A 128,958-nucleotide genomic window follows, 5' to 3' on the forward strand; every position below is an offset into this window, starting at 1 on the left:
TCTCCAGTCTGTGCAAGTGAAATAAGGGTGCGAGAAGGGAGACGGGGGACCATACAGCTTCCGGAATACCCAATAATAATTACCCCCTTCTCCCCTTTCACCTGTGTGCTCTCGTCGGAAAGCCTCCTAACAAATCAACGATATAGGTGCGGTTTTCCTTTTGGTATCAAAGACTCACTGGCATGGTGTCGTTGAGATAAAATGTGATTTAAACTTGGTAAGTCACAAGCAACAAACGCAAGGGGAAGTGATTCATTTATTCTTGCGCGTTAAAATATTCTTTAATTCTTGAATAAAGTTTGAATAAAAAAATCTTAATCACTGACGACGATGATTATGATGAAGAAGATGACAACGACGAAAGTGATAATGCTTATGATAATAATAGTGATGATGATTACAAGAAAGTTGATGATGATAATGCTTACAACTGATGATGATGATTGCAACAATGATTGTGATGATGATTACACCGATTATGATGAAAGTTAAAGTTTGTTTTGTTTAACGACACCACTGGAGCACATTGATTAATTAATCACCGACTGTTGGATGTCAAACATTTGGTCATTCTGACTCGTAGTTGTCAAGGAAAACCCGCTACATGTTTCCTAATGCAGCAAGGGATCTCTTATATGTACCATCCCACAAACAGGATAGCACATACCACGGCCTTTGGTATACCATTTATGTTGCACTGGCTGGAACGAGAAATGGGCCTACCGACGGGGACCGATCCCAAACCGACCGCGCGTCAAGCGAGCGCTTTACCACAGGGTTACCACCACCCCCGATCATGATGAAGACGAATGCAACAACGATGATGATTATTTATAGAAGGATGATCCTGATGATGATGATGATGATGATGATGATGGAGCAGGAGAAAGATATACAGGCCGATATTCACGAGTTTAACCATCTTGTCCTGGGCATTCAACTCAGCAGTGTGGACTGCTCGATCACAACAATTAAACAGATTGTTTTGTTTAACGACACCACTAGAGCGCACTGATTTATTAATCGTCGGCTATTGGATGTCAAACATTTTATAATTTTGACATATAGTCAAAATAGCGAAAACCCGCTACATTTTGCCCACCATCCCACAAATAATATTAATGGTTAGCTATACATTGCGAAACAGGAATAATCTTCTTCAACAGAGTGATGTTGTAGTTATTCTGTATTAGTTGGAAAATATTATTATTATGCAAGTTGTATATTTACTGTTACTATATTATTCCTTAATTCTGTTATATTTTTGTGAAACATTTACCATCTTAATTTTATGGAGGAAGTAAAGAATATCTATCTATATATCTATCTATCTGTCTCTATCTATCTATCTATCTGTCTATTTGTCTGTCTGTCTGTCTATCTCTATCTATCTATCTATCTATCTATCTATATTTATTTATCTGTGTCTATCTGTCTATCTATCTGACTATCTATCTATCTCTGTCTATCTATCTGTCTTTCTTTCTTTCTTTCTGTCTGTCTGTCTGTCTGTCTGTCTGTCTGTCTCTATCTATCTATCTATCTATCTATCTATCTATCTATCTATCTATCTATATATCTATCTGTCTGTCTGTCTGTCTGTCTATCCAGTCGTGGTGCACTGGTTGGCACAAGGATCGATCGTAAACTGACCGCGCGAGCGATTTACCACTGGGCTACGTCACACCACCGATAACAACGGATATTAATGGATTGATGTTGGAGGAAACACGTCTCGTGAATATATAAATTATTACTTGTTATTAATTTTGTTTATTTATTTCTGGCGTATTCTTTTTTATGAGACGCAAGCCGTTTTGTGTTTACTGGGAAGGGGGGTGGGATAAGTGGTAATGAAAGTCTCCTTTCCAAGGTTGTGTTCTATGCCGTTAGTTATTAATATTTCACCCCTCTTCCCCCGCAGCCATTCCACGTAACGGCACATTTCCACTACACCCACACAATTCCGCCAGTATTAATAACAGTTTGCACATTTGTGGGTTCTAAGGAATACCATTTTATTGAATCCCCAGCGCTGAAAACTAGACATTGGTTATAAAGCGTATTGTATTAATAGCGTATAATGTGTAGATGTACAACACCAGATGCGAGAACATTAAGTATATCTCTATTTATTAACCCATAACTGTTTACAAGTTCTTTTATTGCTTTAAGTTGTTCAACTTATCAGCATTATAACAATGAACAAACATTAATATATACAATAGTGCGGAACAATGGTGGAGAGTGACTTACATATATACATATATACACACACATACCCACACACACACGCAGACACAACTACACACCCAAACACACAAACACACATATATAATAGAAAAAACAAAACAGAATAAAGATAAGTTATTTTACAGGTTATCCTCAGCGGCTAGGGTAATGATAAAATGAGAACATATTAGTTTATTTCCAGTAATAGTTGATCCCTAGTTCTGTTTGCTTGTAATAAATATTTTCCTAGGTTGTTTATCTCTTTATTGTTTCCGGTTGATAAGAGTTGTATTAATTTCAAAGTACTGGGATGCTTAAAGTAGTATTTTTTAATGAATTTCTTTCTTAAAGTTTCGTATCTTGGACATTGAAGTTTACTGAAGTATCACGACACAAAAGGGTATTTTCTCCTAACCTTGGTTGCCTAATTAGACGAATACGGCATTTGGCATAATTAGGAGAGGACCTAGATAGGTGGCAAACTTGTGCCAAAACCTTTTGTTGTTTATGTAATAAAATATTTTTTTAATCAATTCAGACATTTGACTACTTATTAAAAATATAATGTAAAGCAAATAGTTATATTGCTTCAAATTAAAATTGAAAATAAAATAAATAAAAAAGTATAAATTGTCAGATATACCGGGTTTTTTTTAACGTGTTTTAAAGTACCTCCTTTCATTCATTTCAACTTATTTTCGTGCTTATAATCCAATTAAGGTTCAAGCACGCTGTCCTAGGTACACACCTCAGCTATCTAGGCTGTCTGCCCAGGAGTCTTAGTTGTTAGTGGTTAGTTCTTAGTGAGAGAGAAGAGGGTGTAATGACCTTACACCTACCCAATGAGTCGTTAAAACTCGCTCTGGGTGAGAGCCGGTACCGGGCTGCGAACCCTGTACCTACCAGCCTTATGTCTGATGGCTTAACCACGACGCCACGTAAAAGTGGGTGAATTGCATAAAAACCCAACAACACACATTTAAAGCTATTTGTAGGTGGGGTCTAAATAACCATACTGCTAATCGGTGATTGTGTATATCTATAGTATAGTATATTAACGTTTTAATGGTCTCGAATCCATGTTTAACAACATATAAATGATTGAATGAATGAATGAATGTTTAACGACCCCCTTGAAAAAAAATAACAATTTCTCTTTAATGCGACGATGGCGTGAACAGTAGAAATTTGTTGCTTCGATCTGAAATATCAGATAGGGAAAAAACGACATAAAACTACTTAGAATGAACATGCGCTACAGAATCATAAATGTAAGCTTTAAACCGGCTGGCCGTTATATAGAGCGGCATGTTTGAAGAGCATTATTTGGAAGATGGCATGACGCACGGATACTGTGGTTTAATTGACATACTACTAACACAAAGTAGTTTTCCTTTGTTTTGTTTTAATGAATAACAGAAGTCACAAGTTGGTTTGTATGTTGTTATTTTCAACTCCAGCATGTAATAATAATTTATGATTATGACACAACACTGTCTCTCGGATCTTCAATTCAATTCAATTTTCTATTAACTCAGACCATATACATGGTACATGAGGTAATATAATAATATAATATTTACAAAGTGAGCAAGTTACAAACATATACAGTAGAGTTTGTGCTTTGTTAGAGAACTTCAAAGCGTGTGAACAGAATCTGTTCTCCCCAAGTCTATGTTTCATGGGTAAATTATCCTTATTTATAACACGCATACTAATCACGTATTAATGTAATATGTAGTTGTCATGGTGTACTCGTTCAGACGCCTGCTATGCCCGTGACAACAATTACTTTACATTGTGTCTGTGATTGCTCGTCACACATTTAATTAGTGCTTGCCACTAATTGGTTTCATTGGCAAGTCGCTAACTAAGTGGATATCACAACAGACGCCAGATTACCAATTAACTAATTCATGCACTTGTACAAATAAATATATAAACCGTATTGTTATAAAGTTGAAGTTTTAGCACTGTGACACTACATTGGCGTGACCCCGCCATGGAATCGTGGGCTGGCGGAGTCAGAACCCGAATCCATGGTGGGCGTGGCTGAACCGTAAGGATGTGGGCACGTTGATACAGTTCCCTTCTTTCCCATTGGCGTGGTGTAGATCTCTTGGCCATACTTTTTCATAAATGTTAAAATGCCGTGATTTGTTTTGAGAATATAGTTAGCAAGTAAGACAAATACAAATAATAATTTGAAAAAGCAACAACAGGAAAATCCACATCATAAAAAAAAAGAAAATAAGTTTAAAGTTTGTTTTGTTTACCGACACCACTAGAGTACATTAATTTATTAATCATCGGCTATTGGATGTCAAGCATATGGTAATTTTTATATAGTCATAGACAGGAAACAAGCTACATTTTTCCATTAGTAGCAAGGGATCTTTTATATGCACAGACAGGATAGCACATAGTATGGCCTTTGATATATCAGTCGTGGATAAAAAAAAAAAAAGACAGACAACGGACCGAGTAAAACAAACTATATTATTGTCACGCTTCATTCTCACTAAAAGTATTCTGTTGTGGTTGTGCCTTATTGGAAATGAACCAAAATTGGTGTTTTTAAACGTACCATGGGTAAATGGCGTTTGTGTTTTGGGGTTTTATATGTTGGGTTTATTTTGTTGGGTTTATTTTGTTGGGGGGTTTTTGGTGGGGGTTTTTGGTGTTTGATTTTGTTTGTTCTTGCTGTTACAAAGACCAATAGTAGACAGATGTGAAAAATCCCTAAAATGAAATTTATATATGCATCAAGAGCAAGTGCTTTGAGATTCAACAATACTGGGTGTGTGTGTGTGTGTGTGTGTGTGTGTGTGTGTGTGTGTGTGTTAAAATGCTACGATAATGTGTTAAGATGCACCAACAATAAGTTAATAATGTTTTTGTTTTTTGACTGTTTAATTCACCTATACACAGTTTAGTGTTCAGCCTCATGTCAGTGCAAAACTCGGCAAATCTTTGAAAACAAAACAGTCCGGAAAAAAGCCTAAACTCATTTGAGGATGATGTTGCCTAGCTACAGATATTGTCATCTAATAATTATACTCTGTCGACCAATAATCAACAGTAGGCCTACTTTGTACAGAAAAGTCGTTTCCGGTTGCAGCGATCATCAAAGCTAGTTTAGAAACCACTGATAACTCCATGTGGTCCGCGCTCGTTGTCCATCTTTCGGAAGTTGGTTCAGACAGATCACACGGGGGTTGGAGCCACTCAGCAGTACTTATTGCACAACTCCGCGAATATCTTTTGTCCCAAAAAAATTATTTCATGATGCTGTCGATACAAAATGTTCTACGCAGTTGTGTCGTGAATTATGAAGAGAGCATCAGCCACAACCTTTAAGATTTGTTTATTTTCACATCACCGCCGTCGGTGGTGTCGTGGTTAAGCCATCGGACATAAGGCTGGTGGGTACATGGTTCGCAGCCCGGTACGGGCTCCCACCCATAGCGAGTTTTAACGACTCAATGGGTAGGTGTAAAGCCGCTACACCCTCCTTTCTCTCACTAACCACTAAAAATTAACAACTAACCCACTGGACAGACAGTTCAGATAGCTGAGATGTGTGCCCAGGACAGCGTGCTTAAACCTTAATTGGATATAAGCACGAAAATACTAGTAAGTAGATTGAAAATGAAAAATTGTACCGTCACGTGATGACAACTAACAGTACATTGGCAGTTTACGACATCAGATTTAGTTCTGTGAACAAAGCACCTGATTAATCCGTTGTGTGCGTTGTCACGACATACGAGTTTTAAAGGTAAATGTTTGCAACAATTGTAAGATGTCGCTGAATAACAGAGACTTTTCAAATATTAAAAGTACATTATACTATTTTCTTGTTTAGAATACCAGTATAGAATACCAGTGTAGACTACCAGTGTAGACTACCAGTGTAGACTACCAGTATAGACGATATGTTTGTGGTCGTGTGACAATGTTTGTAGTAGTCATTTTTCATTTTACTTTGTAATATATAAAAATCCGACGACAGCAAATACCTTATCCATACAGACAATGACATTCTAAACAAGGAACTATGTTTCATATGTCATTGTAGTCGCCCAGAATTACTGGAAAATATCTAACAATGGCTGCAAACTCGAGAGAGAACGTTAATGGTTTTGTATTTCAGATTGGCTGATTCCAGTAAATACATGTACATTATTAAATATGTTAACGCATTCAGTCACATGTAATAATCGAGGTTCAAATAGCATACGATGCCCAAAGAATTAAGCTTATTAGAAGAATCTGCTTGTCTCATATGCACATTAATATTTTTTTTACCCATCGTCATGTTTCAACAAAGTATTATTATTCCCTTTTGAAAATATTCCATATCTGAAAGCACCTTTTTGATTTTTCATTAGAACTGACAGATAAATCAACACAAATTTTATTACCGTGTTTTAACCAAATTGCTTTCTAACGCCCATTAGCAAGCGTGCGTTTATCGCTCTTTTTATCAGAAATACGCGAATCATTTATCTGTATTGTGACTCAAAATGACATCTCGTAGTAATCAAACACGACTGGTGATTTAAATAATTAATTATGGCAGGGATCCGTGTGTGTTATTATTATTTTATTTATTATTACTATTTTTTACAATAGCGAGGTCACTATTCCAACACTGATTTGTACAACGAGGTGGATCAGAAACATTTCAGGATGGAGAAAATATTTAATGTTTTAATGGTTAGCATAGTTTAACGATAGGGGTCGGGACGTAGCCCAGTGGTAAAGCGCTCGCTTGATGCGTTGTTGGTGTGGGATCGAATCCCGTCGGCGGGCTCATTGGGCTATTTCTCGTTCCAGCCAGTGCATCACGACTGGTATATCAAAGGCCGTGGTATGTGCTATCTTGTCTGTGGGATAATGCATATAAAATATCCCTTGCTACTAACGAATTTTTTTTAGCGGGTTTCCCCTCTAAGGCTCTATGTCAAAATTACCAAATGTTTGACATCCAATAGCCGATGATGAATAAATCAATGTGCTCTAGTGGTGTCGTTAAACAAAACAAACTTTTTGTTTTTGTTTAACAACACCACTAATGCACATTGTTTTACCAATCACCGGCTATTAGTACAATGGATGTGAAACATTTGGCAATCACCGGCTATTAGTACAATGGATGTGAAACATTTGGCAATCACCGGCTATTAGTACAATGGATGTGAAACATTTGGCAATCACCGGCTATTAGTACAATGGATGTGAAACATTTGGCAATCACCGGCTATTAGTACAATGGATGTGAAACATTTGGCAATAGGATCATTTGGCAATCACCGGCTATTAGTACAATGGATGTGAAACATTTGGCAATCACCGGCTATTAGTACAATAGGATGTGAAACATTTGGCAATCACCGGCTATTAGTACAATGGATGTGAAACATTTGGCAATCACCGGCTATTAATACAATGGATGTGAAACATTTGGCAATCACCGGCTATTAGTACAATGGATGTGAAACATTTGGCAATCACCGGCTATTAGTACAATAGGATGTGAAACATTTGGCAATCACCGGTTATTAGTACAATGGATGTGAAACATTTGGCAATCACCGGCTATTAGTACAATGGATGTGAAACATTTACCAATCACCGGCTATTAGTACAATGGATGTTGAACATTTGGCAATCACCGGTTATTAGTACAATGGATGTGAAACATTTGGCAATTTTGGACGTGTAGTCTTAAATAAAACTCGCTATATGTTTCCATTAGCAACAAGAGATCTTTTATATACATTTTCCCCAGACAGGACACCACATACTGCGGCCTTTGATATACCAATCGGGGGCTCGGGTTGAGACTGGGGAAAAACGCAACCTGAAATAACTAGGGGAGGACCAGGACACAGTACTTCGTATTAGTGATGTTCCAATGTTCAAATTTATATACAAAATATAATGATCGATTATAAAAATCCATAATCAATTGTAAATGTTAACTGTGATGGAATTGATGTTGAAATGTTGAAGTTGGTGTTTGTTTTAAACATAAAGGAAAAACGATATTAGTTACTAAAGGTAAAATCGGCGATTTGTAGGGTCTATCTCGGTGAATACGACAGTAGCTGCATGGTTCTTGTAATTGATATCTTTATTGTATTCTTACAACTGTACCCGATTATGGAATCGAAAGTTGATCAGTCGGCGCTAACCGGTTACACCTGGTGGTTGATGATGACATTCCAACCGATTGCCAGTACTACTTAGTATCTCTAGTAATGGTGTTGCAATGGTCGATTATAATCGAACATTGATCGGACTGGCTCTTACGACGTGATGATCGATTATACAAATCAACAATCGATTGTGTTTGAAAATGTTAACTGTAACTGTTCCTCCAGTTTAGATCATAGAATTCATGTAAATATGTTTGGGTGTGGGTTAGTTTTCATGAGTACAAAAACAACATAGATATTAAATAGTTAATAAAGGTAAAATGAGCCATTTGTAGGGTGCACAGGACAATAGGATGGTCGTTATAATTCAAAGCCTTCTTATGGTCATGGAAAACTAACCGATTGTGTAATCGACAGTTGATCGGTTGGTGACGACCGATTATAACCGATGATCGATGATGAAATCTCAACGGATTCCCATCATTAATATCTAGCTCGACAAAAACAGCCCTTTTAGATCGTAGACCGATGACGCATCAAGCGGGTGCTTTACTACTGGACTACGTCCCGCCTCGAACGGAAGAAAGACACTATGTATATATGATCGTTTTTAATTTTAATTAAAAAAAATTCTCAGTTCGAATTCCGTCAGTGTACACTTTATATTTTTATTATCCAAAATAGTCAGTTATTGTTGTAGTCGTATATGTCAGTTTCCTTGTCGAGACGTATTTAGGGATACATATTGTTTTTTAATTTGGGTACTTTTCCCGTGACCTTTTATTTTATAGATGAAATGTAGAGGCAGATATCTTTATCTTTTTCTCTTTTTTTGTTGTTGTAATTTGTGTTCAATTTCCGTGACCTTTTATTTTATAGTTGAAATGTAGATGCAAATATCTTTATCTTTTTTTTTTTTTGGTAATTTGTGTTCAATTTCCGTTACCTTTTATTTTATAGTCTCTAATACAAATTTTTAATTTGAATGTCTGATAATATTGCACCATTAAACACCTGGTCTTCGGATCTGATAACTAATAATCCATTGATAAAGCAATTTCGTTTGATCAAAATGATATATATATGTTAAAGTGAATGATATCTCACTACAGTGAAACCCCTCAACACCGGACCCCCTCTAAACCGGAATCCCCTCAAAACCGGACGTTTTCCGCGGTCCCGTGATTGACACATCTTTTAACACTATATTTTACCCCTCTAAACCGGAAACCCCTCTAAACTGAACACCGGACAAACAATTCGGTCCCAATGTGTCAACTTAGTGTAAATCCTACCCCTGAAAACCGGACGATCAAACCGATACCAATCAATATGGCGCCCACCTGTCTGTGAACTCCGATGGCTAGTGCAATATGCGCATGCTCGAGATCGCTGTTATCAGTGTAATCACCGCTGCATACAGTACAGGACATTTTACTTGGTCCCATGGATGTCCGGTATTGAGGGGTTTCACTGTATATGCAAACTGAGAATTGAAACTTCGCTACGGTATCTATTGCATTAAAGAAAACCTTCGGCAAGGCGATAGGATGAGTTTTATTTCAAGGGCAACATAATATTGTATACTTCTTCCCTTATGAAGTCATTAATTGCCGAAAAAAGTACGATAATAGTTTTCTCTAATTGCTTTTGTTTTATTGCGATACCTTGTTAGGATACCTTGACGTAACTGGAGGCTACAATACGTACCACGCTTATGAGGTTACTTTCAAATTGACAAAAGTGTGCGATATGTCTGTATAACCGCACATTGTGTAAACCCCACCCCTCACTGAGTCACACTACTTTATAGCATATTGTCATTTTATTATTTTAAAATATGTTATTATTTTCTGTATAAGCCCGTCTTTTCACTGTAAAATATTGTTATCGTACGTTCATCATATGCCGTAGTGTAACGGCCTGAGCTTAATAAACTTCTGGTCAAGCTACTTACTGAAGGTACTTACTCGTGGTATGCATGATTATTTCTACACTTTCGACATTTTGATTGACAGCAGATAGACGTTCGTGATTTAGGGAATCGGGACTATCGGCTGTCAATCAAAACATGGAAAATGTGCACATAACCATGTATGCTACTCGTTGCGTTAACCGTAACATACTGACCGGCTTTTAATAACCAACCGTGAAAATTAAACTCGATTCTAATCCTTTGTAGAATACCCATTACTTCACAATTCAGCTGAGACAAGTCCAAAATTGATTATATATATATATATATATATATATATATACATATGTTACAGTTAATCTGTATAATCAGGTAATATGTATATTACCTGATTTTTTCAGCTAATATGTATATTACCTGTTTCACTCAGGTAATATGTATATTAGCTGAAAAAATCAGATAATATACATATTACCTGAAATATACTTCACTAATTTATACAGATTACCTGAAACTTGCAGAATGGTATTGACAAGGTTGTTATTTGACTGAATGAATAACTATAAACAATAATATGCTGGCATCTTTATTGGCTCAAAACACATACCATTTGCAACACACAACACACACACTACTCAGAACAAACAAGTTCTCAGTTCAAAACAAGATCTTTTGATCAATGTAGTCCAAGTTCTCAGTTCAAAACAAGTCTATTGATCAATGTAGTCAAAGTTCTCAGTTCAAAACAAGTCTATTGATCAATGTAGTCAAAGTTCTCATCAACAACAGTTCTTGTTTATGTATGGCAGGCTGGCATGGCAGCGGGAATTGCACACTAATCTGGCTTTGAAGCATTTACATTGATTTGTCTGACACCTCTGACTTCCAGCACAGTTACATCTTGTGAAACCTTGTCCACCGCATCTTGACGAAGGGAAATGTCCTTATCTGTACAGACATCATTGGGTGAATACAAGGTCGTAGCACACACATCGAATTGGTTTCTGAGTACTTTCGATCCAATATTCCTCTTTTACAGCAATTGTATACAACTCGTTGTCACTGCACTCTGTCACAACTCCGATGATGTTCCTAGGATCTGCACGTCCTCTGTCAACTGAAGGAATGGGCACTGTCACATTGCTTCCGATTTGCACACTAGAAAACACAATGCGACTTCGTATGACCATTCTCTCTGCCTGCTGGAACTGGGTATCTCTGGCACTCTAATTTCCTCCTGACGTACAGAGATGGGTGAGACTGGTACAGGTTCTGCTTCCTCGCTGGATTGCTCGACTGGGTTTGGATGGGATACTGCAGACAGGAGGTCGTGTTCAGTTTGCAACCTTGCAATGAAATCTTTGGGGAGGCTGGATGATTGTCAATCCTACCTTCGCATCGGCACCAAACAGAGCAGCAAAGGGAGAACGCTTGATTCCAGTGTGATGGCTTGAGTTCTTTTGAAATTGCACAAACTGTCCAGTCCCGTGCGTCATTGTCACTCATCTATGCAATCAACATGTCTTTTATGTCGCAGTTTGGCTCTTTCCACTGAACCCTGTATTTGGGGGTGTTTCGGCTTCCCATGAACGATGACGAGCTCAGGCCACATCTGCTTCAACTCAGTGATAACTTGCGCTGTGAATTCGGACCCGTTGTCACTTTGTAGTATTGAAGGGGCTCCCAGCAGAAGGTAGATGTCCAGCAATTGATAAGCTACTTCCGATGCATGCTTGAGAGGATGCAGGATGCAGAACTTGGTAAGATGGTCTTGGTACACCATGATCCATTTGTGTTGACCTTGGCACATAGACTGCATGTCGATGAGGTCAACTTGCGCTCTGGAACTGAAGTCCTTAGACAGGATTGGTTTGACGACAATTCCCTTGGTAGTTGTCCGTTTCCGTTTTCTCTGGCACTCGATGCACATGGACTTGAACAAGGTAATAGCATCCTGGGTGATGTTGGCGTACTTCTTGTTGATCTCCTTGATCATCTTGTCTTGTCCTCCATGACCAGTAGCGATGTGGGCGCGCTTGATGATGTCAAAGGTCTCCTCGATGGTAGCGAAGTACAGTGGATGTTCCTGGTTTGGGTTCTTTCTGATGAGCTTTTGAACGTCCCCACACTGCAGTAGTTCATATTTCTTAAGTAAGTAAAACTGACGCGGTGATTTCTTGGGTGCCTGGGTGGCTTCCAGCAACTCGCCAACGGTCTTAATGTATTCGTCCTTAGGTAGCAAGATACACTTATTCTCTCCATAGCTCGTGTACAGCGAATGCCTGAAAGTCTCCTCTAGATCCATTTTGCTAGTGGGACAGAGAAACTCTATTAACGTGCCCATATCCACCAGGCAATACTTATACTTCGCCAGTGACCAATCAAGGAGATGCTAGTGACAGAGAACCCATCAAAGGAATTTATACAGCAGCCTAAATCAAGCATTGTTTTTCCAACTAATCCCATCTGCGTCCTAGCAGGCTGGCACAACTTTATTGTGCACACTTTATTGCGCTCTACAGACAGGATTAGTTAAAACAGCAGTGGTGGATTATACATATTAACTGTAACATTGTCTATGAAATGATTTAACAATGAACATGTACATCAAAGGTATTGTGACCAATCAAGGAGAACTTGGACTACATTGATCAAAAGACTTGTTTTGAACTGAGAACGTGGACTACATTGATCAAAAGACTTGTTTTGAACTGAGAACTTGGTCTACATTGATCTAAAGACTTGTCAATAAAGACTTGTCAAATACCAAGTATATTTCAGGTAATCTGTATAAATTAGTGAAGTATATTTTAGCAGGTAATATGTATATTACCTGATTTTTTGTAACAGCTAATATATATATATATATATATATATATATATATATATATATATATATATATATATATATATATATATATATATATATCACGGGGATTCTATAATTCCCGTAACTGAATAAAACACGATTATCAAAATATCTCTCCTAACTGTATATCTATTAAAAACACAACAAAAACACAATACACTTTGGAATCTGTATTAATCTACGCTGACAAATGTACAGCCGTAGTAGTTAATTAATAACAGCAATAATAACAACCCAGAACTGATCACTTAATTAGTTAATCTCTAGGTGTCTAGTTACACAATATGCGAATCACTTCACCGTTACACCACACCCACACGTGTGATAATTGAGAAACGCTTCCCGGAGAAGTTAATTAATAAAGGAACACCATTCCTAACTGGTTAATTTTTAGTTAACCCTTACTACTCGTTCAGTAACGTGTGATAATTTAGAAACGCTTGCAGGGGAACTTAATTAATAAAGTAATTACAGCTCTATTCCTAACGGGTTAATTTTTAATTAACCCTTAACTACTCTTTCAGTAATCTTGTAACACAGAATTAATACTTATCACAATAAAGACAATAACCTACAGTGTACCTAGGTCCGCTAGGATGACTGGCTAAGCTTTATATTACCAAACACTCGTATAATGTTAGAACAAAAAGTCTACGATTTACTTTGTCAGATGACCGAAGACACTGTCTAAAGAATATTGGTATAATACAGTATTAAAATATTTAAAGTCACATCAATCAAGGTTATACACAGAGCAGAAAATATATTTACCAAAGTCCAAACGGACTAACGTTCCCTCGGAGCCTTCCTATTCGTTCTCCTCGATATCTCTAAAACACTAGCTATTTATTATAAATCAGGATTTTGCCTGGGGGTACAAGGCGGTACCTCATGTATCATCTCATATTCTACATCTACTAGAGTCGGTATATTTCTCTCTGATCGTCAGTCTGGCTGTCGCCAACCGCGAGCAATCTCCTGGCCATAAACAGCACTACCGGAGATATTACGTAACTACTAGCCACATGGCCTGCGCATCTGGCTGAGGGTGTGTATTAGGCGTACCGATCGAGGACGGTCGCGCAGAAGTCTTACGTAACAAGTTGCCCATCTGGGCTACGGGCAATAAACTGCACACGGCCCTCTAACACAATTAAAATCGCCACAGGCGAAACAAATTTAAGAGCATGTTCCGTGACAATATATATATATATATATATATATATATATATATATATATATATATATATATATATATATATATATATATATATATATATATATATATATATCTGTGTGTGTGTTGTGTATGTGTGGTGTGCGTGGGGGGTGGGGGGGGGGGGGGGGGGGGGAGGGGCTCATTTGTCAAATATTTACGCAATCAAATCAATTGCTGTTCTAACTAATAGTAATGTGCCAGTATGTATTTGTACAAACAATGCCAATCTATTGCCAATAAATTAATGTACATTTTATGCGATATATACTAGTGGTAGATACGACAGCACGGTATAATTTATGTATAATAGTTTGAAATTGGAACTCTGACTTCCTGCAAACAGGAGGCTTGCTAACAAAAGCGTTCTTTACATCTGTTTATTTGTTTGTAGGTTTGCATTTTTAAGTCTCTTAAATGCATTGACAGCCCCCATATATTCGTTTGAAACGTGCTGCGTAGGTGGATTGATACACGTGCTATATCTGGGTTTTCTTTTTTCTTCTTGTTAAAATATTAACCTTATCGGGCGGGTAATACAAAACTAATTTGGTGTAGCATAAATCTCTTAATAAATGTAGTTTTATCGATTTTGTTCTCAGGATGGTTTCTTTTCTTTCTTTTTTTCATTTTTTAGGGGGATGATGGTTTTTTTTTTTTTTTTTTTTTTTTTTTTTTTTTTTTTTTTTTTTTTTGTATTTAATTTTTATGTTTAAAAGCAAAAAGATCCTGAACAAGCCACAGTGTGACTATGTTTAATAAGTAGGTCACGGCCGTGACACCCGGCCTTTAGGATCACAGACAGTTCCGCAACGTGTAAATCAGTGCGACGGATTCGACTTCCGCTAACCAATGTGGCACGTGTAATACAGAAGACATTAACTGACATATTTCTCCCCGCGGTATTTTTACTGATTAAATAAAAGGTCATCTAGACACCGGCTCAGTGTAGCTCCTTGGTGGAGCGCTCGCCTAAGGCGCGATGGGTCTTCGTTAAGTGCCCCCCCCCCCCCCCCCCCCCCCCCCCCCCCCCCCAGTCAGTAACTCACGACTCGTTCATCGAAGGCCGTGTGATATAATAATTATTATGTCTATGTGTGGAAAAAAGTGTATATAAAATGTTCACTTGAAAGTTTCTTTCTGTACGATTAGTTTATGTGGCGGCAGCATCCCCCTTCTCCGACTGTCTGTCTGTCTGCATGTATGTCTATCTCTCTCTCTCTCTCTCTCTCTCTCTCTCTCTCTCTCTCTCTCTCTCTCTCTCTCTCTCTCTCTCTCTCTCTCTCTCCATGCTTAGTAAGCATCAAATAGTCCTAGAAGGCGCATGTGCAGTCGAACGCCCCACCCCCACTCCCGCTCACGCGAATGTTAATTTTTTTTTTTTTCAAGTGAGCATGACTCGGCCTCAGCTGTGAAACGTCGCTCGCCACATTATAAACCACCCACAGCACAATTTCCTGCACAAACACCTGCCTAGTTTTAATATTTGCAAAAGTGACGTTAAATAATCACTCCGTTTTTTTAAACTACTAATAATAGAGGAAAAGGCGCATTGGACAAAATACTTTGGTTTTAATCAGGTTATATGGCACGATTTTCAGTTTGTTTGATACATGTTTATACATTGTATATGAAAATGATGGTTCACCAATGTGGAGCCAGAAAATCATCGAGGGTATGTTACAAAAGTTGTTACAGCTCATTGATCAATTAATCATCGAATATTCGTGTCAAATGTTTGGTGATTTTTAAAAGCAAGGGGTTTTATATGCATTTTACCACAGACAGGACAGAGCATACCACGACCTTTGGTGTACCAGTCGTGTGGGTGAGAATAGCGCAGAGTCAAACGAGGGCCACCGATCCCACGATCCATCGTACATCAGTCGAGCGCTCTACCCAAACACCCCACCCCATCGATGTAGTGTACGTAGGTTAGGTACCCCCCCCAAAAAAAAAACCCCCCCCCCCCCCCCCCCCCCCCCCCATATATGGTATATATTGTGTTTGCGGGGGCGTGATTTAGCTCAGTCGGTTGAATGCTCGCTTGAGATTTTTGCATCGCAAGATCGAACCACCTCGGTGGATCCATTCAACTTATTGTGGTTTTCTCGTTGCAACCAGTGTACCACAACTGGTCAAATACCGTGGTATGTGCCTTCCTGTGTCAGAATTACCAAATGTTTGACATTCATTAGCCGATGATTAATTAGTCAATGTGCTCTAGTGGTGTAGTTAAACAGAACACATTTTTTTATTGTGTTTGATTTTGTAATGTCCTCCTCATCTGCCTTGATCCCGCCTCATTGGCCATGGTGTACCCTTCATTTGCCTTCGTTATCCAGGGGTATAACATTCTCTTTGAGAATGGCCAATACAGCACAAATCCCCTTGTTTTCTTCGAGATACAATTGAAATTTTGAGTAAAAGTCAGTATCTATCTGTGATATTTGTATTTTTGCACAGTTCTTTACACTGTTTTTATTTAAATCTTGAATTTTTATATTGATGTTGATCATCACTTTGTTTGTTTGCATTACCATAGTTTGACACCCAATAGCCGATGTATTTTTCGTGCTGGGGTGTCGTTAAACATTCATTCATTCATTCATTCGTTCTCCAAACACTTTCTATCACATTTATAATGTAGCCAAGGCAACTTTATGACTTCGACTTTGCCCACAAATGACTTCATAATACTTCACAATATTATTATTTGAGGCGTCGCAGCATTATTTCTGGTACAGATGGGGCTATTGTAGCTACTGTTGAAAATTTGAAAGAAAACAAAATGTTGACGCGCAAGATGCAAATCGTCGCGCACGCTGACTAAAGACCAGCAATATATACTAAACAGCAAAAGTTATTGTGACATGGATTGTTTGGAGTAATAAATTTGTGAATGGATTTATGGATGTAAACCAGAGAAAATGTGCATGAAACAGCTCGAAGAAATGCAACTAAGCAGTTGTTACAGCGATTGCATGCTTTGTGCAAGAAACATGGAATATTCGGGAGGAATCCTGTCCAGTGTTCACCATAAAAGGCCAGGCATTCAGTCGCAAATCATTGCCACTTGTGTAGCCTTCAGAAGTCCAGAAGTTAAAAAACCACACCATTAGTGAACTGTTTGATGCAATTTCGTCATGCCACGCCTCAGTGAAAATGACAAATGTCGAGTCATAGGGATGCTTGAATCTGGTACCTCGCAGCGTGACGTCGCACTTCAATTCAACGTCCACAGAAACACCATATGGCAGCAAAACAACCAGGTCAGGGACCGTCTCCGTAGCGGCTGACCACCCGTGACAATCCCTCGCCAAGACACACGGATCCTAACCACGCATCTGCAAAACAGGCATTCCCAGGAACTTTCTCCATCGTTTAGTGGCCTCAATGAGACGACGGTGCCAGGCCTGTATCAATGCTCAAGGTAGACACACTCGCTACTGACCGTGTGAACTTCACTCTGGACCCTCTCTAGTGATGTGGCTCATTTGCATATGGCAGGTGCGTCCTTTTCATTGTCTATTGCTCGTTTCCATACCTTCGGATATTTCTCTTTCCATATTATAACGTTTCATACACGGCAGTAAAAACATATCATCAATTATCTTTGTCTTTTGTGTGACCGGCCTCGGTGGCGTCGTGGTTAGGCCATCGGTCTCCAGGCTGGTCGGTACTGGGTTTGGATCCCAGTCGAGGCATGGGATTTGTAATCCAGATACCGACTCCAAACCCTGAGTGAGTGCTCCGCAAGGGTCAATGGGTAGGTGTAAACCACTTGCACCGACAAGTGATCCATAACTGGGTCAACAAAGGCCATGGTTTGTGCTATCCTGCCTGTGGGAAGCGCAAATAAAATATCCCTTGCTGCCTGTCGTATAAGAGTAGCCTATGTGGCGACAGCGGGTTTCCTCTTAAAAACAGTGTCAGAATGACCATATGTTTGACGTCCAATAGCCGATGATAAGATAAAAAAATCAATGTGCTCTAGTGGCGTCGTTAAATAAAACAAAACTTTACTTTGTCTTTTGTGTGTCACAGTAACTTTTGCCTTTTAGTATATGTGTGTTGGCCTTAGACGATATCTCGCGTCTGACTGACGAAATAAGATGTTTAAAAGACGATCCTTCTGAAATCCATTAGCTTATATTAGAATCAAATTTCGCTTTATCCACACATACTATTTATTCACTTCTTATCGTTTTAGCCATTCCTAAAATTATCAACATGCCCGCAGAAACTTTCTGTGTCTCTGCTCTGCCATTAATGGAACGTAATCCTTTTTTCAATAAAGATTCTGTGACACAATCGGAATTAAAAAAAAAAAAATGCAGCATTAGGTAGGAATTATTATGACAATGTTTAATATCCATAGCTATATATATATTTTTGTATTCCTGCTGAAATAACAATATATTTATTTATATTTATTTTATATTATGTGGGATTTTTTGGTGGGCTTTTCTGTGTGTGTGGGTGTGTGTTGTTGATTTCGTTTATTTTCACTTTTGTTTTCTTCTTCTTTTTTTTGGTTGTTTGGTTCTTTTGTGGGTGTTTTTTTTTTTTTTTTTTGGGGGGGGGGGGGGGGGGGGGTAGGGTTGTTCTTTTCCTTTTTCCTTTCTTACATTTCTTCTCCTTTTTTGTGTTTGGGTGTTTTTTGTGTTTTTAATTGATATGCACGATCGCAAAATATCCCTACCAGATGATATTTACGATAATTAGCGGAAGTAGGCAGATGCCAGGATGACAGTGCGCGTGCGCAAGACGAGGGAAAGAAAAGATTTCATTCGATAAGGAAGTTAACCTAGTTTTAAGACGGACCGTGCTTTTCTGATGCAATGATTCAGAAACTGTATATAAATATTATTTTGTAAAACATTGTCCCACGCAATGTTTTGTTTTTATTTGAATACATTCTGAGCGAAACTTTTTTCCTGTATAGTATAACAATGAAACGGTAATTGTATTGATATTTTATTAACCACCACTTCTACCAGTAATTGTAATACAGCTGGTGGTACGGACAACATTAAAATCGTATCGAATTCAGTTTCAGAAACTGTTTGTTAATTCGCTTAAGCAAACAGGCAAACCTTTACTCGTACGTTTTTTCTGTTATGTTAATCAAATTCATCCAATAATAACCCAGTTCATCGCAGTTGTACTACATCCGTTCAAATATATATTATGTGTTAATAAGTCGACACCAAGCTTTATGATTTATGGTGAATTGGGTAGATACCCACTGTCTATTAGTGTTAAAGTTAGAATGATTACATACTGGGCAAATGTTGTTAATAGTAGAAAATCTAAATTGTCTGGTATATTATACATGTTGGTATCATATAACCATAACGTTAATGCTATACCATGTACTTGGATATCCTTTATAAAACGTATATTAGATGAATGCACACAGGTGGATGTTTTGTGGTTAAAACATGCAGTTAAACGAATACTATGTGACCAGTATTGATAAATTTGCCTCATCAAAAGGTGTTAACTGCAGAAGGTTCAAGCATGAATTTAAATTAGAAAATTATTTGTTGAAACTCTCAACAAAAAATGCTAGAATTCTTTGTAAATTTAGAACTGGTAATGCCAGACTTCCTATTGAAACCGGTAGATGGTTTAATATTGAGAGAGAAAACAGAATATGTCACTTGTGCAACACTGATGTTGGTGATGAGTTCCACTATATTTTTAAATGTACGTCTTTATCTACTGAGCGAAATACGTATATACCTAGTTACTATACCAACAGAGCAAGTGTAATTACCTTTTACCAATTATTTTCTACAACTAGAAATAACTTTTGTGTAAACTATGTAAATATTTGCAAATTGTCATTGAGAGGGTCAGTCTTCTGGGTTAATATTACTTAAATATTATGTCCATTACCACTACAGAAAACACTTTGTAACTTATTTTGTTTATATTTTCTCCATACTGCACTCGGTACACTTTATGACAATAAAATTCTCGTCTTTTCTTGTTTAAACATGAAAATAGTAGTTATAGTGGCACCTTCTCCTTAGTTATTTAGCTAATTACCCTTGTTCTCAAGTATTCTTTATTAACAGCACCGCTAGAGCACAATGATTTATTAATCATCGGCTATTGTATATCATACATTCGGTAATTTTGACATAGTTTTAAAGAAGAAACCCGATACAATTTTTCTATTAGTAGCAAGGGATCTTTTATATGTACCATTCCACAGACAGGATAGCATATACCACGGCCTGACATATATAGGATGTGGTGCACTGGTTGAAATGAGAAATAGCCAAATGGGTTTTGCGAGCGCTTAACCACTGGGCTACATCCCGCACACAAAATGCAACCAGCTTGGTTTCAATACAAGTCAACACGTATGATTAGTGTTGTGCCCTAGAAAGTTTGTTTAAGGTTTAGTTTCTTTAACGACAACACTAAAGCTTTGATTTATTAATCATCGGCTGTTGGATGTCAAACATTTGATAATTTTGACATATAGTCTTAGAGAGGAAACCCGGTACATTTTTCCATTTTCCATTAATATGCAGCATCCCACAGACAGAATAGCACATACCACGACCTTTGATATGCCATTCTTGGTGCACTGGTTGGAACGAGAAATAGCCCAATGGGCCAACCGACGGGGATCGATCCGAGACCGACCGCTCATCAAGCGAGCACTTAACCACTGGGCTACGTCTCAGCCCCTGTTGTGTCCTATATTGCACGTGCTATTACAAAACAACAACAAAATGATTCTTATATTCTAGGACTAACATTTGTTATCACATAAAATAAAGATTTGTATACGCGTTTTATACCAGATTAACTATTACATTTACACGTTTATCTTCAACTTGTAATTTGTGACATTGTACACGTTGGAAACAATTTGTAAACCGTACAAAACTAACGAAGAAACTACATTTACACGTTTATCACGTTATGATAACGTTAAACGTATTTCCGGTTCCTACGTACGCGCAGATTTCCCATTATGCTTTGAGGAACCAACGAAATAGTTATATGATTTGTAATTTGGCGCCGTTTTTAGATTTAATTTTGTGTTTCATTCTAACGTGTCACTTACAAGCGTGCGGATTCTAGAAAAGAGTTTGACACTGAAGATGTCTTAAAACGAATATAATAAATAACGATTGACAGAACTAAGACACAGGAGTGTTTTGTTCCCTGGTTTCTGCAAAATCCACTACTGCTCATAGTATTGGCTATCCACACACGAAGATGTTCATGCTTCTTGTTAGTAGTTAGTTAGTGAGGGAGCGAGACGTAGCCCAATGGTAAAGCGCTCGCTTGATGCGCTATATGTCTAAGATCGATCCTCGTCAGCTGGCCCATTGGGTTATTTCTCGTTCCAGCCAGTGCACCACGACTGGTATATCAAAGGCTGTGATATGTGCTATCCTGCCTGTGGGATGGTGCATATAAAAGATCCCTTGCTACTAACAGAAAAAAAAATGTAGCAGGTTTCCTCTCTAAACTTATCTGTCAAAATTGCCGAATGTTTGACACCCAATAGCCAATGATTAATAAATCAATGCACTCTAGTGATGTCGTTAAACAAAACAAACAAACAAACTTTAGTTAGTGAGAGAGAGAAAATAGGGTGCATTGGCCTTACACAATCTTCAGTGCGTTTGCTGTTCTTTGCCGTGGTACGGGGGTGGCAGCATTCTCTTGTTTTTCCACGAGAGTGGCGAATGCAATACACATTTTATATTATCTTTAAAAAATAATTATAAGCATCTGTGATAATGTTTTTAAGTTTATAATATTTGTGATCAATTGTGCTGATAAGTCAATGCTGTGCTGTTTTTTTTTTGTTTTTTTTTTTAGATTAATCATTTTTGTTTGCAGCAAAGTCACAGTTTCGATAATATGAAGACAATGTCATTTTTATTCCATGGATATACCTGTTTAATTACAATCATTTTTAAATATTTGTATTAAAAAATAAAATAAACTGAAATCTTTATCATACAATTATTTATATAATATATACAGACAAACGTGTTTTATAACTTTGTATTTTTTGTTGTATGTTGTAAGACAATGCTTCAAGGCATCTCAACCTTGACATTGACAATGATCTGGGGATATTAAAGGTTATGTTTATCAACCAGTTTTCAACCATTTATTTTTGGTTGACACCCAACAGCTGATATATATTTGTTTTGGGGTATCGTTAGACATTCATTAATAATAAGTATAGTTGGACATTTTACTATTTATGATTTTGTTTACATCTGAATCGAATGACAGGACATCACACCAAAGCCCTTGAAGTCAGCTCGGATAAAAATTCGAAATTATTTGTGTAAATTCTTAAACTTAATAACACGGCTCTGCTTCTAATCATTAAATAGCAACATAATTGACTGGAAGATCGTGACCACTGGTCACTTAATATCCCAGTGGTCGGTGGTGAACCCGGCAATTGAATGCAAATCGGCGCAGCATGTTCCAATTATACGAGCGTAATACATGGCGGTAATACGATAACGGTATATTTACTCATTTCGGATATCATCATTAAAATTAGTGAATTCTCCAGTGGTTTTATTGTAATTGTCCTACATGAGCATCAGCATGTTTAAATCCGAAAAATTGTGACAGAAAGCGCAAAGTGCTAGAAACAAGAATTAAATGTATGGCATGTTATGCCTATCTACCGTAGTTCTCAGTTATTGATTAATTCTTCTTTCTGAAGTCAAGTGTTCGCAAACTTGTTGCTTGTACATATTTAACTCACTGCAAGACATTCCATAGTTTATGTAAACAGGACGTAGCACAGCGGTAAAGCGCCCTCTTTATGTGCGGTCGGTCTAAGATCGATCCCTACTAGTGGTCCCATTAGACTATTTCTCGTTCCAGCCTGTGCTTCACAACTGGTAGCCATGATATGTACTATTCTGTATGTGAGATGTCGTATATAAAGATCCCTTGCTACTAATCGGAAAGAGTAACCCATTGTGTGGCGGCAGCGGGTTTCCTATCTCAATATCTGTGTGGTCCTTAATGGTATGTCCGACGCCATATAACCGTAATTAAAAAGTGCTGAGTGTGTCAAAACATTCCTTCCTTCCATATTTTATTGTAATATTATTTTGTCAGTGTATTGTGTCCAAACAGAAATGACTATTTGTTTAATGTCATAAATGCATTGCATAGTCTGTTTGCCAGGGCACTCAAACTTGCATTTCGGTACACACAATTGTTCTTTGTGGTTTTTACATCTTTGAATTAAGAATCCGAGGGGTGCAAATTTAGCATCCTTGAGCATTTGAAATATTCAAGATTGCTGCTAGGAGACAGAACTCGGATACTTTATCACATATAAAGACACTGCTAGTCATTGAAACATCGTTTAAATTCAAGATGGCTGACAATATAACCGTCAGAACAAATGAACTGTAATTTATCACATTTTACATGAACCAGGCCAAAATTGTAGTGTTAGTGATTGGGTTTAAGGGCCAAGGAATTAATTTATAACAGCCTCTTGCTAAATGAAATATTGCTTTATCGTTTAAATCCAAGATGGTCATCAAAATGGCCGCCAAGAGTAAGACGTGACCATATCGTACATTCCATTTAACACCCCCCCCCCCCCCCCCCCCCCCCCCCCCCCCCCCCCCCCCCCCCCCCAAAAAAAAAAACCCCACAAAAACAACAACACCCAAACAAACAAAAAAACAACAACTTTAAATATAGATATTTTTAGCTGGTAAGGGATTTATTTCTTGCACTTACTTTCTAATGCAGAATTTTTTTTTTATAATTGCTTGAATCCAAAATGGCTAGCAAAATAGCTGCAAAAGATAGAAATGTTCACGGCATATAATCTTGGAGAGGAATCGAGTGCATGTGCAGGGGGAGGGTATTGGAGGTCGAAACCCTTACTTGCCCAAGCTTAAAAAAAATTGAAATGTATTTTCTGGGGGAGCATGGCTCCATATAAAGTTCGCTTAACACAGTCTATAACCCCAACCCCGCTGAAATCCCTGCACACGCGCCTTGGAAACCCGCTACATTTATTTTAGCAAGGGATCGTTTATATGTACCATCCCACAGACAGGATATCACATACCGTGGCCTTTTATATACCCGCTGATGGGGATCGATCCTAGACTGACCGCGCATTTCCAAAAAAAAAAAACCTTTTAGGTCTAAGTAATGAATAAAAATAACATATAGTCTTGAAAAATATTACGTAAATCGAACACAGTACCCTCTTCCTCTACCCCTAGAGCGTTACGTAATTAGTAACACCCCCTTACATGTAACGCGTATACCAACAGCTGGCCACTGTCAAAATTTCAAGGCAAATCCCCTACCCACCGACCCCAGGAAAGGCGTTGTACCATACCTCTATGGATATAAATATGTTTTGGAGATATGAGACGACCCCTCAATCAAGACAGTTAAATTTGTTCAAAAATTGCGAAATCTCACGTGATCTCTTGTTGGGGAATTCCACACTTGTGATAAGCCAATGAAAACTGAGATCGGTAGGAGCCCGTTTAAAGTGTCCCACTTTCAAAATACTGGCTTTGTTTTTGACCTGGATAAGTCAGCGTAGTGAAACCAATGCGGAGCGCGGCGTCATATATGCACCAAACGTAATTGGATTTTCTGTTCTATATGCTTAAATAATAAAAAATATTCCGGATACTGCCGCTTTAAATTTTCAAATCCTAGTTTCTAAACACTAGTGTATTACTTAGATTTTATTGTTTACATTATGCATTTCCGTACATCCGAAATGTTTCTCGTCATCCTAGTGTTTCTATAATACAAAATGCATTTTTCATTTTTTTTTTAAACACACGTACCTCTGAGAAGTAACGGTTATGGAGACGAGCTCTAGTCTATTTTTAAAAGTGTATTTCCCCGTTTCAACGTCACATACTCTTGTTTCACTATATGTTAACTTTATCTAGATGTGTTAAATGTTTGTAGATTAACCAGATTTTGTGTCTATTTTCCACACCACCATTAATTACTCCATGCAGTTCAATACACTTTCTATGTTAGAATATATTCTATGAAAAATACAACACTGTCGAGGGGGACATGTGACTATAAATTTTAGGGAATGCTTTCAACTGGCCGTGTAAAATATCAACATAGGTCGACCACAATATTTTTTCAGTTAGCCACCCTAATGCCAGAGCACCGACTCGTGTTGCTGTTATACAAGTGGCACTATACCACATGCACATATGTTATCAGTCAATACTACATATAACAAGTAACTTGAAACCAATGGGTTATTTAAATACGTTAGGCGATCGCTGAAAATTTTGTATTCTCTATACGTTTTCTCTGCGTACGCAGGAAATTTCACATACGAAATCGATTGCCCAACGACGTATAATTTAAACTCAAACTGATAACCCTGTGATGTATAAATTAACTGTCATACAGGATTTGTAAATAGGTTTTAGTTGCAAAAGATGTTTAAACTTTATTTTAAACCGAGATTTTAAGGATATGTAAGAAATAGAATACTACATTCGTGTCCGTTAGATACCATTTATCTTATAACTCGTTTGTAAACGCATCCATCTCGTTCTCATGTTTATAGAAGCTCAAATAAGTCTTGGTCGTTCTAATGTCTATAAAAGATTACGTTAGCCCTGGTCGTTCTAATGTCTACAAAAGCTCGGCAGTATTGGTTGTTCTAATGTCTATAAAAACTCGTTAGTCTTAGTCGTTCTAATGTCTATAAAAGTTTAAGTCAGTCTCGGTCGTTCTAAGGTCTATAAACGCTCAAGTTAGTCTTGGTCGTTCTAATGTCTATAAAAGCTCGGCAGTATTGGTCGTTCTGATGTCTATAGAAGCTCAAGTCAGTCTTGGTCGTTTTGGTGTCTATAGAAGCTCAAGTCAGTCTTGGTCATTTTGGTGTCTATAGAAGCTCAAGTCAGTCTTGGTCGTGTTGGTGTTTATAGAAGCTCAAGTCAGTCTTGGTCGGTCTAAGGTCTATAAAAGCTCAAGTCAGTCGTGGTTGACCTAATACCTATAGAATAGTCAGTGACATGAAGTGACCATTTTGTGCGTCGTATAATTATAGTTATACCTGGGCTTTGTCAATGGCCTTTAGAAATACTATATTCTATTGAACTGACTCATAACTCTTCATATGACACTGGCTATAAAAACAGTTAGCCAATTGTGGGCGAATTTTACAGGTGATTATGCATTCCGAAATAAATTCCACATAATTAGATGTTACAAGCAACAGACTGAATGTAGACACAATAACATAAGAAGACATGTCCCTACTAGTACTGTTTAATATGCAGTTCCCCTCATTGATATCTGATAGCAAGACCAACAGATAATGCACAAGAGAAACACAAAACTGCACGATGTTTCTGACTTTTATTTGTGCCAAATGTAACAGTATTTTCGGTTAATAAGGAATCAACAAAGAGAAAGTGCAGTCATTAAGAGTTGCATCTGTACATACAGCCTCACTGATACTTCCTACCTTTCCTACATTTATTTACCTACGAACAGAGGATCCCATAGTAATTCATAATGACATCAATACTTTCTGTACAGTGATAGCAGATTCGAGAGATGCTTTTGTGTCATTTCTTTTAAACTATGACTGACCTATACCCACTTCCCGTCGTCCACGTGGGGCAGCCGCATAAAGACAAGGTATAGGTTGGACAACTTTCAGTACAGTGATAGCCAAGCCCAGAATTAATTTGGAGTTGGGATTTTACCATCACCGATCTATGCCCATTTCTACGCAATTCACGTGAGTCACCGCTCATGGAGGTAAAGTTCCCAATAATGAAAAAGTGATGCATTTTTGACGTGCTTGCCCTTCTGTTTTGTTTTTTTTAAACTTTTTTAACTTCTTCATATGAACTACCTTCAGTAATATTCTAATAGAATGTAGCTTAAAATGTTTATAATTTTCTCAGAGAATCAGAAATCTCTTTGAAAATGTACACGCCTTTGTTTACATTTGGTGTAACGCTGATTTCAAACTGAACAGTACTTTCTCTTTCGTTTCTAATATTAAATGTGGGATTATTCTAGCTCTTGAAGACATAAGATTATATGATTGCAAATAAAATATATGTGGAACCAAATAAGTATCGAGTTAATCTCCATAATTTTTAAGTTGGCCATCACTTGGCCTCCGTAATTTACCTTTTATTTCATCAATATCAGTGTTGTTCTGAAAACTATGACTGTGTTACTCAATGGCAGCTTCTAAAATGTGCAATACTGGTCACATTACACTGATAGTACTTTAGGATAATGGGAAGTGTTTTTGTTGTGGATTAAAAAAAGTATTACTTCTTTTTGTCCCCCTTTTTTGAGGGATGTGCTGCTTCTACCAGCAGCGAAGCTTCCACCAATGGCAACGCAATGGAATAAAGGAGGGGACCTAGGGGTGGACTATTGTTGTGGTAATTATTTTTAATTTTTTTTTTTTAAAGAGCAATGCATTTCCAGCAGGCAGAGACGAAAACCAAAAACCTTTTTCATAGGGACATCACCACTAGGTCTACGATAATTAAATGATATTGTAAATAAAGATAATTATGTAATCCGGTATGTTTTTTGGACTGGGACTAAACTTTATTTGACCCGCAACCATGATAATGCCAAGAGGGGGTTACTGGTTTTGAAAACAGTGTTTACTAAATACTATTTTCTCACCAAGATGTACAATTCTGAGAAAGAACCTACATACTAATGTTAAATGCCGTCAGTTGTCAACAGACTAAAGAAGAGAACAAAACAACACTAAAATAAGGTAAGTATACTTCATCGACTAGGCGTTTAATTTATACAGCGCTACATGGGAGTATCTACCGGTATTAATAGATCATTTTCCAGTATGTTATGCTCTATTTGAAGTATACAGTTATACAAATGATAAAGGTGTTGAAAGTTAATTCGAAATAAAACATTAACAAATTGCATTTGTGTGCATATTAATAATCTACTTTATTTCTGTTGCACTTCTGATTTATTAATTTGATGGATAACCCAAATCAAATGTATACTCAACAAAATGAATTAATGGCTAATTGACGTTTTGCTCAGTTTTTGCAAGTGTTAGCGAATTTTGATCAGATGATTTGTTAATATTGTTTGAGTAAATTTTGTGAGCAATGCACGTAGAAATCTTGCACGCTGTGGGGATTTCGTATTTTCAAAAATGCGTAACATTCTGACCCATAATTAATTCTGTTGAGTATACATTTGTTACATGATTCCTATTACGTATGCGTTTATGGTAGTGCAGTATTTATTTTTTAATTGTTACTAGCAATATTAGAAAGCATAGGTGTAGCACACCATATGAAGAAGACATCAAATTAAGACAATATGATGGAATGTTAATGTTTATGTCCAAGACATTAAGCTGCTATAACAGTGGAGCGAAATCAGGTGACCATTGACATCACACCATCCCAGGTGAAATTCAAGTGTTCAACAACAACAACAAAAAAATCCACCTCATTCCTGTACTGGAATTATTCATGTAGTGAACAAATAAACGTGCAAAGCTGAGAGAAATCACATGTTATAGATCTGGCGGTCATAAGGCATCCGACCATCACCCTGAATCATGCCCACGTGTCAAGTTCTGGCGTGTAGACGGAAGTCTCCGTCAGGGAGACAGAAAGAGTCTCGTAGGGGAAGTAACCGCATGGCTCTATAGCCCGGGCACATTGCCACTGACGAGAGTCCAGCAGTTGATGGCACATAACCGGTGATCCAGTTTGCAGCTCGTGAAACTCTTTTGAGTCCTGGACCTTTTTGCACAGGATATAAAGTCAGGCACACACGTCTCCACATAGCAACCTGGAAGGAAAAAAAAGATAAAAGTTAAAATTACAAACTCGCTTCAAACCGAGATACGGCCCTGACCATGTATTACGGTTTTGGCGTTAAGATTCAATATAATATTATCATGACATCATTTACTAAGGTGAAATACAAACACAACTATAGTTTTAAAAGGACCCACTTGAGTTTGGTGTCATTGTTAGATGTTTCCGATTAACAAAGCCTTTTTGATGTCTGAAAGTACATATTAAATATATTTACTTGTTTAGTATGTCAGTGTCTGTATATACAAGGTGTCATCTTAATGTTTACAGCAGCCCAAACTTTGATTTTACATTTCAAACATTCCAATAATTTCGTATGCACGAAAATAAAATAAACAAGAGAGATTAGCATACCACCACAGATACATTGGATATACATACACTGGTATCCTAAACAAGAAAATGTATTTTATATGGAAATTTAGTCGTTATTCATGTTTAATTCCTATCAGCAGTTATTGTTAGCAGTATAGTTTAAATAAACCAATGTCTTATCCGTATCAGCGTTATTGTAAACGGCCATACAAGTATTTTTTCTTTTTTTCTCTTCTTTTTAAAAAATACTTTGTCACACAAACCAATGAAAAACATACATCAGACCGTCTGTCAGTTGTAAACTGCCGAGACCAGCGAGCAAATGTATAACCAAACGTTATGCAAGAATGGCTGGCGTGGGGTAGGTTGGAGGGGAGGGAGGGGTTCGAACGAATCCTCCGCTGAGGCTAAAACGGTTTCTTCAGTGCAATAAAGGTCGAGAGAAAACAATAAAGACTAAATTCATATTCGAAACCACCCCAGGTCTAGATCACGCCACGCCCCTAAATGATGTTCAACGGTAAGAAAATATATGCTGATCGTCTACAAATAATACCAAATAATGCAGTTTTACGTTACATTAAAAACTGTGATGCTATATGGCGCAATATCCCATTGCGATAGTAGTATACTCAACAAGATTAATTAAGGATACACGTTTTGGATATTCTTTGCTAGTGTCATTTAATTTTAGCACATTTTGATGAAACATGATTTCTAAACATTGTTTCAGTAAAACTGTACCCGTGATACCCGCACAAATGTTGCACGCGGTAGGGGTTCCATGCAGTTATGAACAACTACCGAAATACCCATTTGACCAGAATTCAGGGGCGAGACGTAGCCCAGTAGTACAGCGCTCGCTCGATGCGCGGTCGATGTGAGATCGATCTCCGTCGGTGGGCCCAATGGGCTATTTCTCGTTCCAGCCAGTGCACCACGACTGGCATATCAAAGGCCGTGGTATGTACTACCCTGTCTGTGGGATCGTGCATATAAAAGATCCCTTGCTGCTAATCGAAAAGAGTAGCCCATGAAGTGGTGACAGCGGGTTTCCTCTCTCAATATCTGTGTGGTCCGTAACCATATGTCTGACGCCATATAACCGTAAATACAATGTGTTGAGTGCGTCGTTAAATAAAACATTTCTTTCTTTCTTGACCAGAATTCGTCACACGTTGGTTTGTAACGACACTTGTCTTTTTGTTCAATCTGAATTGTTTTAATCGATAAGTTTAAGAACATGCCACAACGTCGAAATCATACACCGGAAGAAGATGTATATTGAAAGAAATTTTTAAAAAAACTGGCTCTCAATTACTTTTGTTTCGGTTATATTATGAAATTAACTATATAATAATAACAAAGTGGATTGCTTCATGTGACTGACAGGAAACGAGTATCTGTTTAACGAGACCTCAGCACATTCTACACTACGGCTATTTGGTGTTAACATGGTCATGTCGATTCTTGGTGGGGGGAGAGGGGTAACGACACCAATAGAACACAATGATTTATTAATCATCAGCTATTGATTGTCAAAATTGGGTAATTATGACATAGTCTTAAAGAAAACCCGATACAATTTCAATTGGAGAGAGAGAGAGAGAGAGAGAGAGAGAGAGAGAGAGAGAGAGAGAGAGAGAGAGAGATGAATGGACATGCACGCACATTTCAATTCAACATTCTCGCGAACTATTTTTAACAGCTTGCTATAAACTGCAACAAGTCAGATCATGAAAATGAACCGTGTGTGTAAAGGCCCAGACACAACCGTTGTTAAATCTGCCACCTAACCACACAGCACTACACCTAAGCACGTTGAGTCCCTACAAGAATATTTCTGTTACAGCATCAGTAAAGCGTCAAATGTGGGTTAATTGGGAGACAAACAGTCGGTACCACAGGGAGCAATTTAACAAGTCCGTCTTAGAACACGGCGGTAAACAGAGATAATACGGTTTAGGTAAGACTTCTGGCGCAAGTCGAACAGTGTATACCAACACCGGCATTAGTGGTTTAGTGCTTAAATCATCTGTTGGGCGAGACGCAGCCCAGTGGTAAATGCGCGGTCGATCTAGGATCGATTCCCGTCGGTGGGCTCATTTTGCTATGTGTCCTTCCAGGCTGTGCACAATGACTTGTATTATAAAGGTCGTGGTATGTGCTATCCTTCTGTGGAATTGTGCATATAAAATACCCCTTGCTATTAATGACTAAATTATGACTAAATGTCAAAATTAATGAATGTTTGACATCCAATAGCCGATGATTAATAAATCAATGTGTTCTAGTGGTGTCGTTAAACAAAACAAAGAAACACAAAACACCATCGGTTTTACGGATTTTGATGTCTTAGTACCGGCCTTGGTGGTGTCGTGGTTAAGCCATCGAACATGAGGCTGGTAGGTACAGGGTTCGCAGCCCGGTACCGGCTCCCTCTCAGAGTGAGTTTTAACAACTCAGTGGGTTGGTGTAATACCACTACATCCTCTTCTCTCTCATTAACAACTAACAACTAACCCACTGTCCTGGATAAACACCTCAGACAGCTGAGGTGTGTGCCCAGGACAGCGTGCGTGAACCTTAATTGGATATAAACACGAAAATAAGTTGAAATGAAAAAATATTATGTCTTGGTTAAAAGAAAGAAAGCAAAAAGAAGAGAAACCCGCTGCTGTTCTTTCAATGAAGCAGCTAGGGATATGTGAATAGTATGATTGTCCATTGTGTCCTGGTATTTATAGATTCTACACATAGACTCTATTCCTCTATGTTCATAAAACATGCAGGCATTTTCCACAGATATTTCGCCAGGCTCCCCTGTTTGGCGAAATTAGGAAAAATAGAATAAATCATACATGGGATATGAATAATACAGTACACGACTGTTAAATTTATGTGTTAGAATCTGTAGACATAATTAAATATTTATTTATTGGGATTTGGTGTGGGTTTTGTTTTTGTGTGTTTGTTTGTTTGTCTGTTTGGGTGGGTGGGTTTTGTGGGGGTGTGTGTATGGTTTTTTGTGGGGGGTTTTATTGGGAGTTTGTAGTGCCACTTTATTTTGAGAAGGGTCCTATTTTCGGACACACAGAATGCCTGGATAAATCCCTGACATGTCTAATAAGATATTATTTTATGATAATTTTATTCCTTTCCTTCTCCGACTAACATTTTATTTTGAAATATGCACAATATACCAGTATTGTTCTTGCTGATGAAATGCATATGTAAAAAAAAGAAAGGGAAAGGCATTAATATAAGCGATCGCCTGTTTTTAACAAATGGATCTTTTATATGCAATTTCCCATAGACAGGGCAGGACATACCACGGCTTTTGATGTACAAGTTGTGCGGCAATAGTTGGGATGGGACTATTGAATTATTAAATGTGATCCGCGTCCCAACATTTTGGCAAAACTGTCTACAAAAAGTTGGTATTCACAAGCAATTCATTCATTGATTCATTCGTTTATTCATTCATTCATTCATTCCAACTTATTTTCGTGCTTATATCCAATTAAGGTCCAAGAACGTTGTCCTGGGCATACAGACCTCAACTATATGGGCTGTCTATCCAGGACAGTTGGTTAGTGGTTAGTTGTTAGTGAGACAGATGTTAGTGTAGTGGTCTTATACCGACCCATTGAGTCGCTAAAACTCGCTCTTGGTGGGAGCTGGTACCGGGCTGCGAACCCAGTACCTACTAGCCTTATGTCTGATGGCTTAACCACGACACCACCGATGCCGGTCACAAGCAAGTATAGAATACTTACTATATAGTTCTGTGGAGCTTCGGGTTGTCAGGCCTGTTCCTTTAGACGTTAAGTCGTGATCTGGAAAAATGTAAATTTTACTTTTGTTTATTGAAACGAAATGTATTACATCTGCAACGTAATGCTTGCCTATTTTTTTACTTTCTTTTTATATTTATATTTTTTATTTTATTTATTATTATTTTTAATGTATAAACATAGATTATATCTTCTGTTCTGTATTGCTAATATACTAATTCTAAGACCCAGTAGCTAATGATTACATTGGTGCTGTAGCGACGTCATGGAACAAAAATCGTACGTCGTTGCATCGTGTGCGCTAATCTGCGATGCAGTTTTTGTTGCATGCAACTGAAATTGCTCCGATCAAACATGTTTGATTTTATTGCATGTAATTGCATCTAATTGCACGATGTCGCAAACGTGTGCGCCTTCGATGCAACAAAATGTTGACGCAATAATTTAAACTACCAATGAACAGATAGATAGTGATCACATGACTCAAAATGGCAGCCTCCAGCTGCATGTGGTCTACAGAAAAAGAGGATGAATTAGTGGTGATGTGATAGACAATGCCATGTCGTTTTGACACAGCATCCCCTGAATATAGCAACTGGGCTAAAAGGGAGATGTGTCTTGCAATGATAGAATCTGCGCTTGGAATACCAGGTATGTTTATATAGGTTTTCTACACAAATAGTGGACCAAAAAGCGTGCGGGACGAATTCAGTGCTACTTTACGTAAATTCACACTTCTGCGTCATAAAAAATATGGTGTAGAACATGTCTCGATGACCACCGTCCAAACAAATACGAGTGGAAACCCCGCCATTTTGACCGTCACGTCATCACTACTAGACTAAAATTGCTGGTTGTCGTATGTGTGTGCGGATCAGTGCAACGAGAAAAATGTTGCTTGCAATCATGCAATTTCAATTGCATGCGACAAAGTTGCAAATGTCTGCGGTGGCCTTTACCTTAAGGCAACGCCACACAATGCGATTCCTCGTACGAAACTAACAGATGTCTTTGTAATGTTGTCTTGTCACAATCGGCTAATCGCATGGCTATTCTGGTACGAGGCACTCGTTTCGTGTGCCACCACCTTTACAATGGTCTTCAGGGCCAGCTATCTGGAAGCTTTAGTTAACAAATTATATACTTACTTTTATAATAATCATCTTGTTCAACTGGCCCGTACTCATTTACTGATTTCTTACTCCACCAAGCTGAAATATATAAAGAAATACGTCATAAATAAAGAAATACGTCATAAATAATGAAATACGTCGTCAGCATTCCATCGTACTCAATCAGTCAAAAAGCTTGTTAAGAGTGCACCCACCACCCATAAGTTACTATATGCGTTCATAAAAGAATAATGTGACATATTCACTATGTATATAAAATAATTATAACGGTGTCTACCTTCACCCTCCCACCGTGTGGTCAATTCTGAAACAGCCCTAAAATATCTAATATACCATGCAAAACCACTAGTAAGCTATGTGTTGATTTACTAAATGCAAATTGGAAATTTAAACTATCATATTCTATCCATACATGATCTATACAGGAGAATCACGAAGACACTAGTTGGGAACATCGTGTGAGTCACAGTTAAATGAAGTAAGAGCAAAATAATAATAATAATAATAATAATAATAATAATGAAGAAAAGAAAAGAAAAGAAAAAACCGTCCAAAAAGACAATACGGTTTTGAACACAATAATATGGTTTAGATTCACGATAGTAGTCGTTACCTCAAAACGTTCTTTTATACTGACGTGTATATAAACGATTTTGAATACGTTAATGGTTTAATTGATGAGATATTGTTCAGACTAGATGAATCATTTTTCTTCATTATCGTCGTTAAAGACACGTCATACTAACTGCTCAGATATCTTGTGGACTAGCCCTTCCCGAGGCGTGCAAGAAAACTGTTATCACCACCATCGGGAGGCGTCACTGTCTCCAAGGCAAAATGTGTTTTCATGATTTACGACTAATGATCTCCAAGCCAAGTTCAATCTCTGCCATGCTTCTGCCATCTGGCTGTGTTTGGAGATCATTAGGGTAACTAGGATAGAGAACTATCTTCAGTGTATGCCCAGAAGGTACCGATGTAGTGCTGTGGTAAGAGGCCAAATACCCTTAAGACGTGCGTTGGTCTGTAATTGCAATGGCAGTTGTTTTGTTTCTTTTGGAATTATGGCGCTTCCATCTTTTAAAGGAACGTGGATCTCTTTCAAGCAATGCGTGGTATTTCTGTCTAAATCTTAATTTCTTCATTGAAATAGTGATTTGTTCATATCTAGTCATGTGATAAATACTTCTAAACAGGAACGGATCGAGGGCTTTATATTGATAACCAGTTGAAGTATTCTGATTTGTCGCATATTTTAAAAATTATTCCATATATGGTATTGCATTTATCTTAGTTTGACACCCAATAGCCAATATATTTTTCGTGCCGGGATGTCGTTATGCATTGATTCCTTGATTGATTCCTGCATGCATTGATTCATTCATGCATGCATGCATGCATTCATTGATTCATTCATTAATTCCATAATAATGTAAGTCTGAAAGGTATTTAACAGAACTCAAAGTTCTGGAGCGCGCATTGCGCTTCATTACAAATTAGGACAATAGAGAAAACCACCGGATGTACAGAAATGAGTACAAAACTATAATTTCCCGTAAAAACCAGTACTTGTATATCAAAGACCACGGTACGTGCTGTCCTGTTTGTTGGAAAACGTATATAAAAAGACTGCTCGCTACTAATGTGAATAATGTAGCGGGTGTCCCCTAAGACTGTGTCAGAATTAGCAAGTATTTCACATCGAATAGACGATGGTGAATAATGTAGCGGGTGTCCCCTAAGACTATGTCAGAATTAGCAAGTATTTCACATCGAATAGACGATGGTGAATAATGTAGCGGGTGTCCCCTAAGACTGTGTCAGAATTAGCAAGTATTTCACATCGAATAGACGATGGTGAATAATGTAGCGGGTGTCCCCTAAGACTATGTCAGAATTAGCAAGTATTTCACATCGAATAGACGATGGTGAATAATGTAGCGGGTGTCCCCTAAGACTGTGTCAGAATTAGCAAGTATTTCACATCGAATAGACGATGGTGAATAATGTAGCGGGTGTCCCCTAAGACTGTCAGAATTAGCAAGTATTTCACATCGAATAGACGATGGTGAATAATGTAGCGGGTGTCCCCTAAGACTGTGTCAGAATTAGCAAGTATTTCACATCGAATAGACGATGGTGAATAATGTAGCGGGTGTCCCCTAAGACTGTGTCAGAATTAGCAAGTATTTCACATCGAATAGACGATGGTGAATAATGTAGCGGGTGTCCCCTAAGACTGTGTCAGAATTAGCAAGTATTTCACATCGAATAGACGATGGTGAATAATGTAGCGGGTGTCCCCTAAGACTGTGTCAGAATTAGCAAGTATTTCACATCGAATAGACGATGGTGAATAATGTAGCGGGTGTCCCCTAAGACTATGTCAGAATTAGCAAATATTTCACATCCAATAGACGATGGTGAATAATTCAAGTACTTAGAAGACATACCCTACAACTGTATTTTAATAGCCACATTGCCAAGTAGTTTCCTTAACTGCTTTACTTAAAGCACTGAAACTATGATAGTATGGTACTAAGTCTTGTTTATTGAAATCATGACGTGCCCTTCAAGTCACATAACGTCTTTAAATAAGGCATTGAATCACAGCTCTCCAAAAACATATGATAATGATATAAACATAGAATTGTGTTTAAATAAACCAGGTCTTTGCATAGTGCTCAAGGAATATTTTTGACAACACCCATTGGAATGTGCTTATGAGGGAACATAATAATGAAATAAAATATTCGCGCAAGTAAGTGATATTTGATATGCACGACTCTTCTAAAATATGGATCACAAAAATAATGCAATTAATACTTTGTCGTTATTTATAAAATATGGACTCAACAAGTCATAGCAGTTTATGGATATATTTTATTTAATAAAAGACATGATAAAGTTTTAGCATTTTGTCATCTTAATCGAATTCATGAAATAACTTAAAATAGCTTCCATCCTTTATTACAATTTTTATGTTCCCTGTCGCTCTCTTTATTTATCCCTGTATCGCTGACTGTCTGTCTGTCTCTCTCTCTCTCTGTATGTCTGTCAGTCTATTTGTCTGTCAGTCTATTTGTCTGTCTGTCTGTCTGTCTGTCTGTCTGTCTCTCTCTCTCTCTCTCTCTCTCTCTCTCTCTCTCTCTCTCACACACACACACACACACCGCCACCGCCTCCACCACACACGCACGTGAATGCGCGGTCACACGTGCAGTTTGAGGTGCACTACATTTTACAGTCGTACAGAATAATGTGAAAGCACGGTGTCTTGAGGCACACACATGTAATTATTTGCGTTTATATGGTAATGTTGTATGGTGAACGAACGTTTGCATCATTAGCCATTTGAACCCGGTGTGATTATGAAAAAACACTGTCACGACTAATGCCGGGGGATACTTCCGTGTTTCTGGTCACGTCCTGCGTGTGATAATCGTCGTGACATCCCTCCTCTCTACTTTACTCTCTAGCTTTATCTCTCGGTAGGACTACCTGTGTCATGGCAGCGAGTCTGTCTGTCTGTGTGTCTGTCTGTCTCTCTTTGTCTCTTTCTCTCTGTCTCTTTCTCTCTTTCTGTGTATCTCTCTCCCTCCTCTCTCTGTCTCTCTATCTCACTCTTTCTTCAACCCCCTCAATATATCTCTCTCGCACCTTCTTCCACCTCCCTCTTTTTCTTTCTCTCCTTCCTCAACCTCTCTCTCTCCCTTCCTCAACCTTTTTCTCTCCCTCCCTCCCTTCACCTCTATCCCCCCCCCCATTTACTCAACCGATCTCTCCCTTCCTCAACCAACAACCTCTATCTCTCCCCTCTCTCTATCTTTTTCCTTTGTATCTTTCTGCTTCTCTTAGTTTATGCCTGTATATATCTGTGAGTCTGTCTCTATCTTTCTGTCTCTGTCTGTCTCTCCCTCCCTCTCCCCCCATCTCTCTCTCTCTCTCTCTCTCTCTCTCTCTCTCTCTCTCTCTCTCTCTCTCTCTCTCTCTCTCTCTCTTCCCCAATTCGTCAGTGTGTCTATCTCTACCTATTCCATGCATGTCTACAGATTACAAGTTCGTATATGCTATAAAGATACTCACAGTTTCTCTTTTCAACATCCTGAAGCCACGAGTCCTCGTTCACACCTAGGGATTTCGCAAATGATAAACCTGAAATAATAATCAACAATGGATGATTAGTAATAATCAGTTCAAGAACATTGTAAATGGAATAGCTATCGATTCGGGGTGTACAATGCGGAAATAGTATCTATGCTCGACTTGGTTCGCCCAGGTAGATAACAACAAACATTATCTTTACTCGTGTTACCACAGGCATTGCTTGGTATGGTTAATTTGAAAGTTTATACTGGCATTACAGTAATCGTACATTACTGTAATGCCAGTATAAACTACATGACTCATTTAAAATGCCACTTCTTATACACTGAATGCAGTACTGGTTGGGGGGGGGGGGGGGGGGGCGTAGATCTGTGAATCGATCCCCGCTGGTGGGCCCATTGGACTATTTCTTCTTCTAGCCTGTGCACCACGACTGGTATATCAAAGTCCGTGGTATGTGCTATAAAATATCCCTTCCTCCTAATAGAAAACTGTAGCGGGTTTTTTCCGTCCTTGAATTGGCCACTGACGAAGTTAGAGGCTAAGTCCAAGATGGGCGTGTCTGAACCGTTAGAGGATATGGGCACGTTAATAGGATTCCCGTTCCTGTGGCGGGTTTCCTCTCTAACACTGTATGTCTAAATTACCAAATGTTTGACATCAGTAGCCGATGATTAATCAATCAATGTGATGCAGTGGTGTCGTTAACCCAAACAAAATAACTGATACTAGTTGGCACATTTTAACTGATAAAATTGTTTATGAATTATTTGCGTAAGTAACAAGGGTACATACATAAGTGTGTCGTTTATAAAGTAATCAACTTAACTACATAAAATGTATTAAACTAGGAAAATTAGTTACAGACTAGAACACACAAACATCGCTTAACAAAAACATGTTTGTTCAATCTACAACCGAAAACATTTGTTAAGAGAAAACAACCTACATACAATGTTGACCTTCTGAACACTTATTATTAACAATCATTTTAAGACAGATTTACTTCCTTAAATCTTATATTATATTTCTTGACTGTATGCTTTACTGGTGGTAATAAGAGAGCAAAACAACAAATACAATTCCTATTTATTTGTCTTAAGGCATTAACGCTGATCTGCTAGCCATACAGACATGAACAAATGGACAATGCGATGTCCTTTTGAAATGGGTTGATAATAAAAATACGGTTCCGTAGGCTATTCTTTGTACATAAGATGATTAATGTTTGGTTGTTTTCATGTGGTGTATTAAGCATTTTTGACAGACCTTTTGAAACGTTAGGGATTTCAGCAGTTCAGCATTTAATTAGTTTTTAGAGGAGTTATTGTCGCGAGTAATTATTGACATATTGTTGGAAATATTTGCGTGTTTACGTTTAGTGAAGATTGAGTTTAGCACCCACTTTAATTAATCACTTATGAATCGACTAACAACCGTTGGACAATTCAATCAATATCGGAGTCTGACGTTTCGTCTTTAACCGCCAAACCGTCTATTTCTTTACAACAATGACAATAAATGCTATCTATACTTTTGATTGACATCCAATGCTAGCGACTTTCATTTTGCTGTTGATGGGGATGGGGGTGGTGTGGTTGAGGAGGGGGGTCTTTAAACATATGTCCGTCCGTCTGTCCGTTATTCTGCCGATTTATAAATAATGTATCCAGTGTATACATGTATTAATGTTGTTTTAACGTAACAAACGTTGTTGATAAAGATTGGGTCGGGTTTGGTCTTAGTGGTAGAGCGCTCTTGTAAGTTGCACGTAGTAACATGTATAGGAGCAGCGGGTTTCCTCACTTTCAGGTTTTACCAATTGTCTTAAACTGATAGATACTACATTCACATCCAAAGGGCGGGACGTAGCCCAGTAGTTTGATGCGCAGTCGGTCTGGGATCGTTCCCGGTCGGTGGGCCCATATTTTCTTTCCAGCCAGTGCACCACGACTGGTATATCAAATGCCGTGGTATGTTCTATCATGTATGTGGTATTTGGCGCCTATAAAAGATCTCTTGCTACAAATGGGGAAAATGTAGCAGGTTTCCTCTCTAAGACTGTATGTAAAAAATACCCAATGTTTGACATCCAATAGCGGATGATTATTAAATCAATGTGCTTTAGTGGAGAAGTTAAATAAAATAAACTTTAACTTTAACATCTAAAATACTAATATCCACCCAGGGTGAGCATTAATGGATCTGTGGGAATGCGTAACACATCTACATCGACTTCTCTCTCACTAACAACTAACCATTAACCCACTGTCCTGGACAAACAGACGGAAGGGTAGCCGAGGAGTGTGCACAGAACAGCGTGAATATAAGCACGAAATTCAAGTTAAAAAGCTTTGTCTATCAGGAAGGAAGGAAAAAAGAAAGAAAGAAATGTTTTATTTAACGACGCACTCAAAATATTTTATTTACGGTTATATGGCGTCGCACAAATGGTTAAGGACCAGAGAGGAAACCCGCTGTCGCCACTTCTTGGGCTACTATTTTCAATTAGCAGCAAGGGATCTTTTATATGCGCCATCCCACAGACAGGATAGTACATACCATGACCTTTGTTACAAAAGTTGTGGAGCACTGGCTGGAACGAAATATAGCCCAATGGGTCCACTGACACGAATCGATCCTAGATCGATCGCGCATCAGGCAAGCGCTGTATTACTGAGCTACGTCCCGTCCCCCCGGTGTCTATCAGTTGAATGTTCTACGACCTGTACTTTGTACTTTGTACTGTGTACACCCCACACGGATGCACGCCATTGATTGTCATAGTCCCTAACGTGTGTCTGGAAGTGTCAGTCTCCACAACTGACTGGCTTGCCTCAACAGCGTTAGCCCGATTACCAACTAGTCTCTACTTTTGGTCTTTTGTTACAAGTTTCAGAAATAAGATGTAACTCTGTGGAAAGAACGTTCGTTCGAAAGAACCAATTGGGACCAATTTGACAAAACATCGTAAACCTAGGTGTGCACGTAAACGCTAGTCTACGATTAAGCCTTAATTCGTATTACTACCAACAGTAATACAGTTTGAAGTATATATAGTTCAGTTTATTTTGTTCCAACAATGCTCAGTCTTCCGTCCTGGTGTAACGTTCTGTGTTAAATAGATGTCAAACACATGTAAACGTACGATAGGTTTAACGGCTAATTGCAAACCTAAACTTAACGATGTTTTGTGAAATTGGCTCCTGGTAATTTCTAAACAAGTTAAAGTTTGTTTTATTTAACGGCACCACTAGAGCACATTGATTTATTAATCATCAGCTATTGGGTGTCAAACATTTGGAAATGTTGAGCTATAGTCTTCAGATAAAACCTGTTACATTGCTCCATTAGTAGCAAAAGACCTTTCATATGCACTTTCCCACGAACAGCACATACCATGGCTTGTGACATACTGGTCGTAAGACACTGGTTGGAACTGGGAAACACAATAACATAATGGGCCCAATGAGGGTCAGATGAGCGCTCTACCTACTGAGCCAAATCGCGTCACTGGGTGCCACTGTGCGAATGACCCATCCTGGGTTTTTTTATCATAATTATTTTTGATATGTATGAATGTTTGTTTCATTTTTTTAAATATGCTTTGATAAACTTCAAAGGTAAACTTTTATTCAAGTAGTATATCCTCCAATGCAAATACATTTCAATTGTCTTTAAATCTTTTCACTTTAAAAGGAATATGTTTGAATCATTTGTTTATGCTATTCATTCAAAAACAAATCGATAACTTGTCACCGAAGTTCATACACTTTTGAGATAAAATTGTACTGACAACATTTTTTTGTTTTAAATAAATTTAAAGAACAAGTTTAAAAAAAAATATCAACTTACCTGTTTGTGCTAATAGTAGGCCAAGAATTAAGACTGCGGTTATGTGAATCCAACTTGTTTTCAACATGTTTTGTCTGCAAGAACACAAAACAGCAGTGAGTATTTAAGCCGGATCATGAGTGGAGCATTCTGCGGTTGGGCTTTGGCGACAAATAAGCAACAAGCAGCCTCTGCGCACGGCAAAACCTAAGTTACCACCGGCTCTGACGTAGGCGACACAAGGGGGCGTTGGCGTGCTTATCGACAAAATTCGCCTTTCCGGCGATCTCATTCAGGCAATTCGACACCCATTGGCTGTTTCGTCACAAAAGGGTGGAGCGAAGTCGATTGTCTTGATCACGATTTGTCTTAATGTTCCCATCACAGGTGTAATGTTTCCACAGATAATACTTTCGATCGATCGGAGAAGTTTGTATACGCGGTTTGTCACATGATTTGTTTTCTTTTGTGGGTCTTGTTTTGTTATATATATTTTTTCTCTTTTGAAATGGCCACAGTCCATTAAACGGGAGCTATAAAGGTCGTAACGGTTTAGAACTCAAACGATGCCATTAAGCCTTCCCTGCCGTGGATTTCCGTACAAAACAGTTTTCTGGCGACCCGTTCGGACCAACCGGATTCGTAATCAAAGACAAAGCACGCCTTTAACAGCGGGTAATCAATGCTGTGTCTCAAAACACTTAATTGAGATTACTGAAAAGGTATAGCTATGCAGCGACGCAGCTAAATCGACAAAATACACAAAACTGTTTGGTTCCGCCTTCAGGAAACGTGGCGAAACACTCCCTTTACAATATTGCTTTTCCATCTGTTTGAAAACGATATACGTAGAACCACACAGAAGTAATAAAGGACATCTTTGGCACCTCATTTACTCTTTCAGTTCAGTAATGGTTTGTAATGGTCGTTAAGGTGTGCTTTTCCTTCCAAACCTACACACTTTGCTATAGTTTTTAACTGCCCACATCGGTGTTGGCCGCATAGATTATAACAAGTGATCACGTGGGGAACCTGGCTAGTAATATAATTATCATATTATGCACGGTAGATCTTTCCACCAATAACTAATAATATTATCTTAAATTGTGAGTGGAAAAGATATGAACAATGTACCTCCCACTCACTCCATATGGTCAGTTCTAGAAAAGCTATTTCAAGATGGAAAACACCTGTCAATAGAAGCGGGGCGAACGTCCGAAGAATTTGTTTATTTTGTTTAACGACACCACTAGAACACATTAATTAATTAATCATCGGCTATTGGATGTCAAACATTTCGTAATTCTGACACGTACTCATCAGAGGAAACTCGCTACATTTTGCTTAATGTAGCAAGGGATCTTTTATATGCACTTTCCTACAGACAGAAAAGCACATACCACAGGCAGGAAAGCACATACCACGGCCTTTGACCAATCATTCGAATGGATCCTGCGACGAAAACACCTCAGCCGAGCACTCAACTTAGCTACATCCCGCCACCCACCCCCCCCCCCCCCCCCCCCCCCCCCACTTACCCACTCACACGAGATGCTTGGGTCGTCGGATCCAACCTCCTTGGCAGACCCATTGTCATTTTGTACCATCCCATTCATTGCTCCACGTGGTACGTACTATCCTGCCAGTGGGAAAGTGCATATAAACGATCAGTTGTTGATTCGTGTTACACACAACAGCCTCACGAAGCCTAATGATTGGGATTTTCCCCGTCCCACCTAATGCCTCACGGCTGGTAGGAGATAAAGCGATCGAGAGTTGGGCACCATTGGCGTTTTAGATCATAGCTAATGTCCGTTTATTATCTGTGATATATTTAAACGATTACTATACCATAGTTGGTGTAACTTGGACTTCATTTTGCTTCTTTTTTCTCTTCTTTTTTTTAAAAAGAAAGATTTATCTTAACAGAAATTCCCATAAAAGTCTCACTTATTTATCCCATACAATTGAAAATCATCGTTAAATTTAGATACCTTAGAAATGCCTTCCCGTTCTAGGTCCTCACTGAGCTTGAATTTACTTAACAGATTTACTATCGACCCACCGCACTGTTTACCTGTTATGATTTGTATCAGCACAAAGTCTTTGTAGAAATCTGAACCCGTTAATCTGCAGTCAGTATTAAGAAGGTAGAAAAAAAAAGAGTTGATCTGTAATTAGTATTAAAAAGGTAGAAAACAGATTAACTGTCTGTCGTGACAAAGAAATAGTCCTCTGGTTTTCAAACACGAGCGAGTGAAACAAACGCATCATATCAACTAAAACATCAGTAATATATTTTAATATCCGTATAAAAGTATCTAGTTTTAAATTATGTATTTTGATATAACCTAATCTATGTTTTAATCTTACTTGGACTTTAACCCAATATCCCTAGATCTACCTGTTAACTTGAAGTTACAACTGACCCTGACAACATTTCTACAAATTGCTGCTGAAATGGCAATTTTGGGCTTAAAGACTGGAATGGAGTCCAAATATATATTTTTTTTTTTTGGTTTGGGCTGCCCGCTCTATTTCATTTCATATTTAGGCCTCACGCAAACAATTAGTTTTTTTAATTCTAATTGTAAAATTGTTAAAAAAAATACTCTTCTAATTAAAACTGATTGATTGATCAGTAATATTACCAGGGCCATACATAATGTGAGGACTGGTGGATTGTGCCCCATGTAATATGTAAAATTGTCTCTTTTGTCAGGCTGAAACAAAATCCATATTAACGGCACTGATTTTCATTGATCCTCCCACCCCCGCAGTTATTTTAGGCAAGTACGGTACTACAAAATGCGGTGATTGACATATGAAAGGCCATTTCAATAGCTGCGATAACGTATGTGGTTGAGATGCACTAAATGATACAATTTTATTTCAAAGGTAGTGGATTGTAAAAGAAGATGGGCTGATTAAATATATATAAAGCCACCGCCATTAACTTCAGTTGATTTTCTTCGGTTTGCTTTTGCTTTTTTTCACATTTTACTTAAAATATTTATAAAACTGAAAAGAAACAAACCGAATCTAACGCATTCGTCGATAGCACCATTCGGCTATGTGCTATCCTGTCTGTTGATGGTGCATATAAAAGATCCATTGCTACTAATAGAAAGAAGTAGCGGCTTTCCTCTAAGACTTTATGTAAAACAATTACCAGATATTTGTCATTCAGTAGCCGATGATTCATAAATGAGGGTGTTCTTTTGGAAAGAAAGAAATGTTTTATTTACCGACGCACTCGACACATTTTATTTACGGTTATATAGCGCCAGACATATGGTTAAGAACCACATAGATATAAAGAGAGGAAACCCGTTGTCGCCACATTATGGGCTACTCTTTTCGATTAGCAGCAAGGGATGTTGTATATGCACCATCCCACAGACAGGATAGTATATACCACGGCCTTTGTTACACCAGATAGCTCAATGGGGCCACCGACGGGGATCGATCCTAAACCGACCGCGCATCAAGCGAGGTGTTTTTGTGCTGTCCTTAAACAAAACAAACTTTAACGCTAGCCTGGAGCGCGATCGATCGAGAATTAACTCCCAGCAGTGGACCCATTAAGCTATTTCTCGTTCCGGCCAGTGCTCCACAGCTGGTATAACAGGGGCTTTACTATGTCCTATTAAGCTGCATACAAAAGATCCTTTGCTTTTAATCAAAACAAGTAGCCTATGAATGGCAGCATCGACTTCCCTCTTTCATTATCTATATGGTCCTCAACCATAACTGTAAATAAAATGTGTTAATTGCATCTTTTAATAAACCATATCTTTCTTCTTCGTCGTTTGTACAATTTCTATAACTCAGTACAAAAAAGAACGAAAGAAATGCGCCTACGTGTTTCTTCTCTGGTATGCCAGATCATATATCGTAATTACCCTCTGTGTTTGACATGTAAAAGCCCTATGATTGGCAACGCATTTGTTGGTGAGAAAACTAACTTTGTGGCGGGAAACGATCTCGAATGAGCGACAGATATCGGTGTTTACTCGTGCCGCTCTCACGGTCTGTTTGCTAAGCTCGGTAATGGATGCGGTCGATTAATGGACGTGGTTGTGGTAATGTGTTTAATTAACACCTGACACGTCGCTTCCGCCGTCGTCGCTTAGGTAATGTAGGTGAGCCAGCGCCGGGTTTCCCGTGACCTCTCGGCCACCACGATCACCGTGGTAACAATTTAAATGCCTATCGACAGTCATGGTTATACCGTCTTCTGAAGGTCTCCCGTGACCTCTTGGCCACCATGATCACCGTGGTAACAATTTAAATGCCTATCGACAGTCATGGTCTTCTGAAGGTCTCCCGTGACCTCTCGGCCACCATGATCACCTTGGTAACAATATAAAGACATATCGACAGTCATGGTTATACAGTCTTCTGAAGGTCTCCTGTGACCTCTCGGCCACCATGATCACCTTGGTAACAATGTAAAGACATATCGACAGTCATGCTCTGAAGCCATTCTGTTTGAAACTTACAGGTTTTTTTTTTAGAAGGGTATTCATTTTTATCTTGCAAAAATTATATACATGTATATTGACAAGATATGATGACTAGACAATATTCATTAGTTTTCGCGCACAGACCAATAATATAGCTTTTTAGGACGGCACTACTATTACCCTTCTAATGTTCTGCAAAAGTATGCTGACCTTTGGCCCAACAGCGTAAACAAATGATGGCTGACGCTATTCCATATTTTGAACTTTTGTCTTAGGTAAAATTTGAACATGATCATCTTGTAATAATAATGTAAAGGCCTGTCGACAGTGAAGGTTTTACGGTCTTCTGATGGGTGCTCTAAAACCATTCTGTTTGAAATTTACAGGTTGTTTTAGAAGCGTATTCATTTTTACCCTGCAATCATTGAATATATTGACAGGATAAGAGGACCATGATATTTCTATATTTTAGCTTTTTCAGGACAGAACTACTGATTGATTGGCAGATTTACGGTCTTGGTTGTGAATAACGGTTTTGAATAAGAACTATTTTGTCTTGGTGACTAGATATTCTAGGTGACAAGTTTATGGGCAAGAAGACAATTAAAATGACGACATTTAGTATTGCCACTTCGTATTATTGAGCGTTATTGTTCCAGAACAAACAGAAAAATAAATCGTGCTTTTCTCTGCATTTTTATTAATAAGGATGTTTTTATGTATAAAGATTATCTGTTATTTCTTTTAGGTTAAATTAGGTATGAACTAACAAACTAACTAACAAAACAAAATCCAAAACCCTCCTCAAAAACATAGTAAACGTTTGTTTGAAAAGTTTCGCCTATTCATACACTTTGCACATGATTTTGTGGGGATTTATACCCCAGTGAATCTACAAGCAATAGCACGCGATATTTAATTATAATGTCTCCTTCGGGGTACACCATGGCTACAGCAGGGCGTGTCATCATTTAACACACAATCGATAGATGTCAGACCGAAAGGCGACTAATCGAGCTGATTATTCATTACAATCCGGTTTGATATAACAAACTAGATACAAACGTGATATTTGTGACACAGAAAACGCTTATATAACCAGTTCATGTTTAATGGTGATTAGTCTGTGTGTGGGTTACAAGATTCAATACAATGGTATCAACGCAAAATTAAGTGTCGAACATTGTCGAAATAATGTCGAAATAATGCTGAAACAATGTTGAAGTAAATCATAGTGTTCATGAGAATAACAAATGTTGACAGTTTCCCCCCAAAGCGCCACATTTCAAACAATGATAATGCATTTGTTATTGCTTTGTTTGATGAGCCATTGAGGACAGCAATAGAAATGGTGCATCGCATTATATGGGTGTGATAAAGTAATGTTGTCATAGCGTCGAGTGGACAATCGGGGCCTCGTAGAAAACTTCCGGTAAATTTCGGATCTCTTCCTCCGGAAGTAGGCGTGTCATCTCGTTAATTGTGAAAATATGAGCGGCGTATAGCTCGCCCGAAATGCAGTAGATCCTGGGATCAATCGTCCTCCATGGAATCGGTTTTTTCCCATCTATCCGTGACTGGATGTCAAATCTGAACGACAAAACCGCATTCCCATATCAAAATCGTATCTCTTCACAGCAGAGTCAAAAAGATGTTAAGCAAAGTCGTGATTGCTTCCATGATCCACTGTCAGGCGCTGGTCCCTAGGAGGACTGCCACTCCCCAGGAGATCCTTAGCAGAATGTTTCTTACCTCCTGCGCCGCTCGTAGGAGCACTGCGACTCCCAAGACAAGCTTAGTTATCTGTGCTGTCCAGGAAACGGGGTTAGTGATTAGGGAGAGGGTATGTCGGTGAAGTGGTCTTATACCTACCTATTGAGCCGTTAAAACTGGGTCTAGGTGGAAGTCGGTATCTGGGTGCGAACCCAGTGTCTGACAGCTTTAAGGTCAAAACAAACTTCAACGTTCTGCCTAGGTATATCACTGTCCTGATTTTGTGTTTACTACCCTCTAGTTACTTCGTTGCTTTCTGGAAGAACGACATTTCCAAAGTGGAACATACAAATTACAGAAACTTAAATAGGTGCTTGCGTCACAGTATCAAACCACCTCGGTGATCCATTCAACTGATTGGTTTTTTTTCTCGTTCCATCCAGTGCACTACAACTGGTCAAAAGCTGTGGTATGCCCTTTCTTGTCTGTGGGAATGTGCATATTTAGCATCCTTTGCTGCATTAGGAAAAATGAATCGGGTTTCCTCTGATCTACGTGTCAGAATTACCAAATGTTAACATCCAATAGCTGATGATTAATTAATCAATGTGCTCTAGTGGTATCGTTAAATAAACTTTAAACTTAAATACTGCAAGTCAAGTAATAATTTATAATTATTCGTCAGAAACAAAAATATCTTAATTAATTTTTACAGTGTAAAAGAATAGCAGAAGTCCCGTTCTACTGCAGAGTATGACGACCTGTGATTATACTGGACACTGGGAGAATATTTCTGGGCAACAGGTCGCTTTCGAATGTCATTAATGCGAGTACTATTTCGCTCTTTGAAATGATCCACTTTTATATACAATTTGTAATGCAGCTTATATAATATCCAGAATATTGTCGGGTTTTAATTTTTTTTTTAATGATATCTCGGTCTCAAAAACAATTGTTAAAAATTAAAAGCTGAAAAATGCAGAATAAACCAAATTAACTAATGCTTAAAATGTAACATTTCTACATGTTGAAGTAACGGTACAGTAACCACACGTTGACGTAGCATTTCAAAATATTGCCATCTTTACGACGTTTCCAAGTAACATTAACGCGTCTAGTTCGATGCAGTAACGATGCTATACGTTTAATTACTATTATTACAAATTTAATGGGTGTAGCATTACTAAATGTTATAGTGCAAGGCTACAACTCTAGTCCTACGAAAACAATACTGCTACTACTAGTAACATAATACTATTTTATGTGACATAAAAGTTGGCATCGGTTACAGACAAGAACTGAGAAGCAGACAGAAACAAAACCTATTCAGAAATAATAAAACTTTCCTAATAGTACAAACCGGCCTCGGTGGCGCAGTGGTTAAGCTATCGGACTACAGGCTGGTAGGTACAGGGTTCGCAGCCCGGTACCGGCTCCAACCCAGAGCGAGTTCTTAAGGGCTCAATGGGTAGGTGTATGGCCACTACACCCTCTTTTCTCTCACTAACCACTAACAAACTAACAACTAACCCACTGTCCTGGACAGGCAGCCCAGATAGCTGAGGTGTGTGCCCAGGACAGCGTGCTTGAACCTTAATTGGATATAAGCACGAAAATAAGTTGAAATCAATCAAAACCTAATAGTACAGGAGCATTAGGTCAAAATTATATTGGCAGCTGAAAAAAAATGAGAGAAATCTGAATTTTTCAGTGAAGGTTTATTGATGCTTCCAGAGTCATAATCCGTAAACATTCCAAAAATTCTGCCTAAGCTAACCGCAGGAGGGAAGAAAATAAAGATGGCCGCCATTATCATTATGCGTTTACTTATGTTTGGAACTAAACTGAACACAATGCCATTTTAATCTCATTTTCAGAGATTTAGAATACAGGAATCTCATTTATACCATAACCTTATGCTTTAGAGTGTTAATTCCTTACAAAGACTATGTATTTAAATTTAAAGGCACCCTGGCTAGTTTCTCCTTATTTTAAATTAATTTATTACTCGCCAACAGGTATATCGAGATGTTTCTTATCTAGGCTGTAGAACTATACTTTTAGCTGAATATTATTAAGGAAAGATTGCTGGGGTAATTTGTAAGGCTTGCTGGCGAGTTGTTGAAATGAATTTTGACCACTTAGGGTCACGACGTAAGTGCCCCTTTAATGTATATCATGATTTAAGTCTGATTTAAAATCATTAATGCAACACCAATCACTAATTACAATTAAAAGATACTTTTCATCTTACGTCAAACCAAAGTGAAATTATTTACAAAAAATGGTCATGTCTTTAGATGGAATTACTTTTGGTTTATTCTTATTGCGCTTTGTTACACGTAATATGAGCCATTTGTTCCCTTGTAGGGAGTCCACAACGCGTAACAGCAAAGTCGACAATATAATGATGATTTTATATGCCGCTTATTTACATAGAGTTTATTGTGACTCTGTAAAGACCAATTTTGAGAAAACATTCATTAAATATTGTATTAACTTTTGAGATATTACTGTATTAAGATGTAGGTGGGGTTTTTTGATGTGGTGTACCTAGTAGCATGAAAGTGATTTTTTGTAGGTTAAAGGCCATGTTTTAATAAATCAACTTGCAGATTTAACCCCGTCTGTTAAATTATTACTATGTATGTGCGTTGGTGTATCAACAGCATACATTTCATGTTTTGATAATGTCTATTATTTCTATAAATACAATTTGCCTTTGTTCTTATTTCTTCTTGTTCTTCTCCTCCACCTCCACCTCCTCCCCCTCCTTCTCTTTCTTTATTATATCAACTGAGCAATGTTTGGTATAAAACCGTCATTAATGGATGTAGCTAGTAATTAATAATGGACCAAAAATCCACCTCTGTTGGACACCGATGGTTACTTGTTAATATTAAGATGATAAGTCTTCATCTTTGAAAATCTGACAATGTTTTTTGTAGATGATATTTAAACGATTTCAGAATTGTATTAAAAACATAAGTTTATATATAAACACAGAATTGATCAAAGGGTTTTCTTACATCGTGGAAATTGGTCTCATTCGAGTTATCGTTATTAACAGTCTGCTGATCAATTAGGTGCCATGGCAGACTGGCAGGAGTGTTTGTCTCCAAACCCAGACTACGTCACGAAGGATGTCTTATGTATTGTGTTTTCCCAGATAACTTTTAAAAATAATTCCATAAGAAGACATGTTATTAAATAAATATTTTCTTTGTTTCGTATATTAATGTTGTCATTTTACTTTGTCACAGATTGCAGCTGGTCCAGTGTTTGTCTTCGTTTTGTTTACTTAGGTACATGTCGGTTCAGAATAATAATTAGTGTAATGTACCTAAAGTGACACTATAATATTAAAACATTAAGAGAAAATGATTTCTTAGTCTAAACAGTTAATGTCTGAATCGTTAATACATAATGTTTTAAAGCACAGCTATTGTTTTATGTATATTATTTACCTTGTTGGATCTTTTTATTATCACAAGTTACTGTTATGGAATGTTGAATTTCATTAATAGTAATATTTACAGGATAATGATCACACATAAAAAAACATTTGGTATATGCGTATAACCATTGAGTAACCATATGAATGTTTGTGCACTAAATCCTAGCTATGACACTGGTAGAATGTTCAAATACTCCGCTTGGCTTATCCGCTATTTGAGTTCAGTCTGAATGAATGGACTAAATTGCTCCACTTTGTATTAGAGCAGCCATAATTTTATGGAATCGATATTAAAGTCTCTCATAACAACTATTTCAAGGTTTCCCTTGACAGCCATTTCGGACCGAGTACCAATCATGTCGCACCAGGACACATGCGACTGAGGTGACGCATGTGAGTATTCAGGTCTTCAAGATCACTACTTGACATAGGATACGGTTTTTTTTTACATAGATGGGGCAGGGAGGGGGTGTAATATAAAATACAGTGTCAGTTGGACAGATTCGAATCTACTGCACCGACTCGCATGCCATATAACTCAGTCACCCTAACATTAAAGGGACATTCCTGAGTTTGCTGCAATTTTAAAGATATTATCGCCTAACAGACTTTTTAATGATTGTAATTATATATCAAGTATATTTTTCTGCATAAAATATTTGTGGCTGTATATTAAACGTTGTTCTGATCGATCTACTATAGTGTTTTCCCTAGCTTGTTTTAGCATGGTGCAGCACCATGCTTCACTAGTCTAGCACCATCTTGCTTTAATCAGTGTCATGCTGCACTAAGATTTAAAAAGCCTTTTTCAAGAATTAATTCTAAAATTGCCTTGATAAAACACTAAAAAAATGTATTATTAATTAATAAAAATATCTCTGTTATATACTTTGCCATTCATTTATTAAAGCAAGAACATTAATTACATTTATGTTTATTTCACTTATTGCTTTTGTCTTTAATGTAAAAAAGTGCCCTGAAAATTGTCAAAATTGCCCCTAAAGTGTTTTGTCTACCATGCCTTGCCAAATTTCTAGGGAAAACACTATACTATTCGTACTAGGTAAATTTAATTTTATTTCCTAAAATGTAATCCAGTTTGGGCTTCTTACAAGTATTAAGACGGCCATTGAATATACAGACAATGATATTCTAAACAAGAAAATATATTTAATGTGTAAGTTTAATCGTAGAAATATTTTATTTTTCGAAAACATCTAACAGTGCAGCAAAATCAGGAATGTCCCTTTAACCCTAACCGTCAGTGGCATTTCCAGCCTGGAGTTCGCAGCGGTAGGAACTCTTTGCTTGTGTTTCTCGCATGCTTCACTTTAAAGACTCGGGGTTCCTTCCTTTTGTTGTTTTTGTCAACGAAATGGTTTTAGTGGCTTTGTATGCGGCCACTGGAACTGATTGAATGCTAAGACGCTCCTCGTTTCAACAGCCTAATCACCAGGGTGTATTCCTTTTTAGCAAGATTCCTTGTCTCCACATACTTTTCCGGCTGATTTTAGTCGGCTCGTTCGGCGACACATAAGACGGCCATTTTACATAACGCCACGGCTGATAGCGCTTCGTCTTTAACTGTCCCAGACTGTTCTATCAGCACTGACCAACTCATAATACTATTTTTATGGCCTGTTAATATATTATCGAAGTTTTGTTTTATTCCATAAACGTTTTATTCCAAATTGCCGTATCATGCATCTTCCCACTTCCCATTTTGGGTACAAACGCCCGCTAACTCACTAAACCATGCTATAACTATTACTTAATCATTTTATTCAATGCATAATGCGCCAAAAACAGTTGACTAATTGTTTGCATTTCGCATTTTACATCATGAAAACTCCATCGGTTTTTTCTACCATCAGTATAGGTCTTTTAACAAATACTCTCTAACATACATATTGATTTTTGGTTTCTAAGAATCGTAGCAGATTACTCTTTTTTTTTTACTAAGTAAATATGTAAATTAATATGGACTCAATCATGCAGATAATACATTTTTTCCCTCTTCATTGTGAAAATGCTGAAATTATCTTGGAACAACATTTTGTGAAGCGTTAGTGCACATCAATCAAGGATGTTGAGTAAAATGGTGATTTTGACGCTGTCAATAACTTGTGTTACATGATTACATAAGGGTACTTTTTATGAGAGTGGCAAAACTATTACACAATAAGTCAGGTATCCATACTTCATATAGACTTTGGCTTGAGCAGCAAAAACCGCTCTTAACCTGCCAACCGGCAGACAAGCAGAGCCGGCAAACGACTCTTGAGATTTTTAGAGCATAAAAACCTGTTCCGATGTTGCCGTTACGCTAACAATGTTTAAATTTACGTCCAATTGCACAAGCGATCAGAACCAATCACGACGTTTAATCCGCCACAAATAAGCGATCGAAGAGATTACGGTCTGTTAGGAATCAATTTGCAGCTCAGAGCGTCCCAGAACATTAATATTCCTACTTGATTGACTACTTGTACGACCGGCGTCAGCGTCGTGGCGGTAAGGTTATCGGACTTAAAGTGGCAGACCCTAGTTTCAACCCGTGCAAAATGGACACTAGGTTTGCTAAATCTCTGACGTTGAAATGGGGGGAAATACGCTTAAAAGCAGACGAGATCTGAACGATAAAACCCTAATACATTATCAGGGCCGTATCTCTGCAACACAGTGGTTGATTCCATGCATCTCTATCTAGTGCCTCGTTGGTAGGACTGCCACTCCCTAAGATATCCAGTTTCTATCCCTCTTGCACTGCCTTGAAGAGGTCTGCCACTCACAGACTAGTTTACTACAGCTCGTCTAAAAAACCGTTATTTGTCAAAGGCACATGTGCGTTTTTAAAAACATGTATTTCGTGGTATTTTTATGACCAGAAATACTTGGGATGTACGGAAATAGATAATCTGAACAATAGCATCTAAGCAATATCTGATTTCGTGACTATGTGTTTAATATAGGGTCTGTCCTGTTAAAGCTTTAAGTACTGGCTTCGTTCCCCCGGTACCTGCTCCATCACATATGTTATCTTTAAAAGCTCAAATGGGAAGTGTAAGACTACAACACCGATTTGTTTGCTCTCACTAACCGCTAGCAATTATCATTAACCCACTGACCTGGACAGCGAGTTAAAATACCAGAACCAGGCGCGTGTGCAAGAAATTGTGCAGGGGTGGGGGGGGGGGGGGGGGGGGGGGGCTAGACTGTAGCGAGCAATGTTTTTGGTGGGTGGTGGAGGGGTGGGTCAGGTCATGTCCTAGATATTGATGGTTGGAGCACGAGGCTCGACCCCCTGTCTGCACGCGCACCAGAGACCAGTATGAGAAAATAATAAATAATAAATAAATAATAAATGCATCTAAAGACGAAAATGAAGTTGAAATGAAAATATTTAATCACCCACAGCTAAGTATTGACTCCTTTCCTGAACAGACTGCCCAGAAAGCTGAGGTGTTCGCGCAAGACATCGGGCTTGAACCTTGACCTTAAGCACAAAAATCAAGTTAAAATTAAACATATTAAGCGTACGAGACAGGGGCAAAAACGCAAATTCGGGCAAAAATGATATAGATATTCGGGCAAAATGTGCTAACCTGAGACCTTTTTAGCATGTAGGGATTCGTATACCTCTCTGATAGTAATGCTAATATGAATAAATGTTGTTATCCAGATTCGGGTATTTTCGTTTAATTCGGGCAAAAACCAGCGTGCTTCCTACAACAATGGGAGCCCGTACGCCTATGAAATTAAATAAAGTCTACACTTTCACCGCGTGTGCACGGGCGGATCCAGGATATATTTTGCGGAGGGGGGAGGAAGGGGGAGGGAGTCTAACGAGAAAACCTCGTCAAATGGGCATCCCATTGAAAAAAAATTAAGGAAGAAAAAAAGGGCACTTGAATATTTTAGGGAAGACGGATCCCCAAACACCCCCGAACAGTTTTCGTTAATACATAATTTAAACGAAAAAATATATTAGTTTCAATCAGTGTAGCGCCATGAGCCCCAGGTGTGTTGTTGCAAGGTAAAACAATGAGTATCTACGACACACACCAGGTTTCGATCGGTGTTGGTAGCGAAGTGAATCATCTGTCTGGTGTATGGCTGATGGGTACCCAGTTCGTATTCCAGTACAGTCTCTACAGAGAGCAGGGACCGTTGAACGGGGGCGGGACATGCCTCCCCACACTTATCCCTATCATTGGGCTCAGAAGGCTGAACATGTCCTTAAACCGCAGTAATAGGCGTAGGTCCTTCGGGCCCTCAGTTTCATCCGCGGTGCTATCGTTCTGACAGTGGACCCCTACTTTCAAATACATTTCACGGATCCTGAAGAGCGTATCGCTCCACAGAGAGGTGTAAATTAAATATACATGTAGTATACTGACGTTTTATTGGGTGAGGTGGGGTGGATGTGGGGGGTCGGAACTAGGGTCTCCACGAGTACTCGAGTACTCGGGCACGGGTCGAGTCTAGCAAAGACTCGAGTCCATTCACAGGACTCGAGTACCCGTAGAAGTGAGACAATGTAGAGCAACTAGTTCAGCAGTAACTAATTAACGATACAAGTTACACGATAATTATATGACTGTTTGCTAGTTTCTTTTTTAATCTGGCCGTCCGTTCGTCCGTCACAATACTGAACGTATCAAAGGGTTTCTAAATGCAATACAATGGCATGATTTGGCATTCATGTTCAGTGCTGGAATTAAGCTATATAATGCTATTTTACGTTATATTCCTTTGTCTCATTACCATCTTGTGTAAGCGTCGGGTACTCGGGTCCGGGTCGAGTTTGACCCTCGAGTACTCGAGTCCAATATATTGGACTCGTGGAGGCCCTAATCGGAACATTGCCCAGGATTAAGCGCTCTCCTGATGCGCGACCAGTCTAGGATTGATCCCCCTTCGATGAGCCCATTGGTCTATTTGAGTGCTCCACGACTGGTGTAACAAAGGCCGTAGTATCTAATACTGTCTTGTCTGTAGAATGGTGCGTATAAAAAGTGTTTTACTGTTAACCGTGACGGCAGCGGGTTTCCTCTCTCATTATCTGCATGATCCTTAACCATATGTCCGACGTCGCATGTAAAACCGGCAATAAAAAAGCACTGAGTGTGCGCATCGTTAAATAAAACATTTCTGTTTTTATTACTAACTGCTAATCAATTAACGTCTGTTGTGAACTGACTGGCAAGATCGCAAAATTGTCTTTTCTTTTGAAGTAGAGCCGTTTCTATCTGGTGTTTTCCATCTGTTTAATCTTTCTGACATAAATTTGTTTTCTATCCGTTTATTTCGTATTATTTACCGTAATTTTAGTAAAGTTCGAGTTGATATTTTGAGTGTCATAATTTTACTTCCGGTAAAGCACAAGAATCACGCGGAATTAAATGTCTCGCTTACCATACCTTTTTTTTTTTTTTTTTTTAAATATTGAAGTAAAATTTGATTTAATAAAATTTAAGAAATAAATTTATTGAAATGAACATTCATATAAACCAAGTTTCATTGATCTAAAGCTTAAAGTTTGTAAGAAATGGCGCTAAACACGAAACTTTAAAACGTTGAACTCAATAAAACCCACCGCCGTTACAAAATTAACACCTACATTTTGACTTTTTCCTTATAATCTGTAATTATTACTAGAACACGTTTTTATACAAATAATTACTTCATTGGCTGCTTTTATGGATTTACTTTAAAAAAAAAAAAAAAAAAAAAAAAAAAAAAAAAAAAAAAGAACAAACACCAAGATATTAATTTAAAAAATGATATTGTGATGTTTCAATTTATCAAGCTATTCCCACTGGGCCTCAACTTTCTTTCCATTCAGCCGCTCCTCGCTCAGGTTTCCTCGTTTGGTTGTTTTTTACGACCACGTTTTCATCAAAACATTTTGATGAGAGTAGAATGCAGCTTTGCTTTGTCAAGATACGTTTTGAAGTAAGGAAACAAGCTTTTTTTTTTTAAATTTTTTTATATTTTATTTTAATGAAGGTTCGGGGGCCTTTTTTTCTGTGGGATTTTTTTTTCTTTTTCTTATTTAATAATTGATTCAAACTTGAGAGATAGTGAACTAAAAGTGACAAGTGTCATTTTGGTAGTAGTGTATCTGTTAAGAAGATTTACGTTTTATACTAACCTCGTCTTATTTTGTGTTTTGTGTTCAGTTATAGATGGATAAAAAAGACAAGACAACACAACACAACAGAACATAGCATAACAGAATATAGCATAACAGAAAAAAAGCCTAGCCTAGCCTAGTCTAGCATAACATAACAACATAACATGGATTTTATCTAACTAGATGAGGGAATTTACCATTTCAGAAAGAAACTATGTTTAAGACAGAAATACCATACAATGTTGGAGGATGACAAAACACCTAGCTTCAGTTCCGGTAGATCTAAGCTCTTGGTACTACAATATTTTACAGAAGTGAAACATGTTAGTCGATATCAGTAACGGGTGGTCATTACAGAAGTGAAGCATGTTAGCCGCTATCAGTAACCGGCGGTCATTACAGAAATGAAGCATGTTAGCCGCTATCAGTAACCGGCGGTCATTACAGAAGTGAAGCATGTTAGCCGCTCTCAGCAACCGTTGGTCATTACAGAAATGAAGCATGTTAGCCGCTATCAGTAACCGGCGGTCATTACAGAAGTGAAGCATGTTAGCCGCTATCAGTAACCGGTGGTCATTACAGAAGTGAAGCATGTTAGCCGCTATCAGTAACCGGTGGTCATTACAGAAGTGAAGCATGTTAGCCGCTATCAGTAACCGGCGGTCATTGCAGAAGTGAAGCATGTTAGCCGCTCTCAGCAACCGTTGGTCATTACAGAAATGAAGCATGTTAGCCGCTATCAGTAACCGGCGGTCATTACAGAAGTGAAGCATGTTAGCCGCTATCAGTAACCGGCGGTCATTACAGAAGTGAAGCATGTTAGCCGCTCTCAGCAACCGTTGGTCATTACAGAAATGAAGCATGTTAGCCGCAATCAGTAACCGGCGGTCATTACAGAAGTGAAGCATGTTAGCCGCTATCAGTAACCGGTGGTCATTACAGAAGTGAAGCATGTTAGCCGCTATCAGTAACCGGCGGTCATTACAGAAGTGAAGCATGTTAGCCGCTATCAGTAACCGGTGGTCATTGCAGAAGTGAAGCATGTTAGCCACTCTCAGCAACCGGCGGTCATTACAGAAGTGAAGCATGTTAGCCGCAATCAGTAACCGTCGGTCATTACAGAAGTGAAGCATGTTAGCCGCTATCAGTAACCGTCGGTCATTACAGAAGTGAAGCATGTTAGCCGCTATCAGTAACCGGTGGTCATTACAGAAGATACTAGGCATTTATTTTCGCATACAAGCGCACTTGTATGTGCTATCATCTTTCTAGTAGTATATGTTATGATTACCAAATATTTGACATCCAATAGCCGATGATTAATAAATAAATGTGCTTTGGTGGTGTCGTTAAACAGAACTAGAGTAATTATGCCAGTATACAATACAAAGATGTAATTTGGGAATGAATGTGGGATTGGCCGCTAGTAAACGGTTTACTTCCTCATATTTCATTGCATTTCAACTTATTTTCGTGCTTATGTCCAATTAAGGTTAAAGCACACCGTCATGGGCACACACGGACAGCTATCTGAGCTGTCTGTCCTAAACAGTGGGTTAGTTTTGGGTGGTTAGTGAGAGAGAAGAGGATATAGTGGTCTTACGCCTACCCACTAAAATTCGCTCTGGGCGGGAGCCGATACCGGGCTACGAACCCAGTACCTACCAGCCTTATTTCTAATGGCTCAGCACGACTCTACCCATGTCGGTTCCTGATACTTATTTGCTTTTACTGTTTATATGAGTTCTCTTATGTCTTTCCATCAGTACTTAAACAGATCATCTCTGGCTATTTTAAAAGTCTCTAACTGTAAATTTGTAAAGTCTAAATGTGCATTCGCTATCAAAGGACGCCGCGATTTCCCATTCTTCCTGTCAAATGGTAGGCTTTATTTGCGATTCAATACCAGGTCACACAATCTCTAAATTACACTAAGTGTGCGGAAGTATAGTTAGAACATAATTCTCGATCAGCTGCAATCCGGTTGTTCGTGTCATTTCCGAATAATTTCGTATTCATTACCGACAAGAAAAGTGGCACGTACAAAACATTTACAAAACATTCACTTCGATTATTTACAAAACATTCACTTTAATTTTACGAAGTCTTTATTGTTCCACCGCGTGTAAATTTCGGGGTGTTTATTTTTTCGCCAGTAGCTGATTAACGTTTTTGGCAGGTACGTGTAGATTACTTCTGATGTAACCCACGTTTTAATACGTGTTCTACCCGAGTGTTGTTGATTCGCTGCTTATATCAGGGTTTGTTGTTTTGTTTTCTTTTCTTTTAAATGTTAACATTATCGACAATGGGAATTAATTTGGTCCAGCAGAACCTTTAACCATTTAACGCAACCTTACTTTGACAGAAAACGGTCGAGTCGTAAGTCTTTGGTATAATTATACTAAGATAAAAACTTTAGCAATTTGGTAACTGTGTTAAATAAGAGAAAACTCGTCACTTTCACACAGAAATCGGACACTGCATTTAACTGACGCATGGGGGCGGGACGTAGCCCAGTGGTACAGCGCTTGCTTGATGCGTGGTCGGTCTTGGATCGATCCCCGTCGGTGGGTCCATTAGGCTATTTCTCGTTCCAGCCAGTGCACCACGACTGGTATATTAAAGGCCGTGGTATGTGTTTTCCTGTCTGTGGGATGGTGCATATAAAAGATCCCTTGCTGCTAATCGAAAATAGTATCCCATGAAGTGACGACAGCGGGTTTCCTCTTTCAATATGTGTGGTCCTTAACCATATGTCCGACGCCATATAACCGTAAATAAAATGTGTTGAATGCGTCGTTAAATAAAACATTTTCTTCCTTCTTCTAACTGAAGCATCGTTTCGTCAGTATACCGGGAGATTTTTGATACAAAATAACACGCGCACTGTCAGTCACTCAGCTTGTATTTTAAAGTACAATGCAACAGTAACAAATTTCAAAACCTTTTTTCTCTTAGTATATTTTAGTTTTTATTTATCGCAGCAACAAATTTCTACACACCAGATTTTATTATATGTATATAATTATATTATAAATGGTCTTGCGTTGGCAGCGGAAAAGAGTTAAACAGATTAAAACCAAAATCTGTCAAACTGATAATCACCTTGTGATAAATGGAGTGGACTGTGGCTTAGGTGCGGAAATACACGGAGATACAAAAGAAAGACGAATATTAAATTAGTTTTCTTTAAATTTAGTTAAACGTATCCATTAGTTTTTGGGGGACGGGATTTAGCTCAGTCGGTTGAGTGCTCGCTTGTGCTGCTTGCAGGATCGAACCATCTCGATGAATCCCTTCACCTGATTGAGCTTTTCTCGGTCCAACCAGTGCATCACACAACTGGTCAAAGGCCATAGAATATGTGCATATCAAAGATCCCTTGGTGCATTCGGGTAAATGTAGCGGGTTTCCTCTGATGACTACGTGTCCTATTACCAAATGTTTGACATCCAATAACTGATGATTAAATAATCAGTGTGCTCTGATGATGTCTTTAAACAATACAAACGTTTTGCATTCGGTTTCATTATCGATGCCTTGTGACCATTTTAGGCCCATTTTGAGAGTTTGTTCAATTATTGGTATGTTGAAGTTTTTTTTAAACATTCCCGTTTCTTTTGGTGTTCAGTGTATGTTGTACGATCACTCCACCTAAAGCCAGTGGATACATTATTTTGTTTATTATTCGTTACAACCAGTGTTCAACGACTGATATATCATGTGCCGTGTGGATAATATCATATATAAAAGACCCCTTACTGCTTTTCGGAAAAAATTGTGTTTAACATTCTTCTTCTACTTTCTGCAGTTGTGGAGTTTATAACCAAGTATCACAATTACCATTTGTTAAAAGTCTAAAAGCCGCTAATTAAAAATGTGCTGAAGTCTCAATAAAAACACATTACTGACCTTTCATTCATTTTAAATTCTTTAACATTGAAGACTGAAAACTTTTACAAAGTTTTAAAAAACATTTGTGATTTCTATTCACGTTTTTAAAATATACTTACCTTGATTTTTGTATTGTGTTGTACTTTTCCACCACAGCTCTTTTCATTGTGTTTTTACATAATTATACATTTTGTTTTAATATAAATAATATTATGAATATACTTACCTTTGGTTGACACCCAATTGCCGATGTGTATTTTTGGGCTGGGGTGTCGTTAAACATTCATTCATTAAACGTTTAACAACCTTAATAGATTATTATTATTATTATTATTATTATTATTATTAAGTGGTTTAACGTGTCCATGTACCACTATGGTTTCGAACACGCCTATCCCGAGTCCGGCCTCCGATAGGATCGGGGGTCTGACTCAGGACCTTAAGAGATATTAATTTTTTTACACTAGGATTGTAAAATTTAGGTTGAGATTAAACTTGCTAAATATGGTCTCAAATTTCGCGGTGTATTAATATTTTTTAAGAACAGTTGATATATTATCTGTGGAGATTCGATGACACGTTTACCCCTCACACCGGAATGTGTTAATGAAAACCCAGTAATTGAATCGAAAGGCTTCGATTTCACAGAGGACTGATTTCTGATTGCTGGTCATTATTGCTAAATACTGGTTAATGGCCAGATAGTGGGTGCAAGCAGCGATATTTCAACAAGTGATTGTCGATTGCTGGTCATTATTGCTAAATACTGGTTAATGGCCAGATAGTGGGATTGCAAGCAGCGATATTTCAACAAGTGATTGTCGATTGCTGGTCATTATTGCTAAATACTGGTTAATGGCCAGATAGTGGGTGCAAGCAGCGATATTTCAACAAGTGATTGTCGATTGCTGGTCATTATTGCTAAATACTGGTTAATGGCCAGATAGTGGGTGCAAGCAGCGATATTTCAACAAGTGATTGTCGATTGCTGGTCATTATTGCTAAATACTGGTTAATGGCCAGATAGTGGGTGCAAGCAGCAATATTTCAACAAGTGATTGTCGATTGCTGGTCATTATTGTTAAATACTGGTTAATGGCCAGATAGTGGGTGCAAGCAGCAATATTTCAACAAGTGATTGTCGATTGCTGGTCATCATTGCTAAATACTGGTTAATTTAATGGCCAGATAGTGGGTGCAAGCAGCAATATTTCAACAAGTGATTGTCGATTGCTGGTCATTATTGCTAAATACTGGTTAATGGCCAGATAGTGGGTGCAAGCAGCAATATTTCAACAAGTGATTGTCGATTGCTGGTCATTATTGCTAAATACTGGTTAATGGCCAGATAGTGGGTGCAAGCAGCGATATTTCAACAAGTGATTGTCGAATGTAAAGCGTTGTGAAATGTTTCTACACGCCCATTGAAGGAAGGAAGGAAATGTTTTATTTAACGACGCACTCAACACATTTAAAAAATTATTTTACGGTTATATGGCGTCATACATATGGTTAAGGACCACACAGATATTGAGAGACAAAACCCTCTGTCGCCACGTCATGGGCTACTCTTTTCGATTAGCAGCAAGGGATATTTTATATACACCATCCCACAGACATGATAGTACATACCACAGCCTTTGTTACCCCAGTTGTGAAGCACTGGCTGGAACGAGAAATAGCTCAATGAGTCCACCAACAGGGATCGATCCTAGATCGACCGCGCATCAAGCGAACGCTTTACCACTGGGCTACGTCCCGACCCCTACACGCTCATTGAAAGCACGTGCTACAGTGAGTTAAGGCGAATTGTATGTATAGGTTTGGTGGCTGGCAGAGATTACCATGTAGGTTACATTTTCAAATGTCTCCATTCCAAGTAAATACTAAATAGTGATGATGATTTCATACAAGAACATGAAAACATTGGAGCATGAATCGTTCTCGACTATATGCCATACACAATTCCTTTAAACGTTTTCATTTATACCATGTTGACAAAATATGTTAAAATGATAAGTAAATCATACGTCATAGAAACGTTGAATACAGAACGCATCAAACCAAATTCACCCTACCCCTCCCCCCCCAAAAAAAAGAAGAAGAAAAACAAAAAAAGAAGCAAAAAACCCCACAAAACAACCCCAAACAAAACAAAGCAATGTTTTAAAGTACAAAGATGGATTTTAATTGCTTTTTCTGTTTGATTAATGTTTTTATTTAAACCATTTTCGTAACAAATTATTAAAAGTTACGAGCAGTGAAGTGAACACGCGCAATGTAAAAACTTGAAGACAGAACTCATATCGTGAACAGAATCGAACTGAAATGTAATGAACCCATTGTTGTAAAGTACACAGATAAAGACTTAGGCTACGTTCAGCAAGAAAGAGCGGAAAAACGTCCGCGTTCATGGTTTTCACATTAAATCGAATGTTCGCGAAGATTAACATCGCTCGCTGTTGCTAAACGCAGGGACATTACATATTTGTTCTCTAACAACATCTTACAATATTTCATTCTAAAACATATTTTTTTGTTCAACGACACGTCTTCACCAAATTGATTTATTAATCATCTGCTTTTGGATATCAAAAATTTAGATTCATAGTCTTGGAGGAAACCCGCTACATTCTTCCATTAGCAGCAAGGGATCTGTTATATGCACTTAAACACAGACAGGACAGTACATACCACGGCCATTGATATACCAGACGTGGGACGGTAAAACAATGGAATGTGTCCACTGAGGTGGTTCGATCTTACCTCGGAAGCACCTCAGGCGAATGCTCTACCGACTGAGCCTTTCTTTTGTACGTCTAGTTATATGGAAATTATATCTGACTGTATAATTGTATAACTGCCTACAGCTTCGTCTGACAGTTCCGACCTCCATTGTTTTTAAATCTGACGTGGAGACGAGTTAATGCTTATCTTAGTGATCAGTTGACGTGTTTTCAAACTTCACACATTCTAGCAGTTTATTGGGATGGATTTGAAAGCACAAACAAGTATTTTAAAACTTTCTGACACATTGAACACTAACATTACGGCGTATTTTTCTCTATTAAGTCCGTTTTTCGATAATTGTTATCAGACATAGCTTGATGTTATTGCTTAGATAATCTATTTCCGTACATCGGGAGTATTTCTGGTCATTCTGGTTTTTCTAATACCACGAAATACATTTTTCAAATTTTCAAAAACGCATGTACGGTTATGTATGTGAGCTCCAGTCTATTTTAAAGGTATTTGCCTCATTTCAAATTCACAGAGTCTTATTTCACTCTGTGGTAATTTTATCTGACTTGAAGTTTCTGTGGACATGAGGACATCCACGTCTATACTGAATGTACAGGGGTGTATATTATAAACAAGAACTCGCCAGTTTCAGCCATAAGTACTGTACGATTCGTTGTAACGACCATGTGCCTTTAAACGTTATCTTGACAAAAACTGTTAAAAGTTACAAACAGCAAATGGAACATACTCGTACGCAATGCAAAAAAAAATAAAAAAAATAAAACAGAAATCTTAAAACCAACATCGGAAAAAAATACTGAACGAATTATCGTACAGTCCAAAGATAAAGAATTGCTTCCTATTTCTCCGGAGAGAACTGTTAAAAAAGGTGCGCATATTGAATATATATTATAATTTATTTGGGAAACCAACGTAAATCTGAAAATGCAAAAACTAGTAATAATGAGCAAAGTCCTGAGGCAATTTATTGGAAGTTGAATGCTTTGTATTCTTTCATCATGGTCGATAAAAAAAAAAGATAACACCGGTTCATTAAAAACACAAGAAAAGGTACCTGCTGATTTCTGGAAACAGAAAACAAGTGGGTGTGCATTTAAGGGTAGCTTAACCATTTTCCACTGCATGCCACATACAAAGTCGTCCTTTAAAGGTTTAATTTATACCATTTCACAATATATGTTAAAATCAAAGTAATCAACGGTAAATACGCAAAGAAATCTTGGAATACAGAATGCAAAAAACAAACAAACCCACCGGTCGATTACAAACACACAAGGGAAGGTACCTGCTGTTTTATTAATATCCAATTGTACGGCTAGTTGGGGACATAGTAAAGTAATGATTAGCTAGACTACTGTTGGAACAAATCTTATAAATGCCACCAAGTTTTACTATTAATTCACACTATATTATATTGAAAAACCCCCACCCACAAACGTTATTATTTAAACAAATTAATAGGTTCTTTAATTAAAAAAATAGAACATGTGTCAGCAACCATTTCAATTGTGTCATGATTTGACAGCTTCGATTAAATTTATTTCTATACAGCACAATGTATATATTGTTTTATAATTATTATTTCTTTATTTAGGCAAAGAAATCGTTGAATACAGAACACAAAAGAAAGAGAGAAAAAAACCTGTTCATTAAACAAGCCTACAAGAAAAGGTACCTGCTGATTTATTAATATAAAACTGTATGGCTATTTAAACCAATTAATAGGTTCTTTACTTAAAAAATACAATACTTGTCAGCGACCATTTGAACAGTGTCATGATCTGCCAGCTTTGATTAAAGTTAATTCTATACAGCACAATGTATAGATTTGTTTTGTTATCCCGCTGGCCCTTTTCCTTTGAATTCCATCTCATTTATTCCCGATCTGGCAACTCCTCCTAGCTTTCAACTTGATTCGCTGTCCACCTCCACATTCCAGACCTTATCTCTCCAACCGCGACAGGTGCTTGTCTCTTGTGGCTATCAGTGTCACACGTCTGTCATTCTCATCAGCTTTTAGCTGTGGGCTTAGTCTGACTACTTCGGAGAGTGTATAGATTTGTAATTTGGTTTGTAATTATTATTTCTTTCTTTACAGCAGAGACGCTTTTTCATTAAATTGTGTTACGTATTCGAGGTAAAGAGATATGTATAAAATTAATAATTAATAGAAAGTTCACACAAACTATAGTTTTCTAGTATCATAATTTTAAAAAAGAACTCCTTTAGTCGGATGATGCATAAAAAGAATAGAAATTTGACCTGATTAAATACTGAAAGAAAATACTAATTAAACAATGTCTATGTCCCGTAGTGAATATTTTAATAAGTATGGAAAGAAATGTACATCTTCCTTTATTACCCTAGTTCCACACACACACCAAAAAAATTGTCAACCTATTTTTAGTAGGACCTCGCACATGTTTCAAGCACAATGATAGTTGGCACTAATTACAGAAATTGACTTGACAGAAGAGAACATTTCATGACAACAAACACTGGCACATACATTTATTACCAGCGTTAACTGTGGAATGAACAAATGGGTGCACCTCGGACTTTGACCCGCTTATAAACCATTTGATGTATTTCTACCTGTGCTTTCCGCTTCTGGCACCTTCTGAAAACCTTAGTACATCGTATGATTACTCGGTTACTGCAGGAGAGAACTTTGGACGATTTTAGGTACTGCGTTTTGCCTATTTTTCATACGGAGTTTTGACAGTTTTACTGATTAGAGTCAAAATGAAGACAAGGTGCGGAAAAGAAGACAACAAAAAAACAAAAAAGAAACAAAAAAGAAGCAAAAGAGATCTTTTTATAGAAAAAACCATCTAAAACTAATATTAACAATGAAGCCTTAAAACAAACAAATATCATACACGTAAAAACTAACACAGAATTTAACATAATACATGTATATATATTGAAACGTCTACCAACAAGAAGAGTGCATTAATTGTATTTATTTATGAAAATTACGTTTCCTAAACATTTAAAGAAATGCTAATGTGTATATTGTATTCCGACGTAGACACCGCAATTATGAGAGAAATATCTTATTTATGACTAAATTTGATTATTACAAATATCGAAAATGCTACGGAACTATTACGATACGAGTACGGAATCTTGTTGATTTAGAATGTAGAGTTACGGACGTTTTCGATCTTTTATCTAATTGTTTTGTGTTGTTTGTTTAATAATGAAACAACAAGATGCAAATATATATTGATTATTGTATGAGCGGGAGTGTCATACCTAAATTATGAAACGAGTTTGGGAATTATTGTATTCCTCGAACAAGAACGAGGTGTGTAAAACAATTCCCAAATGAGTTCTATAAATTGTGTGTGCCACTTTGCCAAATGTGATTATTTATTTATTACCTACAAACTGTAATGTACAACAAAAGTTAAGTATGATTATAATTGCTGCAGAATTGAGGTTAATATTGTTCAAGGTATAAAAATGCTGATCTACGCTCACTAACATTTGGTAGCAATGTCATATCATTGGCTTTGCTTTGTCGCTCACAAGTATACTATAAATATTACACCGTGCGTCACGACTGGTATATCATATGCCGTGGTATGTGCTATCCTGTGCTATCCTTTTCTACTAATGGAAAAATGTAGTGGGTTGTCTCTCTAAGACAAAATAACCAAAGGTTTGACATCCAATAGCCGATGTGTGTGTGTGTGTGTGTGTGTGTGTGTGGGCCCCCGCCCCTCCACACTTTTTAGCACCTTCCTACGACCGTGCGATAAATACTACACTGTGCTTAATAATATCGTGCTATGTTCGATTTATTTTGAACAGTATATAATAGGAAATTAATATTTTAAACACGCGAAAAAGTAATTTCAGCAAATAGATAGCAAACCAGGTCACTTACATGTCACAATTTGATACATCATAGTTTTAGTCTTTGAAAAAAAGTATAACAATAATGGTATGTGTGATTCTTCTAGTGTAACCTGTAACAGATGGCCGATCGGACAATGACCCACTGGGATGTATTTTTACCCGAGAAAATTCTCACTAAAGCCGACGCCATACAATACGAGTGCCTTGTACGAGAAAAGCCGATTAAACAGTACCCGATGAAATCGTAATCTTGTCTTGCCACAACCGGCTATTCTCGTACCGGACACTCGATTCATGTGGCGTCGCCTTTATATGCGTTAATCTACTCACCAGCAATAGCAGTAATAGACAAAAACAATATATCATTTTAAAAATATTTAACTGAAACCATAACTTACATGACGGATTTGCATCTGTCTTAAGCATATTCTATACCATATCTGCACAAAACTGATTCCAAAAAGAAGTAGGAATCAAAGAAAAGGAATGCTGAGTAAACGACACCTCAGTCCATTTTTAACGTACCATAAGGTGACTAACATGTTACAATGCCAAGTCATACTGTGATGCCAGTCTAGATAGTGGGAGAAGAAATAGGTCGCTGCCACAAAGACTCCTTTACCTACTAGCGACATGGGATCTTTCTGTACACTTGTCTATAGACACGGCAACACCACATTTCTCCTACTCGCTCCTCTTCTCCTCCTCCTGGTTTTCTTTCTCTCCGTTTCCTTTCATCTCTTTCTCCTAACATTATGTCCCTTTCCCTCTCCCTCCCCCTCCCCCTCCCCCTCTCTCTCTCTCTCTCTCTCTCTCCCTCCCTCCCTCCCTCCCCCCCTCCCTCTCTCTCTCTCTCTCTCTCTCTCTCTCTCTCTCTCTCTCTCTCTCTCTCTCTCTCTCACACACACACACACACACACACTGTGTGTGTCTCTCTGTGCCACACTCTCTGTATCACTAATATTATGTGTGTGTGCGTCTGTGCGTCTCTGTCACTCCATCAGCGGCCATTAGACGATCGCCAAGTGGTGACTATCTACGTCACATGACAAATGTAATATTCCCCATTTTAAAGCCGAGAGGCGATGTTTCAGTACTTTGTGTTAAAAGTATTTTTATAAAACAACACGGCGACTGACTGGTATATGTTGACTGGCAATATCAATTGATAGCTATAACATTTATAATGTTTGATTTAAAATAATAAACAATAAAAAAACAAAAACAAGTTTATTGAAAAAAAGTAATTGTGTTTGTATTTTGCATTAGTAAATAATGACATAAAATCCGGAGGCGCGCTTTTAACTTTAAAAAAGTTAAAATGTAATATACTTGGGTAATATTGTTATCTACTTCAGGGTGTATACTACCAAATCAAATCCCATAGACGACAATAGTAACATATGCAGCTAAAACTCCTACCTGCAACGTATCAACCGACATAAACGCCACGGATATAAATACTACCACCCCTTACACTTAAAGTGAATCAGAAAAAAATGGGGGTCAAGCTGCTCGTTTCTGAGATAACGGGTAGCGTCTATGACTACCCTAGTTTCGCACAAAATTTGAGTACTTTTTTTTACAGGTACCCCATACATGTTTCAAGCACAAGGCTACTTGACACATTGGTACTAGATGAAATAAAATTGCACATTTATTTTACCCAGATGAAACTATTATTTTTTACAACCAACACACTCACATTTATAACCAATCACAGGACTTGTGGTGTTCACTTCTCTATCAAAAGTTCGGTGCACCTCGCACTTTGACCCAGCCGGAAGTTATTTGGTATAGTACTACCTATATTCAGTAACATTGACTGAAACGTATTTCCTAACAATAGCTTGTTTCGAATTCCAGGTATTTTTCGTATCGCGCTAGTATACCCCTCCCCCATGTATGTATTTATTTATTTATTTATTTATTTTATTTGTTTATTTATTTATTTGTTTTGTTTTGTTTGTTTGTTTGCTTATTTATTTATTTATTTATCAATTTATTATTATGTGTTTAACCATTATATTTTCTTTCTTCTATATTTCCCAGTCCTTTCCATTATATGCGTCATAGCAATTTGTTTTGTTTTTTACCAATCTTTAATTTATACAGAAACATTACAAATGCATTTATGTATCAAATTGTTATATATGACTATATAACATTATTATACAACAAATTAGATATATGTACTTGTATATAAATTATATTACTTTGATGTAAGGTCATGAATTCAAGGCTTCCCAACCTTGACATGGTCAGAATGGACTGGGAAAATAAATATTTAAAAAATAAAATAATAATAAAACAAAACCAACAACAACAACAACAAAAAACCCCATTGTAGTCAGAGTTAAAGATCAAAATGGTGAAAAAAGACCCTGTAACAGTGTTGAGGTTGAAAGGTAAAGTTTGTTTTGTTTTAACGACACTACTTAAGCACATTGATCTACTAATCATCGGCAATTGGAATTCAAACATTTGGTAATTTGACATATTGTCTTAGAGAGGAAACCCACTAAATTTTCCCATTAGTAGCAAGAATTCCTACAGACATGGTAGAACATACCACGGCCTTTGATATACCAGTCGTGGAGCACTGGCAATGGAAAGAGGAATAACGGGAATAGATCCTAGACCGACCGCTTTCCTACTTGGCTACGTCACGCCTATGTTTAATGACTTAAAAAAGAAAAAGAAAAAAAAGAAAGAAATTCGATATCTTGAGTAATGTTGTACAAGAACCCAGAAATAGATGGTTTATTATGGTTGGTGGGTACATTTTCCTCCTTTTTTGTGGAAGCTTTTATTTTATTTTATTTTTATTATTATTTGTTTTTGCCTGATTTTTTTTTATGTTGTATTGTTATGTTTTAATGGTATGGTTCGTTCAGATGCTGCATTTTTAAAAACCATGATCAGTAGCACGATACGATCATGTTATACTGGCTTGTAATCATTATGGTGTGCGTTTGCGTGCGTATGCGTGTACGTGCGTGTGTAAGAGAGAGAGAGAGAGAGAGAGAGAGAGAGAGAGAGAGAGGAGGGAGGGAGAATAACAACGTTTAAGAAAATACATGTGTCCTTTATTGTATGAAATCGCAAACCCATCCAGTCACAGGAACCATTAACAACTAACATATACCAGAGATCGTTTCTAAAAGTTTAACAGTGGAAGCATACCTTTGTCAATGTTGTTAGCATTGTTTGACTGACCTTGAATAAGGTTAATATTTCAGGAAGTTCCGTTGAAAGTATCATTAATCATGTGGAGAAAAGGCAAGGTTGGTAAAAACGGCACCACAATTCAAGTGCAATTACCCCCTTTATGCCATTTATGACTACCATTTTACGACGATTATCAAAAACAGATTATGGAAAGCAATTCCAATCTAAGTATTGGGTCGAATTCCTAGTTAGTCTTTAAGTCCGGATTTCTGTACAAATTGGTGCAGGTTTTGCTCAGTTTCTATACTGACTAACAATGATAATGTGCGGACAAAAAGCCTAAAGAAGACGTAAAAAAGGTGTCAAATTATATGAATAATAAAGCGAGTCGGTAAAAACATACGCGAGAAACTGGAAACTGTGGACTGATGCGCAAATTCCTTTTATCCGTAATCTACATGGCTATTCGCAGTTTATAATGGACAGAGTAATCAAATACGTAGACGCATGCACACTGGCATAATCTAGCTACACAACCTATTTGCATAGAAAGTGATTGCGAATAATTACAGATTACGTATACGGTTACGCATTACGAATTACAGTTTATGTATACGGTTACGCATTACGAATTACAGTTTACGTATACGGTTACGCATTACGGATTACAGTTTACGTATACGGTTACGCATTACGGATTACAGTTTACGTATACGGTTACGCATTACAAATTACAGTTTACGTATACGGTTACACATACAGATTAAAGACAAAAAGAATCTGCGCCTAATTCTCGCAAAGCTTGATTTAACTCATATAATTATAAATGAAGCAAGATAGAATAAGCATAAGATAGGGGACAGTGGGGTGGTGCAGCTACCCCCTGTCCCTAGTTCTGCAGCGAATCCTCAAATTTGGGTAAAAACGATAGAGATATTCGGGCAAAATTAGCAGGCCTGAAACCATTTCACCATGTATTTGTATCATTCTACCCACACTATTACTTGTAATCCAGATACAACGCGTAGTGATTCGTTTACAACCATATACATTGTGTATAGCTATTTGGCAGCAATGCTAATATTATGAATAAATGTTATTATCCAGATTCAGGCATATTCGTTTAATTCTGGGGCAAAATCAGCACGCCCGCTTACAAAAATAGGAGTCCGTACGCCGCTGACCGATATCAAAAGTTAATTTTCATTTTCATTAATTTCTTAACTATATCCTAGTACACTTAAAGCACGCTGCCCTGGATACACACTTTAATTATTTTGTTTGTCTATCTAGTTAGTTGTCATTGTATATTTGAGAGACGTTTTGTAACATGTTCTGGCTAGACCGTTAATATATTCTGTAGGTGGGAGTCGGGTAGGTGGGAGCCGGTCCCTGCATGAAAACTCAACATTAACTTTTTCTTTGAAGGGTAAAAATATATAACTTCAACTATATGCCAATTAGAAATTAGTACCAAAAAATTAAACTTACTAGTAGAAACACACACACACACACACACACACACACACACACACACACACACACACATATATATATATATAGCTAAAGCTCGTGACAATTTTTTTTTATTTCACTCGGGACATAAATTTGATAATAAATGGTAACTCGTTTAATATCCTCTCTCTCTCTCTCTCTCTCTCTCTCTCTCTCTCTCTCTCTCTCTCTCTCTCTCTCTCTCTCTCTCTCTCTCTCTCTCTCTCTCTCTCTCTCTCTCTCTCTCTCTCTCTATATATATATATATATATATATATATGGGCGAATGTTCAGTTAACTTGTCAAATTTTGTGGACTAGTCGATTTCGTAAGTTTTCTTACAACGTGACAAGATCTAGTCAAACTGAACACGACATTTGTTACTCGGCGTGCAATATTACAAGTTTGATATTCCCGAGTTATTTATGCACACATTATGTTTGGGATCAATTAATATGAAATTCTTTATAACAATTAAATGTAAAAATATTGAAATATGTCAGTTTTAACTACAACGCTACAGGCGGACGCTCGCGAACAGTTTGACTGGTAGCATCATCTATCATACCATATTCATCTAACATTAGTAGTAAAAATCAATCTAGAGACCCAGTTCTGAACACCAGACCTGGGCCCGTGCTTATAAAACTTTTAGAGTCCAGACTCAATCTCAAATGAAAGTAAAGTTTGTTTTATTTAACGACACCACTAGAGCACATTGATTTTTTAATCTTATTATCGGCTATTGGACTTCAAACATATGGTCATTCTGACACTGTTTTTAGAGGAAACCCGCTGTCGCCACATAGGCTACTCTTTTACGACAGGCAGCAAGGGATCTTTTATTTGCGCTTCCCACAGGCAGGATATCACAAGCCATGGCCTTTGTTGACCCAGTTATGGATCACTGGTCGGTGCAAGTGGTTTACACCTACCCATTGAGCCTTGCGGAACACTCACTCAGGGTTTGGAGTAGGTATCTGGATTAAAAATCCCATGCCTCGACTGGGATCCGAACCCAGTACCTACCAGCCTGTAGACCGATGGCCTAACCACGACGCCACCGAGGCTGGTCAATCTCAAATGACGTCACACGCATACAGTTTGTATAGCGTTACCATGACGCCCATGTCAAGCACGTGCACTGGTCTGATATAGACCTCTCAAGTCAGAGGTTGTATTCACGATCATTGGCGCAGGTAGGATTTTATACTGGAGGCGGAACCCTCCATGGCCATTCAATTATTGCAATCGAAGAATCGAGCTGTTGAGGATTTGTTTGTTTATTAAATATATTTTTGGATTTTTTTTCTCTTTGGTTTTTTGTTTAATCGTGGAACAAGACATTGCCGTTTTTCAGCTCATTCAAAGCACGGTTAATTGTTTTCCTTAGTTGAATTATGGTGTTCTACATGTCTGCATTATAAATATAAGAAACGTTTTTCAATAATTGCGATCGAATGACGAATCCTTTTATCTCGGAGGTAACTATAGAACCTGTCTTTATCTTGGAACACCACAACGTCGGTATATGATTTAATTATGCCAATTAACTTATGACAGCACCGAATGTTTCCTAATTGATCAGACAGATCGGCTGTTAATGTCCTTTCATTTTGAGTCTTTTATGAGATTTCTACTAGAGCACATATCAAAGCTAGATGCAGTAAAAACCACAGGCGCACAACTCGCTCGGACCATTGTGTAAGCAATATAGCGACGTATTTGCAAAGTTCTGTTCATGCATTCAGATCTCGACCGCAAACAAACCTCGTTTTTTATAGCGGGAATTTCATTACAATTTCACATCAATGAACTGTGATGCTATTTTGGGAACGTTTGGTCTATTTTTTGTTTTTGTTACAAGTTATTTTGATGCTCAATTAAGCTGGTTTACTTTACCTCACCCACGCATACAATCAATTTACGGATTTTAGGTGTTAACCACAAATCAATTACATATTCAGTTTGGTTGACTGAAAATTGTGACTTTCTGATGAAATTCGAAGCCCTGGGAATCAATGTTTTTTACTTCTAGTTTTATTTGGTTTGAGCTGGGGTCGAAATTAAAATTTCAAAAGTGCGAGAAAGGAAGGAAATGGTTTATTTAACGAAGCACTCAACACATTTTATTTACGGTTATATGGTGTCGGACATATGGTTAAAGACTATACATATACTGGGGGAGGAAACTCGCTGTCGCCACTTCATGGGCTACTCTTTTCGCTTAGCAGCAAGAGATCTTTTATATTAACCATCCCATAGACAGGATAGCACATATCACGGCCTTTGATGTATCACTCGTGGTGCGAGAAAGAAACATTAGGGTTTTTGGGGTGGGGTTTTTAAATTACTTTTGAAATTTCGGTGTTGATTGTTTTTTATTTTACTTTTTTTGTTGTGATTTTTTAATTGCGGTAACAGTTTTGTCGTTCACATTTGAAATCTTGTTGTCTTGTTCTTCTTTGGCAGTTTAACTTGGCTTTATTTATTTATTTATTTATTTATTTTTATTTTTTTTTATTTATTTTTTTGTTTGTTTTTGGTAATGGAGTTATTATTATTATTATTATTATTATTTTATTCCACTGCTCACTTTCTCTTCTCATATCCACGATCATTCTGGAGCCATCTTTTTATTGATATTATGACAAGCTTTTACGTAAAAATTCCTAAATTTTGCTTTCAAGGAAGTTGACATTTTAAACAACATGTTATTAGCCACAAAAACTTCCATCCTTTTAGTGTTGAAAAAAATCAAATAACAGCGAATCTCTATAAACTCTCAAATCAAGTGCATTGTCCGCTTGATGCGCTGTCAGTTTGGGATCGATCCCACGACTGGTATATCGAAGGCCTTGGTATGTGCTATCCTGTATGTGGGATGGTGCATATAAAAGATCCCTTGCTACTCATGGAAAAATGTAGCGGGTTTCCTCTCTAAGACTATATGTTAAAATTACCAAATGTTTGACATCCAATAGCCGATGATTAATAAATCAATGTACTCTAGTAGTATCGTTGAGCAAAACAAATTTTAACAGTTGATACCTAAATACATACTAATAAAACACCACAAAAACTTTAATAAATTGATGAGAATTTAAATGTCCTTGGCTAAATTAGCGTATGTAAAACATGGGTACCGGTATTGTACCTGCCTGTCACGAGTCAGCGTCTTCTTTCGGCGAACCTCCAAGAAATTACAAAATGGTTTCTATTTGGCTATAATCCAACGGGACATTTGTAAATTTAATACCAACAAAAACTATACTTCTATACTTTTCATTCGATTCTTGCACTTTCTACGTCTGCAAGCGATGAAGCAAGAGACAGTATCATGTGCTCTCGACATGCTTCTCGCCAGCTACGGGAAGCTGTTAGAGTACCGCGTTGCTTATACCGGGTCACGGGCGACCGTGGCCTTGGTGTATGGCGACGCGGTCCCACCGAAGACGAGGGGAAGAGGAATAAGGAAGAGGAAACGTGCGCCAGGGGCGGCTCGGGGGGGGGGGGGGGGGGCAAAGCTGGCGGCTCAACCACCAGCAGCGGCACCTTCTGCGTCGCCGCCCCCACCACGACCAGACCAGCCAGCCCAGCAGGAAGCGACCCAGCGACCGATAGGACCAGCTGAAACGACGCCGCCTTTAGGAAAGCCTACGTTTGATACAACGCGGCCAGCGCCACCTGTTCCAGCTCCACGTCCGTCCGCGTCGAGGCCTCCACCCACGGAGGACTCCGCTGTGACGACCATGGATGTTGCTGTTGCCAAGCGGAAGGCCGTAACTCCCCCTAGTGACCAACCAGCCCGGGGCACCTGGCAGCTTGGTCGGCGATGTCTCGGTCACGAAAGATCTTCCTGGAGACAACATCGAGGACTCCTTCAAGACCTTCCAGCACGACAACGAGATCGCCATCCACAAGACAGAGCTACGGGGAACGGGACCAGTACTAGTTGTCACTTCACGCCGCGATGGTCTTTACAGACAAGCGCTACTCTACCACGAAATGGACAACTACACCGTTCACAGGATGCTAAAGATCATCGCCGGCTCCCAGTACATTCAGCCAGTGAAGGGCCTACTGGGACACAGCTTCAGGAAGCTGATACCAAACTTCAACGAGCGGTACTTCATCTCGTCCCCGTAGTGGCTAACCTTTTCCTAGGACAGGTAACCTCCGCTTTTGGGATTTAGGCAGACTTTAAACTTTTTGGGCCGCCATTTCAAAACTTTGGTTATTTTTTTTGTTGTAAATAGTCTGTCGCCCTTTATTTTTGGCAGTCCGTCTAAATTGCTCCAATCACCTCAACTTTGGATGAGCAGTCTATTTTTTTGTTTGACCTCAATTTTTAAACGGACATGGTTATTCTCAACTTTACAAAACAAGTCCAAATTCCGCCCACCTCAAACTTACTCCCTCCCCCCTCAAACTTACCCCCTCCACCCCCTTGTCCCGGAATTGGTCACTGGCGAAGTCAGAGGCTAAGTCCGGGGTGGGCGTGCCTGAACCTCTGTGGATATGGGCACGTAAATAGAGTTCCCATTCCATTCCACCAAAAACCACCCTTTTCCCGCTTTCGACCCCGGTCGGGCTTCCTGTGTCCCCTCGCACTTGTCAGTGTGGGCGATTCCCCCTTTTCCCCTACCCTTTCCTGTCCTGGACCGAGGAGCCGGCGAGAGCCGACACCTGCACCCATGACAGACGTGCGCTACAACGGCTTGTTATGAATGTGCACGTTAAACGCTATGACCTGACCTGACCTGAACTGACCTACCTGTCTATAATTAGGGATTGCTGCTTCAATTTTTCTACTTGTCCTATTCAGTTATTTCTTTTTCAATATTAGGAGCTGGTGAAAACCCAATTCGCAGACGAAAACAACTTGAACAAACTTGATGTCAGACGCACTAACAAGAGGTGGTGGTTGTTCACGTAACTACAAATTAATATAATACATATTTCTTTATGAAAAATAAGGATATATTACTATCATTTGGACGGGATTGAGCTCAGTTGGTAGAGCGCTCGCCGGGGTGCTTAGATCGTAGGATCAAACCTCGGAGAGGGACCAATTTTTCCCCTTTCTAGCCAGTGTCCCACAGCTGGTATATCAAAATCCATGGTATGAGCTGTACTGTCTGAGTAAAAGTGGATATTAAAGAGCTTTCGCTGAAGACTACATTACCAAATGTTTGAAATTCACAGAAATCGGTGTGGTGTCACCGTTGTACTGTTACCGAGATGCGAACCCATTACATACCAGCCCTTAGCCCTAAAGCCTAACCACTACACTACTGAGACCAGCTTGTTATGACTTACAAGAATTGCTTTTAATATGAATATTGATATTTGACAAGAATTATACAAAATAGCGCGTTGGTGTGTGTTTTGTTTGTGCTTTCGCTAAATTATTTATTTCATTTTAAATATAAAATTTCAGAAACTGTTGTTTATGAAACATTCTTGCAAAAACAAAACACCCCAATCTCCTCGGGTTATTCACCTGAAGGACACAACGATAAAAACAACACGTCTTCATAGCGTTTGTCTAGCCACGGAAGAACCGGATGTTTGGTTTCCATGCAGCGTCTTCTCGCGGCATGGTTAATCCACTGACACCTCATTAGCACTTATCACTGCAGCACGAAGAAAAACAATTCGACAGGTGATATTATAAATGTAATAAGTGGAGCTGGGTGACCGAACCGTCCGCGGATCTGACAGCCATGGATTAATTAGAGAAATCTCACTTAGCTCTTGCGTGTGAATAAAAGTTAGATGGAATCTTCGTTTTTGACTTTAAAGAAGTCCGGATTTAGCTCAGCCGGTAGAGCGCTCACCTAAGGTGCTTGCGTCGTAGGATCGAACCACCTCAGTGAACATATTCTCTGATTGAGTTTTCACAGTCTCAACCAGTGCCCCATGACTGATATGTCAAGGGTCGTCTTATGTGCTGTCCTCTATGTGAAAAAGTGCATGTATGTCGGGTTTCACTTGTACATACATAGATATTAACACACTAGCACAGGTGATAAAATCCCTTTTCACCTCATACCTTGGCTGGGACTCGAACCTTTGGCACCAAATCGCCCTCAGTTCCCAGACCATCACGGTAACGACTCGGACAGCGAGACATTCTTAAAAATGAATGTTCTGTTAACCGATGTATGTGTATGTCTGTGTGTGTGTGTGTGTGTGTGTGTGTGTGTGTGTGTGTGTGTGTGTGTTTGTGTATGCATGTTTGTGTGCGGCGTACTGTCGGACGGACGCACTGTCGTGCGTGCGTATGTGTGTATGTATGTATGCGTATATGTTTCTTCTTTTTACTCGTCATAATATCACAAGTAAAAGACAGATTGATATGAATAGCACCAGGGACGCTCGCACACTCCAAAGGGATGCCACTTGGTGTAGACATAAAGAGCCAATATTACCAGACCACAATTTGCCACGGTTGATAAACATAATTGTGCGGCGATCCATCATCCACGCTCGTCGACTTTAGGTGTTACTAAGTGTTGGACTGGGTCCCAAATGTCTCGTTACAGTCACCATTCGTTTGTATGTGTACGTGTGGGTAACAAAAGACACAGATATAAAACTAGAATCATGTCCACAGGGATATTTCCCCTGTCATACATGATACACCTGTCAGAAAATCCTTATCATATATAAAACTAGCATCGCGTCCACAGGGATATTTCCCCTGTCATATAATACATATGTCGGAAAATTCTTATCATATATAAAACTAGTATCGCGTCCACAGGGACATTTCCACCGTCATATATGATACACGTCAGAAAATCCGTATCGTAAAAGTAATCTTGCAGTGTATTATTTGTCGCTGGAACGTACTTACGTATATAAATAACATTGTGGGTAAAAAGGTGCTTCTCCTTTAAACTCGTGTCACGGGGATTCTATAATTCCCGTAACTGAGTAAAACACGATTATCAAAATATCTCTCCTAACTGTATATCTATTAGATCTCTCTGTAACAGGCTGTTAAACCTAGTATGGCTCGTCTCTAGGTATGATCAGAGATACGATCTTATATAAAGTATATATAATATAGCACGTTAGTTCTCTAGAAAACACAACAAAAACACAATACACTTTGGAATCTGTATTAATCTACGCTGACAAATGTACAGCCGTAGTAGTAAATTAATAACAACAATAATAACAACCCAGAACTGATCACTTAATTAGTTAATCTCTGGGTGTCTAGTTACACAATATGCGAATCACTTCACCGTTACACCACACCCACACGTGTGATAATTGAGAAACGTTTCCAGGAGAAGTTAATTAATAAAGGAATTACAACACCATTCCTAACTGGTTAATTTTTAATTAACCCTTACTACTCGTTCAGTAACGTATGATAATTTAGGAACGCTTCTAGGGGAACTTAATTAATAAAGGAATTACAGCTCTATTCCTAACGGGTTAATTTTTAATTACCCCTAACTACTCATTCAGTAACCTTGTGACACAGAATTAATACTTATCACAATAAAGACAATAACCTACAGTGTACCCAGGTCGTCTAGGATGACTGGCTAAGCTTTATATTACCAAATACTCATATAATGTTAGAACAATAAGTCTACGATTTACTTCGTCAGATGACCGAAGACACTGTCTAAAGAATATCGGTATAATACAGTATTAAAATATTTAAAGTCACATCAATCACATCAAGGTTATACACAGAGCAGAAATGATATTTACCAAAGTCCAAACGGACTAACGTTCCTTCGGAGCCTTCCTATTCGTTCTCCTAGATATCTCTAAATCCTAGCTATTTATTCCAAAATCAGAATTGGCCTGGGGGAACAAGGCGGCACCTCACGTATCATATCATATTTCATCTCTCCTAGCGTAGGTATTATTTCTCTCTGATCGTCAGACTACTGACGCCATCGTCGCCAAAATCACGGTCGTCGAAACCGCACTCGCAGAGGTATTACGTAACTACTCGCCACATGGCCTCCACACCTCGCTAAGTGCATATTGGAACGCCAGAATCGCGCGAGAAGTATTACGTAACAAGTTGTCCACCTGGGCTACGGGCAATAAACTGCACACGGCACCCTAACACAATTAAAATCGCCACAGGCGAAACAAATTAAGAGCATGTACCGTGACAACTCGCTTATCCTAGTTTCAACCCGTAAAAATGGACACTATGTTTGATTATTCATCTACACATGTGACACATTTAGATACAGTTATTATAGAGTGAAACAAGAGTTTGTGAAGCTGAAATGGAATGAATGAATGAATGAATGAATGTTTAAAGACACCCCAGCACGGAAGTTGAAATGGGGAAATACGCTTAACAATAGAGTAAAGCTAGTCTACCTAACCGCTGCTTTTTAGAGAAATGTACGTTATAATAAAACTATGAACAAAGTGTATTTTGTGGTATTAGAAACCTCAGGATGACCAGAAACACTCCAGATGTACGGAGATGGACCATCTAAACAATAACAACTGAGAAATGTCTGATTTCATTTATCAAAAAGGGATTAAAAGTGGACAATATGTCATAGTGTTTAAACACTAGGGTGTGTCACTTTAATACAGCCAGTCTTCCAATTGTATTCAACAGGTGCAATATTTAGGCATAACGTAAACCAGTTCATTACAAAATCTAATTGACTATTGGTATCACAGTTGTATCTGGAAACACACGAATGTGGGAAAACACAAACACACGAATATGGCAAAACACAAACACGCGATCATTTACGAGATGGCTTTATTTAATGCATTGCTTCATTGGAGTGAGTGGCGTCATGATCCAAATACATAATTCGTTAGTCACAATCGCAAATTTCATGAAGAACACGCATGTCATTTCAATATGGTAATCGATTATATCCATTTTATTTCATCTACATTTACAGTTACTTCGAAAAGGTAATGGATTACAAGTATTTTCGTTTCATTCCGTAACAAAAGATCCCTGTAATGGCTTAATATGTTTTAAACTTATCAGTCTGTTTGGTGATGAATGTATGGTCGAGTGGTTCATCAATTTAGCAAGTAGTGGTGCACTATGCCAAAGGCAATGTGTTCCAATCCCGGTTAAAAAAAATTGTTTTCATGTATTAAAATTCAGTTGTTTACTGAATCCGGCCATTCGATACGTCAATAATTTTATGTGATTTTTGCAACAGTCTTTCAAAATCTTATTTTAGCAAAATGCTATTTGCTTTTTTTTGTTGTCAACAATGCCTATTTAGCTTTGATATACAAGTCGTAGTGCATTGGCTACAACAATAAATAGCACAATGGACCCACTGGCGGGTAACGACCCTAGGCCGACCGCGCATCAGGCGAGCGCTTTACCACTGGGCTACGTCTCACCCTTATGACTCAGACGAGCACTCTCTCAACTGAGCTACATCCCGTCTCTGGCGTTTAAGCGTGCAACTTTGTGTAGAATGAACTACACATATAACGACTAAACTATCGTTCCACTTGAAAATAACACATCCCATGGCACTAAGTACAAGTCGAAGATGATTACCATATTATTACCATTCATTCTGACCACGAAAACAACAAAAACAATAACATCTGCAGATATAGAAGTGGATATTATACTAATGGTTTTGTCCTTCAGATTAGACTGAACTTAAAAAACAAATCGGTGACATGATTTTGTCCTTCAGATTACATTGTAACTATATCGATTACAGTTTTATTGAAATTTCCTTTGGATTCTGTCGTGTGCAGATATACAAACTTAGGTGTGAATAAAACCCAAAATCCACTAGACGGTGGTCAATGAACAGTTACTCCATGTGGGAGCGGGGTCTAATTCGGTCGATTGAGCATTGGTGGTGCTGGAATCGAAGGATCAGTCCTCTCGGAGGAACCATCCAATTGTTTTTATCACTTCACAATCAGTTCCTACAACTGGTATTTCAAAAGCCGTGGTATATGCTGTCCTGTCTGTGAGAAAGTTCATGTAAAAGATCCCTTCCTGCTAATGGGAAAATGTAAAGGATTTCCCCTGAAGACTGTGCCACAATTACCAAATGTTGAAATCCAATAGTCAGTGATTAATTAATCAATGCGCTTTAGTTGTGTCGTTAACCACAACAAACGTTACAAAATGTATAACCACAGTCTTAATAGAATGTTCTTAGTGAATAATCAAACTTGTCATTGAGCGAATGCACAAACTACGAAAGACGACAGGAAAACCTTTTGTCACAGCCATATTTGATAGAAAGTCTCACTACACTATACGAATAGTTTGTGATAGTTCCCACTGACAAAGCATCAAGGCATCGTTTTATGGTAATCATATGGAGGCTATATCTACTACATACGGTGCATCACTGACCAAAATGATGACAGATGATATTCCATATTTTGGTGAAACTCTTACACATGTGGGGGTTTATTCGTCGTTTTTGATGAAGTGGTGAACCTGACAGCTGTGGTGGCAGTACTCATGAAAGGTGTTACCGGTTGGACATGATACCACTGTTTTGAGAGTGATTCATGACTCATTGAGTGCATGTAATCACAGCTATAGTTATGCCATTGACCTTTGTCCCAAGCTAGTTTTTTTTTAATTTAGTAAACTGGCCTGGGAGTGGCAGTCCCCTTTGTGTGGTGCAAGTGCCAAGAAGGGTGCATTGTCCAGTAAAAGATCTCCTCTGTAGTGGCAGTCCTCTTTGTGTGGTGCAAGTGCCAAGAAGGGTACATTGTCCAGTAAACTATCTCCTCTGTAATGGCAGTCCTCTTTGTGTGGTGCAAGTGCCAAGAAGGGTGCATTGTCCAGTAAGAGATCTCCTCTGTAGTGGCAGTCCTCTTTGTGTGGTGCAAGTGCCAAGAAGGGTGCATTGTCCAGTAAGAGATCTCCTCTTTAGTGGCTGTCCCCTTTGTGTGGTGCAAGTGCCAAGAAGGGTACATTGTCCAGTAAACTATCTCCTCTGTAATGGCAGTCCTCTTTGTGTGGTGCAAGTGCCAAGAAGGGTGCATTGTCCAGTAAAAGATCTCCTCTGTGGTGGCAGTCCTCTGTGTGGTGGAAGTGCTAAGAAGGGTGCATTGTCCAGTAAGAGATCTCCTCTGTAGTGGCAGTCCTCTTTGTGTGGTGCAAGTGCTAAGAAGGGTGCATTGTCCAGTAAGAGATCTCCTCTGTGGTGGCAGTCCTCTTTGTGTGGTGCAAGTGCCAAGAAGGGTGTATTGTCCAGTAAGAGATCTCCTTTGTAGTGGTAGTCCTCCTGTAGACGAGGTACGAGATAGAGATCCATGGAAGCAACCACTATCTGCCAAATGCTCATTCCACTCTGCATTATACACACATATGGCTTTGATTGCGAACGACCTTCATCATTCATTTTAATTTATTTTCGTGCCCATATCCAATTAAGGTTCAAGCACGCTGTCCTCGGCACACGCACCTCAGCTATCTGGTCTGTTTGTCCAGGACAGTGGGTTAGATATTAGTGGTTAGTGAGAGAGAAGAGAGCCTAGTCGTCGTACACCTACCCATTGAGTCGTTACAACTCGCTCTGGGTGGGATCTGGTACCGGGCTGCGAACTCAGGACCTACCAGCCTTATGTCCGATGCCTTACCCACGACACTATGACGGTTTTGTTCATGTGAATGACGGTTTTGTCCATGAATATATTTATTAAACCACACCCACCCTTGTTGTGTTTGTGCCCATATTGTTCTATCTCTTTATATTATTCATGTGTTAAGATAAAACGTATAGCTACTAAAGAACTAGCACCGGAATCGTCGTTTAGTGATCCGGGAATAGACCGCAAGCGATAATTAGCGCCCACTACGAGTGTATGCCACATGTGTGGTAACGGTTGATGGAGAGAGCCCGCTGCCCACTCAGAACGACCACAAGGCGTTTAGCTGGTGGTAGCGCATGCCGCAAGTCTACTCGTCCTGACATTTGACCCTACTTCAGGTGCTTGCACGAAACACTTCACCTGTCTACTAATTTGTCACAAAATGTTGTCTTGTTTCCTACAGACACTCGAGTAGTATTGCCTCATGACAGTGATGAGTGTCTGTGTAGTAATCATAATCCATTCATAGAAATACAGAAACGGCAGAGATTTCAGGAAGAATGGAAGGAAGAAAGGAAGAAAGGAAGGAACAAATAAGAGAGAATAAAGAAATGAATGAATGAATGAATGAATGAATGAAAGAATGAATGAATTAATGAATGTTTAACGACTCCCCAGTACGAAAATACATCGGCTATTGGGTGTCAGACTATGGCAAATGCAAAAGAAATGAAGAGACGCAGAATCAATACGGTCACAAAAAGTAACATGGCCATAAGCAAGTAGTTAATATAATGAAGTAATATTTGTGCATGTATATAAAAATAAGAAAGAAGCAAAACACAATATTGTTTTACTTAATGACCATGTAATATTTATCAAATACACATACAATGCATGATGCCGTATGATTTAGCTTGTGTGTACCACATTCAACATCATTTTCCAATGTTCTCTTTGCAGTATATTGTAAATTTTAAATATGTGGATTGTGCGTTGGAAACTTGTCATTAGTACATTTGTCTTAATGCAACGAAAATGGCTTCGAGACACATGTGATTTGGATGCAAAAGGTCTGTTTGAATGTCAAATTAAGTTAATTTTGTTTGTTAAATTTGAAGAAAAAAATCTATATAACGAATTATATTTATCAATTTAAAAAGGGATTCCATGGGTTCTTTTTTATTTTAAGAATATTCCATGAAACACTAAACTGAAGTACATGTAGGTATTTTCTCAAATTGTATATTATATTTTTGTATTGTTATATTTGTTCATTACAAACCTCAACCAATATTGAAAGCAATGTGAGCTTTAAATTGTACAAAAGTGGAATATTTAACATGTCTGGACCCATAATTATAATTTGTTTAGAATCTAGACTCACGACTCTAACAGAGTCTAGGGGCGGGACGTAGCCCAGTGATAAAGCGCTCGCTTGATGCCCCGTCGGTCTGGGATCAATCCCCGTCGGTGGGCTATTTCTCGCTTCAGCCAGTGCACCACGACTGGTACATCAAAGGCCGTGGTATGTGCTATCCTCTCTATGGGATGGTGCATATAAAAGATCCCTTGCTGCTAATCGAAAAGAGTAGCCCATGAAGTGGCGACAGCTGGTTTCCTCCCTCAATATCTGTGTGGTCCTTAACCATATGTCCGACGCCATATAACCGTAAATAAAATGAGTTGAGTGCGTCGTTAAATAAACCATTTCCTTCCTTCCTTCTAACAGTTAACGTTAACGCTATATACACAAATTGTATGTGTGTGACGTCATTAGATATTTGAGTATTGGCTCTGAAGGTTTATAAGCACGGGTCCTTAAATCTGAATATTCACAAACGGCCGTTAAATGAAGAGATCGCGCATTCATGTTCAGCCTGCCGATAAACATAACCTATGTGTGTCCAAGATCATCATTACATTTCTATACATTATTTGTATCATTTTGACCATCGTGGTCTCTGATGAAAATGAGCTATGACCATGGGGTACCGAAAGGCGTGCTGGTTGTGACGGAACAAGCAAATGTTGACTTGTCATGTCTCGAACTGAGATAATGTTTCCTGTGATGATCGATTTCTTCTTCAGAGTTATAATGTGGCTTCATACAGGATGTCCCCCATGTCGCTTTACTAGCGACCCGTTTCTTATCACCAAACACTCCTGGTTTCCGTTTTGGTGGCAGCGGCTTTTCACGACTTGCCACGAGGACTCCGTGCCATTCTGTATGGCCTGGCTGATTGCTAAGTGCCAGATACATTCACCGAATGTAGGGCTTCAAAAACAACTTGTTACTACACTAACTGACTGATTTTCCCCCACCATGGTCAGTACGAGATGGTAAGATATTTCCGACTGCGTCACCATGCACGTTTTAAAAGGGAAAACAAGTCTGGGCCCCCTTCCACGAAGCTATCTTAGCCTAAGATCAACTTAAGCGCATAGGGTAGCTATGCGCTTACGGTAATCTTAGGACTAAGATCGCTTCGTGGAACGGGGCCCTGGTCAAGCATTGACTGAAATGCTGTAAAATTATCAAGTATGATACGCCCTCAAATGAAGAACAAGAAGAGGTTGGTGGTGATGATGATGATGATGATGACGACGACGATGATGATGGTGATGATTATTATTGTCTGTAGCTAATCGAATATGGTGGCACCTTCGCTATCATCATTTAAAGAAGAACAAAGAAAACGAAAACGTAATTGACAAAGACACAATTCCTTACAGAATAAAATTAATTAATTAGTCTTTTAATTTTATTATTACAACCCTAATAACCATGTCCTGTTCCACCCCATACACGTTGGGGGTTTTCTAGAACATCATTAAAACAACCCACCATTTGTATATATAACCGGACCAGCGCTGCAATATAAATGACATTTATTTCATCATACGATTCAATACACTCATACTCGTCCATACTCTTTGATGTCCTTTTGCATATACTATTCACCAAACACATCGGGTATGACAAATGTAGTAACCGTTTGATACATCGGTTTGTAAATGCTTTCGATACAGGTGCGCAATATAAATGTGTATTGATTTCACATTAGTGGATTACAAACGCGTTCGTTCGCTGACATGAGACACAGATGTGACGTTAAGGATCAAGTAAGATATTAAACCTTATTGAGAGGGAGTTGGTCACGTTTGCTATGGTCCAGACAACCCTCAGTCGCAAAAATGATGGTACTCATCTTCCGACCTTTCACAGTCTCTGACATTAGGACATTAGTCTGTTATGGGGAGCCAGTCTAGTGTGAAAAATGTCTGCCAGATATCTGACAAATAGTCCCGGGTCCCGAATTCCCTCAAGTAGTCGTATGATGGATCGAATGCGACCAGCTGATGGCCAAAATGAAGTGGTGAATTAAATGTTAAGTATTTCTGTCTTCAAACATTAAGAAGACAAATTGGTTATAACATTTATAATGCAAAAATTAACCTCGGAGACTGTTTAAAATGTGTGAAACAAAGCATGGTCATAAAGACCAGTGACACAAATATATTACAACATCCAATACTACATCAATAATCATCTGTTGTTGCCAGTCAGATACATGGAAACACTGACACCACTCCATCATATAGGATACAGGATTAAGAAAAGTAATGTGTCTACTTATCTGTTTATATATGTATATATCTATCTATCAATCTATATATCGATCTATCTATCTATCTATCTATCTATCTATCTATCTATCTATCATCAATCTATCAATCAATCTATCTATCTACCGATCCATCCATTCATCCATCCATCCCTCCATCCATCCATTCATCTATCCATGTATCTACCTATCTGTCTATCTATCTATCTATCTATCTATCTATCTATCTGTCTGTCTGTCTATCTGTCTATCTAACTATATGTCTGTCTGTCTATCTATCTATCTATCTACCTATCCGTCTGTCTGTATATATCCACTCATCCACCCATCCATCCATCCATCCATCCATCCAACCACCCACCCACCCATCCATCCATCCATCCACCCATGCAAATATTTAAAGAACAATAGTAGCTGGTATATTGATACTATTATCCTGTTCAATTATTTAGACCCAAAGTTGTTTGCAAATGTTACGTTTATTTCCTATTCGATATTTGTTTTCTTTGCATTTACATGAAAACAAACCCAAAACTCGACAGGTTTTATATACAAATCATCATATAAAATGTACAAAGTTGACTTAATTCCACTTTTTAAAAATCTCTGTGTCTTTTGAATGCACGTTATTTCTCCTATAAATAACTAAGGTCATTTGCATATCAAAACATTGGGATCTGAGACTACGTGAAGGCCATTATGGCTTGTTTCACTAAATCAAGGTTATTATTGTTTTGCAGTGTGTAACAGCATTGTCTAATCTTTCCGTTAAATATAGATGCAAACAAACAGAACATGTAACCCTTTCTTGTAGGTGCATTGTATTTAATAAATTTAGCTAATGTATTATGTATTTTTATTTTATTATATCAATTATATATTAGCATACCTTACCTAACCTAACACAACTGAGGTGTAGCACAGTAATAAACACAAATCACCTCACACACCGCAGGAATGTGCTTTCCAAATTTATAAATAAATTTAATGCAGGGCCGGACCCAGAAGACCGGGGGGGTGGGGTGGGGGGGGGGTGGGGGATAAAATGTCAAAGGCCACCAACATCAAATAATAATAAAAATGTTATTTAATTTGCCTCTAAATTGGGAACTCATACATACATATACATATATATATATATATATATATATATATATATATATATATATATATATATATATATATATATATATAGTATTTAGGGTGGTGCTAGGGGCTGGGGTTTGGGGGTTTGGGTTACATTTGTAATGCGAAAAACCAAAGGGCTATTGTTCGAACTCGTATGGGTTCAACGACTTTTTCATCCCGCAGACACAGCCCTGAATGTTCAAAATACGATAGCATTGCTTGGTCAATAACATCATTATTTCGATCTATGACTGCACGTGCGACTGCACGTGCTATTGTAGCAATGTGTAAACCACGTAAAATACAAGTTAGGTAGGGTATATAAATTCATTGAAAATGTATTAGTCGACATTCTTTTTATTGTTATTTGAGGAAAAATATGGGTAAATCGAAAAACACTTCAGTTGATGTAAAATCGTATATTAAGAATGTTTCCGATTATTTTGAAGATGAATATCAGCGCGGTAGACCTAGGTATGCTTCTTATCGAATTGTCGATCGAGTTGCCGCTGCACTTAAAGTTTCGGTTTCAACAGTAAAAAGAACTGTGAAAAATCTAAGCTCTACGAATCCAAGCACAGAAATCACTGTTAAAAAACGCGACCGAAAACTCATCGATTTATTTGATAAAGATGTTATTAGACGACGAGTATACAGATTTTATAGAGAGGGCGAATTACCTACATTACATAAGATTAACGTGGCTTTAAGCGAGGAATGTGGAATCAACATATCCATATCAACTTTACGAAGAACACTCCATGACCTCGATTTTAAATACCAACATATGTCTACAACCGGAAAAGTGATTTTTGAGGACGCCAATATATCAGACAGGAGACTGTCCTATCTCCATGAAACATCCAGTTTACGAGAACAGGGGTATTTAATAGTGTATCAAGATGAGACCTGGGTGAATGTCAACCACACAACATCCCACCACTGGACAGATATCCACCCGGGCACAAGTACCCCCAATCACCTGCCGAAATCAGACGCTGCTGATCGAGTTCCTAAACTCTGTTCGGTGACTGGGAAGGGAAAAAGTCTTATTATTTGTCATGCTGGCTGTGATAAATATGGATCGATAGATGGCTGTGAATTGATCTTTGAGGCTAAAAAAACAGACGGAGACTATCATGGTGAGATGAATCATGAAAATTTCATCAAATGGTTTGAAGAACAACTTATGCCTTCTCTACCAGAACCTTCTGTTATCGTCATGGATAACGCAAGCTACCACAACAAATTAACTGAGATTACACGATGTCCTGCACTAAACGCTAAAAAGGAAGAAATTCAGTCGTGGCTACGTAACAAAAATATACCTTTTGAGAGTAACATGACAAAGCCAGTTCTTTATGAAATTGTGAAAAGTAACAAATGTGCAAAGCAATTTGTTACTGATGATATTGCTGAACGCCATGGGCACTTGTGTCTAAGACTGCCGCCAAGACATTCTGAACTCAATCCGATAGAACTGATCTGGAGTCAAGTCAAAGGGCACATAGCTCGTCATAATGATGGTAAAATGACCACGGTGCGGAGAGAACTTGCACATGCATTGAACTCTGTCACACCTACACACTTCTCTGACGCAGTTAAACATGTAATAAAGATCGAAGAAGATTTTAGAAAACAAAATAGTTTTATAACAAATAAAATACCCCCTGTGATAGTCCCCCTTAACGAAGATAGTGATGAAGAAATGAGTTCGTCGACTGATTAAGTCATTTCTCCATACCCATCAGGAGTATTACTTTAATGTATGCATGAACTCTTTAACACCAAATTTTTTTTATTTCCATATCATTCACTATCAAACAACCTAACAACCTATAAACTAATCGACTAGAAATGCATATAGACTACACATACATACGAGAGAAATGTTTATTTAACGACACACTCAACGCATTTGATATACGTTTATGTGGCATCAGACAAAACGGTTAAGGAGCATTATGACAGTGAGAAAGAAACTCGCTACCGCCACATGGGCCACTGTTTCCGATAAGCAATTTTGATAAGCAATAAGGGACGTTTTATATGCACCATCCCATAGACAGGATAGCACATACCACAGCCTTTATACATCAGTTGTGGTGCACAGGCTGGACCTAGACACAACCCAATGGGTCCACCATGTGGGATCGATCAGTCGACCTACCATGAGCGAACGCTTTACCTCTGAGCTACGTCCCGCTCCATATACAAAAGAAGCCTTAAGTGGGGTTGGGGTTGTGCAGAGGGTCACACCTCCACCAATCGCATGCATACCATATTCTTCTCTCTCTCTCTCCCTATAACCATATAACCATAGATTAAAATATGTTGAGTGCGTCGTTACATAAATGACGTCTCTCTCTCTCTCTCTCTCTCTCTCTCTCTCTCTCTCTCTCTCTCTCTCTCTCTCTGTCTGTCTCTCCCTTCAGCGCGCATGCTTGTGTATTCCACAATATAATTATAATATTTGATACATATTTTTTTTTCAAACTGAGGTTTTGTCACTTGAACTCCCCACCTGAATCCGCGCCTGCTTCATGTTTACAGATATTTTCTTAAATATAGGTCATACTACGATTTGTGCGGATAGGACGATAGAACCGAACATTAGTTTGAAACGCACTATAGAATGATGCTTTTGATATGCAAATTACCTTAGTTATTTATAGGAGAAATAACGTGCATTCAAAAGACACAGTGATTTTTAAAAAGTGGAATTAAGTCAACTTCGTGCATTTTATATGATGATTTGTATATAAAACCTGTGGGTTTGTTTTCATGTAAATGCAAAGAAAACAAATATCGAATAGGAAATAAACGTAACATTTGCAAAAAACTTTGGGTCTAAATAATTGAATAGGATAATAGTATCAATATACCAGCTACTATTGTTCTTTAAATATTTGCATGGGTGGATGGATGGATGGATGGGTGGGTGGGTGGTGGGTGGTTGGTGACTGAAATTTACTGGCCAGATGAAACGTTTTAAAACAATCAAACACTGTGACATTTATGGCAGGCCTGGTTGCGTTATCTATGGAGTGAAAGGTTTATGCACTTCGAACGTTTGACCCGCCTGTAATACTGTTTGGTGTACTACTACTATCAAGTGGCAATAGAAAACAAAATGGCGGAGCGGGATACAGCAAATAATATTTGTTTCGTACATTACAGAATCAAATGTAAATCCAGTACACTTGCAAGTCTAGAGATATAACACGCCAAATCCATATCCAAACATCTTTATCTTGGCCATATGCAGTCACGGTTCAAGCATGTTTCTTGTGGACCCTACTTGTGGCATAGCCAAGGGCCTGGGATAAGACATGAAGCTTGAAGGACGCACACCGCCATTACTTACTCCAGGCAGTTTAATACAAATTCTGTCAGAATATTTGTTTGTGTGTGAAAAATACAATGTCGAGAGGGCCATGTGACTACTAGTTTCAGGGAGTACTTTACTTTGACAACTACCGTGCAAAACAACAACATAGGCTGGCCATGAACATTTTCAGTTAGCCACCCTCATACCAGAACACTGCCATGCATTGCTGTTATGCAATACATATTACAAGTAACTTCAAACCAATGGGTTATTTAAATACAACAGAGGTCAGCCTACTGGTAATCATCAAACAAAGATTTGAAAATGCATATCAGAATTTTGTATTGTGTTTTGCTTGAGGAACTATTTCCTAAACCGGACTATATTACAACACGTAATCACACGACAAATGGCGGTGTGGTGCCTGGATGTCAACACGGTATACGAATACAAACCATTTCACTTCATTTGACACAGAAATTAGCCAGTAGAATCGCTAGGACCAAACCAGGAAGTTAGTGCTGCATTAACCGACTTAACATTTTGAACTCAAAAACAAAAAGAAACGAACACTTTAAATATATTTTTTAATATTTAAACAAATGTTTGACAGTCTCATATATGGTATTTCATCGCTAAATGTAAAGCCTTATAACGCATTAGACTCAAGAAACTTTACGTAACTACATTAAATGCGTTACCATGGAGACAAGCAAACGTAGCTTTTATTAGGACACCGCCTCGAACCTAGCCTGATAATGTTTATTAGAAGAACAAAACTGTTAGCTTTCTCGAATCTTTTGATGTCTTTTTAACATCTTAAGGCTATTGTTATAGAGAAAATGTTACCGTTCCCAAAATATAAATACTGTTATTTTTACACAGAATTAGACAGCTGAACCCATTCCGAGAAGTCATGACGTAAAATGACTTTAGGTGTGTCACCACTTTTGTTTTTAACATAGTCAAGTATACAAACATTAGCCTATGTAGCAATTAAACATGGCAAACAGTGTTTACATTTCTATTTTAGAAGAAGAGAATAGACATAGTGTCGTCATTCCACAAGTTCACGTCCTTGAACATATATATATATATATATATATTGGATAATGTATATAATATATATATAATATATATATATATACAGGTTATTACCAGTGTTTTTCGGTATCGTCAATCTCTCTCTCTCTCTCTCTCTCTCTCTCTCTCTCTCTCTCTCTCTCTCTCTCTCTCTCTCTCTCTCTCTCTCTATCTCTATATATATATATATATATATATATATATATATATATATATATATATATATATATATATATATATATATATATATATATATATATATATATATATATATATATATATATATATATATATATATATATATATAGAGAGAGAGAGAGAGAGAGAGAGAGAGAGAGAGAGAGAGAGAGAGAGAGAGGATTCGTCACGAGTATTTTTTAATATGGAAAATATCAACCGAGTCTATGTTAATCGGCAGAGCCTCGACAAATACCGATTAACTAGACGAGTAGCGAATTCTATTTATCCTATAACACTTCTAAAATAACATTTTAATTAATTTTTTAGTAAATCACAGTACTAAAGTCGCCGCCATCGATAATATGACGTCATCACGATTAGCACAGACTAGTTTGACGTCACGCATTTTAAACAAATCTTTGAAAACATTACACTCAGGTACACAGGTCTTGTTGGCTTGTAAGCAAATTACCCATCCACAGCAACACATTAACTAGAGACCTTGCAAATTTGCATACCTTTATTAACCGGGTTAATAAAATAAATTATCACATGGGTTTATGACATGGATACCACTATATATATATATATATATATATATATATATATATATATATATAATATATATATATATATATATATATATATATATATATATATTAATGAAAACAAGCTAGAACCATGTCAAAACTAGAAAGAGACGACGAATAGACGTCATTGTCCGAAATGAAGTGATTTATATTAGTGTTTACAAAGATATAAGACTGGGGAAGCCGCATTGAGTTATGATGTCACTTCACAAAATTACGTCATTCGTTGTGCACGTGAAATCATTATGATACGTGTATCATACTGGTTATATTTCCCTGAGTATCTTGAACTATGTGGATAACAAATCACAGAACGCCATGGGTGTAGCGTGATTTGGACCTTGGGTGAGGACGAATTTCGTTTTACAGTTTACCCTAGATAGCTACATGAATGTTCTAATACTGCACGATAAAAATGTCGCCTCAGCGCGTGGTTTTGACCTAACTCACCGACCCCCTTCTCTCAATCTACGCCCCTGGATATGTTGAACCAAAGTATTGGTTTATCTGGCCAATATATTCCTGTAAATTGATTTGAATTTGTCATCAGTACAGCAGGCATTATTGTGCTTGAAATAATAACGTGTCATTCTGTTAGTACGACACCGCACATATTATATTTTTGTATGGAATTGGGGTAGTTAGATACGCGTTTCATCATATCCGAAACTAAGAGAATAACTCCCAATTTTTCTCATTTACTTTGAGGACTAGGAGTTGAACTTGGTGTATCAGTTTTAGCCACTTATGTTATTGTTGTCATCTATGGAATTGGCTTGACGGTATATATTATATATAATTATATTGTATATGGGCCCATTCCAAAATATCTGAAGATTGTCTCCATTTTCAAAATACGAGGTGGGGATTTAAATACAATTTATTTTTGTCATTAAAACTAAAGACGATGCCACACGATACGAGTTCCTCGTGCCAGAATAGCCGATTTTATAGCAACCGATGAAATCGTAATGTTTATCTTGTCACAATAATCTATTCTTGTGGCTATTCTCGTACGAGACACTCGTATCGTGTGGTGGCGCCTTAAAGTTTCCCATCATGATTGTCTTAGTTTTGTGCATGTACGCATGCATGTTTGGACGTATATATGTCCCTACTTACATACGTGTGACCGCGCGTGTTTGTGTGTCTATAAATAATCCAATGCAAGGGCCTTGACGACAAGCTAATGAAGCTAATGAAGTCTAGAAAAGGTAGACATTTCGAATTGAAGCGCATCTTTCATTGGTCATTATATCTGCTGGGAGCTATTAATGTTCTGAAGAATGTTTTTATATCTTAACTCCAGGCACCAGTGAACTACATCAAACGATATTCAACAGCTATTGTATTTTTTAACTGTCAAGATGTCTGGTGTATAACTAGCAGATTGAAACGAACTGACCTCTATACGTTATACGACCTCTACATCTTCATGCTCCCCACCCCCATAACCAGTTTAGCAAAAGTTGAGGTATGTGCTGTCATGTCTGTGGGGGAGTTGTAAAACAAATGTAGCGGGTTTCCTCTGAAGACTGGATATCAGAATTACCAAATGTTTGACTTTTTTTCTTTTACTTATTTTCGTGCTTATATCCATTTAAGGTTCAAACACGTTGTCCTGGGCTCACACCTCAGCTATCTGGGCTGTCTGTCCAGGACAGCGGGTTAGTTGTTAATTGTTAGTTGGTTAGTGAGAGAGAAGAGGGTGTAGTGGCCTTACACCTACCCTTTGAGTTCGATATTCAATGGCTTAAGCACGACACCACAGGGGCCTGTTTTTCACATTCAATAGATACTGATTAATTAGTCGATGCGGTCTCGTGGAGTCGTCAAACAAAACAAACTGTAATTTTCTTCATCTTTACAATACATATGTCACATTTTTATCTTTCTGTCGTACTAGAAAACTCGGAAAATAATAGTAGTTTTGGCACTTGCGTCATAAATATTATTTAGCAGTGTCTCTTTATTAACTTGACTTTAGATCGTGTCACGGTTATCGGTCGTATAAAGATGTCTCGTCACGGTATGCGCAGCCGCAGATTTGCGATCTTTCCGAATCGCTCTATAAAACAAACAATTACGATTTTGCCCGTCGGTGAATTGAAATGTTTACGACAGCTTTGTAGGCGCTTTAGGGATTATATCATTAAATCAAATTCCACTCACGGCAATATGTAATAACATATGCTGCTAAACTGGAACATACAACCTCTCCATCGACATAATACACCGTAGATATAATTTGTAGAGCCAAGCACCCTGAAATACTATATTATAGTCAAGAAGGGTAATGTTACTCCTTTCGGATATATAAAAAGGATGCACCATTGAAAACCCTAGTTATTAAAAAGTATATATAATAATAATTTAAAAAATCATGTTACTTGTAATGGCACACCGCGCATAATTTAAGCACAACTTTACAGGACTAACATCACAAAATTTTCGTTTTAGACAATTTTCAGATATGTGGAGTATTTCCTTGAAAATTACACAAAAAAAGTGATGATTTTGAACAAAATTGTATTAGTCAAATATTTAATGTTGTAGACATATAGACAATGTGTATTTGTTTAAATTTGCATCTGGCTAATTTGGCTATGGGAAGGGTGATTCAGTTATCGATCATGAGGCTTGTATGCTGTCGGTTCAAATCCCAATAGCGGATTAAACTTAGGGTGTGTTTGTAACGAAATAGTTAGGAGATGTAGAATCACTACACCAAATTCTCTCTCACTAACTGCTAATGACCCTTTTTGAAGTGCGGTGTTTTGGCGCGCTGCGGGTGCATAAAGCTGACGCATTAAAAAAATCGATTCTTTGATAGTCACGATTACGACAATAGCAGCGTTTGATTATACGCAACGCGATTTTTTTGCTGTTGTAACTGCGCATGCGCTGCGCCAAAAAAACTTCGGAAGACAACCCACATTGCTGAAGGGTGTGTCTGGAATCGCATTCTAGTTACTGAATTGGATACAAGTAATTAAAACGAAACAAGAAACCTCGATATGTAATAACGGTCGCCCACTTCAGTCCATTAAAGTTTAATGTGCACGATCAGACATGTTTTACATATAAGATATCGTCTGATGATGTGTCAGACAAACTAGGTTACTCTTATTATTCCCAAAGGAATATATCATGAAAAGGACACTTAACTGTTTGCCAGGACACTTAACTTTGCAGTTCGGTACGCACATATTTTCACTGTGTTTGAAAAGTGTTCATTGATGATCCTAAGGTGAAAACCTGACACCCTTGAGTATTTTGAAATATTGAACATGGCGTCCAAGATGGCTACCAAACCACATAACTGACAGTATATCGGACAATTTATTACCTATGGAAAAATGTTGATGTCAATAATGGCGTTTTACGGGACAAGGAATGGATTTTGAACTACTACCTGCTAATCAAGCTAAACATTGCTCATCATTTAAATTCAAGATGGCCGCCACTATAGTTCCCAGAACAGGGAATTTGTAATTAGAGCAAGCGTGTGATGTTAGTGATTAAGTTGTATGGGTTAATGAATTCATTTATACCAATCTCTAACTAAGATATTGCATTATTTTATATATATATATATATATATATATATATATATATATATATATATATATATATTAATATTATCCAAGATAGCAATGAAAATGGCTGCCACGTATAAGAAGTCGCCTATGTCTTACATTCTATTTTTGCCAAACAATAACTTTTATTTCAAACATAGGGCTTTTTTTTGCGGGGCGGGGGGAGGGGGGGGGGCAGGAATTCAGTTCTTGCTTTCGCTTTCTAAAATATAATAATATAATATATATATATCACCGCTTGAATCCAAGATGGCTACCAAAATAACTGCCAAAACAAAGAAATGTCCACGTTATATGCATCATCTACAACAATAATTTTGAAACCAACCGCTAAGTTTTGATGGTATTCAATATATTTTAAAATATCTACAAGTAAATTGTTTTCTTTGATGCCAGTGAAGTTCCAATGGTTGACAACATGCTTTCAAAAACCACCATCAATGGTGTCTATTATGCTAATTTGATGACAAAATTGAGACAAACAATGGAGAGAAAAAGTCGAGAAATGTTGACAGCTGGTGTCCTGCTAATCCATGACAATACTCCAGTGCACAAGTCCAGGATTGCTCACGCTGTTATCCGTCAGTGTTGCATCGAGCAACTTAGTCATCAACCACACGACAGAGAGTTTGTTCCGAGTGAATATCCTTCGTGGAACCTGTTCTGATGCAATTTTGAAGACTGCACAACAAGGGTGATTAATCGACCAGTCAGAAACGTTCTCCTTTTCTGGCATCAGTATCTTGAAGGATAAATGGGCCAAATGCATCACGGTCAAGGGTGGTTAAATTACAAACATAACATGTCTTTAAAACTGTTGAAGATTTATTCACAATTTTAAAAGCAAATAGAAGGTGAGAAATACCGGTGTAGCACATTTCGTGGCTGTCGATGTTGAGTTCTTCGTTAGAAAATGAATTGAAGACATACAAAATCCAATAGTGAAGCATGCTTTCGAACACCTTATCTCCACTACCATTCCAGTACCATCACCACCACCGTCACTATATATATTTTAAAAGATTGTGTTAAAGATTCGTTGATCAAATTTAAAAAAAAAACGCAAACAGAATGACAGTATTCCAGCACATTTCGTGTCCGAAGACGCAATTTCATTCCGTGAGAAAATATACAGAATTAAAAAAAAATAGCTCAATGATTTGACAAATGGGCTGTCTTGTTTTAAAGAATGTTAATAGTCAGAATTGCCGCGTTCTGTCTAGAAAGATAGATAAAGGTAATCCGAACAAATAACATGCATTCTACACACAAGTAATATAGGGACCCAATAGCTGATGTATATTTTTGTGCTGTGATGTTAAAAAATTCATTCATTTATACAAGTATAGGGGAAATTTTATTAATGGCACCCCAGCCCATAGTTTAATGATTTTAGCATGATTAGGTGTCACGTAACAGTTATATATAACAGCAGGGTTATTCAATAATAGCAGCTTTAAAGATAGCTGCCATAAGAGCACTTCGCTACCAATCCCGAATGTCCATCAAGTGATTTTGGACACTTCAGATATCAGACTAACTAAAAATCGACATTGGATCTGTTCATCAATCTGGTACTCAAACTCAAAATGTCGAGGTCTGGCTCATGGACTATTATTGTGGCCACATAAAATATATAACAGTTTCTTGGATTCATTAACTCAACTTATTTTCGTCCTATAGTGATCTATTTATTCAGCTGCTAAACATCGCTTTTGGTGGGAGCGTGTACCGAGTTGCGAACTCAGTACCTATCAGTCTAAAGAACCATCTTACTTAGGACGGTAAGAATTTGTGGGAGTGGAGGTGGGGGTCTTTTATATGTACTTCCCTCTGACAAGGATCGATTCTACGACCCAAGGAACTTGAAGCAAATGCTCCACAAATACAATTTATCCTATTCTATCTGCACTCACATGCACTGATTGCAATTACGAATGTTCCGTCTTACAAGGCAAGAACCCTAATCCCATTTCCAGCAAAAACCACAATCACACCAATCCGCCGTAATTAAAGTTCATGCTAAGTTACTCATAAAAGGTGTACTGAACAATGGTTCTATTATAAAACATTTCTTGGTAAGTTTTTTTTTTTTTTTTTTTTTTTTTTGCGCAATTCAACACAATTCCTCGGCAATGGGTTACTTAGCAACTACGCAAGTTAACGTTTGAGTTGGGAGGGGGTATGGAATACGTTATGTTTCAGTAATAAATACACTCTGAAAAACATTATATAATAAGGATCGGTTACGAAATTATAGAACGGGTTCACCATTAGTTGTAAGTTTATTAACTATTTAAAAGCGTGCAATCATTGTGTATGTGCTTCTTTGCACACATCTCTATTTTAAATCCTTGCCTTTTTTCATTTTAGCTTGATATGTTTTGTATTTTTAATCCGATTTCAATTCATAAGAAGAATAGAACATAGCTTTATTCGCTCAGAACACTATTGACAGAAGGGATGTTTAGTTCGTACATCCTTAAAACATGTATTAATAATGTGACTAGAGCACATTGATTTATTAATCATCGGCTACTGGATGTCAAACATTTGGGTTTTTTTTACATATTGTCTAAGAGAGGAAACCCGCTACATTTTTTGCCATTAGGTGCAAGGGATCTTTTATATGCATCATCCCACAGACAGGATAGCACATACCACGGCTTTCGTGGTGCACTGGTTGGAACGAGAAATAGCTCAATGGGCCCACCGACAGAGATCGATCACAGACCGACCGCACATCTAGCGAAAGCTTTACCACTGGGCTACGTCCCGCCTCCCCCCACCCCCGAGAACTCCAATGAGTAGCACAAAGAACTTGCTTGAACCTTATGTCAAAATAAGTCTGAAAGTAAATGGAAGTTAACGAATACAGGAAATAACTATTTATAGACATCCTAAATCAAAATCAAAATCAAAATTAAAATAATAATAATAATAATAATAATAATAATAATTTTACTCTTTAGACGTGCCTGTGTTGTGAAAAATCCATTTTCAAACCTACAATCGTGCTATAACACTGACAACGCTAATAACAATAAAGCGTATTACTTCCTACTTTTGAATGAACCACACCTTGATGTCATGTTCTGATTGGACATATTTATTATTATTTTATTTTTAATTCCGCCACCTCGGAGCGCCAAGAGTAATGTTATGATGGGCTGTGGCACGTCTTGAGAAGACTTTCTAGTCGTCTGTGCTAGAAGAAGGACCAAATGGTCGGCCTGATATCCGAGCATCGGTAATTGCTGATCCCACTGTTGAGCAATCACGTCTGGATTCGGGTCGCTGTAATCAACGAGGATGTCAAACAGTCGACCGCGGTAATACTGGAACAGGTTGAAGCATACTGATTGATTTGAGCTGGTAATTTACTGGCAGAGCGCTCGGCGCTGGGTATCAGGATCGATCGTCCTTAATGGACCCAGCTCTCTCTCTCTCTCTCTCTCTCTCTCTCTCTCTCTCTCTCTCTCTCTCTCTCTCTCTCTCTCTCTCTCTCTCTCTCTCTCTCTTTCAACCAGTGAACATTATTTCAGCTTTTTAAAATTAAATGACGCAAAATTTAAACGCTATCGACGTCACATAACAGACGGGAACTGGCCGCTCTGGATCAGGCTTAGTCCGAGGCACGACCGCAAGGAACATTTCAATAGCTGATTTAGAGTGACATGAATGCATTTACGACGATGCTCAGGGCATCACGTAGCCCAGTGGTAAAGCGCACGCCTGATGCGCGGTCGGTCTAGGATCGATCCTCGTCGGTGGGCCAACCGGGCTATTTCTTGCTCCAGCCAGTGCACTACGACTGGTATATAAAAGGCCGTGGTATGTGATATCATGTCTGTGGGATGGTGCATATGAAAGATGTCTTGCTACTAATGGAACGATGTAGCGGGTATCCTCTCTAAGACTATGCCAGAATTAATAAATCAATGTGCTCTAGTGGTGTCGTTAAATAAAACAAATTTTAACTTTTTACGATGATGTTCCGACAATATATATCAGGGCCGTAGCTAGGATTTTTTGTTGGGGTGGGGGTGGGGGTGGGGGTGAGGGGGTGGGTGGGTGGGGGGGGGGGGGGTCGTGGGCAACAGTAGTTAATAGTCTAAAACTCCTTAAACGGTTAAGAAGAGAATTATTTAAGTTTCTATGTTTTCCGGATTTTTTTGCATGTTTTTTGCATGTTTTTTTGCATCAGAAGTTAATGAAAAGGCAGATTCAGCTGCCAAGTCTGCTTTGGATTTGCCTCATGCCAGGGTTGGTGTGCCTTATACTGATTTTAAATATAGTATCAACCAATTTATCTTTTCGACTTGGCAACATTATTGGGACGGTGCGGTTCCGAACAAGCTACATACCATCAAGTCGGTATTGGGATAGTGGCAGTCCTCCTATAGTCAGTGCAGGAAGGATGATATAGTCTTGTGTCGTGCTCACATCGGCCATACTCACTTGATCCATTCATTTATCTTGAAGAAAGATCCTCCACCTCAGTGTGTGCACTGTCAGTCTACTCTGACGGTACGCCACATTTTGGTGGAGTGTAAGTATCTGAATGAAACTCGAAAAGATATATTAGTATTTGTTCAAAGAAATGTGGTGGAATCATTTTGATTCCATCCAGAATTTTTCTTACAAATGTTACGTGATACTGACTATTACTTTTAATTTGATCTATCTGTGATATTTGTATTTTTGCACAGTTCTTTACACTGTGTCACGGAACATGCTCTTAAATTTGTTTCGCCTGTGGCGATTTTAATTGTGTTAGAGGGCCGTGTGCAGTTTATTGCCCGTAGCCCAGATGGGCAACTTGTTACGTAAGACTTCTGCGCGACCGTCCTCGATCGGTACGCCTAATACACACCCTCAGCCAAGTGCGGAGGCCATGTGGCTAGTAGTTACGTAATATCTCCGGTAGTGCTGTTTATGGCCAGGAGATTGCTCGCGGTTGGCGACAGCCAGACTGACGATCAGAGAGAATATACCGACTCTAGTAGATGTAGAATATGAGATGATACGTGAGGTACCGCCTTGTACCCCCAGGCAAAATCCTGATTTATAATAAATAGCTAGTGTTTTAGAGATATCGAGGAGAACGAATAGGAAGGCTCCGAGGGAACGTTAGTCCGTTTGGACTTTGGTAAATATATTTTCTGCTCTGTGTATAACCTTGATGTGATTGATGTGACTTTAAATATTTTAATACTGTATTATACCGATATTCTTTAGACAGTGTCTTCGGTCATCTGACGAAGTAAATCGTAGACTTTTTGTTCTAACATTATACGAGTATTTGGTAATATAAAGCTTAGCCAGTCATCCTAGCGGACCTAGGTACACTGTAGGTTATTGTCTTTATTGTGATAAGTATTAATTCTGTCTTACAAGATTAATGAAAGAGTAGTTAAGGGTTAATTAAAAATTAACCCGTTAGGAATAGAGCTGTAATTCCTTTATTAATTAAGTTCCCCTGCAAGCGTTTCTAAATTATCACACGTTACTGAACGAGTAGTAAGGGTTAACTAAAAATTAACCAGTTAGGAATGGTGTTGTAATTCCTTTATTAATTAACTTCTCTAGGAAGCGTTTCTCAATTATCACACGTGTGGGTGTGGTGTAACGGTGAAGTGATTCGCATATTGTGTAACTAGACACCTAGAGATTAACTAATTAAGTGATCAGTTCTGGGTTGTTATTATTGCTGTTATTAATTAACTACTACGGCTGTACATTTGTCAGCGTAGATTAATACAGATTCCAAAGTGTATTGTGTTTTGTTGTGTTTCTAGTGAGCTAAACGTGCTATAATAATATACTTTATATAAGATCGTATCTCTGATCATACCTAGAGACGAGCCATACTAGGGTTTAACAGCCTGTTACAGAGAGATCTAATAGATATACAAGTAGGAGAGACATTTTGATAATCGTGTTTTATTCGGTTACGGGAATTATAGAATCCCCGTGACAGGAGTAGAAAATTGGGGCGCTCGTCCGGGATCTGAAACGGGACATGCATATTTTAAAAAAGTATTGTTTGTAAATGGGGGCTTTATAAATTATTTTTACAAATTTACCAGAAGTAGCACGTTGTTCACTAGAAAATTAATTAATAATAAGTGCGTCATATCTAAACATGGATAAGAATTTGCTGGATAGGCCTACGCTCAGTGTAGTGGAGATTAAGCGAGCACGTAAGGCCGATTTAGTTGAAATCGCGGGTGAGCGAGAAATTGATTTAACATCAGCAAAAACCTTAGGTGATATAAAGACAATTATTATCCAGGAAGTTTTTGGTGATAGGCCTGTTATGGAAGACAGTGAGATTGTTCCAGAGATAGAGATAAGTGACTTGAGTATGGAACAACAGTTAGCTTTTAAAAAGCTTGAGTACGAAAGAGAAGAACGTGCATTAGATAGATAGATAGAGAGAGAGAGAGAGAGAGAGAGAGAGAGAGAGAGAGAGAGAGAGAGAGAGAGAGAGAGAGAGAGAGAGAGAGAGAGAGAGAGAGAGAGAGAGAAGATAGGGATAGAGAAGATAGAGATATGGATAGAGAAGATAGAGAGAGGGATAGAGAGAGAGAGAGAAAGAGAAGAGAGAAATAGAGAAGATAGACATAGCGATAGAGAAAGAGAAGAGAGGGAGAGAGAGAGAGAGAGAGAGAGAGAGAGAGAGAGAGAGAGAGAGAGAGAGAGAGAGAGAGAGAGAGAGAAAGAGAAGAGAGGGATAGAGAATTCCAGTTAGAAAAATTAAAAGTGGAACATGAGTTAAAGTTGAATACTGAAGAAGTCAGACGAAAAGCCGGAAATGGGTTTAACATGTCGGAGGCTTATAGATCAGTGCCGGTATTTGATGACCAGGAGGTAGATATGTTCTTTCAACTTTTTGAACGGGCCGCTAAGCAGCTAAATTGGCCGCAGTCTAAGTGGACATTGTTAGCCGTGTCTAAGTTTAAGGGGAAGGCTAGTATAGCTTATAATTCAATGAGTGATGAGCGAGCAAGTCAGTACGACCTGGTTAAGGCTGCGGTGTTGAGGGCGTATGAATTACGACCTGAGGATTATCGTTTACGGTATAGCGAGTTGAGAAAAACGCAGGGTCAGTCTTATAGTGAGTTTGTGGCTAAGAAGGCAGGGATATTTGATAAATGGGTTGTTTCTCATCAGGTAGAGTCATATACCGAGTTACGGGAGTTGTTGATCTTACAGGACATTAAAAATGGATTACCAGTTAGCTTACGTATTCACTTAGAGGATCGTGAAGTCAAAAAGATAGAGGAGGCAGGCATAGTGGCAGATGATTACGTGTTAATACACAAAGCTCAGGCAGTACCGGGTAGCTCTTTACAACAGGGTGATAAGAAGAAATTTCAGCCAGGTTTTTCCCGGGAAAGTAACTATCGGGGAGAGTCATCTAGTTGGTCAGCTAGTCAGGCAAGGAATGCACCTGGTGGGCAAAGTAAGGATAGACCTGCATTATCAGCCAATGCACGAACTTTTCGTCCACATTGCAGTTACTGTAAAAAGGATAACCATCTTATCGGGGACTGTTTTAAAAGGAAACGCGATAATGCGCAAGTGGTCGGTTTAGTGAGGTCAGCTCCGTTAGCGAGAGAGTTAATGGTTAGTCCCATGGCAGAGAAAGTAAACCCGTATGTGTCCACTGGTATGGTTTGTGATGTGAAACAAGAGTTGTGTCCTAAGGCAATATCAATCTATAGAGATACCGGGTGTAGTCAGAGTTTGATCACGCAAGAGTGTTTAGCTGGTATTGAAAATTCAGACATAGAACGTAGTTTGGTTTTAACCTCGGTTACTGGAGAAAATATGGTTGTCAGGTTACATAAGGTTTTCTTGTGTTCGAAGTTTGTGACGGGACCAGTCATTATGGGTGTTGTGAAGGACTTGCCTGTTGAAAACATAGGAGTTTTGTTGGGAAATGATTTGACTAGTCAGTGTTGTCAGCCGAAATGTGACCAACTGTTAATTAAAGACAGCACGTTACCAATAGAAGAGAGTGAGGTTGATGAGATTAAGTATCCTGCGTGTGTAAAGACTAGGGTTATGGCCAGTAGGTTAGCACGGGACCTAGAGGATATTTGTGATTTGTCTGATACGTGTGTGAGCCATGAAATTGGAGTGGATGAGGTTATCAGTAAAATGGTAGATAAGTCAACTGAGGAATTAAATGTGGTGGAACCTGTTGATCTCCCGCAGAGGGGAAATGAACCAGTTGTGTTTGATAGGGGGGACTTACCTTGTAATAGACAAGAGTTAATCCTAGAGCAGGGGGCTGATCCAAAATTGTTGGCAGTTCGCACTACATTGTTAACTGAGAGAGTATTGATGAATAAAAGAGTTAGGGATAGGAGGTTGCCGGCGACCGAACTAGCTAGGAAGCAACTGAGCCATGCTCAGAGCAAAATAAAATCAGTGTTTGATAGGAAGGCTAAGAGTCGGGAATTTAAACCAGGGGATAAGGTGCTGCTGTACCTTCCCAATAAACGGGGTTCATTACAGAACAGGTATTTCGGGCCCTATGTTGTGCACAAACGGGTTAATGAGACAGGGTATGTGATAAACACTCCTGATAGGGTTAGGAAAAGTAGGTATTGTCACATCAATTTGCTAAAAGGTTATTTTGACAGACTGCCGATAGTTCCAGAGAGACCGGTCCAAATTGAGAGACACTCAATTTCCTGTGATGACGTCAAGACTGCAGAGGTCAAATTGGCCAACGGCCAGATTCTAGCAGACTTGAGCCCCCCAGCGAGCAAAGTTGACTACGTCGAAACAAGACAATGTTTCCATTTGTCAGAACCTTCCAACGGTTACCAATACCTTAAGCCAAGATGTGCGCTTGGAACCCAACGCTACACCGCGTCGACAGCATGCCTATCGGAGAAAACCTGGAAAACGTGCGACGCTGAAAAAGAAGGAAACGAAGTTCCATTGGTCAGGTGAATGCGAGAAGTCATTCAACCGTCTCAAGCAGAGGCGCTACTCGTCTCCCGTGATGGCAGCACCAGACTACCGAGTGCCTTTCAAGCTAGCTGTGGGTGCCAGTGACGTGGGTGCTGGAGCTGTGCTGTTCCAAGAAGACGAAGACGGACTGGACCATCCTAATGAAAGCCTCCAACCAGAGAGTTTTGAGATGGAGTCTTCTTCTGCAAGAATACCCAATTACCATTGAACATATCAAGGGCACATCCAATGTAATCGCTGATGCCCTGTCCCGAAGTTGAACGTTATGATAATGTGTTGACATTCTTTATTTCTGTTTTGTTTATATATATTTTATTTGTATACCAGGGACTCAGAGACTCAGTGTGATTACTGGTAGTCACCTTATTATTACATGTGTTATAAATGCCCGTATGCGTCGGTTAACGCACCTTTTTGTTTTAATGTAGTATATTTCCCTATTCCTAGAGTAGAGGAAATATCCCTTTTGAGGTGGGGGTGTGTCGCGGAACATGCTCTTAAATTTGTTTCGCCTGTGGCGATTTTAATTGTGTTAGAGGGCCGTGTGCAGTTTATTGCCCGTAGCCCAGATGGGCAACTTGTTACGTAAGACTTCTGCGCGACCGTCCTCGATCGGTACGCCTAATACACACCCTCAGCCAAGTGCGGAGGCCATGTGGCTAGTAGTTACGTAATATCTCCGGTAGTGCTGTTTATGGCCAGGAGATTGCTCGCGGTTGGCGACAGCCAGACTGACGATCAGAGAGAATATACCGACTCTAGTAGATGTAGAATATGAGATGATACGTGAGGTACCGCCTTGTACCCCCAGGCAAAATCCTGATTTATAATAAATAGCTAGTGTTTTAGAGATATCGAGGAGAACGAATAGGAAGGCTCCGAGGGAACGTTAGTCCGTTTGGACTTTGGTAAATATATTTTCTGCTCTGTGTATAACCTTGATGTGATTGATGTGACTTTAAATATTTTAATACTGTATTATACCGATATTCTTTAGACAGTGTCTTCGGTCATCTGACGAAGTAAATCGTAGACTTTTTGTTCTAACATTATACGAGTATTTGGTAATATAAAGCTTAGCCAGTCATCCTAGCGGACCTAGGTACACTGTAGGTTATTGTCTTTATTGTGATAAGTATTAATTCTGTCTTACAAGATTAATGAAAGAGTAGTTAAGGGTTAATTAAAAATTAACCCGTTAGGAATAGAGCTGTAATTCCTTTATTAATTAAGTTCCCCTGCAAGCGTTTCTAAATTATCACACGTTACTGAACGAGTAGTAAGGGTTAACTAAAAATTAACCAGTTAGGAATGGTGTTGTAATTCCTTTATTAATTAACTTCTCCGGGAAGCGTTTCTCAATTATCACACGTGTGGGTGTGGTGTAACGGTGAAGTGATTCGCATATTGTGTAACTAGACACCTAGAGATTAACTAATTAAGTGATCAGTTCTGGGTTGTTATTATTGCTGTTATTAATTAACTACTACGGCTGTACATTTGTCAGCGTAGATTAATACAGATTCCAAAGTGTATTGTGTTTTGTTGTGTTTCTAGTGAGCTAAACGTGCTATAATAATATTCTTTATATAAGATCGTATCTCTTATCATACCTAGAGACGAGCCATACTAGGGTTTAACAGCCTGTTACAGAGAGATCTAATAGATATACAAGTAGGAGAGACATTTTGATAATCGTGTTTTATTCGGTTACGGGAATTATAGAATCCCCGTGACACACTGTGTTTTTATTTGGCTCTTGAATTTTTATATTGATGTTGATCATCACTTCATGTTTTGAATTACCATTTTTTGACACCCAATAGCTGATATATTTTTCTTGCTGGGGTGTCGTTAAACATTCATTTCTTCATTCTGTGTTTGTATAACAATACAACTACCAAACCGTTGATTCGCCAGTATTAATAATTATTGTTGTTCAAATTGCTGTAATATTTGAAATAGTGTCAATACATATTACATTACGAGACTAACAACAAGAAAACCTCTGGAACAAACATGTTTTTTTCTAAAAAGCAGAAACACTGCTCGCTATTTATTGTTGCTATCTTATTTACTCCAGAACCTCCCCCGTGTTCAGAAATGAAGAATATGTTTAGACATCACACCAACGGCATGAGACATAAAAGAAGACATAAAATGGTCTGCACGTCACATTAGTTTGTTAATTATATTAAGAGAAACCTTGCAATTCAGACATGCAAGTTATAACTGCAATTATTAAGTGTCCTATCTAGTTAGTAATTGGCCAGATGGCAGTAACGGACTTGAACTCTGTATACCACGCTCAAGTCGTCGTAGGCCATCCAGTAACAATGCTTGGCTTCGCTTAATAGGAAAATGTCCGTCTGTTTTTCTGGTAATGTATCATGAAATATGCACCAAACACTAACATTAATTTTACTGGAGACAAATATCAATGGAATTTAAACAACACAGTTAGAAAAAAAGCCAATGAAACTACCATAATATCTTTAAAATCGTATCTCCGTACAAAACAGGATGCAAGTGAAACATTTCAATTGTTTTTGTGTTCCTCTAATGTCTTGTGGAACAGCCCGAGTTTAATCAGTTCTTTTGTTGTTGTTGTTGTTCCTATTCTGCTCAATTCTGCTCTATTCTGCTGGTCTCGGTACTGACTCCTACCCAGAGCAGTTTAACAACTCACTGGGTAGATGCAAGACCACTACACCGACGTCTCACTAACCACTAGCACCTTCTGTCCTGTACCTTGTTCCAGCCAGTGCACCAGGACTGGTATATCAAAGGTCGTGGCGTGTACTATCCTTTCTGTGGGATGCTGCATATAATAAAGCGGGTTTCCTTTCTAAACTATGTCAGAATAACCAAATGTTTGACATCCAACAGCCGATGATTAATAAATTAATGTGCGCTAGTGGTGTCGTTAAACAAAATAAACTATATATGTGTAAGGCCACTACATAGATTTCTCTTTCACTGACCACCAACCAATAACCTATTGACCAGGGTCCCATTCCAAGAAGAAACCTTAGCGCTAAGAACACCTAACTGCATGATGTAGTTAGCTGAAAGCTGAGGTGTGTGTCCAGGGCATCATGCTTGAACCTTAATTAAATATATAAGCACGAATCTAAACGGTTGTTCTATTCTATTTTGTCATTCGTTTTAATGAGTGTGCAATTAAACCGAAAAAGATTTCTTCTCAAAAGTACACGTGACACCATACTGTAACATTTTGACTTTCGGTGAGGACCACTATCAACAATGTTCGTTGTGCGGTTTGTCACGTACGACCTTGACCGCATACTGTTCTATCAGGAACTTCCTTTGAGGTGCAGTTTTGACCTTCCGGTGAGAATAACTCTCAGCAGCTGTGGTTTTATCGGGTCCTAATGATTTCACACTGTTATAGTATCTGGAATCTACATTAAGCACTATTCCGAACAATAATGAGGCAATTCACTATTTCACTTGATCTATATGTTTAACCCGTTTCTTTACTTTCAAATGGTGCCTACGTGTACAAATTTGTACCACCAAGAAGACAAGTTATACAACCGGGTATTAGCTGTCAAATAGACTAAACCTCGCCTCCATAACTGTTACTTCTCTGACGCACGTGCGTTTTCAGAAATATGACAAGTGTATTTTGAGATATTAAAAACACCAGGATTATCAAAAACACTTCGAATGTACGGAAACTAATCATCTAAACAATAAAATCTAAGTAACGTATGATTTCAGTTACCAAAAACGGCTATAATAGTCAAATATATGCCTTAGTGTTTAAAAACTATGGTATATCCTTTTAAATACTAACCAAAATGACCACCACCCCCTTCCGCCCGTTTTAAGTGCCCTTTTTAAGTTCCTTTAAAAAATGTGTATATTTTTTAATTAACCATTCACAATATTCAACACTAAATTGTTTTGAAAACGCCTCTCTTAGCATAATATTATGTATTTGAAGATTGTCCTAGAAGCATGCACCCGATTCCCCTAGCACATCTCGTTCGGCTCAATTCCAATCTGCAAACTCGAACTTGCCCTTTTTACAATTTTGTAGCCCCTCCCCTTTACCAAATCTTTGATCTGCCCCTGTCGAAGCAAAATTCTAATTCAGGTCTTTCTGATTTCTATTCTTGATACTGTTTTCTCAGAATACATTGATATGATTACTATGACTCCCTCATACGATAAAAAAACGCAACAATGATATTCTGGTATAAGCAAATATTTTAATTCAGTGACATTATCGTAGTCAAAATTATATTTGTTTCCTTTAATTTTCACATTTTCGATACCGATAATGTAGCTTTTTGTACTCGGTCGGCTTAGGGTCCGTGCGGACTTCAGTGGAAAATTGTATCTTCAGATCCGTAAGCTGTATCAAATGAAATAACCTTTGGTCCTTCTGATGGCATGTGTGGAGGTGACAACTACTTTCAAAGAGACACAACTATAACTAACTGATCAGAAAATACCACAAAGCATACACCGCTGGGGTCCTCATGGATCCCTGGTGTACTGATAACGGTTAATGGCGACCTATTTTTGACGATTTATAAGTAATAGCGACACGCGGAGTTGCACTGTGTGTTTGTTGTGTATCCACCTGTGGGTTTTAAAATTCTGATAGACTTTGGACGATAAGAATGGATTTTTATTGTGAATTTGGCAACGAACAAATTGCTGATGATTTATATAAAATTTTACCCCACCCCACCAAATAAAAACCAGAAAAAAATACTACAACTCACAGGAAATTATTGTTGTGTCATATAAAAATACAGCAGGGACGGGATATAGCTCAGTGGTAAAACGTTTGTTTGATGCGTGTTCGGTCTATGATCGATTCCCGTCAGTGGGCCCATTGGGCTATTTCTCGTTCCAGCCAGTGCACCACGACTGGTATATCAAAGGTCGTGGTATGTGCTGTCATGTCTACGGGGTGGTGCATATAAAAGATCGCTTGCTACTAATGGAATAAATGTAGCGAGTTTCCTCTCTGGGCCTAAATGTCAAAATAACCAAATGTTTGACATCCAATAGCCAATTATTAGTAAATCAATGTGCTCTAGTGGTGTCATTAAAGAAAACAAACTTTAAAAAAAATACAGCTGTATAAAATAAATAAAACAAAATCTAAACTAAGCTAAAAAGTAATTAAATTAAAATGCAGCAAATTCGTCATAATTATTCAATTTTAAGGTTGCAGATTTGTCGGCTAGACCATTTGGACTTTTTGTGGGTGTGAATGTGGGTCAGTTTGACAATGCTTTCATCACAGGAGTGTTCAAGCTCTCATGTCGTGGGTGTGGGTCAGTTTTACAATGCTTTCATCACAGGAGTGTTCAAGCTCTCATGTCGTGGGTGCAACCTCTGATCCGTCAAGACGGGGAATTCTCCTACTGCGTACATCCCACATAATCATATTTTGGTTACTAGTGCATTATTGAACAGTTTCTTTTTCAAAGGTCTTTTGAAACACTTTGAAGTGCAGGAACATTGAAACCAAACTAATAACAAAGTTACCAACCAGGAAGTAACTGTGGAATTGTAAATTACGTCATAGAATAATTATTAAGATAACATTCAGATGATGATAACATTTAAAGACCTGTTTGAAAGGCGATGTGGGGTTTTTTTCTTCTGATTACACACGTTATCTTCCTAGTCCTCTAGGTGTTCATTAGAAAACAAAGGGCAGGACGTAGTCCTGTGGTAAGGCATTCAATGGCTTGATGTGCAATCGGTCTAGGATCAATCCCCATTGGTGGACCCATTGAGCTATTTCTCGTTCCAGCCAGTGATCCACAACTGGTTTAACACAATTCGTGGTATGTACTATTCTGTCTGTGAGATGCATCATATAAAATATACCTTGTTGCTAATAGAAAAACAGTAGCCCGTCAAGTGACGGTAACGGGTTTCCTTTCTTATTATCTCTATGGTCCTTAACCATATGTACGATGCCGTATAATGGTGAATTAAAAATGTGATGAGTACTTCGCTACACAAAACAGGCTTTTCTTTCTTTCTTCCTGAAAATGTATAATTGCGGATATTGTCTGCTAGTAAAATAGAATGTTATTCTCATAAGCGATGAGCTAACAATTGCACACAAACTGCATACCATGTCGACCTATTAACATACACAAGATTAAGGTGAAGAAAGTTCTACATAATTCGAGAGAGGTAATCGTGTGTAAATTGGGGTTTGGTGGCTAGCCATGCTGTAACAAACCGTTTTATTTGACAAGATTTCCGCGGAATTAACTGTCTCGTCCACCATTTACGTTTTCAAGACACCGAGATGAACACCTATAGGTGCAACTATAAACCAAGTTTCATTCCAACTATAAACCAAGTTTCATTGACCTAGGACTTACGGTGTTTAAGAAACTGACCTTCCGACGCCATATAACCGTAAACAAAATGTGTTGAGTGCGTCGTTAAATAAAACATTTCTTTCTTTGAAACTGATCTAAACACGAAACTTAACGCAAACGTTGCCGCCGCCGATGCCGTTGCCGTTGCCGCCGCCGCTATGACTACCGCCGTCGTAAAAGCGAGACAAAAAGCGTGGGTGTAAAATTGTGGACCTCTCTCTACTGCCCTAACTCCGAATCAATTGCTTGGGTAATTCCGCCCTCCCGATCCTGGTATTGGTTTTTCAAGGATAGCGCATATATTGGACATTTTAAAACAAAATATTGGTTTTTCAAGGATAGCGCATATATTGGACATTTTAAAACAAATGTATTGGTTTTTCAAGGATAGCGCATATAGTAAACATTTTTAAACAAATGTATTGGTTTTTCAAGGATAGCGCATATATTGGACATTTTAAAACAAAATATTGGTTTTTCAAGGATAGCGCATATATTGGACATTTTAAAACAAATGTCTTGGTTTTTCAAGGATAGCACATATAGTGGCCATTTTTAAACAAATGTATTGGTTTTTCAAGGATAGCGCATATAGTGGACATTTTTAAACAAATGTATTGGTTTTTCAAGGATACCGCATGTAGTGGACATTTTAAAACAAATGTATTGGTTTTTCAAGGATAGCGCATATAGTGGACATTTTTAAACAAATGTATTGGTTTTTCAAGGATACCGCATGTAGTGGACATTTTAAAACAAATGTATTGGTTTTTCAAGGATAGCGCATATAGTGGCCATTTTAAAACAAATGTATTGGTTTTTCAAGGATACCGCATGTAGTGGACATTTTAAAACAAATGTATCACATCAACACCCAACTGTAATAGCAAATACAGCTGGAATTATAGATTAAAAAAAACAAAAAACCACCAGATAATTAATTCTAATGCATAATATTAAAAATATATATGTTATTATTTAGCAACAGTCTTAAGTCTGGTTTCCAAAAAATATGTGTAATAGACGCAGATCGACACGCAGCCCATCTGCGACTATATTTCAATAAAGCAATGTCTTTGATCACGTCAATTTGCGTCTAACTGCGTTGGTCGGTGATACTTTGAAGTTTTTGTGGAAACCAGCCTTTAATATGTTGCTGTTTAATTAAATAAGAGTTGTTCCAGAAATTATCACCGGGTATGTGGTGGGTGGCAAACCCACCACCACTACCACTACCACCACCACCACCACAACCACCAAGAATCATAATTAAATCAAATAATGAGGCATTACTAACATTAAAAATAATATTCTTGCAAACTCAGCTCCCATAAAAATAATATTCCGTGTGTCTGACACCAATAGTAGATTTAAGGGGTGGGCGCATAATCCCCGTTTCTTTTTTTTTTCTTTTTTTTTTTTCTTTTTTTTTTTGAAAACTTACTTTCTTCCCCATCGCTTATGATAACTTCCAGAAGAGCCCTAATTATACATGAATGAAAATAACACCAACAATTAACTCAACTAATTACCTTATTTGGCAGCAGTTCTTCTAAGACGTTAAGGAATATACTTCCAACAAGTTTTTTTTATGTTTGGAAATCCCTGTGCGTTTTAATGAATGAGTTATTAGTACTCGTTATTTCGTTTTAATGGAGCTGCGTGCATCAAAACGGAAGTAATGCTAAACCAGAGCCGATATCTATACTTTCCTGTAGGTGACCTCCTATGTCACGCAGTTTATGGGCACGCTCCACCGTATTAATACGCCTTCGTATCAACACCAGGCACCCACGCACTCATTTAATAACAAGTCGGCATTTACATGGATTACAGCGCTGGGACGAACCTTTCTCTCTGTTTCTCTTGCACTATTCCCGACCAACGAGACTATTGGCACCTTGCGTCGCCGGCCTCTTTGACACAGTGTTCCAACAGATTCCGTAGCCTCACAGATTAGTCGATGGCATTGGCTGCCAATGGATCCGCCTTCCTTTCAATGTGCGATCATCTAAAATCATTATCACTGGACTTGACACGCGGAAGCAACTACACATATTCGTCACCTTTTACCTTATCTCAAGCCGTTGGTCTCATGCGAATAAAACGATATTTGCGTCTGCTCCAGATAAACACTTGCTGCGAGAAAAAATATTGTCCTTCGTCATCAAATTATGATAACATAATGGTAAAAAATTCGTCTGCAAAAAGGTCCAACTGTGACATAAACAGGATTTGATCAATACTAACCTCAATTTTTATATGTGCTGACCTTTCTTTGTTTCGCATAAAATGCATTTCATCTGAAGTTAATACAAACACCAAAACACCGAACTTGATAATTTATACAATAAGTTTTACTTTACCGGCAAAAAGCTGTACCAGCCCAACATAATATTATGTTCTGCTTCCATATGTCTAGGGATGAGTGTCTTTAACAGAATGTATGATTTTGTTCATAATGTTATTAGAAACCAATAATCACCATCATTAAAACTAATTTATGACATTTATATGGTGCTAGTGATCAAATCGTCCAATAATACTACATCATGAACATTTATACTTTGAGCAAAACTAAAAACAAAAATCAAAAGCAACAATAACATTTTACCCATCACCACCATATTATAATTATTGCGACAGGATGTTAACCATGTCGTCTGATTACGATCAGAAACGACAACTCTGTCATGTGTCGTGAACGCATTGTCTTAAAGCAACTCCTTCAATATAATACTACTACTACTACTACTACATACACCAAATTCGAGCTACATGTATATAGATCACTTATGGAAAGGTACCTTCTAGCAATTATAGTTTAGTTAGATAGTTTGTAGTTATAATCGCCCACTCTTTGGATTATGCACCCAATAGCCGATGTATTTTTCATTCATTCTTTGGATTATGATTAGGCGTAAATATGCTTAGATAATAAAGTTTGCCAAAGTAGTATTTTGTAAGTTATATAGCAAATTAATATATTCGTCCATCCTAACTTCACAGAAACTGAAAACTGAGCGCAAATCCAATCACAAACCTACGATATTCGTTGTTAAAGTCTAAAATGGGAAGAAAAAGCACCACTTTGGCTTTCTAGTAATTTCTGTACCGACACTAATTCATGAGTGCAGCGTTGTAAAAATAAACCTTACACTTGACGTGACAATTCGGCTCACTCTGACATTTAATACCATTGAGATGCGTTTTAATTGGTGTGCTGCTGTTTCTTCTGGTGAAATAAAACCCAGTCGGTGTGGAACGTTCACACCTTTTCATTGAGCCTTGAACATTCAATCTGGTTCGGTGTTGATTGATTGATTGATTTCAACATATTTTCGTGTTTATATCCAGTTAAGGTTCAAGCACGTTGTCCTGGGCACACACGTCAGCTATCTGGGCTGTCTGTCCAGGACAGTGTGTTAGCTGTTTGTTGGTTAGTGAGAGAGAAGAGGATGTAGTGGCCTTACACCTACCCATTGAGCCCTTAAGAACTCGCTTTGGGTTAGAGCCAGTACCGGGCTGCGAACCCTGTACCCACCAGCCTGTAGTCCGATGACTTACCCACTGTGCCACCGAGACCGGTCGATGTTATACGCACCCAGCAGATATCGATTCCAAACACCAGTCGCTAAAAGCTGCAAGCTCCAGTCAAAGTTTGTCTTGTTTCACGATAACAAAGTGTATTAACTACTCCACTAGACCACACTGATTTATTAATCATCTGCTATATAGTCTTAAAGTTTGCTTTGTTGAACGACACCACAAGAGTACATTGATTTAGTAACCATCGGCTTTTGGATGTCAAACTTTTGATATTTTTTACATATAATCTTAGAGAGGAAACCCGGTAAAAAAAAATCCATTAGAAGCAAGGGATCTTTTATATGCACCATCCTGAAGACAGGATAGTACTTACCACGGCCTTTGATATACCAGTCATGGTACACTGGCCGGAACGCGAATTAGCCCAAGGAGCTCACCGACGTAGGTCAATTCTAGATCCGGTCACCAGGCGGGTGCGTTACCGGCGGGCTGCATCCCGCCCCTTAACGACACTACTAGATCTCATTGATTCATTAATCATCGGCTACTGGATATCAAACAGTTGGTGATTTTTAAGTCGTAGTCTTAAAGGAAACCCGCTACATTTGGTCATTAGCAGCAAGAGATCTTTCATGTGCACTTTCCCACAGACAGGACAGCACATACCACGGTCTTTCGAATATTAGTTGTCATAGTCTGGTTGGGACGGAGAAAATCAATCAAATAATGGTTTCAAAGAGGTGAGGTGGTTCGATCGTACAACGTAAGAAACTGTGATGAGCGCCCTACCGACTTAGCTAGATGCCGCCCTGCGCCCTACCGACTGAGCTAGATGCTGCCCCGCGCCCTACCGACTGAGCTAGAAGCAGCCCCGCAATTTCGAGTCAGTTAATATGCTTTGTGTTTCAAAAAATATACTGATAGAAAGAAATAAGGGAACATATAGTATCTGAGACCAAATTTAAGTTACCGTTACTAGACTAGTTATGTCTGTATATAATACAGGCTCTATTTTAGACGGCGAAACGAAGGAGGTTTTTCTCTCACAAAGGTCGGCTCAAGCCGCCGAATTATTAGTAGTAGTGAGAAGCCGAAGTCGTCGTAATGTTATGGATGCCTGTTCTATGTGGGGTTTTCGGTGTTAGGGCTTAGTCTGTCCACTTCGGAGAGTGTTCACTAGTTACTTCTGGCTTTGTTAAGAGGCAATTGTAACCACCTACTATACTCCCCTACTACCGGATGTCGTTAGTTAGTGCCGTGGGTCAGACCAGCTTTATTAGCGGCAGAGGACGAGGACGCCAGGTGGGTGCGGGTAAATGGATGTGGGTTCTGGTAACAGTCATTATTTGCTGCTACAATGTCTTTCATTATTTGTTTTTATCTGTATATGTACACAATGTGTAATTCAGCCTATATATTCTTTAAAAATAAGTTCCTAAAACAATGAAGATTTATTAAACAGAATTGTCATAATATTTATAATTTATAAATAATGTATTTAATTGTAATTCGTGTTACAGTAAAATTGCCAAATCTCGAGGTTTCGTAAAGAAAGTCTAATACAATAACATTGGAATTTGTTGTTGTGTTTGCTTAAATTTGGAACATAACATGTTTGGCTACTTATGGATATAAATGTAACATTAGGACTACACTCAGTACAAAAATAACATTAGGACTACACCAAATACACCAATAACATTAGGACTACACCCAATACAAAAATAACACTAGGACTACATCTAGTACAAAAATAGCATTAGGACTACACCCAATACAAAAATAACATTAGTACTACACCCAATATAGATCCAACATTTTTAGCTTCACATAAAATCATTCTTGGTTGCTCCAGGCCTAACATGTCAGTCGTACAGTACTTGGTGATCAATGTAGCGGCGGTGGAGTCGTTCGTTCGTATTAATTTTGGTGGGTGTCAGTTTGTAAAGCCAGAAACGATATCGCCATCTTCAATTCCAAATAAACTAGAAAACACTTACGGCGCGTTTCATAATCAGACAAAAACCAACTTCCTGTCTCTAACCAAGTGCAATTAGACATGTTCAAACAATTTGAGGCATAGCCTGGGAAAAAATCCGTTCTTGAAGATATAAGTTTTTTTTAAAAGATTAGTCCTCATTTGTGCAGTGAAAGTGTTTCGCCCTTTATCGAAAAACATCCTCACGAAAAGAATTCTTCAACCATCCTTTCAGTAATCCTAAAAATAAAATAGCACAATAATAATAATAATAATAATAATAATAATAATAATAACTCACCCGCCCGTCACACACTTTTTCGGAGCAGGGTGTAACGCAAAAGAGTACAGTATCAGTTAAAGTTTGTTTTGTTTAACAACATAACTAGAGCATATTGATTTATTAATCATTGGCTATTGGATGTCAAATATTTGGTAATTTTGACATATACATGCAGTCTTAGAGAGGAAACCCGCTACATTTTCCATTAGTAGCAAGGGTTATATATATATATGTACCATCCTTCAGACAGGATAGTACATACCACGGCCTTTGATATACCAGTCGTGGTGCACTGGCTGGAACGAAAAATGGCCCAAGGAGCCCACCGACGAAGGTCAATTCTAGATCCGGGCACCAGGCGGGCGCTTTACCGGCGGGCTGCATACCGCCCCTTAACGACACTACTAGAACATTTGGTTAATTTGGAGTTACCGTGCAATCCGTAACTATACCACTATTACTAGACATCTGAGCGTAAATATATGAATAGTAAACCACTACATAGACGACTAGCTATTTCGTGCTGGGTGGGAGTGAGTGGGATGTGGGAAGCAATGCCATTTCTATTATGATTTAAGACAAAACTGCATTGTCATATTGTTGGAGGAAACCCTAAATTAAACTATTGTCGAAAATGACAAAGAACTATATAATTTTGAAAAAGACGTTTTTAAAGACATTTTCCGTTCACGTGTATGTTTGTGTTTCCTGCATTATGTAAGTCTATTCATCGAAGGCCGTTTCTCCTACAGAGGTATTTATATTTTCTATGAACAGATGGGCTGTACAATTCAATGTCAGTAAATAGCGTGCCTCCAATGTTTTGACGACATAATAATGCCTTCAAGGACAGGGCGTGTATCGTCGATAATTACGATTAATCAGATTTTAATATACAACTTGAATGCAAATTAGGAGACTTGTGTCCTAAATCCGACCTGTCATCCTTGTACGTCACGCAGTCGGCTTCTCATTATCCAGACATTATTGTATACAATTACAAAATGCCTCATTAGTAACATCGTGTCTTCCAGCATGTGTAAACATTGTCATACACGATAAGACATTTTGACTTTATATCATGGAACTTCAAATAAAGTCCATTCGTCTTCTGAATGATTTAGATTACATAAAGTGCTCGCGTCTTCTGGATGATTTAGATTAAATAAAGTGTACGCGTCTTCTGGATGATTTAGATTAAATAAAGTGTACGCGTCTCCTGAATGATTTAGATTAAATAAAGTGTATGTGTTTTCTGAATGATTTAGATTAAATAAAGTGTATGTGTTTTCTGAATGATTTAGATTAAATAAAGTGCATGTGTCTTCTGAATGATTTAGATTAAACAAAGTGCATGTATCTTCTGAATGATTTAGATTACATAAAGTGTATGTGTCTTCTGAATGATTTAGGTTACATTAAGTGCACGCGTCTCCTGAATGATTTAGATTAAATAAAGTGCACGCGTCTCCTGAATGATTTAGATTACATAAAGTTCACGGGTCTTCCGAATGATTTAAATTCTTCTTAGTGGGTCGATCAAAAGATGCGGAATTCAGTGTACACTTAGGTCAGACGTTATTAATGGGCTATTTCGAGATTATGACAGGTTTACGTTGATTTCTGTCTGTCATTCTCCAGGCGAAAGTATGTAATAAAGTTTAACCTTTCCTTAATTTGTTTTAAAATTGCTTCCACCAGTAAACACATCAATAGTTATAACTACACGCGACTTTTGTGGAAACTAATTACGTCTATGTATGTATGTATGTATGTATGTATGCATGTATGTGTGTATGTATGTGGGGGGGGGGGGGGGGGGGAGTTGAGAACATTACAACGCAAAAGTTAGTTGGTCAACTTCGTCGTAACAGATGACAGTATGATCCTAACATTAGGCTAATAGGTCGCTACCCATCCAATCAAAACAAGAATGCCGCGAAATGAAATCGCTCGCCTGTCATAAATTGTTTCTGTGCATTGTGGTGAACACCCAAACCACGTTACACTGACCTAGGATTTATAGTTTGTGAGAAATGGATATAAACACAAAACTTTAAAGGAAGAGTTGATGACGACGCTGCCACCACCGAGTCTTGCTTATAGTCTGAATATATTTTAAGTTTGGTTTCCATAAACCCTGTAACACGTCGCATATCACCAGAACACCGCAGATTACCTCAAAACTCCACATTTAATTCCGTGCTTTCATTTTTTTTTTATAGTCTTCGCCTGATGCGCGGTCGGTTCAGGGTCGATCCCCGTCGGTGAGCCTATTGGACTATTTCTTGTTTCAGCCAGTGCTCCGCGATTGGTATATTAAAGGCCGTGGTATGTGCTGTCCTGTTTGTGGGATTGTGCATATAAAAAGTCCCTTGTTAATATCTGGAACGAAAGAAAGAAATGTTTTATTTAACGACGCACTCAACACATTTTATTTACGGTTATATGGCGTCAGATACATACCACACAGATTTTACGAGGAAATCCGCTGTCGCCTCTACATGGGCTACTCTTTCCGATTAGCAGCAAGGGATCTTTTATTTGCGCTTCCCACAGGCAGGATAACACAAACCATGGCCTTTGTTGAACCAGTTATGGATCACTGGTCGGTGCAAGTGGTTTACACCTACCCATTGAGCCTTGCGGAGCACTCACTCAGGGTTTGGAGTCGGTATCTGGATTAAAAATGCCATGCCTCGACTGGGATGCAAACCCAGTACCTACGTCTGTAGACCGATGGCCTAACCACGACACCACCGAGGCCGGTATATCGGGAACATGTAGCGGGTTTTCTCTCTGAGACTATATGTCAACCTTATCGAATGCTTGACACCCAATAGCCGATGAAAAATAAATCAATGCGGTCTAGTGGTATAGTTAAACAAAACAAACTTTTCCATTCCTTTATATAACGCAACAGAATTAATTACGGTAGTAGAGGTTTTGATTATTTTGTGTTAGTGTTATATAATGTGAGCAAGTTTTGATCAGGATTCTGGGCACTGTTGGAATAACTTTGACTAGTGATCCACGCCATATTTTTATGATTTGTAAAACAAAAAACCACAAATTTATTCTATACCATCTATTATTGCCGTGTAGATATTTTAGGGTCTGTTCAGTTTCGAATATACGCATATATATTTATTTATTACTTCTCTTTTAATATGTTTACTGAATGGAGCGATCGTGATATTTTTCTGTTTTGTTGAAGGTTTGTTCTTTTTTTGTCCTTTTTATGTCTGGATAACGGCAGGCCAGGATTATATTATTATGTTGGATAGAAGCTAAGTGGAAAGCAAGACATTTGTATAAACTGTTTATTGCAAGCTGTGTCGTAACAAAAAAAACCCACCCTCTCGATTGTTTTTTCACGGTAGGAGTAGAGGTGATATCGATCGTGAACTCGATTGGATTTCCTCCACCGCCTTCCACATTAGTGCTGTATATAGACTGGCTTAATACCTCTGGAAATCATTGCCAAGACCATTTCCTGTGATTGGATCAGCGCAACAGCAAGTGACACATGGGTGTCACTTTAAAGTGACATTTGTCGCTAAAGAACATTTTATGTTTCACAGTCAGTAGCAGCGCATCTTCAGTCTATATTGACAAACTGAGCATTGATGCACGTAGTCCGAATAACTTTCACCGCTGTTGAAGAGCACACGCAGAAAACCTTTATTTAAAACATTACTTGGGTTCTATTCTGTATAGCAGATTTTTAAATGTATATATGTATATGTATATGTATATGTAGCAAATAGTCGGATACAGTTAGAATTAAATTTGCATGTAAAGAACAGAAATTAATTCTTAAATATTACGTCATTTTAAATTTTTGGAAACATATTTTAATGCTTTTTATAAAACAAAAATAGATTAGGTAGTTTTATAACTTCTTCATGATGCATACATAATCACGACAATGATGTATTTATGCAATTTAAGATATGAACAGAAATGAATATTATTGAAAGAAAAAAAGAAAAGAAAGCAAAGAATAAATGAAAGTTCTCTATTTTCAATAATCTGACCGCAGGTTTTGAAAAAAAAAAAAAAAAAAAAAAAAAAAAAAACACGCGACATTACGCTATATAAACCACATACATGTTTTACTAATTAAGGGAAACGTTTTTTGTTACCTTTGTATATTTATGCACAATGTACATGGAAAACGTTCCTTATTGTCTTCATCATTTACAACAATTTTACCATTTAAAATAAGTTGTAAATGTATTGGCTGAAATCTTTACAGTGAACTCCGTGAATGCATCTTTACCTTTCATATAAAATGTATTCAAAGACAAAAATGAAAATTGTTTTGAAAATGATTTCCACAACTACGCGAGAAATGAGTCCAACTCGATATAAGTCTGCTTTTAAATCACTACATCCGTGTTTTAACTTAGTATACAATACGTGTTCTCGTTTATTGCCAAACGAATAGTATTGTGCAATGCAAGGGACATAATATGTTATTGCCTTTTTAGATGAAGATATGTTTTGACAATTTCTATTTTCTGCACGTAAGTTATTCAAAAGACTAATTGTTGAATGGATAAATGACGTTCCAAGTAAACTGGTTCCAGGTAAAGACATATCATTATGATTTCTCAGCACGTAAGAGGGACGTTTTCTTCAACTGTCATTATTGTAACAAGTTTTGAATTTCCTCAAAGTAAGTGTTGCTAATCCAGTATCGTAGTACAAAGACTTTTTAAATGCAAATTTTGGCAGACTAATGATTAATCTAGCTCCTTCTAATTGTACTTTTTAGAAGTAAAATAAATCTTTGTCGCATAGTTTATCAACAGCTCTTCACACTGGCTGTACATAATTATATGTTTTATTTTTAATTTAATTCTATTGATATACCTGTGTTTGATACCCAATAGCCGACTGCGCCGGTATGTCGTTAAACAATCATCCATTCATTCATTCATCCATTCATTCATTCATCCATTCATTCATTCCTTAAAGTTATATAAAACCAAAACTATATAAAGAATACACCAATGTTGTAAATATTGATTGTGATATTTAATGATGTAATAATCATCAATATTTCCCTAGTGGACGTGTATCTAATGGCCTGACATTCCGCGAGAGAGAGAGAGAGAGAGAGAGAGAGAGAGGGGGGGGGGGGGGGGGGGGGGCAGCGATAGACACACACAGAAACAAACATCACGCACGCAAATCTAAATGTAATGAACAACACTCCGACACAGACTCATAACAAAAATGCCCTGAATATGATAAATGACGATTTCAGAGACGCAACATATTCTCTGTCAGATCGTTTTGGCGGGTTCGAAGTTTAGTCACTCTTTTTCTAGACGAAACACTACTGTCGAGAGACCGGGTCTAGCGGACTGTTTCAAAAACTTAATGCGCTCTTTGTATGGTGTTCATCTATTTATGTATTTGAATTTAAATAGATGCGGCTCCAGCTTTATATTGAGTATACAATTATAATGCCCTCCCTTGGAGACAATCCATGGTCCACTACTACTGTCAAAGCTAGGTTTGGAAGGATCATGAATAACTAATGGACTTCGCAATGCGTTTTGTAATAGTTCATTTAATCTTCATACTCTCGCATCCGGCGTATTAGTCCCGTAAATGCGCAGCCTGTTTTATTATCAATAAAAATAAGGAATTAAAAGCCCGGACTCTTTGATATGGCATTAATGTCTCGTGTATATCCACCTGCACTCAGCGGTGCGATTCACAAAGTCAGGAGTACCCCCTTGCGATCAGTTAACATACTGATAAATATCTTTTGTGGGAAACTGTTACATTACGGTAACGGACGTTATTGTGGGCTATATGTAAGGGATGATTACCTTACGCTGGCATATTCAGTTGGGTCCACTTTCTAATGTATTGATCCGCAAATAATTTACCTCATTTGCGACATGTTTTGAAGTGAACGGACGAAGTGAACGTGCACAAACATCGGTGATTATTAAATGATTCATTTTAGAAACGTCAAAATCTTGCTGTGATGAGGAACTGTGGTAGAACACATTGTATGACTACCATCAAATGGAAAATGTAGTGGATACGCTGTCAGAGTTAAGGTTGATAGGTAGTGGTTAAGCCATCAGACATAGGGCTGGTAGGTACTGGGTTCATACCCCGGTACCATCTCCCGTCCAGAGCGAATTTAACGACTCATCGGGTTGTAAGGCCACTACACCGACTTCTCCCTCACTAACCACTAACAACTATTGTCCACTAACCTACTGTTCTGGACAGATAGCCCAGATAGCCACAGATGTGTGCTCAGGACAACTTGCTTGAACCTTAATCGGATAGAAGTGCGGAAATAAGAATAAATGAAATGCTGTATATAAGTATTAAACTGAAGGTGAGATGAAATGGAACACTCAGACGTATAATTATACACAGAGCATTTTCAGTCCCTAGGTAATGACACCCCGGCAATAAAAGAAGAAGGTTGTTTTGTTTAACGACACTAGTAGAATGTCAAACATATGGTCATTTTGGCAGTCATAGATAGGAAACCTGCGACATATTTTCATTAGTGGCAAGGGAACCTTTATATGCACCATCCCACAGACAGGCTAGCACATACCACGGCCTTTGATAGATCATCAAAACTAGGTTTAAAAACTATTAAAACTTATTTACGTCGTTTGCGCCGCATTTAACCTGTGCATCGCAGGGCAGTCACTTTCAGGTTAAAATACTCGTCACAGAGCAATCAGTTTGAGGTTAAAATACTCGTCACAGAGCAATCAGTTTGAGGTTAAAATACTCGTCACAGGGCAGTCACTTTCAGGTTAAAATACTTGTCACAGAGCAATCAGTTTCAAGTTAAAATACTCGTCACAGAGCAATCAGTTTGAGGTTAAAATACTCGTCACAGAGCAATCAGTTTGAGGTTAAAATACTCGTCACAGGGCAGTCACTTTCAAGTTAAAATACTCGTCACAGAGCAATCAGTGTCAGGTTAAAATACTCGTCACAGGGCAATCAGTTTCAAGTTAAAATACTCGTCACAGGGCAGTCAGTTTCAAGTTAAAATACTCGTCACAGGGCAGTCACTTTCAGGTTAAAATACTCGTCACAGGGCAATCAGATTCAGGTTAAAATACTCGTCATAGGGCAGTTATTTTCAGGTTAAAATACTCGTCACAGGGCAATCAGTTTCAGGTTAAAATACTCGTCACAGGGCAATCAGTATCAGGTTAAAATACTCGTCTTAGGGCAGTTAGTTTCAGGTTAAAATACTCGTCACAGGGCAACCAGTTTCAGGTTAAAATACTCGTCACAGAGCAATCAGTTTCAGGTTAAAAGACTCGTCATATGGCATTCATTCATTTCAACTTATTTCCGTGCTTATATTCAATTAAGGTTCAAGCACGTTGTCCTGGGCACACACCTCGGCTACCTGAGCTGTCTGTCCAGAACAGTGGATTAGTTATTAGTTGGTTAGTGGTTAGTGGTTAGTGAGAGACAATAGGGTGTACTGGCCTACCCATTGAACCTTTAAGAACTCGCTCTGGGTTGGAGTCGGTACCGGGCTGCGAACCGTGTACCTACCAGCATGTAGCCCGATGGCTTAACCACTGCGCCACCGAGGCCGGTCACAGGGCAATCAGTTTCGTTCGTCCTTATGTTATTGGGTGGTATGGTTGTCGCGACCGAGTCATCACTGTGATGCGACCAATCACAAGTCTTAAAGTGATCTCCAACAGATGTTAGAGACGATATTGATCTACAACGGGTCTCCTCCTACATGGGTGTACGAACATGTGGTTTCATTTGATACTCCTTATATTGTGTAGATATATTGCTACAAATTAATTTAGCTAGCATATCTAATTTCTTAGCATTTTGAATTTCGTTGCATCCCTTTAATCAGTAGAGTTCTAATACGTGACGATACTTCAGGTCCGTAGGAACGATTTCTTGAGTTGGGGGCAAAACCTCCAGTGGGATGGGAGATACAAGCTATATGTTTACCTTTAGTTATATAGATTAGGAAAAACCCCAGTATATTTTCGTTCCCGGTGGGGGTAGGACTATATGAACACACACCCTCCCCCAGGCCTCCCTGATTCCTACGGGCCTGTATTTGTTTACTTGAAGATTCATATCTTGCTACTGAACCAAAGTGTACCTATATGATGGATATAATCAATACATACGTCCAATTAATTATTTGTGTTCTTAATATTGCAGTATACTGGTGGTATGCTACAGTGTATATGAATTGTTATAATAATTATTATAATTGCCACATGAAAATGTACTTTTATATTTATGGTGAGTAATTGTGATGTTAATAATTATCATTTTACATCTTATCCTAGTCGTGTGTTGTTTGACTTGTTTATCTGTTTAGATAATATATATTTGTCATAATAAGCTACTGTCACTCTTTCCTTTATCTTCTTGCCATGGAGCGTAAAATGAACAAATCCCCTAAACGGCAAAGGTCAAACTAATCCGGCGATTAGACCGGAACGTGGGTCACCTACTTATGTCAGCCCCGTGACATTAACACTGTAGTAAGGTAACATATTATAAGCAGCATAAAATATGAAATCTACCATACCAAAATATAGAAATGAAGTGAGTTAAAATCAAAGAGATATAGAGAATACGACATGAGTGGCCGTTAGATACCATTTATCTTACAAAATGTTTTAAAACGTATCTGACGAGCGAAAGCGAGTTGAATATGTTTTAAAACAACGAGTTCTAAGATAAATGGTATTTAACGGACACGAATGTAGTATTGTATTTCTTAACCATAGACTTGAAATAAATCAAAGCATGTTTTCCAACTAAAACCTGTTTACGTCCCTTGCGCTTGTAATTAAGTTATGTCCTAACAGTTGACTTATACGTCATGGAGTAATCAATTTCCATCGTGCTTTTTAGTGGATGATATGGTATTGGCGACCTGGTCATCACGAGTCGTAAACAAATATTAACGACACCACTAGAGCGTATTAATGTATTAATCATCGGCTATAGGATGACATATACTCTTAGAGAGGTAACCCACTACATTGTTCCATTAGTAGCAAGGAATCTGTTATATGCGCCATTCCATGGACAGGATGGTGCATACCACGGTCTTTGACATACCAGTCGTTACCAGTCCTAACAATACCAATATAATTTAGGGCAATATGACAAA

General features: G+C 38.2%; 2 protein-coding genes across 3 annotated transcripts; both read right to left on the bottom strand.

The window, feature by feature from the left end:
* Window positions 1–11,812: 11,812 nt before the first annotated feature.
* LOC121374817 (KRAB-A domain-containing protein 2-like) lies at window positions 11,813–12,619 on the bottom strand. Its single transcript, XM_041501928.1, has one exon. It carries the CDS (start codon window positions 12,617–12,619, stop codon window positions 11,813–11,815), a length of 807 nt encoding a protein of 268 aa, XP_041357862.1.
* Window positions 12,620–26,799: 14,180 nt separating this feature from the next.
* On the bottom strand, window positions 26,800–115,840 carry LOC121375926. 2 transcript variants are annotated; one of them, XM_041503647.1, is made up of 6 exons: window positions 115,494–115,840; window positions 42,510–42,583; window positions 38,634–38,702; window positions 34,563–34,625; window positions 33,397–33,456; window positions 26,800–29,273 (listed from the first exon to the last, which is right to left on the bottom strand). In XM_041503647.1, exons 2-6 carry the CDS (start codon window positions 42,574–42,576, stop codon window positions 29,125–29,127), a joined length of 408 nt encoding a protein of 135 aa, XP_041359581.1. In that variant the 5' UTR covers window positions 42,577–42,583; window positions 115,494–115,840; the 3' UTR covers window positions 26,800–29,124. The 2 variants fall into 2 exon arrangements, with proteins under 2 accessions (XP_041359581.1, XP_041359582.1); XM_041503648.1 differs by lacking the exons at window positions 33,397–33,456; window positions 115,494–115,840 and having other exon boundaries at window positions 42,510–42,700.
* Between the last annotated feature and the right edge of the window lie 13,118 nt (window positions 115,841–128,958).

Source organism: Gigantopelta aegis, chromosome 6 (assembly GCF_016097555.1).
Source record: "Gigantopelta aegis isolate Gae_Host chromosome 6, Gae_host_genome, whole genome shotgun sequence".
NCBI lineage: Eukaryota > Metazoa > Mollusca > Gastropoda > Neomphalida > Peltospiridae > Gigantopelta > Gigantopelta aegis.

Bases quoted from the DNA above. Each gene is read 5' to 3' on its own strand.
- LOC121374817 (XM_041501928.1), bottom strand. From the start codon at position 12,619: ATGGATCTAGAGGAGACTTTCAGGCATTCGCTGTACACGAGCTATGGA.
- LOC121375926 (XM_041503647.1), bottom strand. From the start codon at position 42,576: ATGTTGAAAACAAGTTGGATTCACATAACCGCAGTCTTAATTCTTGGC. The intron at 34,626-38,633 runs GTGAGTATCTTT...TATATATTTCAG, and splicing joins GGATGTTGAAAAGAGAAACT to CTTGGTGGAGTAAGAAATCA. The intron at 29,274-33,396 runs GTAAGTATTCTA...TTTTCCTTCCAG, and splicing joins AAGCTCCACAGAACTATATA to GTTGCTATGTGGAGACGTGT.